Below are 108,500 nucleotides of genomic sequence, written 5' to 3'. Positions count from 1 at the left end.
CCTGTGCCCATTTGAATCAGCCTTTTTTATTCTTCAGATAAATACCTAGTAGTGCAATTCCTGGGTCATAGGATAGTTCTATTTTTAATTTTTTGAGGAACGTCCATACTGTTTTCCAGAGTGGCTGCACCAGTTTGCATTCCCGCAAGCAGTGCAAAAGGGTTTCCTTTTCTCTGCATCCTCACCAACATCTGTTGTTGCCTGAGTTGTACATTTTAGCCTTTCTGACTGGTGTGAGGTGGTGACTCATTGTGGTTTTTATTTGTATTTCTCTGATGATGAGTGATGTTGAGCATCTTTTCAGGTATCTGTTAGCCATCTGGATGTCTTCTTTGGAAAAGTGTCTATTCATGTCTTTTGCCCATTTCTTCACTGGATTATTTGTTTTTGGGTTGTTGAGTTTGATAAGTTCTTTATAGATTTGGGGTACTAACCCTTTATATGATCTGTCATTTACAAATATCTTCTCCCATTCCATCAGTTGCCTTTTAATTTTGCTGATTATTTCCTATACTGTGCAGAAGTTTTTATCTTGATAAGGTATCAATAGTTCATTTTTGCTTTTATTTCCCTTGCCTCCAGAGACATGTCAAGTAGGAGTTGCTGTGGCTAAGGTAAAGAGGCTGTTGCCTGTTTTCTCCAAGATTTTGATGGTTTCCTGTCTTACGTTTAGGTCTTTCATCCATTTTGAATTTATTTTTGTGTATGGTGTAAGAAAGTGGTCCAGTTTCATTCTTCTGCATGTCACTGTCCAGTTTTTCTAACACCATTTGCTGAAGAGAATGTCTTTTTTCCATTGGAGATTCTTTCCTGCTTTGTCAAAAATGAGGGTCCATTTCTGGTTCTCTATTCAGTTGTATGGATCTATGTGTGTGTTGTTGTGCCTTTACCGTCTTTGTTTTAATGTCTATGTTGTCTGATAGAAGTATAACTACCTTAGCTTTCTTTTGGTTCCATTTGCTCTTCACTTTCAATGTGTGTGTGTCCATACATATAAAGCTTTCACTTTGTTCAACTCTTCACTTTCAATGTGTGTGTGTCCATACATATAAAGCGTGTCTCTTATACGCGACATATAGATGGGTTTGTTTTTTAATCAACTCAGATACTCTATGTCTTTTGATTGGAGAATTGGTCTGCTTACATTTAAAGTAGTTATTGATAGGTATGTGCTTATTGCCACTTTGTTTATTGTTTTTCTAGCTTTTTTTGTAATTCCTCTCTGTTCCTTTCTTCTCTTTAATTTTTTTTAGCATTTATTTATTTTTGAGAGGGAGAGAGGAAGAGCGAGCATGACAGGGGCAGGGGCAGAGAGAAAGGGAGACACAGAATCCCAAGCAGGCTCCAGGCTCTGAGCTGTCAGCACAGAGCCGAATGTGGGCTCAAACTCATGAACTATGAGATCACGACCTGAGCTGAAGTCAGACACTTAACCAGCTGAGCCACCCAGGTGCCTCAGTTCCTTTCTTCTCTTGCTCTCTTCCTTTGTGATTTCATGACTTTTTTAGTAGTAAGCTTAGATTCTTTTCTGTTTATCTTTTGTGTTTTTTATTGTTGTTGTTTGCTTATTTTGTTTTTTTGTTTTTTCTTGCTTTGTGATTACCATTAGGCTTACATATAACATATTTATAACAGTCTATTTTAAGTTGGTAACAACTTAAGTTTCATTCCATTTAATGCTCAACATTTTTTGTTTCTCCTCCCTCATGTTATGTATTTTATGTGACATCTTATCTTGTGTATCTTTTTTTTTTTTTTGAGAGAGAGAGTGTGAGTGAGCATGTTGGAGAGGCAGAAGGAGAGGGAGAGAGCAGATATTAAACAGGCTTCTTCATGCCCAGCATGGAGCCTAACATGGGAATTAGTTTTACAACCCTAAGCCAAAATCAAGATTCAGACACCCCACCAACTGAGCCATCCAGGCACCCCATCTTGTGTATCTCTTAACTAATTATTCTAATCATAGTTATTTTTACTACTTTTTTCTTTCAATTTTAATCCTAGCTTTATAAGTAATTAAGCCACTACCTCTACTATATATTTACTTTTCAAGTGAGATTTGTTCTTGCTAATAATTAGGGCTCTTGCTAATAATGTGTTCTTGCTAATAATTAGCACCCTTTCTTCTTTCAGCTTGAAGAAGTCCCTTTAACATTTCTTGTAAGGTCAACTTAGTGGTGATAAACTCTAACTTTTGCTTATCTGGAAAACTCTATCTTTCCTTCAATTCTGAATGATAACTTGGCTGGGTAGAGTATTCTGGGTTGGAAGTTTTCTCTTTCAGCACTTTAAATAAATACAAAGCCTCTGGCCTGCACAGATTCTGCTGAAAAATGTGCCTAGTTTTATGGGGTTCTCCTGTATGTTATGAGTTGTTTTATTCTTGCTGCTTTGATATTCTCTCCTTGTCTTTAACTTTGACATTTTAATTATAATGTGTATTGTTGTAGGTCTCTTTGAGTTCTTCTTATTTGGATTCCTGGATCTGGATGTGTTTCTTTCCCCAGATTAGGGAAGTTTTAAGCCATTTTTTCTTCAAATAATATCCCCCTTTTTCTTTGTTTTCTCCTGCTAGGACCCCTATAATATGAATGTTAGCCTGTTTGATGTTATCCTATCCCTTAAACTATCTTCACATTTTTTCATATTTTTTTTCTTTTTGCTGCTCTGATTGGGTGAGTTCCACTGCTTTGTCTTATAGTTGACTGATTCTTTCTTCTGCCTCATCTAAGCTGCTATTGAACCCCTCCAGTGTATTTTTCATTTTAATTATTGTATTATTCAGCTTTGTGACTTCTGTTTCATATTTCTTATAGTTTCCATCTCTTTACTGAATTTCTCATGATGTTCATCCATTCATCTTCCCAGTCTGGTGGGAAGAAAACTATTTGTGACCATTACTTTGAACACTTTATGAGGTAAATTATCTTCATTTCATTTTCTCCCCTAAGTTTTTATCTAGTTCTTTCAGTTGGAATATATCCTTCCATTTCTTGAGTTTGCTTGATTCTCTGTGTTGGTTTCTACACAATAGATGAAACCACCACCTCTCCCAGTTTGAAGGAGTGGCCTCTTGTAGCAGATGAAACTTTTCATTCGACACTACTCCAGCTTTTGGTCATCTCTCAAACCTTTGTGCTTATCTAAGCAATCAATCCCGGTAGATGAGGATGTGCCAAGACCTGTCAGTACCCCAAACGGGAGAATGTTAGCACCTAGATTCAGGCTGACTGGAAGAGAAATACCCAGGGATCAGCTTTTTTTTTTAACTTTTATTTTTTAATATTAAATTTGTTGTCAAATTGGTTTCCATACAACACCCAGTGCTCATCCCAACAGGTGCCCTCCTCAATGCCCATCACCCACCCTACCCGCCTTCCCATCCCCCCATTAACCCTTAGTTTATTCTCAGTTTTTAAGAGATCAGCTTTTAAAAGTATGCAAATATATACTGCCTTGAGGGGCCATGAGCATAAGCGCCCCCTGGCCTCCAGAGTCAGGCATCAAGAGGCATCTTCTAGGTAGCAGCTGCAAAAATCAGGGCAGCAGACACATATAAAGGCTCCTTTCTGGAAGATACTGGTGCTTTGGAGTATGGCAAAGGGAGAACGTGAATATGACACCTGCCAGTTCTGTGCCCAGAGAGTGTTCCAGCAGCAGTGTGTGTGTTGAATTAGATGTCTGTCCCTCAGGCCAAGGTGATCCTCCACTTTACTCTGAACACAATTGGGTGCTTCAGCTAGGCCCTGGGGTGGGTGAGTCCAAGTGCATGAGTCCTTTAATAGCTGTTTCTCAGATCACTACCATTTTTTTTAAGTTTATTCATTTATTTTTAGAGAGACAGAGATAGCATGAATGGGGGAGGGTCAGAGAGGGCGGGAGAGAGAGAATTTCAAGCAGGCTCTGTGCTGCCAGCTTCAGAGCCCGACGTGGGGTTCTAACACATGAACTGTGAGATCATGACCTGAGCTATAATCAAGAGTCAGATGCTTAACTTACTGAGCCACCCAGGCACCCCACAGATTACTACCTTCTTCTGGTTCTCAGGATGCATGCCCTGTTGGCTTTCATAATAAGATGTTTTGGGGGCTCTCAAGTGCATGTCTTAAAATTTGGGATGATTGATTTGCAGCAATGTGGATGGAACTAGAGTGTATTATGCTAAGTGAAATAAGTCAGTTGGAGAAAGACAAATATCATATGATTTCACTCATATGGAATTTAAGAAACAAAGCAGATGAACATAGGGTAAGGGAAGAACAAATAAGATAAAAACAGAGAGTGGGACATCTGGGTGACTCAGTCGGTTAAGCATCAGACTTTGACTCAGGTCACGATCTCTTGGTTAGTGAGTTCGAGCCTCCTGTCAGGCTCTGTGCTGACAGCTCAGAGCCTGGAGTCTGCTTCTGCTTCTTATTCTCCCTCTCTTTCTCTCAGCCCTTCCCCCACTCATGCTCAGTCTCTTTCTCTGTCTCTGTCTCTCTCAGAATAAATAAACATTAAAAAAAAAAAAACAGGAAGGCACACCATAAGAGACGCATAAATACAGAGAACAGGGGCACCTGGTTGGCTCAGTTTGTTAAGTGTCCAACTTCGGCTCCGGTCACGATCTCACAGTTCATGAGATCGAGCCCCATGTGGGACTCTGTGCTGACAGCTCAGAGCCTGGAGCCTGCTTCGGATTCTGTGTCTTCCTCTCTCTCTCTCTGCCCCTCCCCTGCTCACATTCTCTCTCTCTTAAAAACAAATAAGCATTAAAAAATACTTAAATTTTTTTAATGTTTATTTATTTTTGAGACAGAGGGAGAGAGAGTGTGAGTGGGGGAGGGGCAGAGAGAGAGGGAGACACAGAATCCAAAACAGGCTCCAGGCTCTGAGCTGTCAGCACAGAGCCGAACGCGGGGCTCAAACCCACGAACCGTGAGATCATGATCTGAGCCAAAGTCAGACACTTAACCAACTGAACCACCCAGGCGCCCCTAAGAATATATATTAAATACAGGGAACAAACTGAGAGTTGCTGGAGGAGAGGTGAGGGGGGATGAGCTAAATGGAGGATGGGCATTTAAGGAGGGCACTTGTTGGGATGAGCACTGGCTGTGATGAATCACTGGGTTCTACTACTTCTGAAACCAATACTACATGGTACATTAACTAACTCGAATTTAAATAATTTTTTTTAAAAGTTGGGGTGACCGATGTGGGGTTTGAACCCTTCATCCTTCAGGGAGAAGCTCTAGGTTTTAGTACACTTCAAGTTATGGGTGGTTCTGCCAGGGTGTGGTTTATGGTGAGATTGTGTCCCAGTCTCTCCTATCTGCTTTGATGTGGTTTTCTTCTCATTTGCCCAATGCATAGTCACCACTCAGCCACATTTGATATTTTGAGAGGAAATTGTTCCATATGTAGCTTTAGATTCAATATGCCAGTGGGAGGAGGTGAGTTCAGGATCTTCTAGTCACCATCTTGAATCTTTCAGATGAACCTAAGAAGTAGTCCTTTGAAAAGATAAAGTGACAAACCTTTAGCTACACTCACCAAGAAAAAAAGAGCACTCAAATAAATATAATCAGAAATGAAAGAGGAGATGTTACAGCTGATACCATAGAAATGCAAAGGCTCATTAGAGACTACTATGAATAATTATAAGCCAGCAAGTTGGACAACCTAGAAGTGGATAAATTCCTAGAAACATATATAGCTTATCAAGACTGAATCATAATAAAATAGAAAATCTGAACCAGAAAGGAGATTGAATCAGTAGTTAAAAACCTCTCATCAAGCAAAAATTCAGGACCAGATCGCTTCACTGGTAAATTTTACAAAGCATTAAAAAATGAATTAATACCAATCCTTCTCAAACTCTTCAACAACAACAACAACAACAACAACAACAACAAATAGAAGACAGGAAACTTCCAAACACATTTTATGAGGCCAGCATTAGGCCAACCCTAATACCAAAACCAGACAAGGATACTACAAACAAAATTATAGGCCACTATGAACATAGATGCAAAAGTCCTCAACAAAATATTAGCAAAGTGAATTTCAACAATACATTAAAAGGATCTTACACCATGAGCAAGTGGGATTTATTCCAGTGATGCAAGGATGGTTCAACATCTGCATATCAGTCAGTGTAATACACCACATTGACATAAGGATAAAAATCATGTGATCTTTAAAAGAGTCCCACACTAGTGACTATGAGTGAACAAGAACATTTTCCCTCAGTGGAGGAGTTATCCTGTATAAGTGATGCTGACCAGCATTTTGAAAACAAGAATAGACAGAACATGAATAACCTGTTTCATTGGAATCACTACATAACTTTTAGTCTGAGTGACAAACCAGGCTTAGGTTGACTCTCAGCAAAATGGTTTTAAAGCTTGTCTCCATTTTCACCCTCTGGTTATCTCTCCCCTGGGTTTAAAAAAAGTGAAATACTTATATTACTTGAACTCCTCACAAGGTCTCTTGACACCAGAATGTTACGCTAAGCAGGATTCCTCTGACACTCGAAAATGCTTTTTTAATACAATGTTTGTGCTATTTCCAGATTTTCCTTATTCATAAAGCATTCCAACATAGAGGAAATAGTACCAGGACTATTGCATTTTATTACAAAATGCAAGATGTCTTTGAAGGGCCCCAAATGCATAGAGTGAAGCCACAAAATACAGGTTATATGTTGGTTTTTACATAAAGCCAACAATTCATTTAAGCCTCCAAAAGCCATAGTTGTTGCCAAAGTAATTCACTAGAAATGTTTGGGGAAGAATAGTGTAAACAAAGCCCTGAATAAAGAGATGTTGTCCAATCCAAACTGGGTGTTCATGAGACTCTGCCACATCCCCCTGGACCACTGAGGCTGAAGGTGGAGGAGAGTGGGGCTCATAGAAGCAGGTGGTTCACTGAAGTCTTTGCTGCTGAGCACCTGCAGCCCAGCTCGTCCATCCCTTCTTCATAGTTCCCAGTGGGAAGGCCACCACTGCTTAGTTTACATTTATTCATATAATAAAATAGCCCCAGCTGGAAAGTATGCTTTGACAGCACACTTCCTCTGATGGTGTTATGTTGTTATATTCCACAGCCACTTACATACTTATTGTGGTTGGTAGAACAATGAGCTCTCAAAAGCATATACCCTCTAAGCCCTAGAACTTATGATACATGATGTTACAAAAGGACTTTGCAGAGATGATTAAGGATCTTGAGATGGAGAGATGATCCTGGATTACCCAGGTGGGTCCTGTGTGATCACAAGGGAGAAGTGAGGGAGGCAGGAGGGTGTCAGGGAAGGAGATTTGACAATGGGAACAGAGGTTGGAGAGATGGGATTGCTGGCCTGGAAGGTGGAAGGGAGGCATGAGCCAAGGAATATGGACAGACTCTAGAAGTTAGAAAAGGCAGGAAAACAGATTTTCTTCTATAGTCTCCACAAGGAACACAACTGTGTTAAAACTTTGGAGTCCTCTAGAACTGTAAGATAATAAATTTGTGTGCTTGAAACCACTAGGTTTGTGGTAATTTGTTACAGCAGCCATAGGAAATGAACATAACTGTAGATGTTTACATTTTCTGCCTTAATATTTTGCCTTTTGTGAATTAACTTTATTGCTCACAGAGTTAGAGTGGGGCCTGTTTTCCTACTCTTGATTCTGGGTTGGCCATATGATTTGCTCTGGCCAAAAGAATGAGCTAGAAGTGATGGTGTGCCAGTTCTGGGTGTAGGCCAAAGGAACTTTGTGTGTCTGCTCACTATTGCACTTCTGTCATTGCCATGATGAAGGCAGGCATAGGCTAGATGTTGGTTTGAAGACAAGGATGGGGGACATTGGAACACAGCAACCCCAATTAAAGTATCCCAACAGCCATAGGCCCCATCTAAATCATAGCCAACTGAGCCCAACTTAGGTCATCTGGGATCCTTAGTGACCTCCGAACTATAATAATAAATTGTCACTTTAAGCCATTGAATTTTGGGATGGTTTGTTACATAGCAGTACCTAAGTGATACAGTGATGGCAACTTGGAAAGCAAAGCGTGTTTTGTTTTGTTTTGTTTTGTTTTGTTTTTGTTTTACAATCTCACTGTAATGTTTGCTTCTGTTGAGTGCATGGCCCAGGCCATAAAAATTTAGGAAGTTCATTTAGGCTGGTCACAATCCTACGGTCTCATCTTACACGTGCAATAACCAGGAACAGAGCAATCAGAGGCTTCTCCACTCACCTGCCCTCTCCCTCCCTCCACCCCCCAGAAAGAACTCACATTGTAGCAGTCTGTAGATCTCCTTTTTATTAGTTTATTGAAACAGTAAAATATAATAAGTTATATATACAGGATGAGACAAAACTATTAACAATTAAGACTTCACTGGCTAAGGCCCACAGCTCCAGCTTAGGGTGTTTCCTAAAAGTTTTTAAGTATAGCAAAATAATGAATGTCTCCATACAAAATGTCAGGGTGGAAGTCCCTGTTCTGGTCAGTGATAATCATTATGGTCGCATTGATTTGAATTCCACAATGTAGGCTAAAGCTCATCAGAATAGACTATTCTTGGATTTATGTCCAAATAAGTAAATGACAAAGGAATGTTTAGCTCTATAAGGACTAACTTTCTAAAAATGGCAGGTTGAGAATCACTGAAACATGGCATGATGCTGGCTAGACATCTGGCCCCAGCATTGTAAGTGTGAAATGAGGCAAAGCTCTGGGTCCAGGAACAGCCGCCTCTGCTTCTTCACTGAAAATATTGTTCTTGGGAAACTGCAAGCTGTCTCCCTGGAACAGCATTCTCATCACATGTGACATTTGCAGCCTGATTCAGGGGGACAATCTCATCATCATCATCACAAAGCAGGAGAAAGGGGTGCCATAGGATTCCAAAGAGGGATTAAAAGGATAATTAAGTTTTGCCATGGAGTACTTAGCTTGTAGGATATAGCAAATAGGTTCTGAAAAACAGCAAAGAGACACAGAAAATGATGATATTAAATATTCAGGACCTAATTATGATCCTATCACAGTATGTTCTACATTCATTGGTGGGAAATTGCTTGTTGGCTCTAAATGTATGACTGATTTCCTCTCCCCAAAGCATTTGCTCAGTCATGTGACTTATTTTAAAAACATCGCTTTGTAAGTCAGAGACTGGTTTTAATTTGGTAATAACTATAGTCGGATCTGTCATTAGGAAGCTCACCAGTGAACTCTAAATTAAACCCCTGGTATGATCACTACCCCGGCTCCCATGTTCTTGGCAACTGCAGGTGTAGTAAGAGATTTTGCCAAGAACAATGACAGTTTATTACTTTACCTCTAAGTGTATGTCAAACAATTATAGTTACTCCGAGTTTTTCTGCTTCTAGTCTCATCTTGATGACTCATCTGTGTTCACTTCAATGTGCACCTTGAAGGCTTGGCATTTCCTGAAGTCCACTTTCCTGTTGCCCACCTAAACCTTACTTTTCCTGATTACAGAATCACAGACTAATCTCTCTTTTGCAAAAGAGAAACTGAAGCCCAAGAGGGAGAAGAGAATGGCCCAAGCTGGCACAACTAGAATCAGGTCCTTGGATTTCAAGTCCAGGGCCTGCCTGTGTTGTGAGGCTCCATTTTCCTTGACTGGCTCAGAAACCCTCATGTCACAAGGCTCATTCACAAGTCTCAGACACTCAGAATCTAAAATTATGCATGGCTGAATTCCTAGGAAGTCACCATTTCTCTTTCCACATATAGCTGACCACTCATTTCTGTTTGAAGCAAAAACAGGCTGACACATAATTTAAATGGACTGTGTCTTTGAACATTGCTGCCCCCAAAGGGTCAAATCTGACTAGGGATGAGAGTGGAAAGCAATTCATGTGTAATACAAAACCACTGGGTCTCAGGCCTGGGAATCAGGCAATAGGTGAAACTGGCCACTGACTGGACACAGGTCTACTTGACTGGACAAACACATGCCTTGTAGATCAGTGACAGAAGGCAGGCCACAGAGTGAACTCTTCCATTAGTGATTGGAAGGGCTGTAGGAATACGAATGACCTTAAGAACAGCCACTTAGGATATTAACAGACTTGTACCAAACCTGACACACTATGTGGAGTGTGGCATCTGCCTTTGGTAGCCATTTCACCAGGCATTCGAGCTTCTTTCTTCATGATGCTGCCCTCTTTCATCACTCCAGTGGGGAGCCATCTCCCTCCCTCAGAACTTATTATGTTTTCTTAGTATCCCTTTGTCTAGACTGTTTGATGTTTTCTAGCAAGATGGTTTGTAGACACGTCTTCTGTCTCTCCTGAGGTTGTAAACTCCTTAAAAACAGGTACTAGATTCTTTACCTCTGTCATCCCCACATTGTTTGGTTCATCTGAGCACCCAAAAACATCCCTTGAATGAGTTGAATAAATATTCATCCCAGGTGGGTAGCTGGGACTATCCCAACCTTAATCTTTTATTTTTGGTTAGATTAGAAGACAGGCCTCATTTCCTCTTGTTCCTTGGAATGGCCTAAGGCAAATCCTCGTGACAGCAGAAAAAGCCTGACTCTTGGCAGTCTGTCGCCAGCACTCACAGCTCCAGAGCCCTTGGTAGATCCTTGGTGCCTCCCAGGGAGGGCAGACTATAGGCAGGCTCCTCAGGATGTAGTGGGTGGCTGAGAGGCAGGTGGCACAAGCCCAGCCCACTCCAGTATGTCTGCACACAAGGACTCCACAGCATCCAGCCGTTCAATCTGCACCAGTTTTGTGAGCAGCTCTGGGATGCTGTAGCCTGCTGTGCTGATGCGATCAAAGAGCTGCATGCCATCTGTCATGCCCCCAATCTCATCCCTCTTGAGTCCAAAGCTCTCGGCAAGGTGGCGCCATGTTTTCACAACAGCCTTCTCGGAGTTGTACGTGGAACTGAGCATTCGGCTTGTCTTCTCAAGGCAGTCAAATGGCAGCTCTGTGGGGCTGAGACCTGCGGACAAATAGCCATAGTCAGACATTGCAAATGGCAGTCAATAGAAGCTCAACACCATTAAAAATTATTTTTAAAACTTAAAAAAAGATTGTAAAATAAAACACAGATGCAGAAAACCATATAAAATAAGTGCATAGCTTGAGGTGAACTACACCCAGGACTTTGTCAGCCACATGAGAAGCCTTACCATGGATCCTAACCCCAATAACAGCCCCTTCCTCCTAGGAAAATAGCCACTATATTGACTGTTACAATAATCCCCTCAAGAACACTGTCAGCAGTCACCAAAGCCTTGAATATGGGCTACCCTTAGGTTACCGTGCTTTACATGGAGCTGGGCTGAGGAGGGAGTCAAAAGGACAGTATTATGCCCTTTATGGAGACAGCAGTCACCTTTATGAAAAGTGCTTTCAAAGACAGCCCAAAATTGGTGTTACCTGAGCCAACTCACTGCAACCTGAGTGGTCCAATGGTTCTCAATCTTCCTGCCTGTTAGACTTACCTGGGAGCATTTTTTTTAAATGATGTATTTTTACTTTTGGCAGCTGGAGTAGACATGCTTTTCCTGATTGCTCCTAGTAAGTACAGCTAAAAACCCTAGATGCTCTGTACAAAGCAAACACAAAGAGACTCTGGAAAGTGGTGAGAAAAGACAGACTGGTAGAGAGCTTGGGAATAAAGCAATGCCATGGTGCTGAGCCTTTTGCATCATTATCCAAGACATGGAGCTGAAGAGTCCAGCAATCCAGAAATATGAACAATAACAAACCAAAATCGTCCAACAGATGCCTGCTCTAACTAAAGCACTAGGAAAAAAGAAGCTTAGCAAGAAGAAAACATTTAGACAGTAACTGCTTTGTTACAGCCAAACACCACAGAGAAAACTGTGGCCCCACCCTCAACAAGGCCAGCAAAGCCTGGATGTCCACTCTCCATAGGCTGTTACATTGCACCAGGTTTCAGGGAAGGCAAGGTCAAGAGCCTGGACTTTATCATCATCAGCTGGTAACAAGCCTCCCAGCCCAGTGGTATCAGTGGAGACCACTTGGAAAAACAGTTTCCCACCCCACCCCTCTGCCATCAACAAAAAGAGATTCCTACTTGGATGTAAATGAAGGCTGAGTGGGAACCTAGATATTTACCTCCATAGAGATATCAGAGGAAGCCAGATACAACAGAAGGTTTAAATAAGACACAGAGTCTCATAACATGACATAAAACTCTCCAGGTTTCAATAGAAACCCACTTATCATACCAAGAACTAGGAAGATCTCAAATGTTCTTAATTTTACTTTTGAAAATATTTCCAAAAAGGGATAAAGAGTGTGAGGCAGGGTCAGCCAAATTCTCTGTGGTTTTTGTAGCTAGAAAAATCTCAAATAAAAATAGAAAATATCTAGCATCTAACAGAGATGCTAGAATTACCTGACAAGGATTTTATAGAAGCCATAATACAAATGCTTCAACAAATAATTACATACATGCTTAAAACAAGTGAAAAAAATAGGAAGCCTTAGCAAAAGATAGAAAATATAAGAACCAAGTAGAAATGTTAGAACTGCAAAAATACAATTGAGATAAAAAGTTAAGTAGATATGCTCAATGGCAGAATATAGACTGAGGAAAGAATTAGTGAACTGGGTAACAGAATAGAAATCACTTATTTGAACAACAGATAAAAAATAAACTGAAAAACACAGAGCCCCAAGGACCTGTGGGGCTATAACACATTTTTGTCATGGAGGCCTAGGAGAGGAGAAAGAGAGTGTGGATGAAAAAAGAAATAATAACTGAAAGCTCCCCAAACTTGGAAAGAGACATAAGCCTACAGATTTAAGAAGCTGAGAAAACTCCAAACAGAATACACCCAAAGAAATTCATACCAAGATACATCATAAATTCATGGAACTAAAGACAAAGGAATCTTGAAAATAGCAAGAAAAAAATCAACACTTTACCTACAGGGGAAAAGTATTAGAATGAGAAAGTATTTCTCATCAGAAACCTGGAAGCCAAAGGGATGTGGCACTGTATTTTCAACTATGGAAATGAAAGAACTGTCAACACAGTGCCCCATGCCCAGTGAAAATACCTCTCAAGAGTGAGGGGAAAATCAAGGCATTCTCAAAATGAAGGAGAACTAAGAATTTGTCACCAAGAGAACTACCCTAAAAGAATGACAAAGGGAGGTCTCTAAACAGAAAGGAAATGCTAAAAGAAGGAACTTTGGAACATCAGTAAAGAGCACAGTAAGCAAAAATATTGGTAACCACAACAGCTTTCCTTTTCCTTTTAGGTTTTCTGAGTTACGTTTGCTAGCTTGAAGCAACTGATGTGGTTCTAAATATATAGAGAGGAAATATTTAAGACAACTATAAACAGGAAGGACATAAACAGAAGCCGTTGTTTTTTTTTTTTTTTAAGTAGGCTTCATGCCCAGTGCGGAACCCAGTGGGGAGCTTGAACTCATGACCCTGAGATCAAGACCTGAGCTGTGATCAAGAGTTGGATGCTTAACTGACTGAGCCACCCAGGTGTCCCAGGACGTAAGGTTTTTATACTTCCCTTGAACTAGTGAAAGGATGACCTCAGTGGATTATATATGTATATATAATACAGTACCTAGAGAAACTGCTAAAATAGCTATGGAAAAAGATGCACTCAAAACATATAGTATACATCACTCAAAAAACATCAAAGTGTATTTCTAAATTATGTTCAAGTGACCCAAAGGAAAGCAGGAAAAAGAAAACAGAGAAATGAAAAACAGAGACAAAAAAGAGTAAACAAAAAATAAAATAGCAATCTTAAATGCTAACATATCAATGACTATGTTAAAAATATCCTAATTATATGCTATCTACAAGAAGCTGATGTCCAATATAATGATATAGGCAGGTTGAAAGTACAAGAATAGGAAAAGATATACTATGTAAACACTTAATAAAAGGAAAGCACAAGTGGCTATTACATCAGACAGAGTAGACTTCAGAATAAAGGAAATGACCAGAGATAGAGAGGGACATTAATAAAAGGGCCAATCCACTGTCTGTGAAGACATAGCAATCCTAAATCTATATGCATCAAATAACAGAGCTCCAAAATATATGAAGCAAAAAACTGAAGAACTTAAAGGAGAAATAGACAATTCCACAATTACAGTTGGGGACTTCAACACCTTTCCCTTAGTGATTCATAGAACAATTACTAGGAAATCAGCAAGAATACAGAACTCAACAACACAAGGAAAATCCAACCATGAAGAAAATCCAATCAACATTATAGAACACTTGACTCAACAATAGCAGAATACAGGCCTTCAATTTCAACAAAAGAATTCAAAAGAATTGAAAGAGTGTATTTGCCTACCACAATGGAATCAAACCATAAATCAATAAATAACAAAGATAACAGGAAAATCTTCACACACTTGGAAAGTAAACAACAACCTCTTTTTTTTTCTATTGTCAGGGATGAAATTTGGTTTATTACATTTATTTCTCCATGGAGTTATTGCATTTAAAGACATGGTTTATTTTTCAAATGAAGAGACTTCTTTTCAGAGATCTTTATTAGGTTCCTGTCAGTTCCCTTGACTTTCCTTTAGAAGAAAATTGCATATGGGGGTGGGGGAAGAAAAGATATATGGATCCTCCTCTTTCTGGGAGGTTTTAGAACCAAAGGCTGTTGGTGTTTCCCATGCAGGGATGAGTCACCAGCAGTCACTTTCTCCTCTGTGTCCTTCCTTTTGCCATGAAGAGAGCCACTGGCACTGGGAATAACTCCACAGTGCTGCCCTCCACTGGGCAGCTGAGGTCCCTTGGCCTTGCCAGCCTTATCACACAGGCTGACCCTGGGGCATGTATATTTTTGGAGAAGAGATGCCATATTTCAGCAGGCAGCCAAGTAGAGTTCTTGGCCCCTAGAACTTATTTCTGACCAACAGAGCACCCAGCCAGGGAGCCTGCCCCAGGCAAGGTGTGCTGGGCTCTAACTGTGCGGAGAACTGAGAGCACCAGGCTCCACTCCTGCTGCCTGGGCCAGACCTTGAAGTCCAAGGAGGGATGCCAGTGAGAGCAGGACTGAGTGGCCTGATGAAGCCGGGAACATTCCCTAACCTCAGTGATAAGGGGTTTTGTCTCCTGGGTGAATACAAAGGTGATTTAGAGCCTGGATTGAGAAGAAGTGGGCAGTATGGATTCCTGTTTCAGGTTGAAATGTTTATATTCCTAGTCCTGCTGCCCATACCTGGAGGGTACTTGCTGTGATACAGCCTGACTTTGCTTGCTCCAGAAGCATCTTTGTGGATGGAGACCATTACACAGGGAAAGGGCAAGGCCAGCTAATTATTGGGTAAGTGACTGAAAACACCAATGTGGGGACAGGATCTGGGGACACTGGAGGACACTGTTCTCTAGATCATCCTGAATCCACAGTCCCCTAGAGAGGGTCTGCCCTGGGGATGGGTGTCATCTTCTTGTCCTGTGAGGGAAAGGGCTGTGGGGAGTGCCAGGCAAAAGTTTTAAATAGCTTCATGCCAAATCCCATGTCCTTCCACACCTGAAGTGGGTTCCCCAGCCACTGGGATAAGGAGCATGACAAGCTAGAGTGGGCAGCCTTTCTCAGCCCTCATGGGGCCTCAGGACTCCTACCAGAGCTGTTTCCTACATATTGATGATTGGGACAAGATCCTTGGGGAAACCTGGCTAAGTGTCCCCCAACAGTGCATCCATGCTTACCTTCAACAACTCCACACACATTGGCATACACATCCAATATCTTTTTCCTTCGACTTTGAATCTACAGGAAAAGTTAAGAGAATGTTAATTTTCACAAGGGAAAGTGGTAGCCATCAAAGATACAAATTCTCCATTGGAGTGTTGGCAGCTGCTCTCCCCTGACTTCTAGTCAGAAATGCTGAATGGCGCCCTCACATGAACATCTCATCAGGAAATCACAAGGAGAAAGCCTTTTCTTCAGGTCTCTGCCTGAAGCACATTCAGTATTCACAGAGGTAGAGGCTGCTGCTCTCACTGGACATTCAGGCTCACAAGACACCTGCATCAGTCTGTGTGGGAGGGTAAGTGGTGAGGACCCCAGCAGGCTGGCGGTGGCCTGAGATGCTATGGCCGTGTCTGCAGCTATCCACAGACTCTTCTCCCAGAGCACACAGCTTGGGGTAAGGACACAAGGCCCATGCTGGATGAGTGCAGAAGGGACCCTGGCTGAAAAGTCCCATGCCCCACAGGAGCCAATACCTCTCAGAAAAACTCCATAGGCCTCCAGGGTCCCTGCAAGTGATGGGTGCCATTACAGACATCCCTGAACTCAGGGCAGCCCAGAGCATGGCATCCCTGTCCAGACCCAGGCCAGATTCGGCTTCCCAATGGAGGGACTTTTTTTTTTTTACCCTAAGCTACATTACCTAGCAACATGCTGACCTGGAGTTGGGAGAATAGGTCCCAAGGGGCTGCCAACGACCCAAGTGCTACACACTCAGGCAGCCTGGGCAGACCTGTGCTTCTTTGCCCATGCACCCTGCCATGAGGGTGGGGGCCTGATTTAGGTGACAAGCCCTTTGGACAATTTTACATGAAAAATGCATATTATGTATGTGTGTGTATTCATATGCCCATTCCCACCCCCACCCCACACATATACATACGCTTGTCTGCTTAGATACACACTAGTATGTTTGCAAAGGTTTTTTCCTGTCCTATGGTATCCCAAACAATTTTAACTTTTTTTTCTTTGCTTATTTTCATTTTCTTTTGTAAAGTTCTATAATAGAGAGATAAGTTTCCTATTTTTTTACTATATCGTTTTGAACCTGCCACTCTGTCTAGGTTCCTGGCGGTGGGTCTACTGGGGAATGGTGAGCGTGCGTGCGGCAGCGCCAGGGCCTCACCCCGGCTGACTTGGTGGCTGCCGACTTCTCCCGGGCCAGGTGAACCAGCGACAACAGGCACAGCTCTGGGGAGCCCTGCTTGTCAGTGGCAGGCTCCTCATCACTGTCCATGCTCCGGCTTAGCAGCTGCTCATTCTCCGATGATGCGTCATTCTCGCTGTGGAAACAGAAGGGTGTGTGTTAACTGCAGCCCTGATACGTCCTCCCAGTGGGGAGACAACCGGGTCAGGGACTTGTTCCCCATGCTTTTACTGAGCAGCTTCTGGGCATGAAGCGAGAGAGACGTGCCCCGCTCTTACTCCTTGTCCTCTGCTATTTTCCCAACTAGTGACCCGGATGTTGGGTGGCCTGCAGGTGTCGTGTCAGAGGACTCACAAGGTGTCTCCGCAGGGCTGGGGTCCAACAGTGAGGGGGACGGCATCTGTTCATCTGTCCACCCCCACCTAGCTCACTCAAGCTTTCTTAAATACATCACAGCTTCCTATATTTAATGCAGGAAAGTGCCAGGTTCAGCCTTGTGTCTAAAAGCAAACAGTTTATGTGGCCAGCACCGAATCTGTGCAAGCTCTCTGGAATAACCCAAAACAAAGCTGAATGGAGCCTGCCTGGGGACCCCCTCTTGATTAGGGGGTGACCTGGCTGAAATGTGTGCATTGTGGTGGGGGCGGGGGAGTCACAGAGAGCCTGGCGAGGGGCTCTGGGAAATCCCCCAGGAAGTCATGTGGGCCCACTTCCACCACTGCTCACTGTCCACAGCCTTAGGCACATGTGGGGTGGAGCTTAAACTCAAAATCATTCCAAATATATAAAAAACAGCATTCTTTTTTATAGGCATCCTGCTGGCTTCCTGTGGTCTGGCTGAAGACTTACAAAGAATTATTCTTTTCTAGCAACTGGGTTACAGTAATGAAGCCCACACTCAAACACAACTGTAGAGACCAGATAAAGGTGAGGCCCAGTAGGTTCAAGGGACTCACTTGGAGTTGGCTGGCCTGCTGCTGTCTCCACTTGACAGGAGGCTAGGAACAAAAGCATGGTTGTCCCCAGAGACCACTGACTGTCCTAGGTCCTTTCCCTAAGAACTGAGAGCAGGCAGAGGGGAGAGGAGCTCTGTGCCTTGTCTTCTATAGCACCATTGTTGGGTTTTAAGTTTTACTTGACATTTACATATGAAACAAGTATTATTTTTCCAAATATTTTTCCAAATACCCCAAGTTTCCCTTATTCTTTAGATGAAGCTTAAGTCATGGGACACATCTCTGCCCTTTTTAGTATTCCTTTTTCCTTACTTTTGAGAATGAGAAAAGGCTGGAAGAACAGAAGAGGAGAGGCCGCCACAACACCAGGCTGGATAGACTGGAGGGTGGAGGAGAAACTTGTCCCCAGGGAGGCACTCTGCAGAGCCAGACCCTGCATCATGGCCCCTGCATGCCCTGGTGTTCTGAAATGAGGTCAGTGGGAATGGAGGCACTCACAGGAAATACCTGCCATCTGAGGGCCTGCTGAGGCCCTCTTTTCTTCCAGCATGCAAAGATTTCATGATTTAAGTCTGCTTTCTGACCTTGTGTCAGGGGTCTTGAGAGATGCTGGGGTTTTCCAAATGTAACATGTTTAGAAGTGCTTTATTAACACCAAAGCTCTACATGAACATGTGGATTCATGATCATTCCTACAAATGAAAGCCTTTGCAAGAGTTCACCCACCACAGGAAGGTCCCAGGCCGGAGGCCAGGACAGGAGGCATTGCTCCTCTGCTCTTCCTGTAACTAGTTTGGGGGTCTCCCATGGCCTCTGTGCCCCAAATACATGGGCATTTGGGTAGATGGTATCCTGGAATGGCCAAGTGGGTGGAGGCTGGACAGGGTGCTGATACCATGGGGTGGGTTTTCGGAACCTAAGCAGGACCAAGTTCAAATTACCATCTAAGGGGCTAAGGAAAAGTTCACTTCCCTCTGCCCTAGACATTAGAGCCAGGGCTGATTCTACATCCTAATGTGCACTAAGTATGGTGCAAATTTCATATGCCAAACCTCTTCCTTAAGAGGCCTTACTTCATAAGCATTAGTGGTTGGTCTGAAGCATGTACAATGTGGGCTCTGGAGTCAGAGCTCCAGGGGCTCTGGCTCTCTGCCCTGCCACTCATGGATGTGTGACCTCAGGCATGTGACAGCTTCCAGACCTTGGCTTCCCACAATCAGGGATATTAGCACCTTGCTCATGGGGTGCTTACACTTAGCATGGTGCCTGGCGGCCAGATGTCTGGTAGCCATCATCATCACCTCTGCCATTCAGGGTTTAGGGATACGAGTGCTGGCCTTAGCACTAGTGATGTCAGTGTCAGTGCTGGCCGCAGTAGGCTGCTGGAGAAGAAAGGGGCACTCGCAGGCTTTGGGTCTGCACGCAGAAGGTGGATGTAGAAGAAGGCCCAGGGCATCTGGCCCTGGAGCAAGGTGTTAACCACCTGCCCCTCATGCTGCCTGGCCCCTGCTGCAGATCAGTGGTGAGGCTGAAACCTGGTACTCACTTGCCTTGCCGGTCTTGAGGCCCTGCTCCCTCTGGAGCCTCCAGCCAGTGGCTAGGCTTCTCCATGTGCTCCCCATCTGGCAACCCAGCTCCCCTTCCTGCTCAGGAACCCAAGAGGATCCTTGACCTCACCTTGGGCTGGGGGCTGCTCCATCCCATGGTAAGTGGCTGCCTTGGCTTGGCTTACCTCTTGGCAGTCTTGGCTGGAGCTGCGGTCAGCTTCTCAAATTCATCCTTCTCGGAGAAAATCACCACGCTGTCTGCAGATAAATGGAAAGATTGGGGGTGGGAGAAGGGAGCTGGAGTCGGCCCCTGACTCTGAGTTCATCCTTCCCTGCTCACTTCCTCTTTAGCAGGCCTGACTGGTGTCTAAACCACACCACCCTCAGAGCCAAGCACAATGTGGGGGCACTGACACTTTTTCCTGCAGCCCTGTTCTACGTTGCATGGGAGCACCAGTGTTATGAGGCCAGGCTGGTGAGTGGGGCAGACAACCTCCACCCTGGAGATGGACACCCGTGCTGTGGGGGCTGTGTATGCAGACCTTGGGCCTCTTTCTTCTCCTCTTCCTTGCTCACTTGGGCTTCCACACTCTTCACTGGGTGGCTGGTGCAGCATGCTGGTTGGAGAAAGGGAAGGGTGTGAAGAGCCTGGCTCGCTGACAAGGTAAGCTGATGGAGCAGTCTGAGAGTAAGGGTTTGTGGGGTGGGTGTAGGGGCATTGGGGAGCAGTCACCTGGGGCTGAAGGCTTCGTCTTCATGATGTAGAACATGATGATGAGGACAATGGCTATGGCCATGATGAAGATGGTGGACATGGCAATGATCAGGGCTGTGGCCAGGTGCCCTTGGCCTGAGAGCTCTGCTGGAGGCAGGGAGAGAGGGCAACATAGGGCTCAGGACTCCCTACAAGAGCCCATCAGGCCGGCAGGACCCGCCCTCTGAGAAGATGGCAGTGCCTGTGGCAGGAGATGCTTCCAGGGGACCCTCAGAATCCAAAACACTTGCTTAGCCTGAGACCCAAGCTGTACAGATTTTCTTTGGGAATCATGTCAGGACTGCCCAGGAGCTCTCCTGGCTGGTCTTAACTAAGGCTGATCCAGACTTCTCTGGAACCCCATGGTTTGGGTTCACTCAGTTGTTCCTGAGGTGCTTGCTTGTGCTTCTACTACTTTGGGAGCCCTGGGTCAGGTGGGATATGGAGAGGAAGAGACCCATGAGCAAGTGTCCTGAAGACAGTTCCACCGAAGGTTTTTCTGAGGGCTAGAAATTCTGTTTTTGGTTTGGCTCTGTCCTGTGTCTCATGCAATTTCAGTTGCATGTAATAATCGGAGTCTCAGGGCAAAGGTGGTACAGGTGCTGCCACACCTCTTCCTCTGTTCCATCACCTCCACCATGATTCTTCCCTGGGGTGGTTTGCCAGGCGGTTCTCAGTCATTTCCCCAGTAATGCCTGCTGTTGATACATACAATGCCCTGATGTGTGTTCTAATTCTCTGAAATCACAAGATTCCTGTTGTCATGAGGCAGGATCCAGGTTACCCACCATGGGAAAGGGATAAGATCTAAAGCACTGGGGACCATGTAAGGGAGGTGGAAGCCCTTTAGGAAGAGGCATAGAGCTTGTAGCCCCAGCACTGCCTGTTTCCACAGCTGCCCATCCTCCCCAGTGGGGTGTGTCTGCAGGAAAACTGGCCTCAGCTTGTCATGCGGGGAGTATCATTATTTGGATGCCAGGTATGGATGATATAAATGTTGTAATATTCTCTGTGGTGTGCTATTCCTGCCCCTCACTTGGGGTCTGGAGGAAATGAGACTCGTATATCCTAGCAAAGTCTTCCTGCTTTGATGCTCTGTGAAAGTACAGGTCAGGTTTGGAGAGCAATGCCAAGGCTGGCACGCTGAGTGCACTGTGGGATTTTGAAGGGCCCCCAAGCCTCACTGAGACCAGGGCCCTAAATATGCTTAAATAACAGCATTAAAACTGCCAGATGGCAGCATGAGGCCTTGATCTGAGAGAAACATGGGTCTTGGGGTCTTCTGCCCTCCTCAAGATTTTCCATCCCTAAGGGAATAGGTAGTGAAACGTAGTTACTGGAAACAAATATTAAAGTGTTGAACTCAGTAGGTTTATCTGAAAGCCAGCAACAGAATGGCTATTGCTGTCAAGCCCAGCCACGGCCAGGAAGCTGGCTCCCCTCTGAGGGGCCGCCTGTGCTCTGAGCACCACCCTGCCATCCCCGGGATGTGCTTTTCTTGCCAGCATGTTCTAAGGGGCCCAGAACACCCATGGAGAGATCCATTCCACTCCTTGCAGAGATCATGACCACCTTCCTGCTACTGGGGGCACTGAGGAGCCCTACTGCGATTCCTCATAGCTGCTTCCAGCCTCCCTTTTGCTCTTATCCAAGCCCCTCATTTCCAGCTGGCTAGCTGCAGAAGTGCAATCCTTACCTTTGTGGGCGTGCTGGAAAGGAGAGAGGGTGCTGCTGCCAGAGGTGCTGGGGAAGTTGGCAGAGACTCCGGAGCTGGTTCCTGTACCTGCAATGAGAACCCAGTCACCGTTCCTCGGGATGACCTGGACAAGCCCCACCTCCAAGGATGGAATGCAAGGTGTATTCGCAGAGCCCGGAGATCTAGTATTCTAGGTTATGCAGGAACTGCAGCAAGGGGCACGGGACAGGGAAACATTTTAATCTCCTAGAATGTTTCATAATCCCTAAAGAGTGTTCTGACCTCCCAGGGGTTAATCTTCAAGAGAAGACACGTAGGTAAATCTGCTAAGACTAAAAAGTGGTGCCTCACCAACTCAATATTTCTATGAACAGAGGTAAAATATATGCAATCTATAAAGATGAGAAAAGTACATATACATACAAGTATTACTGGAGGAAAGTAATAATTGAGAAATTTCTTCAATTACACAAACAGAAATGTCTTTTTAATACTTTTTCTAGTTATAAAAGTAATATGTTCCATTATTAAAAATCAGGAAAAAAATGGGAACACAAGAAAGAAGTAAAAGAATTGCTAGCTGAAGTTGAAAATTTGGTGTGTTTTCCTTTAGGATTTTCCTAGGGTTCATTTTTTTTAATGTTTATTTATTTTTGAGAGAGTCAGCATGAGCAGCAGAGGGGCAGAGAGAGAGGGAGACACAGAATCTGAAACAGGCTCCAGGCTCCGAGCTGTCAGCACAGAGCCCGACCTGGGGATCAAACTCACGGACCGCGAGATCATGACCTCAGCTGAATTCAGATGCTCAGCCGACTGAGCCACCGAGGTGCCCCTCCTAGGATTCATTTTTAAAAATACTTGTGCTCAAGCAGTTTAAGAACAGAGATGAACTTTGCCTTCTTTCAAAACTGTGACTCCTAAAACTTCCCTTCTCTATTCCTTCTATCACTTAGCAGGGATGAAATGGAAGCTGGTTTTGTGACCAATTGCATCACTGAGAAATTGGTTAAAACAAAGCAAAAATGTTCTGCCACAGAAAACACAACATCCTGATAGCCAATCTTCCTGTAGGCTGGACTTGAGTTTTGCCATTAACGAAAATGATCATGTTTCAAATATGCTTCCTCTGTCTCATTTTTGTCTCTGCCAGTTCTGGAGTAATTTGTGAAGTGTCCTTGCACGATCCCAAGTAAGGGCAGGTGAGCTGGCCTCTCCAAAAGTCACACACTCGGTCCCCCAGCTGGCCCAGCAAGGAGTGACACCTTCCCTGGGACCCTGGTCAGCCAGCCTCAAGGCTTTCATGAGAGCCATCTGTAACACAGTTTCTTTAAGAGAAGTCATTCAGGAGAAACCACACTCTGTAAGTGGTATTTCCAAAACTACCCGTGCACACAGCTTGGGTCAACTTGGGAGATGGGCACCACAGCCAACTGGGTGAGGAAAGTCCTGTTGAATTATCCACACATCTGTGTCCAGTAAGTAGACAAGGTCACAGGAGAGCAGGGCCAGAACAAAAGAGAAAACTGCAAATACAATGGGGACAGACTGAAGATTGGCTCCCGGGGTCACTGTACTTCTGTTGGGTGCCATGGGTCTCAGGGCTGGCCTGTCACTTGGGTTTGCCAGGAATGTAACTGTTGCTGCTGGATGAGAAATGTCATCTGCAGGTGGAGGAGTCAAGAGGTGGGCTCTTTAAACCACACACCTACTGTAAGGAAGCACTGAGGGGTGTGAGGCACACATAACCCCAGCAGCCCCTGCACAGGGGCCAGCCTGGGAGCCCAAGAAGGCTTGTCAGCATCCCCTTGGGGTGCGCTGGGAGCACCCTGCCACCCTTCCAGCCCAGGCCAGAGCAGTCTTGCTAAATCAGACCTCTCAGCACCAGAGGTGTCTCCTGTCTGGGGATCCATCACTTCTGGAGCCCAGGGGTCTAACTTATCTGGTGCTCCTGGTCTTTGCCCTTTCACCTGGTCTCTGTCCCCTGCTGTGCTGCCCCAGACATGGATGTGGCTGTGCCAGGACCACCACACAATGGATGGAGCAGTCCCCTCCCCTGCACAGGGCACTCTGAGTTCTGTGGCTCCGGCTTCTCTCCTCTTTCTCAACTGCTGGTTATGGGGATCACTTCTTAGCTCTGCCATTACAAGAAGGGGGGCATGCTGAGGGGTGCACGGGCACCAAGGCAGCAGGCCCATCTGTGGTGCCCAGCTCTGTGCACCACCATGGGCTACTCTTGTGTTAGTGCAGACTGCAGAGCTGACCCGCTCAGAATGGAGGTGGCCCGCACCTTCCTCCCCCACCATCCCCGAACATTTTAGCCTTTTCACCTGGCCTCAGAACCAGTGGCCTCTCAGGAAGTGCTGGTGGGAAGGTGCACCCCCTCTCCGTCTCCCTGTGAGGGCTATGTGCACACGGCAAACCCTGGGGCTGGGGGCTCTGCTGTGTGCACCTCACAGGCCATGCGGCTCCCCTTCATCATGGTAAGGGGCCTTCAACTGCATCCAGTCAAGTAGGAAAAGCAACATGGGGCATGGCTTTAAGCAGAACCCAATTTCTTTTTTGAAAGCAAACAGGACACTGAAAATAAAGCTAATCTATCTGTTTGGTAAGGGGCTGAAAGGACTTTAAGCTATTCATCAGGAAAAAAAAATATCCATGGGCTCTGTGGATTTGTCATCTTTGTCTCTTCTTGTCCCTTTCTGCCAGGGCTTGCTGGCCAAGGCTGGGTGACAGAGTCTGGGGTTAGAGGCACAAATGTGCCCAGGCCTGTGGTCCAGGGAGGAACAATGAGAACAGCCCAGCCACACACAGACTTGTGAGATGCCTTTGCACCCGACTGGCAGGACTGCTCACACAGTGCCATCAGCAAACAAGGTGTCCAGGCTACTGCGTGTCAGTAAAACACATCTCACTACACCCAATGGACAGCCCCTGAACTCGGTCAGGTGGCAAGGTGGGCCCTGCCTCCACCCTGGTTCACTAGACGTTCCCCCAATTGAGCTCTAGCCAGTATCAAATGAATGGCCCTGGCCTGCAGGTGCTGGGGGGGGGGGTGTTCTCTGGCTGTTCAGTGATCCCTGAGCCTACTAGAAAAATGTTCTGTTCTGAGCACATCCCAGGGAGAGAGGGAGGGTAGGCAGGAAGGCTGCATGATTAGAGGTCTATCTCTGTGGGTAGGTGCCCTGAGTACAGCAGGCCACCAGGCCACCAGGCCACTGCATGGCAATTTCCCTATTCCAGATTCCCCTTTGGTCTAATGAGGGTTAACTCAGTACTGACACAAGTATTTGGTGTCCGGGAGGTTTCCCTCCACTCCAACACATGGCACGTTTTGGGTCCACTTGGCCTCCTCAGAATGGATTGTTAGGTGAACATATTTCTCAGTAGTTTCTGTCGGGTGGCCAACTACTGGTCCATCTTACACAGCATAATGCTCCCACTGGAGCCTAGCTTTGAATAGGCAGAGATAAGTCCTTTACACACAGAGTCAGAGAAGTAGATGAAAACCGTAGGCCCAGAAAATCGGCAGACATCTTCACACAAGGTCTATATTAAAATGAAAGCAAGTGGGTCCTGGCTCTGCTTAGCTCACTGGTGTGTTCGGGGCAGACTGACTTGGACAGTAGGTAGGGGAGGTGGGGGTTCTACACGGTGTAGGCCCATTTTCCTCAAGAGGATTTTGAGAACTGTAAGCCTGTGGCTCAATGCAATAATACCTCTATTCAATGTGATGACAGGACTTACGGGGCCTTTGAGGTTTGTTAATCCACACAGTTTATAAATATGCCGTATGTGTTACAGACTGCTGGTCTTCTCTGCATAGGGCAAACAGGTTGGATTTTCAGGAGTGGTTTGTTTGATTCTTAGAGCTGTCAGCACAGGTGCCCCCAGGATGCTGTGTTGGCCCAGTGCCCCCCAGTGGCGGAGCCTGGAACAATGGGCAAAGCTGCTGGAAACTTGGCAGGAGGGTGTCTCCAGGATCTCCCTGGAAATGCAGTCTAGGAACCCACCCCAGACCTGCCTTGTCGGGATCTCTTTCTTAGCAGGACTCTGTGATGGATGTACACATTCCAGTTTGAGAGACACTGTGTTAGAAACAGCTGGCCACTGGCATTTGGGAATGCCACAGCTCCACATTTAGTGGGCATTGCATGATGGCATCTGAATGAAACTTGCCACAGCTTTCCTAAGCAGAATTCTCCAAAACAGACTCTGGTTGAGTCTATCCTGGACCCGATGCAGGTGGGGCCACGCTCACCCATTGGGCTGTGGAACTCTGCCATCTGCTCCCTGAGCACCCTGTGTGGTACTGGGTGGACTCATCATCCACGGTTGATGCACCATCCCTCACCACATCTTATGACACAGATATCCACATTTTAAGGATGAGGAAACTAAGGCATAAAGTTAAGTAACTTTCCTAAGAGGGGAAACTCATAATGAAACCCAAATCTTCCTGGCTATGGCACCAGGCCACCTCTGTGTTATCACACCACAGATTCCTTTATGAGGCAGCCCTCAGGCATGAGTTCTTCAGAATGTGCGGGAAATAAAAACAGACAGTGCTGGTTCACCAAGTGAATAGTGCTCTTTGACTTGGGCTTCTTCTCTTTTTTCCATCTGGTGCTGATTTGCCAGCGCCCAGATAGGGACGGGATTGGAAGTGACTGCGGTCATTGCTGCATCTGGAAGGAAGCTGCACACTTTCCTATGGGCAGGTCACAAGCAGGGGAGGAGGGGAGGCTCCTCTGGGGGTGCTCTGAGCATCCAGGGGCCTCCCTGTTGCACTCTAGTTGGTTTAGAGAGGAGTCCTCATTTGCACTTGCTTTGTGCTTTCAATACTGCAAGTATTTTCTGCACGTAGGTCAGCCCTATTGGCATACTGAGAGGATATTAGTTTCTCAATTATACAGGAGAGAAAACAGATGGAGGGTGGTTCCTGGCTTGCAGGGTTTTTCACAGTCCCTGAATACCAGGCTCCACAGTAACGTCCACTAATTTCTGTTCTCATGAGAGAGAACTGGCCCAAAGGCAAGATGATCGCAAACAATGGCCCCTTCACCCTACCTTTCATAGAGCTGTGTAGGGAAGATGCTTCTGTAAGATGGAAGAGGAACCCCTGTACAGAGAGAGGGGGAGTGCCCTAGAGGGTGGGGGGAGATGTGACAGCTCCTGGCTGGCCTTCTCTGGTATGGTGTCTTCCAGACTCCTGCATGGGTGTCTTTCAGGGGGCTCCTGTCACCTCTGGCCAGCTCCAGGTCTGCATTATATGCTTTGCCCAGGGTCCATGCCAGGGTCTCTGACCACAGGTTTGCACACTCTGCTACTCACTGACTCTGGGTAGTTTCATGCAGCAAGTGCCCAGGTAAATCACATCAAAACTAGAGGGAGCATCTCAGCTTGGAGGCAAAGGAGTTCTTGACCACTGACTGTAGGCTCAGGAAAGGCAGCACCTGATGGGACTGGGACAGCCAGCCAGTGATGTCAGGATCCTGATGAATGAGGCTTCACTGACTCTCCTGGCTCTCCTGGGGTGGAGCTGTTGAAGGCAGCCCTATGGATTTGAGTCCCAGGGTCTTCATGGAGGCTGTGGTCACAACCAGCTTTTCTGATTCTATTGGCTGCTCCTGAGCAGGAGCCTTGGTTTGAAAGATCTCGGGACTGAAGCTTGGTGCAGGGGGGGGAGGTGCAGACCCCAGAGCTGGAGAGAGAAACTCTCACATGCACACTTGAAACCCTGACCCAGACAGGGCTCCATTCACCATGACACCCCACAACCTAGCTGGTTACCTCTCCCCATTTTCCAGATTGGCAGACAGAGGTCTGGAGGCTTGCCCCTTGACTCTTGGCTTCAGTGTCTTTGCTGGCCTCTTTTAGGGCTGGATGCTATGAACCCACTACAAGGCCTTACTGGAAGCTGGTTTTCAGTTAAGCAATTCAGGGCTGGGGGCTGGGGAAAGGATGCACTTATTTTCAAAGTGTTGAGGGCTCAGGGGCTCTGCTTCCTCTCCCCGTGTGATGGACCCCATTGTTGGATGGCAAGAGGAGGGAGGCACCCCTCCCCTGCCTCAGAGCTCTTCCAGCCATCTGGCTGGTTATGGAAGGCCTGGGCAAGAACAAACCTCATGTGTGTGAGCTTGTTTTCCAGGTTCTTCAGGCAAAGAGACTTTTCTGCATAGGTAGGGGAGTGCCTCACATCTTCCCAGTGAGAACTCCATCCCAGAACTATCTGGTATTGAATTAGTTGGGATCCTCTAGCTGGAGGCAGTGGCGAGCAGACTTCACCACGGGACCTGCTGGAAGCCTGGAGCCCTTGGCCCTCCCCTAATTTGTGAATTAATGAGCATGTGGCTGGGTACAAAGCTTAGCTTTAAAGATATGCAAATCCATTACTGCCAGTGCATCTACTGAAGTTATCTAGGAAAGAGGGGTGGCCCCCCAGGGGCAACCTATCACATGCCCACCTGCCCACTTGGGCATCTCCTCCCCCTGAACCATAAGGTGCGGGTGGGGGGCGTGGTGTGGAGTGGTGCTCCTTGTTTGCTTCTCTCCTTCCCTCCCTCCCACTGCTCTTAAGGGCAGGCCCTTGTTCTACTCCCCTGGGCAGGAATATTGTGAGAACATGGAGTGGGGGAGAGGCAGGGTCACCGCACAGCCCCTCTTCTGCCCTGTGGTGGGAGTGGGCCTGGGGGAGAGCAAGGAAGGGCTCCTGCAGCCCAGGGACAGCTGTCCACCCACTCTCTTCCATGGCGTCTCTCCAGACCATAGATCCAAGGGGCCACATGCTACATTCTCTGGAGTAGAGGTCCCTGGCCCTTCCTCACAGATACATGCAGTGAGAATCAACCAGAATGAGAAGGGGAAAGAGACAGCTTAAGGTGGGACTCTGAATCTGCGAGCCTCACTGATTACATGGGCTTTGTGGAGTCCAGTTCATTCACTGTGACCACTCCTCATCTTTCCCTTGGTCTCATCTCGTTTGAAATGTATATACAAGAACTTAAAATTGTCTAGTACTTTGCAGGACTTTGCAAAAATACCTTGGCAACTGTGATCTCATTGGTCTTTCCAATAATTGCATGAGATGGAGGGTTCAGATTTTAAAGCCCCATGTCACAGATGACAAAACTTGTTCAAGGTGTCAGGTGACTGACTCATGGTTCAGCTATAGCAGACTTCCCTTCAGGGACTTGCTGCCTGACTGGCCAGGCCATGGGAGCATTTTTGTTTATGCCTTCACTGTATTCATCTGCCTGGGTGCTGGGACTGGCTTATTTTTACAACACCGCATAACAAGAGATACCAGTGCTGAAGCAGCAGTGTTCCAATGGAAGGACAAGGGCACTCACATTCCTTGGTGTTAGGGGGTGCCAGGAGGCAGGAGTAGCAGACCATGCCGTAGATGTTCCTGGGTCTATTTTCCAACATGTAGTAGCTACAGGGAGGGCGAGACAAGACAAAGCAGACAGGTGAGCCAGGTGTCACCACAAGCAAGTACTGATCACTTGGCATGCCCGTGATTCAGGCATGATCCAAGCATGATCAAAGTGTAACCAAAGTCAGGGATGAGACACATGCCATGGGAATCGGGAACCCTCAGAAATAGCAGCCCATTTTGACCACTGAGTTTCTCAGGGAGTTTTCAGCATGTCTTGAAATGGAAAAATAGTTTTTCTAATAATAGGCCACTTTGGGCCTTTAAATCTCCTTTCCTTTTTGATTGTTTTCACTGATGAATTTGTTGTGTGTGTGTGTGTCCTCATCATCTTCCAAAGTATCTGTGTGCCTACCACATGTGGACCCTGATTAGCTCTCTGGGAGTTCCAGCCAGCGAGCCAGATCCCCCTGGAGGAGGAGCTTCCCCCCCCCTCAGCAAAAGCCTGTCTCAGAACCTCTAGCCTGGCAGGATTACTGGCAAATATGTCTATAAGCCCCTACGATACTGGCACCTCACAGACCTTCTGCATGCCTGCTAAGATTGAACGGAGCTGGCTGCAGTGGACAGAAAGCAGCAATGTCTAGAGAGGTCAACGCAGAAGGCCTTAGGGTTGGCCTGACATACAACCAGGTCATAACTGAAATTCCTTTGTTTCCACCTCAGGAAGCACCTGACTCAGACGCTGCATAAGCTCAAGTGTTCGCACTGGGGTGGCATGTACTGAATGAAACAGAGAAATCATTCACAATAAGACTGTGAAGTCGTTTACCCCCATTGATGCCACGTATTTTGAGCCTCCCAGTGTCAGTGTGCCAGCCCTGATGACCACGCTAGCCTGCAGAGCTCTGTACCCTGAGTCAGGACCCCTTGGACCTGGCGATCCTCACCTCCAGTGCTCACAGCTCTGGCTCCTTTACACATGCAGACTTTGGCACCTCTCTTGGCATGTGCCTGCTTTTCATAAACACACATTCAGCGGTGATCATGAAACCATTTATCACATCATGAGAGGTCGATTAAGTAACGTGAGCTGGTGCCAACATTTTTCCTTATGATTTCAAGAGATGAAAAATCCCTCTTCACTATTGGCTTTTTCCATGGTTGGTTTTTAATCTCTTTCTTATTAGCTGTGCACACCCAGGCCCCACTGATGGCAGGGTAGGTGGCAGCATGGCAGGGGTGCTGGGGTTGTCTTTGGACTCCAGCCGCCATGAGCTGGACCATTACCAATAACATTATGATCATAATTGCCTGCCCTTCCTCAGGGCCTTTTATCCTCAGATCCCTGTGTATCTCATAAACATTAATTAGTCAATCTTAAAACAGCCCTCAGAGAAGCCACAACAGCCAGTTTTACAGTTAAGCCTTCTGGAAAAAGCCTCTCTCAAACAAATATTCTGCCACTCTCCATAAGGCATCTGTGCTGGGATGCAGGAAGTGACAGTGGGGCCTATGGAGCATCTGCTCCCAAGAGGTGGCACGTGTCTGTGTGTGGCCTCATGAGGGTGACAGTCTTCAGGCCAGCCCCCTGATTTCTAACATCCAGACCCACTGCTGGCACTTGGGGCTCTGAGTTAGTCCTCACCTCCCCTTCGGGCACATTCTTCTGCTGGATCAGGACTGTTGGTGTGCCTGGCCTGGGAGTCTCTCAGGGCCAGTCTTGCTCATAGCTATATTCCTACTATCTGTGCAGGGCACTGAGGAGGCATGGTTCTGGGCCAACATTGGTTGGAAAAATCAAATGAACAACACTAAGTTCTCCTCCACAGAAGTTCAAAGTTCACAGCCTGACGAGGGCCCTGAGGGCATTCTGTGCATCTTTCTTCCTCCCTTTTAAAAAAGAAGCAGCACAGCTAAACCTACCCTGTTTGACACCTGAGCTCTGAGCTCTGAGATGAAGAGCCGCAGCTGCCCAGCGGGTGGAGAATGCCTGGGCTTAGAACATGGCTCCCTGATGGGTCTGCGGGGCCGCCACGCTCTGTGCACACTTGGGGGCGGGTCTGCTGCCCTTCCTCGCACACAGTTCCTTCTCGCTTTCATCCCAAGCGGGGGGCGGGGGGGGGGGGTCTGTCTGACTCCCATGGGGGCTCGGCAGGGCTGCAGCAGGGCCTCCTGTCCTGATGCTGTGTCTGGACCAAGCTGTGTGACATATTAAATAACGTAGCCAAGAAACAAAATACTGAAAGGCAATACATCGAAAAAAATAAATTGGTTCCAGAGGAACTTCCCAGCCTGAGTCGGCGTGTGAACTGCCTCTCGCATTTCCAGGCATGTACCACTGCCCAGAACATTGTCAGGTGTGAGGGTTTCCTCTTCAGGGCTAACCTCAGCAACTCGTGCTGCAGCTTACACCCAAACCTCTCAGTCTGGCTACACAGGAGTGGAGAATCATTGCTGGGCTGCTTCTATCTGACAGATTCCCATCAGCTTGAAGCTGGGTGTTTATTCAGGGGTCTGTGTCCCTGCCACAGAGTATTGGGTCTGTCTTTCTGTAGAGGCCTGATTTCCTACACTTTGATCTATGTTTTGACTTTTCTTAGTTCTTTTTTGTTTTTTGTTTTTTTCCTCAAGGGTTGATTAAGGTAAGGAGAAAGATAAAACTCAGTTTAAATGGGGCCTCTAGAATCTTCTATGAAGGAGTTGACTTATTCCATGTCAACAGAAATATAGATTTCCCCCAAAGATTTCCTTTCCTCAGGGCTCCTAAGCTTGTAATGGATGTGATGGAGCCATTGGATGTTGTCTTCACACACAATGAGGCACGTAGAACTGTGTCCTTCACCTGGCCCTCCAACAACCCTAGAATGCCTTATTTGAAGGGAGTGGACGTGGACTGGAAACCGGCCAACAGAAGGTAAGATGGGCCACTGCCAGCCATGGATAAGACGCTGCTCTGGCAGGGGGTGGGGGTGGGCTATGAAATAAAACCTCCATGTCTTCCTCTTCTCCTGATTTGTTCCCTGTCCTCCCACACAGCATTTCTCAACAGGAAAGCCATGTATGCTCATTGTTCTGCCAGCATCTCAGCCGCATACTGATGCATAGCAGAGAGGGCAAAGAATAAGGGGAGCGTGCCTGCCAAACCACAAGGGGGGCAGGGCCAAGGGAGCCTATGGTGTTAGGAAGACAAATCCGTGGTGGCCTGCATTGTGGCCTGGCAGCCACATGGACTCCATGAAAACAGCCTTTCACTGAGTGAACAGCGCCAGCTTACCCAGACTCCTGGTAACCCTCCCCTGTGACACAGAGCATGAGAGCCTCATTTGTTCTCTGGGCCTATGGTGGGTAACAGGAGACGGGAGGTCCTGAGGCCCTGGAGCCTTCCCCTGACAAGCACAGTACTCTATAGAGCCCCTCTGAGGAGGCTGGGGGACCAGAGATACAGTAGGGGCCTTCTGCTACAGTGGCCTTGGGGTTGGGAGTGACTTATTTGAATGGTCTGTCACACTACAGGGCCAAACTGGAAACCAACTACATCTTCATATCTGTGAAGGATGCAGTGAGATGAAAGTCGAGACGTATCTCCGGCACAGTGACCTTCATCCACTCGAGTGCTCTGGGTGATTCAGTCAAGGTGTGGAAGAAGGAGGTCGCTGTTCCTATGGAGCAGGGAGCAAGTTACTCAAGACTTCAGAGCTCGGAAGACCCTTTTAAGAGTACAGATGCTGGCTTCCCCATTAATCTGCAGATGGTCATTCCTATCTTTTGAAGCCTTCTAGAAGCAGGGCACTCACAACTATTCCACTGGTAATCTTCTTTCTGGTAAATATATTGGGACCAAGGAAATTGTCTTCACTGCCACAGAACACCCTTTCTAGTGACCAAGCTGGCACCTGCTTACAGGACAAGGTTATTTACTGCATTGGTTCCCGGGCTTGTGCTTTCTGGCTAGAAAGTCTTTGTAGCCTAAAGATAAGAATGAAACAGGCTGCTCAATGTGCATTATCATTGCCCCTTCTAGATCATCTGTAATTATGCCATGGCTGAATCTCAGAGACCACTGTGGGATGCATGTATGGTCTGAGCCACTGCTGGGACAAAGCCAGCAATGCTGTGAGTGAGGCTCCATTCTGCATCTACCCATGCTCCCCTTCTGTTTCACTGGAACAGCCTGTCTGGACAACACCATTAATGCAGAGATGACTTGCAGATCTGACTTGAACTTCATACCTGTTTATCCATCTCTGTGTCAGATAGCTTGGTCTGGATGTTACAACCACCTCAAATCACACACACACCTCCTCCACACTCCCTTCACCTTCCCTCCAAAATTCCTCCTCCTCCAGTATCCCACCTCTTAGCAAGTGGGTCTCACTGTCCACACAGCTGGCCAAGGAAGACATCTGAGATTCCTTTTCAAAATATACTTCCCCCACCCCCCACGCCCTTGGTCTGCAACTCCGGTCAATGCTATCTTCCAGTGAGCTCTCATGTTTCCTCTCCCTCCAATTCCTAAGGCTCCCACTTTGCCCCAGTTCTCACAACACCCCTGGGCTCCTGTGTCTTCCCTACACAGCAAATTTTCCTCACTGCTGCCAAAAGGATCTTCCAAGGTACAGTCCAATTGTGTCCTATACCAGCTTAGAAGTCTGCATGGTGGTCTGCTTCCACACTGAGCTAACGACCAGTGTCTTCAACATCGTTCTCCAGAGCCATTTTCCCTCTGGCCCCTGCCCCCCTCTCTGGTTTCTCCACAACCCCTGGGCATGTCTCCTCTGCAGCCACAGGGACCCTCAGCTCCACATCCCACCAGGTTGCTTGCCCCTTTGAGCTTTGCCCTGAGCATCTTGGAGAGCTCTGTCCTAATTCTTAGCCTGACTAACTCCCACCTTCCCAATGTCACCCTGAGAAGTCTCCTGACACCCCTTCCGACCCACCACCCCAACCATGAAGCGAGGGGTCCTTCCCGGACTTCTAGAACACCGTGTACACCTACCATACTATGCTGTGGTTACTGATTTTCTTGTCTCCTTCACAGAAAAGTGTCTTTCCTCTTTGCCTCACTAGTGCCTACCTAGTAGGCTCTGACTTCACAGGTTTACTAAAACAAATGCAGAAGCGGTTATGCTAGGTCGTGAATGCAAAGTCAGATTCTCACCCTGAGAGACTGTGAGAATAAGTTGAAATTTTGCAGAGAGTGTTATTTACTTTCCAACGTGAGCATGGCAAGGTGTGCACTTTTCCTTGGCACACTTATAGTTAATCCGTGAAACTCTGTGTATCTTTCATGAATTATGTATCTGCACCAATAAAAACCAGTGAAGATGAAGTTCCAGGAAGCATATATATTTTCAGAGACTAGTTCTAGTCACCTAATGTGAAGAGCATACTGAATTTGTCTCATTCAAGCATGGCATCTGTGCAGAGCAGTCCTTCAATGGATGCTTGTACCATTGGGTGGGAATGCATTGATTCTGCTTCTCCTAACATGTTCCTTTTGGTGGAGCCCCCACAACACAACAGCCTCAACAATTAAATTAAAGACTGTCACCTATAGAACTTTTATTTTTATCACATTTTTAAGAGAATATTCTAATATCTTCCCTGTGTATTACCTGATTTTTTGCATATTGAAAAATAAGGTTCTGTAATAAGATTCCATGTTTTCTTTATTAATTTGACCAATATGTTTGAATCATACTCTGTGTCAGGGACACTGACATAGAGTTGTCAAGCAGATATTTGGAAATGAAGGTCTGTAGCTCTGGAGGTAGGTCTGAACTGAAGACAGAAAATGGGAGAGACTAGGGCTGGGGGATGGTCCCCAGTAGAAAGATGGTGGTGGAAGCCACGGGAATCAATGCTTCTCAGTCACAAATTTGAACTAAGGTCAATTTCTGTAATTTTAAAAGATCTCCTCATTTTAAAGAGTTATTCACTTTCAATCTATTCTGAAGTTGGTGAGTCTTTATGCCTTCCTTATACTTCCTTCTTCTTACAGACTAATGCCTGGTGTTCTTGTTTGGATATATCCTCCTTGTTTTCTTTCTCCTCTTAATCCAAGACAGAGATCTAGAAAGATAATGTGCACAAATGGGTTGCAAAGTATAGTGTGCTATTCAAAATGCCACTATTACCATGACCGCCATCATTATCATCACTACTACCATCATTACTACCATAACCTCCATCACCACCACCTCTATCACCACCACCCTCATCACCACCACTCCCTCCATCATCACCACCTCCACCATCGCCACTGTCTCCATCATCCCCACCACCTCTATCATCACTGCCACTGTCTCCATCACCATCACCACCTCCATCATCACTACCACCACACCACCTCTACCACCTGTACCACCTCTATTACCACGCCACCTTTGTCACTGCTTTCAGTTTTATCTGTAACCCTTGCAAGCATTGTGCTATGTGGCCACTAGAGGGAGGCAGCAGCAACAGCCGTGGCTTGGTAGATCTGAGTGTCAAGATTGCACTTTGCTCTCCTAGGCAGAACTTGCTAATGTGTCCTGCCTGTAAGAAGGAAGATTTTATCTTTCTGTCGTTCACACTAGCTGCATTTTCACTTTGCTTTTATGGGATAACTTTTGATAAATAACAGAATTGTGGTGGAATTATAGGCACCAAATGACTCACATATTCCTTAGTAGGAATATGTACCCTCAGATTTTTCCAGAATACCAAAAACACTAAATTTAATCAGAATTTTAGTTTTCTTTTCTCCAAATCATTCCACATGTGTTATTTTATAGTAAGTATTCAACAAGTTTGTTTGTTTTGGGTCATCAGAAGATATTATTATGATGAACATCCACTTAAGAGATCTGGAAGCTGAGCCTGGGTGGGCTGCCCATCCTCTGAAAGATGTGGGACTCACCATCCTAGACCCTGTGCTTCCTGACTCCAGACACATGCCCTCCTCCCTGCTGAGCTGCTCCTTATAGAATGGGCAAATGCAGGAGTGATGCTACGCCGCAGCCTGAGGTGCTCACATTCAGGGCTTTCTGCACAAAGTGTCCTGGGGTGTGGTCTGGTAGCGGCCATGCTTACCCAGGAAGACACGGCCCGCACTCAGCATCATTCTCCATGTCCCCTGGTGTCAGCACGGTGGCCCGGAAGAAGCCCTCACAGTCTTTGTGACGCCTGCATATCTGGTAGCCTCCTTTGGAAAACTTCTCCGCTGGGCAGGGGACGCAACCATAGTCCTCATCTTTGGTGCCATAACCACAGGACTGGCCAAGAAACCGGACAGAGGATACAGGTGAGTACAGCAGCCACACCCACCACGACTGGGCCTTCAGTCCTTGGGGGCACCAGCACACCAGGCACAGTGGGTGAATTGGGCACACTGCACACAATGGGCACACTAGCTGTTTCCAGAAACTTCTCTTGCTAGGCTTTGGCTTCCTGATCTGCCTTAACTGCAACCCCCCTGCATCTCCAACTCTGAGCTTCTTTCCCCAGTGCTTCTAGGCTTTAGACACTGCCCCTCTCCCAAGGGTTCTGAATAAAGGCAGTCAGCTAAAGGGATAACCTGCCAGTGATGCAGCCTGTGGCATCTGATGTCCTCAGCTCTGTACAAGAACCATGAATGCTGACACTGTGGGTGTTTTGCTCAGCACTTAACAGAACAACATAATGAGGCTTTCCCAAAGAAGAGGGGCACTGCAGCACTCAGGAATCAGTATGCCATTCCTGGAGGACATCAGTCATCCTCCAATCCAGATGGCTTGAAACCCATTTGATCAAAGAAGAGTAGGAAAGTAATCATCCTCTAAAAAACTAAAAACAGGTCCTCAGAAATCTGTAACAAGTGCTCGGCCATCTCCCTTGCCAGGGAGACACCGTTTCTGTGCTCACTGCTGCTTCAACCCTTTAATTGTGACATCTGAGGACTATAGACAACTAGCCTGATTTAGCTTAGGAACCACAAGTAGAGTGATACAGATGAGGGCAACACTCATGTGATAGAGAGTGCCAGGCCGAGGCACAGCCAGCAGGGGCCTTACCAGGTAGGGCTCCTCTCCCGGGCCACACTGGGGACACTCGTGGCACAGTCCCGTGGTCTGGTTGTAGTACTCATTCTCTCCGCAGTTGGAGTATTCTGCTCTGGCTGAACACAGCAGTGACACCTGCCACAAGAAAGGGGGTCTTTTTGGCCTCTGTGCCTCCTTGGAGACACACTCAGGTGTGAGCACCCCATGCACGTGTTGCAGAGGAAGGAGTCTGGGTGTGGGGGCCTGCTACTACTCATGTGGTACCAAATCCTAGAAACTGCAGCTAATAAACTGGGCAGGCCAACCCGCTTCCCACCAGCTGGTCTCACTCCTGCATCTCCTTTACCCCTCCATCAAAACTCCATCCCATCTTTGAGGCCTGCTCTAAACTCTCTTCACCCATGAAATCTTGCTTCCAGCCTCTCTAAGGTTATGGATGAGGCAGCCCTCTTCCTGGAGCCTCTAGAAGGGCAGGTTTCAGTCACATGCAGCCTCTCTTCTTTGGGGAGTCCCATGATGGGGGCCTGGATCTTTCTCAGCTATAGGAACACAGGCATGGTGCTCACCACATAGGCACTGGGTTACATAGACTGCAACACAAGGAAGCATTTAAAGACTCCTAGAGGGGCGCCTGGGTGGCTCAGTCGGTTAAGCAGCCGACTTCGGCTCAGGTCATGATCTCGCAGTCCGTGAGTTCGAGCCCTGCGTCGGGCTCTGTGCTGACAGCTCAGAGCCTGGAGCCTGTTTCAGATTCTGTGTCTCCCTCTCGCTGACCCTCCCCTGCTCATGCTCTGTCTCTCTCTGTCTCAAAAATAAAATAAAACGCTAAAAAAAAAAAATTAAAAAAAAAAAAGATAAAGACCCCTAGAAAGGAAGCTACCGAGGAGAAGTCTGATTTGGACCGGGTGCTGCTCAGTGCTTTGCACTCTCAAAAGAGCCTGGTGAAGGAGGTGCCGTTAGCATTAATCCCACTGCACAGCTGTGGAAACTGAGGTGTAAGAGGCCAAGGGACTGGCCTACAGCAGTGTGGAAGGTGAAGGAGCTCCCACTGAACCTCCTCCCGGGCCATACTGCAGGTGCTCCGCAGGGTGAGGGTGCACTTACCACCAGGACAGGGAGCCAGGGCATCTGCTTGCAGTCTCCCGCGTGGGCCATCTTCTCCTGGGGCCTTGCCTGAAAGACACACTTCATGGCACCCCGGTGCCACAGCCCAGCCCCCACCCTCAGTCTGGCTGCCTCCACCATGTCCCACTGGGTGTGAGGGGCCTCCCTGCAAGTGAGGCAGGAAATGAATGCACCCTAAAAGAAAAGGCAGGTTTTAAGCTGAGCCCCAGGCCACTTGGACTGACTCCATCCATGGCCCTCCCAGTATCACCCCCCCCCCCCCCCCGCACCAAGGACGAAAGGTCCAGAGTGCACTGAGAGCCAATTATGGAAGCCAGGGCAATAGCGGATGGTTCACCTGCTCACAGAGTCTGAGGAAGCCTGGCTTTACACAGTGTGTCAAGGGGTACTCAGGGCTGGTCCTGACCTTCTGGCTCCAGAGCAGTCCTGGAGATGGTGGCAGGATAGCCTCTCCCCCAAGCCCTCTGCCCTCTCTCCCTGCCCCACAGTCAGACTCTTCTTGTCTCTGTTAAGAACAGTTGTTGTCAGAGTGATTAAGGACTCAGTGCATGAGTCCAACCACTTAATTTTATAGCTGAAACAATTGAAGCCCAGAGAGGGTAGTGACATGCCCAGGGCCACACAGCCACTAAACAGACAGAGGGTGGCTACAGCCCAGGTGTTTAGATGCTTTCACCAACTGCTAAATTAATGCACTGCTTTGAAGGAGGAGGTATTGTTTTTCACTTTTCCATTTTCAGACTGGGAGGCCTGTGTTTCTAACTGAAAGCAGTCTTACCTGGGAGCCTGACTATACAAAGACATGGGAAGTGATACACAGAAGTAGGTCTGGAGTGATATTCACTAAATTTTCAATAAAGATTTTTTTTGGCAGGAGTGAAATAGGGTGGGAATGACTATGGACTGTGGTGGGTTATGGGGAACGCTCCCTTTCCACACATTTCCTAGTGTCAGAATGATGTGAACTTTGTGACCAGGAAAAAAGGCAATAAAGACATTTCACTTTGGGAAGAAGCATCTGATTACTCTGAGAACAGGCTGAGAAGGATGTCCCAAGGATGATTCCAGAGACAGGGGCCCACTGGCTACTACTGTGTCAGTAAGGGGAATGGGGCAGGGCCCTGGGGGACTTGGCTTTTTCCAGCATCTTGTCCCTGCTTACCTTGAGGTGTCTTCACTTGTGAATAACATTGGTGGGGAGGCTTTGGGGAAGGCTTAGGTTTCCAGAATCTCTTGAAGAGATACAAAAGCTGCCTCTTCTCTCTTTCTACCATGCTTGCTGTCTTGCAATTCAGTGCCACATTTACTTTTGAGACACACTAAATGAACTGAGGCAAGATTAAAGCACCCAGCCACCCCAGCAGTGAACTTCTGGGTGTTTTCCTTCTAGCAATGGAGCAAGCTGGGACAGGCAGGGAGGGAGGCAGAGGGAGGCCCCACCTGCAGTCCTGCCAGGTGGGGAGGGTAAGGTACAAAGTCCCAACCAGATCTTAGGAACCAACTCCCTGCCTGCCACCCCAGCTTCATGATGGTGGCAGCCCAGCCTTTGCTTCAGGATGGTGGGTAGCAGAGATGGGTTTGCACTGGGTCTACAGACGGGGCAGCGGCTCTTCCCAGAAGAGCTGCAGCCCTGGAGGCCTTCCAAGAACAATACTAAGGGTTTCTAATGTAATTGACTTCCAATTATAGCTGAGCCTGGGAGGGCTTCCCTGTAAATACTGAGAAGGGCTGGGCTGGGTGCACCGGAGTGTCAACCTAGCGCATTTATTGAAAGGCTCGTTAAAGATGTTCCCAGGCCAACCCAAGAAGACAGAAAAGAAAAACAAATACACAAGGCAAAACAAAGTCTGTCATGTTGGATGCATTTATGCGACGATTACCAGTTCTCAAAGAAGGTAACGGGGTGGGGGGAGGAAGGCAAGGGCAGCCCTCTGGTTAGGGTTCCATTTCCAAGGTCTGACTTCCCTTGAAGCTCTGCACGTGGGAGCTGGCCTGGCCTGGGAGCAGGTGGGGCCCAAGCTGTTCCCAGAAGTGACCTCCTGGTTTTTACTTTGGGGACCCCCAATGCCCTGATCAGGGCAGCACCCTTGCCCGCCAGCCGTCAGAGGTGACAGTGGAAGGAGCTGAGCCCCTATAGCTCCAACAGTGATGGAGAAATGGAGGTGTCCCCAAGACATCTCTTCCCACAGGTGAATCCAGCCACCACCCAGTCTCATGGCCACGATTTTTTTTCCTAGTGCCTGTGGCCACTTTCATGATAGCATGGAGACCCATGGCCAGGTGAGCCCTTTTCAGGAAAGCTCTGCCCACCCAGCCCTCGTTCACTGCTTCTCCTGCCTTCCACGGAGTCTACTGTTCCTTCCTCAGCACCATATCCTCCTAGAACAACAACACTACAATGGAAACAACAGCTGATGACTGTGGACCTCTGACCCCTCCCCAGGCACTGCTCTGGCTTAACTCTCACCATCCCAGCACAAGCTCTAACTCAAGGGTCAGTGAGAACAGGCTGGAACTGTGGGCCCACATGCAGAGGAGAGTGTGGCTAGGATTACTGGCCTGTTTGTTTCCTTTCCATTCTGTGACCTCAGCCTGCAGTCCCAGACCTGCTGTTAACCAAATAGGAAAAAAAGGGTAGTGATTAAGAGCAAGGGCTGAATCACATCTTGGCAAGTTATGTAGCCTCTCAGTGCCTCAGTTCCCTTATCCATAAAACAGGCATAAGATGAATGCCTACTTCATATGGGGAGGAAGGGAGGCCTGTGTATTCCCAAACTTGAACTTAGCCTCCCCTGCTGTGACCACGACCTTAGCTCCAGCCTCGGCATTTCTGGCATATGGTTTCCCTATAACATCCTCACTTTATGGCAAGACTTTGGCTAACACCAAGCAGGCTGACCTCTGGAGACCTGGGCTGGAAGGATGCTCTGGGAACAGCGGTTGGGACCCTGCTTCACAGTGCTCCTGGGAGAGCTTGGTGCTTAACACAAAACCAGAAGATTCAGGATGGCTCTCAGAGGTGTGGCCCTTAAGAAGCTTGTGGTTTATTAACCAGGAGGGTTGGATGGAGCTGAGATATATCAACTCTGGGATGTTGTTCAAAACTACGAAGGCTCTCCAGTCCTGGGCTAGAGCTGGGGGGCTCACAGAATGAGGCCCACCTCCTGCTCTCCAGGTGACTGGAGAGTTAAGGGGCCAGATGGTCACCCACACGTTGGGGTCTAGAGGTCCAAGATGCTCAGGGCATCCTGTGGTGTGCAGGGAAGGTGTCTGATTTGCAGTGTTTGACTATTTTAGTAAAATAAACATTCTCACCATGGCCATTTCAGCTGCTGATTGAAGCCACCCATGAAGACCACTGACTGAGAAGAAGCTTTGGAGGGGCAGCTGGCTTGCACCCTCAGAGGCACCTGATCCATTTTTGAAGAGATCAGGGCAGGCAGAGTCTCACGTAGGTCCTAAAGAGTAGGTAAAAGTTCGCTTGGAAAGAGGTGGGAAAAAGGTCTCCTAGGAAGTGGAAGTAGGGGGCCCAAATGGCTGGAGGCGAAGCCACGGCTGGACCAGAGGGCTGAGCATGAGGTCAGATGACATCATCAGGTTGCCATGGGCCTCACACAAAGGCTGTGCGATGCAATGAGAGAGTGGCGGGACCAACTTGCCATTGCAATGACAGAAGAGGCCAACTCTGGCAAGAAGTGTATGTCGTAATGCCACCCAACACACACACACACACACACACACACACACGCCCCAAAGCACGTGAAACAATATTTATACTTACCGAACACAGTGGACTGTGATCTACTCCATCCTACTATTTTTATTCCAACAGAACAATGGCAGTGGTTGTAGCCCAAGACAGCGATCAGGAAAACCATCACTGGGACATGATCAGTAATCTGAAAACCACTGGCTTAGACAGGACAAGGCAGGAGGGAGGAAGCCTGAAAGATGCTGATGGTGGCCTGGCCTTAGGGGGTCAGAGGGTGGAGAGGAGGGCCTGGAGGGGCCAGGACTAAGGAAACAGAGCGCCAAGGTTGACCCAGGTCTCCGTTTGGCTGCTGGGTGCATGGGAGGCATGTGAAGTTCTTCCTGAGTTGGAACGAACACAGGTGGGAGATGTCACAACTGTGAACACATTGTAGAACCTGGAGGGCCTCCAAGAGGAGGCAGCCTCTGGCAGCTGCACACATGAGTTGAGCTTGTGAGAAATATCTGAGCAAGGGAGAGACGTGGCTGTCACAGTGTCAAGGCAGCCTGAGTTCTATTGGTCCATCCCTTGCTGTCATGTGGACAAGGACTTGTTCATGAGAAAAAGCCCTGGTCTAGGCCTCGAGGAGGGGTGGAGACCCCATTCTCAGGTGCCTTCTTTTCTCTGGATAGATAAGTGCCAGGCTGGAGACTGTTGGATCACTTCCTTTGCTCAAGGAGACTTTCTGGAACTCAAGAGAAAGCCAGGGTTCCTGCAGATGGGGAAGCACATCCTTCTTTGCCCACAGGGAAGGAAACCAGGGGCCAACAGACACCACATCTGGCAAAAACAATAATGAACATTTGCAACTTTTCTGTAAGGTGGAAATTATTTCAAGATAGAAAGTAAAGAAGAGACACCACATTCCAGCACACGGCTTCACCTCTAAATGCAGTTAACTTGAGAGGTGAAGAAGAGTCTTGCTTGTTTGGATATAAATTGCTCATGACAGGTGTTCCAGAGAAGCCAGGAAGTGAGGCCCATGCATTTAGCTGTGCGTGAAGCAGGACCATGTGCACAGAGAGGCTACGGGGAATGGCAGAGCTGCGGCCTCCCTGGGAGGGACTCACAGGCCCACACAGCCCAAGACCCTGGCACCGGGTCCCCACCTGGGCATAGGGTGCAGGGACTCCACATGCCAGACTGTGCCAACCCACTGCCTCGGGCCTCTCCAGCAGCACAGCCTGTGCTCACTCACTCCCTGAGGCCAGGTGCACCCATCTCCTCAACCTCATTTACTGGTGTCAGCATACAGGATCCACCATCCTCCTTGCCAGCACTTCTAGAGTACTGAGTACCTCCCAGACACTAGGCCGGGCGGGCACCTCAGCCTGTATAACCACCTAATCCTCACCACTGCTGAGCTGGTGGGAACTTCTACAACTCCATTTGCTCACACAGAAGCCAAGGCACAGAGAGGTTGTGTAACTTGCTCAAGGCTGTGCAGCGGTCAGGCAGAGCCAGGATTTGAATCTACACAGTCTGTGCCCACAGCCTGCCCCCACTGCTTACCACTGCCCTGCTGTATGTAAGTAAACATGTTCCAGGGTACCCACGATGTAGGCAAATTTTTTTTTATTCTAAGGGAATGACAAGGTTTGCAGGACTGTGGGCTCCCTTAGGGGCCATCCTTAGGAGGTTTTGCTTTCTTGTCCTGCTTGGTATGACCCCCTCAGGGAGCAGCACACATTCTCTATAAAAATGGAGTATTTTAGCCCCCTTCCCAACTGAGTCATTGTTGTGAGGAATCCAGGAGACCCCAAGTGTGACAGTCCTGAGTGGGTTTGGCAACACCACGAAAGTAAAAAGTGACAGTGTTCTTAAGAAACAGAGGTCACAGTGACCACTGTGTGACAGCATCTCAGGCTGTGGGAGGGGGTTTGACTTTCTTAGCTCTGAGTTACTGTGGGGATGGTTGGGAGTTACTGCCATCTGCATGAGTGGCTTAGAAAGAACAATAATGCCATCTTCCTTAATAGCATTTGACAGTCTCAAACGCTGTCTCCTACACTGCTTCCTACAAGCATCATTAGATAGCAGGGCTCCCGTGTTCCAAGAGCAGGGGCTCAGGAAGGTTCTGTGACTTGTTAGCGCTCAGGGCCTGGTGGCTCCAGGTGGGGACCCTGCTGGTGGAACCCAGTCTGCTGCTTGTCTGACAGCAGTAGCAGTCTCCTCAGGAGATGACACCCCACCTCACACTCTCAGAAGCTCTCTGTGGTATTCCCACCCATTGATAAGGCCGCATGCATAGCAGAAGGATTCTGCGTGTTTGTGTGTCAGGGTCATGGGTACTAGCCTTGCCTTGGGGATTGGACAACTGGCAGTCTGTGTGAGGTGTGAAAGCCTTCAGCATCACAGGGGGAAGAGGTTGTCCATGGTCCTCAGGCCCATCTGCTAGCTCATCCCTTTGCCTGTGACTGCCGAGCTTCGGACACCAGTGAGTGGGAGCAGTTTCCCTTCACACAGCCACGTGTGGACTGGGCCCGCCTCCAAGTCTGAGGTTTGCCTGGATATTCAGGTAAGGTGGAAATAAAGTAAAATCAGCAGGCAGGAAGCCACTAAGAGCAGTGTCCATCCAACCTTGCTGCCCAGGTGGGATCTCTGGGGCAGCTGCAGCACCACCCAGCTGCAGTGTTGAATCTCAGACCCCTTGCAGCCCTGCAGCATCAGAATCTGCTTTTTAGCTAGCTCCCTGGGTGCTCTGTGCGCACATGAAAACATGAGAAGTGTGGGTCCTGTCACCTCCCAGTGACTTGGTACTCAGGCTGTGTTTGAGTCCCCTTGGCAGACCCAGGAAAGGGCTTCTTCTGGGTCTCTCCCTCCTTAAATTCTGACCCTCTCCCAAGTAATGAATGCTGTCTTTAGCCTCACCCTGCCCAGGACTGTGTGCTAGACACTGGGATTCCTTTGCTTTCATTCATTCATTCATTCATTCATTCATTCATGGTTTATTCAACAGTGACCACAAACTGCTACTGTGTATAGAGACCCTGGGGATGGTGAGAGACAGAAAGGTCCCTGCCCCATTGCATCTTCATCTGCCTGGGACACAGATACAACACACACAATGACACAAAACTTCAGCCCACTTCTTGCATTTCTAAGGGCCACTCCCTCGGGTCTAGCTTCATGCTGGCTATAATGGGGTTCAGGGCAGGCCACCACTAAATATGCCACTTTCGCATATGGCATATTTTAAGTTACTCAAGAAACAGCTGGTGCAAGAAGGACACTCTGACCCTCCTCTGTCCCCCTCAAAGCAGGACATAAATCTCCCATGTGAAAGGTGCCCTTGCACCTGGAGGTAGATACATCCTCATTGCCAGAGTTGGAAATTCAGGGCTGAGAAGGCTGTGTATACAAATCCTGTACTGCTTCACTCCTTTACCACCCCAAGCCCAGACTTCCTTGTCTTGTCAATTCCTCACTAATTTACCATTTCTCTGTCTAAAAGGTACAAAGCTGCTTGCTTTGGTCACTCAAGTCCCATATTTTTATGCACTCTTATAGGTACAAAATTAAATGGTTTCCCCCCGATTAATCTGTCTTCCATCAATTTACTTATCAGACCAGCCAAAGAACTGAGAAAGGAAGAAGGTAAAAGTTTTCCTTCCCTACAGCAGTTTGCCTTTGGGATGACCTTTGCCCTCAGGGGGCTAGCTCTGCTACAGTGGACACCTGTCATCACAGTGGCCTCCAGGGGTCCGGCAAGCACTATGGCAGGAAGGAGGCTGTGCTCCATTTTAGTCATCACCTTTGGAATACAGCAGACAGTTGAGTCTCAGTGGCTTTACCTTCTTGATCCAGTTGCCATCCCCCTCCCCCCAGCTCCATCTGACTGCCCTGGACCTATGAAGATGCTGCCTTTCCCTTAAAGGCTGCTTCTCTCTGGGAAGGTGGTATAAGCCCCAGAGCCACACCTCAGGCACTGTCTGCCCTGAATCTGTGGGAAGGGGTGGAGGCAGTTGGGCTGGGGAAGACTTTGTAGGAATGAGGGCTTCTGAGTTACCTTTCAAAGCATGTAGAGCATGGGTCCCTCTTGTTCCTGGCCCCTTCCACCTCTACAGCATGCTCACTTGCCAGAGAATTCTCAGAAGGCGGTGCTGGCTGACTGTTTGCCCTCATCCTCATCTGGTTGCAGTGACTGGGGACAGAGGTCCCACGGGCCCCCCGGGCACAGTGTTGTCCTTGTGACCCACACCGCAGGATGGGGGACAGGAGACAGAGATGGTGAGGTCTGTGGCCAGCCCACCCTGGTCCTCAGCACAAGCGCTTTGTGGAGAGGGAAGGCACTGGCAGCTGCCTGTGTTCTGGGGAGGTGGCTCCCCACTCCCTGCCCACCCAATACTACCCTCTTCTCCCCGGCCTCCCACACTCTCCCCTCCCGCAGAAGAATGCCCGGGGGAAGGCTGCTGGTGGCCTCCTCCCCACTCATCCACAGGATTCCTTTGCTCCCCAGACTCCCCCGGAAAGGCCTCCACTTGCCACCAACAGAGACAGATTCACTCACCCTCGAGGAGCCTGTGGAGGTCATTATAAGAGCAGCTGAAAACATTTCCATTTGATGTGACTTATGGCTCTCAGGAAGCAACCCCCCCATCCCCCATCCCAGTTGGATCATGCTAATTAATGCTACATTGTGAAGAGGTGAACTCATTGTCTTTCATTTCTGTTTGAGTCAAGTCAGTCTCACTGGAAGGCCTACAAGACATCCTGGGACCGTCCATCCCATTGCAGCAGGGAATGAGGACCTTGCTGTCACACCAGCCCATAGGAAGGGCCCTGAGCTTGCCATCTTGAAGTTCTTAGTGATTTTTAAAGGAGACTGCCCCCCCCACCCCACCCCATTTCCATTTTGCACGGGCCTGCAAATTAAATGGCCTGTCTTGTTCTTAGCCACTCTGGCTGGGCAGGCAACGCTGCCACACAGGGCCTGACTACTGGGCTGCCCTGCCCAGGAAAGTGCAGCCAGGGGTCAGGGACAGCACAAGAAAAGGGGCAGAGGTGCTAATGTCTTGCCAAGACTGACAGGTGCCTCCCTGCCTCCCAAAGCTCAAAAGCAGAATCTCAGAGGGACAGAGAAGGAAGGTTGAAAGAAGTCCCTGCAATGCAGTGCAGCGGGGTGCCTTAGAGCTTTAAATCACAGCGCATGAGGGTTTTAAAGGGCCAGTCTCTGTTCTTGACCACTGCCCTGAGAAATCTGCACTTAGAGCTCCGAGGTGAAGGTTTCAGGGCCATGACAGGGAAATTGACCTTCACCAGCATCACCAATGTCCATATATTCTCTCAACAATGTGATTTTGATTGAAAACATATACACATCATATATTGTATATATATGTATACATACATATGTATGCATGCATGTGTGGGTATACAAAACAATTTTTTCTAAGGTCAAAGATCTTTCCTTGTCTGTTGGAGGCACTGTGCTCAGGGGCCACCAGGCTCCATCCACTAGAATTCATCCCTGGGACAAGTCTAGGGCTCCACCTTTTGCCTCTCAGGTCAGCCTGCAGTGGCCTAGCCTGGGTGAGAGGCCACTGGGGGCTTTGGTCAGAAGATGTTCATCTGATAGCTATACTGTAAAAGAGTTAACAGACACAGGGTTGTTGGGTTCTCAAGGGGGAGCAGGAGGAGCTACCTCCGTGTTCCCAGAATTTTGGGGCAGGCGCGGGGAGGCAATGGAGAGGGACAGCTGGGTACAAAGGCCCAAAGAAGTCTACCTGCTCTGCTGGCAAAGCCACACACAGCCCACCAACCCCCTGCCCTGCACAGGAGATCTGTCTGCAGCTGAACCCTCAGGGGGCTCTGCTGATAAAGGCTCTGCTGATTTGAGTTGAAGGTTGAAAATGAGAGTCCCCAAGGTTTAAGTTTTAACTGAAATAATACTCAGGAAACAGACATTCTTGCACAAATAAAAACAGCACATGACATTTATTTTTGATAATTCTAGCTTTTTCTTTGAAGCATCACTACTAATACAAATAAGTGCATCAAAGTATTCCAGATTCTGTGAGGAGCCTTCACTCTTCAGCAGCAGAATCGGGAAAGGCAGCACAGAGCAAGGAAAATCAGCATTTTGGACATTTCTGTTCACCAGATCTGTTCATCAGATCTTTCTATTTGACTTACCCTTTCCTGTCAGTTTTCATTTTCCTACGTCGAAACCAGTGCTGATGGTAATTGTTTATGAAGTGCTGTAGACAGCCATGGCCTAAGAACACTCCCTAAACACCAAAATTATTATTATTGTTTGTCAGACTAGGCCCGGGCTTCTTAGAATACTAATTACCTTATTAAGCAGGTGCTTCTGCATTTGTGCAGCGAGAGCTGGGGCTAGAGCCCAAAAGAGGAGGGAAGCTCTCCCCTGCATTTGGAACAGAACATGGCACTTGCATGCTACTGCCGTCTTGATGGCTGCCTCATGAAAATAAGATGGCCAGAAAATACACATCTGGAAAGTTCAGAGGGAGAGCAATTATCCTTATCCGGAGCTCCTGCTGTAAAGATATGTGCTCACAGTTTCATTTCTATTTCATTTAATACCTCAAAGCTGAAAGGATCTTGTAGAAGTGATAAAGCCAGGTGAAGCTTTAAAAAGAGTCCCTGTTTTATTGCCTTCCCCAAATCGACAGAAGGCATTTTTAGGGTGAAATCAGGAAGGTTACTGTAACTCGAATGTGTTGCCTTAAATTACATAACCAAGTTTTTCTAGGGCTTTTATATAAACATATAAACATGAAATTTTGTTGAGACAGAGTACCAGCCACTCTCCAGCCCTTCAATATGTATGTCATCCATCCTTCTATTTGTCTAATCTGTCCTTCCATTGATCCATCCACCCATCTGTCCAGCTATCCTTTCCAGCCATCCATCCATGCATACAATATTAATTAGATACCTACTCTGGACCAGGCTGAACAAACAAATTGTCACAGTCCCCGCCCTGGTACTGTCTCACAATATGGTGGATGCGGGGAGTTGGAAAGCCTGCCCAGACCCAGGCAAGGAAGAATGGCCAGTGGTTAGCCAGGAATACATGGAAAGGGAGAGGAAAGAGGATGGGCATGGACTGAGGCTTGAGGAGGTATGTGCCCCACTGGGGCCACTGAACATTGCAGGGCATTCCCTCCAGGTCACTGCTCTGTCCTCTTCTCCAAGCAACAGACAAATGAGCTACTTCCTGAACTGCATTCTGACAAAATCAAGATCTCTGTCTTATTTTCTGCCAAGGGGCTACTGTGCCAGGTTTCTCACAGCTCATAGTCCTTGTTTCTTTGCTCTCACCAGCTCAGAGATATTTGGAAAGCAACACTTTCAGCCCATCCCATCACCCCCAAATCTGGCCATTCTTCGTGTGTCAAGATCCACTAGAGAGCAGAGCATTGGCACTTTAAAACTGTTCACTGTGTTATGGAGGTGAGGCTTGATGCACAGATGTATCTGAAACATGAAATTTTACCTAACAGCACAACCAAAATGAGAACATAATAAACAATTACTGGAAGACACACTACGAGAATCCCAAGCCCTGTCGGCCAAGTAAAAGACATTAATTTGACGCTGAAGATATCCTTTAAGTAAAGGAAGTTGAAGGAGATAAACCACTTATTGGCACTGGGATCAATAGATCCTAAATTAGCTACAAAGCCGTGGCAAGCAATGAGGCAAGAAGGATCTAAAAATTGTTGCTATTATTATTTGCCCCCCAGGGGCCCTCAGACAGCCTTGCTCTCTGAGGATGGTTATTGTGGGTAATTGAGACGGCTCCCACTTGGGTGGCGGAGGCGGGGCAGGGCGGCCTCCCAGACGGGTGTCTGAAAGGAAAGGTGAGCTGAGGGTGTGCAGAAGGCAGGCCAAGGGCATGCGGCTCCCCCGTGTCTCCACCCCCAAAGCACCCCCATCCGCTCTACCCTCCATGCCTCTCTTTGAAGTCTGAGCCCAGAGAGATAAGAGGGCCTTTCGCTAAGGAGGTGGCCATATTTGGCCTTTGCACTCTGGGCTCTCTGGTGGCCCTGAGCCTCAGACAGATGCTGGAGATGAAGGCAATTAGGCTTTCTGTTCTATTCATCTTCTGCAGCAAAACCTAACAGTGCCATCATACAACATCCATGTGCAGTTAGGCACAGAGCAAGAGAGAAGCCGCTTCTGAGGCAGTGCGCTCCATCATCGCACACGTGTGATGTGCTGCACATGTTATGGCCCACATGTGGACAGGCACATCCAATGGGGAAGAGTTCAAAATGATTAAAGCTGTGTTCTCAGAGTCTGCATGTCTCCTAAGAACTGATGGCTTACTGTTCTGGTTAATGGCACATATTTTTATGTCCTTATTGTTCTTACTTTTAAAAAAACAATCAGCTTTCTTAAGGTATAATTCACTCACAGTAAAATCCTCATGCTTCCAGGGCACAGGTAGTGATTTCAATACAGTATATACCATGTAACCAGCACCCAATTGTGATACTTCCCAAAGGTCTTCATGCAGCCCTTTGCCATTAGCCTGCCCCTGCTGGGCCACTGTTGATCACTCCAGATGAGTTCTGCTTGTTTCAGCTCTCACGAGTGCCGTCATGCCACATGGGCTCTTTGTATCTGGCTTTTCTTTCACTGAGTGTAATTACTGTGGTTTCTCCGGGCTGTGAGAGCCAGTTCCTCTGTAATGCTGAATAATACCCCATGTATTGAAACACCATGATGTTCATTCGTTCGATTTCTTTTTGTAAGATTACATTTTTTTAAAAGTTTATTTATTTATTTTGAGAGAGAGAGCGCATATAAACAGGGGAGGGGCAGAGAGAGAGGGAGACAGAATCTGAAGCAGGTTCCAAGCTCTGAGCTATTATCATGGAGCCCAACGCAGGGCTCAAACTCATGAACTAGGGGATCATGACCCAAGCTGAAACCAAGAGTCAGACGCTTAACTCAGTGAGCCCCAAAGATTATGTTTTAAAAGTGGTTTTTGGTTGTTTCCTGGACCTGGGCAGTCCTGACCACACATCTGGTGTAGGTGACTAAAACATCAGACAGGTTCCAAATGGGGCTGCTCCTGGTCTTGGTCTAAGTCTGCTCTAGACACATCCAGAGGAGGACTTATGGTTGCAGCCACTTTCACTTGTCACCAGAGGGGCCTGGAAGGCACCATCTGGCAGCTTCCACACTGCTTCCATTGAGCTGCTCCCTTTGAGGGGCTCCACATGACCCCTCCATCCTGGCCAGCCCCCCAACTCTGTTGGGGCCTGCCACAGAGATGCTATGCACCAGTTGTGAGCGTCCACAGATAAAACCCACTGCCCCTTCCACACCAGCCTGAGCATATGGCCAAAAGGGAAGAGTCGAAGCACAAGAAAAATGACAGCATTTGCCCAGAGCTGAATCAACGGTGCTTTCCAGTCACTTCAGAAAGATTGCTGGTATATTTGCCATGACAAATAACCATCCTCGACAAAATTCTTCTGTCCTAAGATGTCACACAGAACTGGCTCAGAGAAAAAGCAATCACAGTGCATGTGTGTGGCCCTCACTTCTGAGGACACTGTGGTCCTGGGGACCTGAAAGGCTGGGACCTCTTCCCAGACTAGGAATGAATGTGTGCGTCCAGGGGAGTGGGAGACAGGGCTAGATGGTGGGTGTGGGGTTATCAGCAGGTGCAAGGCAAGGTTCCCCCACTCAAAGGTTCTCTTCTAGTTAGAGAAAGCAGTGGCCTTTCCTGTGCCCCTTATCTGATGAAAACTCAGCCAGGGCTTAAGAGAAAGGTTTCTTCAGGCATTATGTTTAGGGAGTAGAGCCCCCAGGTGTGTTTGCTGCGGGAAGATGTCCTCTTAGGACAATACTCCTGAGAGTACTTATGGAGGGCATACCTAGCACCAGGTCTGTTCGTACACACACTCTTTTTTAATCCTCTGAACATTGCAAGATAGGCACTTGCTATTCCTCATTTAATTTGTGAGCCAATGGAAGCTCAGAGAGGTTCTCAGTGATTTGCCTGAGGTCACACAGACAGAGATGGAAGAGCTTAGGCATAAACCCAGACTTGCTTCACTTCCTACCATTCTGCTCAGCCTAGGAACAGGGGTCCCAGGAGCCACAGAGGAAGCCACAGAGAGAGAGGGGAGTGGACAGGGTGAGAGAGGCAAGTCAATAAAGGAGCCTGGGGTCTGTGCAAGGTGGACTGGGCTTCATCTAACTGTTGCAGGCCTGTGAGAGCTGGATGGTTCTTTGGGAGGCCAGCAGTCTGTCTGTGTCCCCCACTGGCAGCCCCACTGAGTAGGCCTGTTGTGATGAGTGAGACTCCATTCCCCTTCCACAGGGGGGTCCTTGAAGATGCCTGGAGCTGTGTGGTTCCGGCGAGTTCCTGTTATCTCCTCTCCCCTTTCAACATCGCGCCAGCTCCACGGATGCTTAACTCCTGGGTGCTCCTGCAGGAGTTTGGACTCCCTTGAAGAGTTCATGCCCTGAGAGCCTGGATAGGCGGGCACTGAGAAAACCTACCAGCAGCAACACAGACATCCTCATGTGCCCAGTCTTTGAAGTCTGAGTTTGTTTGTTCCTGAGCATATGGATCGTTTCCCTGCCCTTGATCCTGGGATCAGCCACTCCTCCCACCTTAGTCCTTAGTCTCCTGATGTGGAAATGGCCTAGCACAGGTGGTGTTTCTGTGGGCTGGTGACCCGGACAGTACAGGGCCAAGAATGCATGCCCGGTAACCCCTGGGAGGCCCCTTACCCTGAAGTAGAGTCCCACCATTAAGCAAGCAACTTGTACATTTGGATCCTTCCTGTTAAACTCGGGGTCCTGTTCTACCGGTTTGAAAGAGGACTCTTTTTTTCTGTTCTTTCTTCAAGCACAGTAACAGGTGAGCCTGGGGGAGGATGAACTACCAAAGGCCCCTTACAGGCTTATCAAGTGTTCCCCAGTCGAAGCTGGTCTGACAAGCCCTCGGGGAGAGTGAGGGGTTTGTGTCCCTCAGCGCCCGGGGGTCACTGGTGTAGAGACTGAAACCTCTTCTTGATGGCTTCATTCATTCCTCATGTGGTTAAGTTACACGTGAATATGACATAGATGGCTGTCATCATGCTATATTCATGCTCCTACCCTGTGCCTTTCTTCAAAAAGCAGGAGCTGGAGTCACTGCGGAAGTGTTGAGTATCCTTTTTTAAAGGCAACTGAAAGTAGTACATTGCCCCAGCTGAGACAGGTAGCAACTAGTCTAGGTGATCCAGAATCAAGGTGAGGAGAGCCACCACAGGCTTGGGAGTGCCTGCTCTCTGAACAAGATTTTCTGAGCCAAGACTATGGTGTATTTTCCTGGGCTGGTATGTGGAAGAACAGCCCTGTGTGTCCTGGGTGCTGGTGTCTGCTCTCTAGGCCATGGAGATGGGCCAGGGGCTTCTCAGGGTCCCCCTTCTGAGAGGATGTACAGTGTGTGCTATGCAGGGCATCACAGGCCTGCAGGACAGGGTTGGCTGCCATCCAGCCAGTGCTGCCCCAGGCCTGGGCTGAGTGCCAGTAGCCCAGCTGGGTCTGCCATAGGGGGCATTATCCTCTGCCAGTGATGGTCCTGAGACAGAGACTGGTGGCCTTCTGCACGATCTTGGTGCCTCAGTCACCTTATGCCTAAAATGGGGACACAGGGCTCCCTGCCTGCCCACCTCTTTGATATTAGGATAAGATGCTTTTATGTAGAAGCATTTTTTTTTTAAGTTTATTTTGGGAGAGGCAGAGACAGCATGACTAGGAGAGGGTCAGAGAGAGAGAGGGAGAAAGAGAATCCCAAGCAGCAGGCTCTTCAATGTCAGCATGGAGCCTGACAGGGACGGGCCGGGGGCGGGGGGGGGGGGGGCGCAAACACAAAACTGCAAGATCATGATCTGAGTCAAAAACCAAGAGTAGAATGCTTAACTGACTGAGCCCCTCCCCCCCACACACCCCGCTAGCACTGCTGTGCAGAAATGTTTTGAATGGGAAGGCTTGATGCAGAGGGTGCTTACTAAGGAGTGTGCATACACAAGTACCATCCAGCCATACAGGAGCAAACACTCTTTTGTTCAGTGGGAATGGTATTTTCTTTGAGAAAGTGTAAAATAGACTGGCCAAGCCTGCAAGATGTTGGACGTGGAGCCCATACTATTGGCTTAACCTAAAACAGCTGTTGCTCTCATAGTGTACGAAGCAGGGCCTCCTGGATTATCAATGGGCTGTGGCTACACTGGAAAGGATTTGGACATTCATGCACTCAACAGACCTCAAGAAAGATGTACCATGCTCAGTGCTGGGCAGGATGGGCACTGTCAGGAGTAGGCACCAGTCTGTTTGCCACATCAGCCCACAAGGCAGTCCTGCCACGGTCCCCACTGTGTAGATGAGGCAACTGTGGCACCCTGCAGGGATCTGACCTTCCTGAGGTCACAGGGCTGGGCAAAGTGGCCAAGCCAGACACCTGACTGCAGAGGCCGTACCCACAGGCCAGAGATGTGGTCTGCACTCTTGAAGAGCTGACATCTGGGGAAGCCTACAAGCTCTGTGACATGAGCACAGTGCCCATGGTGTCTCTGCTTATTGGCAGCTCCAACATTTCCCCTGGTACAAGGAGGTGAGGGTTTTTAGCATCCCCATGTTATACCAATTTGGTGATTGCAGGTGACTACCATGCCTTCTCAACCAGAAAGTGCATGGGTACAGTGGTAGCTTTCTGACCCTGGAATATTGTAGGGAACTGTGACAATATCCTGTTGTGACAATGCCTGTTATGAAGTAGCCTCACTCTCTGTGCCCAGGGAACAGGGGTCCTCATGTGGGACGAACGGCTGTGTGGCCATCAGCCAAACCAAGGCTGTATGTGTGGGTGAGCCCCTCCTGAGCCCACTCCCTCAAGTTCTTGTTCTAGTGGAACACTGTTTATTCCAGGGGCCAAAAAGGAATGCTATGCCAATGCATCCAAGTACACAACATTTAAAGACACCTTTTATTAGGTGTTTCATTACATATTTCACTACTCTGGCACTCTTAATGCCATTTATTCTCATGCCAAGAGCCCTAAGATGATGCCAAAGTATTTGGAACTAGAGTGTGCTGGTATTAAAATTTAAAAAATACATTTAAATCCTGGAAACCTGGTAATTAGAAAGAAATATTAAATTCTTAAACAAAGAAAAAGTCTCTAAGTTTTTAGGGGAGCTGATCAGAGGTCAGGGTAGAAAGAATAAATCTTAGTTTATTTGGACCACCAGAGTTTTATTTTTATTTTTATTTTTTTAAAATTTTTTTAATGTTTATTTATTTCTGAGACAGAGAGAGAGCATGAGTCAGGGAGGGGCAGAGAGAGAGGGAGACACAGAATCAGAAGCAGGCTCCAGGCTCTGAGCTGTCAGCACAGAGGCCGACGCGAGGCTTGAACTCACAAACCGCGAGATCATGACCTGAGCCGAAGTCAGACGCTCAACCGACTGAGCCACCCAGGCACCCCAAGGACCACCAGAGTTTTAAATGTCAACCACCAAGAATACCAGGAAAAAGAATTAGAAATGATTTAAAAATAAAAATCCAGCTAATAAAAATACTGACCTATATTTATCTTCAAATGCCATGGATCCCAAATGGAGAAACAAAATATGGTATACGCCTGCAACAGAATACCATTTAGCATTAGAAAGGAAATTCAGACGCGTGCCACAACCCAGGTGAACTTGAAGGTGAACTTCATGCTGAGTGAAATCAGCCAGTCATCCAAGAACAAACACTGTATGACTTCACTTATGTGAGGTCCCTCGAATGGTCTGATGCACAGAGACAGAAAATAGGATGGTGGGCACCAGGGGCTAGGGGAGCGGGTGTGGGGAGCTGGTGTGTAACGGGGACAGGGTTTCAGTTCGGGAAAATGAGAGAGTTCTGCTGGGCTGTGTTGATCGCTGCACAGCAGTCTTTGTGAAGCCTCTGCCATCCTTGGGAGCTTTGCAGAACAGAGTCTGGAGATGCTGGCTTGGTCAGGTGTGTGGGCCTAGCAATTGTGCAGGTCTGCCAGGGCGGCTGCTCTCCTGCTTGGCCACCTGTGGCCCCTCAGGGGCAGCAGGCCATGCCCATGTAGGTTTAGTGAAAAAGAGCAGGGACTTGCCGTGTGTCAGTACAGCCGTGTGGCTAAATCTCCTAGGAAGGGTAAACGCACAGAAAGGGGAGAGGAGTGCCTCCAGAAGGCCTTGCCTGACTAGCTTCACAGGGCAGATGTGATGTGTGAAGCTTTGAAGTGGAGAGGGGTGGGAATTGTGAGTAAAAGCTTAAAAGGCCAGGACAAGGAAGACTTTGCAGGAGGGGCAGAGAGCGCAGGTTTGAATATAAGTCAAACACATTATTAGTTCTTATCAGAGAGATTCGGTGGTTACTAAGCCTCAGCCTCAGGTCAGAGAGAAGAAGCAAGGATCCCGGAGCCCTATGGGAGCTGAGGTGCATCCTAGTGGGGGCCATGGGAGGGGAAGGTCAGACTGCAAGGGCTGAAGGCTTAACAGAGCTTTCTCATGATGGGGATGATCCCACCCTATCCTCCCATAATGACCCTTCCTCTATCTAAAACACAACCAACTAGACTGATACCTCCCAGCCACTGTGTGCATTTCCTCACTCCATTTCTTTGCATCATTACTGGAAGCATCTATCCTTCAGGCATGAATGAGTCAGCCACTTAGGACAACCTCCAAATGCTTGTGTCTTTGAGGACACGTCAGCCTCCTCCTCCGGGCAGTCCTCCACAGGGCCTGTGGACTAGAACTCCCATATGATCCAGCAATTCCACTACTGGGTATTTACCCAAAGAATACAGAAACACTAACTCAAATGGAGACTGATGAGGGAGAATGGGGCAAGCTGAAGGCAAAATATAGGCTAACAGCACTTCCCCAGGTGGGATATGTGTGATATTCCTCAGACAATCCTGGCTACCCAAGAACAGAGGAAAGAGGTTCAAGTGCTTGCCATGGCAATGTGGGAAACTAAGGCAAATGAAAAATTAAATTCCCTTACTGCCTATAGTGAGTGCCATTGACAAGTCCTTGAGACCGTTAGAGTGACTTCCCTCTAGGAGCTCAGCTGCCTTCGTGATGCAGCTAGGGGAAAAAGGGAATCTTAGCTTAACATTATCCCAACCTCGAAGACCCTGTAAGTTTACTTCCTTTATTTCAACTCCCCCAAGATATATGCTGGCAATCATACTCCAAGCTATGGCCTCCCAATATACATCTGAAGGGCCTCATGACTGAGGTTTTAGTAAACGGTAATAAATGGCGTTTCCCTAGCAACAACTAGCCCCTCAAGGTCCTGGAAGCTTTGCTTCCAAAATTCCTTAGAAATTTTACCCCTAACCCCCTTCCAACCTGAGGATGTATAATCAGTTACCTCTCATGATGCCAGTGCAGCTCTTCTTGCCCATGGGTACTGTCCCCATGCTTTAATAAAATCACCTTTTTGCACTGAAGGCATCTTCAAGAATTAATTCTTGGCTTTTCGTTCCGGGCCACCCCATCATCACCCCAAAACTTCATTAGATCATGCACCCCTTTGTTTACTGCAGCATTATTTACAATAGGCAAGAAATGGAAATAACCATGTCCATCAATAGATGAATGGATAAGGAAAATGTGATACACACGCACACACACACACAATTGAAATACTGTTCAGCCACAAAAAAAGAATGAAATCTTGCCATTTGTGAGGACATGGATGGACCTCAAGGGCATTAGGTTAAGTGAATTAAGTCGGAGAAGACAGAGAAAGACAGATACCATATGATCTCACTTCTATGTGGAATCAAAACAAACAAAACCCTACCTCAAATTCATAGATACAGAGAACAGAATGGTAGTTGCAAGAGATGGGGGGTGGGGTGGGGGGCGGGGAAAACAGTGACAGAAGTGGGTGAAGGGGGTCATAAGATACAAACTGCCAGTTATAAAATGAGTGAGTCCTGGGGATGTAATTACCTCATGGTGACTGCAGTTAACAATACTGTTATTGTATATTTGAAAGTTTCTAAGAGAGTAGATCTTAAAAGTTCTCATTATGAGAAAAAAATTAAACTGTAATGATGAATGTTAACTAGATGTTTTGTGGAGATCAGTTTGCAATAAATACATATATGTATCGAATCATTGTGTTGTATACTTAAAACTAATATAATGATATTTATCAATTATATCTCAATTAAAAAACTTAAAGTAAAATGGTCTTTGAGTGAATTGTTCTCAAAAGAGACTATTTTATTTTATTATTTTTTATTAAAGTAGGTTCCACGCCTAGCATGGAGACCATGACCCTGAGATCAAGACTTGAGCTGAGATCAAGAGTTGGAAGCTCAACCAATTGAGCCACCCAGGGGCTCCAGAGATTACTTTTATTTACTTATGTATTATTTATTTATTAAAACAATTTTTATTTTTATTTATTTTAAAAAAAAATTTTTTTTTCAACGTTTATTTATTTTTGGGACAGAGAGAGACAGAGCATGAACAGGGGAGGGGCAGAGAGAGAGAGGGAGACACAGAATGGGAAACAGGCTCCAGGCTCTGAGCCATCAGCCCAGAGCCCGACGCGGGGCTCGAACCCACGGACCGTGAGATCATGACCTGGCTGAAGTCGGACGCTCAACCGACTGCGCCACCCAGGCGCCCCTTAAAACAATTTTTAAATGTTTTTATTTATTCTTGAGAGAGCACAAGTTGGGGAGAGGCAGAGAGAGAGGGAGACACAAAATTTGAATCAGGCTCTAGGCTCTGAGCTGTCAGCACAGAGCCTGATGCGAGGCTTGAACTCACAAACCATAAGATCATGACCTGAGCCAAAGTCAGACACTTAACTGACAGAGCCACACAGGCACCCTGAGATTACTTAAAAAAAATTATTTTTAATGTTTTACTTATTTTTGAGAAAGAGAGAGATAGAGCATGAGCAGGGGAGGGGCAGAGAGAGAGAGAGAGAGAGGGAGACACAGAATCCGAAGCAGTCTCGGCTCCGAGCTGTCACACAGAGCCCGATGTGGGGCTTGAACTCACAAACCGTGAGATCATTACCTGAGCCAAAGTTGGACGCTTAACCCACTGAGCCACCCAGGCTCCCCATCCTGGGATTACTTTTAAAATAGAGGGCCTTACTACATTTCTTTCATGTACTATGGATTCCTTTACTTTTGCCAGTGTGAGAAGTAGCAAAAGTCTTTATTGAAAATATTCCAAAGACTTCACACACACACACACACACACACACACACACACACACACGTGCGCACGTGTGCACACGCACACAGGCACACATGCACACACTTGGAATGTCCACTTAATGTTAGTAATGGTTGTTTCTGGGTGAGAGAATTAGGGATATTTTTCTTCCTTTCTTTTTTACACTTTTCTACATTGCTTGAATTTTTTTTCTATGGGCACACGCTATTTTGAATAAACAGAATAAAATAATTCTTCTAATGGAAAAAGCAAAGGCACACAAAATATCTGATGAGTTTGCTCTCTAGTTAATGGGAAAACATGGCTGTCGTGAGCCTGGCCATCCTGTCCTTACAAATAGCTGTGTTAGGCTAGGGCCTGGGGCCCATCACTTCAGAATGACTGCCTGGTGCATCCATTTACTCTAAGTAAATATCATCTTTCTGCTGTCATAGATCCTCAGAAACCAGTGCACAACTTGTGATTAACTTTATCATGAGAACATGTTTTTCCCTAACAACTGTGATGAGATTCCCACTCTTGCCCCATCAAATAAGAATAATCTGAGGGTCGAAGACTCATCTGGGGCTTCAGGAAACAATCACACCAGCCAGAGAGCCCACTTGGGGGATGGCCTTCCCCACCCCCCTCCAAACCCATATGCCATATGGAAAACGGATGTTCTCATTTCTTCTCAAACACCAAAGAGTGACTCACTTGAAATAATGATGTATGTAGCTTATGATTTATCATGGGCTAGGTCTTCATGCCACCTTAGAAGCAGATGTGACTGGAAAATGACCTCAGAATAATATGTCCCTTCCAAATTAAAGATTCTATTGGCTCACTGAGGCTAATGCCCTCATTTCCTTTGGTTTTTGAAGAAGCTAGTGTGTCTGGGAGTAGGTGGAATGCATCCCTCTGTAGCTGTGGAGACTGGGTGTAGCAAAACGGACAAGTCAATGACCAGATGTTGTATTCACTGAGCTTTCCCTGGTGTGGGGAGGCAGCACTAATGGTGTAATTCTGATCACAGGACAGAGCTTTCCAGCTGGGGAACTGAATGCTACAGGCATAGTGAAATACCCAACCCTACAAGGCAAAGCAGACAATAGACCTCTGAGATCTGTATTTCTTTCATAAGGGCTGAAGCCATTAAGAGCAGGCGAGCCCAGCCAGGGCCAGATTAATTAGGGAGGTGTAAGTGACTGTTTATTTCTTCATGTTTCAGTGTAACGTGACTGAAGATAGGATAGTGTGTAACTCCCTACAGCATGTCAGCAGGGCTCTGAGTGGTGCTTCTAAAGTGCCACACTGCCATTTGGCCTCACCTCTGTTCTTTTGGAACTTCTTCCTGCCCTCGCTCCCTTCTCAAGTCATGTTCCCCGAGAAACTCCTTGAACTGGAGACTAAATTAGAAAACATTTGTCAGGGAGAGCTTTGGGGATCAACATTTGTGGGTGTGAGAAGTTGGGTTGCAATGCAGTCCCAAGAAAGACCTCAAAGAGGTGGGTAGGACCTACAGAGTTGTCCTGAGTTGGAGCAATGGGACCAGGCCTTTCCACCTCCACATCAGCCAAGCACTGGATGTGTGATGCCCCCTGGAAGGTGGGGGTGACCTTGATGAGGCAGCCTTCTTCCCTCAAGGGCCACTGCCAGGTTAGGGGACTCAGCTGTGAGCCATCTACCATGCATCATCCCAGGTGTGCAGGGGCACACCACAGGCTCTAGTATACTGCCATTTCTTGTGCTTGCTCCCAGGCTGATAACCACCTACACTGGGGGTTTCTCAGCATCCTGAAGGGATTCTATGTAGCTTGGTGCTCCTCCTTAATGGACTCTTATCACAGGCAAGGCCCCTCTTTCCCATTCCCCAGTCACCCACAGGACTTGTGTGTTCAGAATCATCTTGACATCCATCTTGAGCATATGTATTGGCTTCTGAACCCTAATTCCAGTGGCCATACCATAGTCCTGGTACTTGAGAAACCCTAAACTTAGCAGATAATCACAAATAGCTGAACCATCAGTTATTTCTGTTATCTGGGTAGCCCTGTATCTAGGGTCAGAAAAAGACTCAAGCAGAAAGGCCAGGATGTCTTATGTGATTATTATGCTAACAGGTAGTGAACTTCAGAACTGAGAGGAATTCAATATAAAGCACATCTTGATGGGAGAGGTTAGTCTTATCAGAATTTAAATGTGTGCTTGAAATTCTTTCCTTCAAAATCCTACAGGTAATTGTGTTCATAGATATTGGCACATAGATAGAGATAACATGGTTTAGAGGAAAGAGCACTGGACCAGGGTGGTGCTTTCCTTTCCAGAGGCTTCAATTTCTTTAACTATAAAGTGAGCATATTATAGTAGATACTTCTAAACGTTCTTTCTTCTCTATCAGTCCATGAGATTCTCTTAGAACTATGATATTCAGTGAAAGCTTTTGCCAACACTATTACAAAAACAAATGCCTGTGTTATGGACTACCTTATTATATCCTGATTAATTCAACAAACATCATCCTCCCAGAGGCTGCTGGGATGCCAAAAGGAATACAAAAATGAGTAAGACACAGACTGGCCCTTGAGGCTCTTACAGCCTAATAAAAGGGCTTAAATAGTAGGCAAATGATCTTGAAAGCAGGACCAAGAATATTTCCATAAGAAAGCACAAACATGGGTTTGTTCTTGTTGTTTGCTTTGCTTTTTTGTTTGCTTTTTGGGAGGAGATCAAAAGGGAGAAATTACATTGCTAGTTGGGCACATTGAGGAAAATTTCATGGATAGAGTGACATTTGATATTGTCTTAAGAATGTGAGGCAGGAAAAAGAATTTTAAGTGTGGGCATGATGCATAGAAGGGCTAGGGTGGGGAGGTAATAGGTGGTGCTGGGGTGGTTTGTTTATTGCTTTGGTTGAAAAGGTGTGTTTGCATGAAGGGTATTGGGAGATCAGGCTGGAAGGTAGTTTGGAGACTGATTGCAAAGGGCCTTAAATATTAGGATTTGGTTTTCATTAACTAGACAAGGGTTTTGCGAACAACAGAAAAACATGATGTGTGTGTGTTTTTAAATCTCTCTTCTTCAGATTTGATTATTTCAATTGATCTGAATTCAATTCACTGCCTCTTTTTTCTAGTCTCCGAAATGGTGTTAAGCCCTCTGGTGAGTATTTCATTTCAGATATTGTACTTTTCAGGTATAGAGTTTCCTTTTTAAAAAATAATTTCTCTTTCTCTGCTGAGAATAGCCATCTGTTCACTCATTGTGTCCAACTTTTTCTTTAAATCACTGAACATGTTTTATATTAAATGTCCTAAAGTCTTTAATTCTAACATCTGTGTTGTCTTTGGGTCTGTTTCTATTGACTAACTTTTTCCTGAATTATTGGTCAAATTTTCCTTTTTCTTATGTCTGGTAGTGGTATTATTGTATGCTGGACATTATAATGATGTGTTAAATTACTGGCACATTCTCTTGAAACCGTCAGGCTTGGCTTCATTCTTTATTAAGGCAGGTCTATTTAACTTTTTGTCTTTAGTCCTAAGGCATGATCCTTATACTGAAGGCATAGACTTTTAGGGGTATCAGTTGATAGCCTGAAGTTCTCAGTGAGGCTTCTCCACCCTGGTTGGGCCAGTAATCCAAACTTCCCCAGCTCTGTGAGACTTCTGAGGTCTGTTCAGCTCATAGCTGTGCAGGAGCTACTCTCTGCTAAGTTGTGCTGAATCTTGGCCAAGGATCCATGCAGAACCCTCATGCAAGTAAATGGGGATCCTTTCAGTGTAGCTCTTTCCTACTTGGTGTTTTGTCCTACAAATTCCAGATAATTTTTCAGCCCCAAATTCCAGTATCTGCCTTTCTTTTTTTTTTTTTTTATTAAATTTTTTTTTTTCAACGTTTATTTATTTTCGGGACAGAGAGAGACAGAGCATGAACGGGGGAGGGGCAGAGAGAGAGGGAGACACAGAATCGGAAACAGGCTCCAGGCTCTGAGCCATCAGCCCAGAGCCTGACGCGGGGCTCGAACTCCCGGACCGCGAGATCGTGACCTGGCTGAAGTCGGACGCTTAACCGACTGCGCCACCCAGGCGCCCCCAGTATCTGCCTTTCAATCTCAGTGATATAGCCTCTCTGCTTGGCCTCACTCTGGTCTAGAAAGTGCCTCCCAGCAGAAAGCTGGGTGATGAATGTATTTCTCTTCTCTTAAGGATCACGGTCTTGTGTTGTTGGTTGCCCAATGCCTGAAAACAGTTGAAGTTGCCTCTTATATTTGTCCAGTTTTGAAGTTGTTTTTGGCGGGCCAGGACAAAGTAAGATGATATTTTAGGAAAATTAGTTTGATGGTATCTTTGCAGGACAGCTGTGACTGATGAGACACTGGAGGTGGGCATATGAAAATAAGGACCTAAAGTAGGGTGGTGGCAATGGAAACAAAAAAGAAGCATCTAGAAAACGGGTGGAAGGGGGCAAGCTGGACAGAAGAAAACGGTTCTGAGTCTTTTCTTTGCTCTTTTACCATCAAATGTTTGCCCAAGAATCAACTGAAGGTGAACCAGAATGGTTGGTACAAGGGACAAAGAACATGGATATTCTCTGAAATAATGCTTTTCTATAAACTATTAATGGGACACAAAAGATTGCCAAGATCCTTGTACTTCTCAGCTCCCTCCTGAAAAGCATGATAAAAATTCTAGGGTCAGAAAAACAGAATTAAAGGAGCCCTTCTCTGTAAAAGGCTGTATCCTCCAAGACTTCTTACTATTGTCACTCAGGTAAGTTGATGAAAAAAAGTAACACTTGTCATCCACAACTCCTGCACTACCTCCTTATAAGATCCTTCAGTTACGACAGCCCAGAGAGCACAGGAAGCATTTCTATAGCATGAATTCTGTGTCCTGGACCATTTTCTCTTCAGAACAAGAATCCCACTCCAGAACCAGCAGGAGGATGGGTAGTGTGCTGGGCAGATGATTATGGATCAAGACATATGATATATGGACTGAAATTTCTGTTTATCATTTGAATGGTTTATTACTTAATGGAATTTCACAGATGTTCTGAAGCCAACCTGCCCTTTCTCTTCCAGGTTTGGAGACCCTGCTAACTTTGGGTTAGTATGGCCCCTACCCCATCCATGTGGCCATCAGCCCAGAATCTATGCTTGGAAAAAGACTTCCTACCAACTCCTCTTGGCAAAAGTGGGAACCATATGCTTTGTCTTTCCATTTTATTTTTTTTAATTTTTTTTTATTTTTTTAATGTTTATTTATTCTTGAGACAGAGAGAGACAGAGTATGAACAGGGGAGGGGCAGAGAGAGAGGGAGACACAGAATCCGAAACAGGCTCCAGGCTCTGAGCAGTTAGCACAGAGCCCGATGCGGGGCTTGAACTCACGGACCGTGAGATCATGACCTGAGCCGAAGTCGGATGCTTAACCGACCAAGCCACCCAGGCGCCCCTGTCTTTCCATTTTAGTCAGTGCTTTTGTCACTCAGACCTGTGTCTTGTATAGGGTTTTGCCAAGCCCCTGAATTCTGTTTTTACCTGTTTACCCATTCCCTCAGTGATTTTGATTCAGCAATCTGTCACTAAGAAAATAATTTTATACAGAAATTCATACAAGGTTGTGAGTAATTGGTACCTTTTCTTAGGGAGGCACTCACAAACTGATTTGAGTAATAGCATTAGAAGGTGATGATTAGACATATAGGACCCTGAAGTCAGATTTCTGGGGTTCAAATTCTGGCATGATCATTCACTAGCTGATGACTTGAGGCAAATAATTTAATTATCTCTGTGCTTAAGTTTTCTCATTAGTAAAATTATGACATTAATATATCCTATCTCAGAATGCAAAGATTAAGTGAGATGATATATATGAAGTGCTAACAGTTGTTGGTGCATAGTAAGTGTTAACAAATACAAGCTATTTTCCAGTTTTGGAAATTTTTTGCAATGGAAAAATTGGAAAGGAAAAGAAAAATAGGAGAAATAGAAATCATAAGCCATCCATTTGATGCATTTTCTTTCAGTCTTTTATTTGCAATAGATGTCTTTAAAAATGAAATTAGGATAGCAGTATATACGTTCCTCCTTTGCCTTTTCCTTCCCTACAGCTTTAACTATTATAAACTACATTCTTTTTAATGGGTCCAAACTATTCCATTGTATGGATGGACCATAATTAAGTCAACAAATCCCCTAATATCTGACCTTCAGGTCATTTCCCAATTTTTACTATTATAAATACTTTGCAATAGCATCTTTATGCCTGTTTGATGATATTCTAATTATAAACTCCAAAAAGTGCAATTATAAAGTTGAAGGGCATGATGTGTGAGAATGGTGCCTGTACAGGTATCCTGTAAAACCCAGAAATGACTTTTGGTTTAGTTTCGGGTAAGAACACAGTTTTGTTTTGAATACTGGGTGTTCTTGATGCCACTCAAAGCACTTCATGTCTTCTGCCTACTGTCCACCATCTGTGTACTAAGTCCTTCAGATACGAAGGTTCTGACATCTGTTAGTCCCTTCCAGTAGACACTGCACAGGGCGTAATGCAAGGGGTCCCATGGGGGCTTTTCTAACATTCCCTCTGTAGATACCTGATTATGGGCAGCTCCTTCCACCTGCTCAGCTACCATCCAGCATCGCCAGAATTTGCTGAAAATCTTTGATTTATGATTTGCTTTGCATCTTCTTCCTTGCCCTGGACTTTTGCTATTAGGATCTCAGGTTTGTAAAGCCCAGCAGAAAAGGTGATGACTCTAACTGACTGCCTCTGCACTAGGTTAGGTTCTACAATCTCCCCAGTCCTGTTTCCTGAGTGATGAGTGGCGTGGTTGCCACTGACAGCTGGTTCCAGCCACTCCAGGTCTCCATGAAATATCCTCGTGGGCTCCAAGGCAGTTGCTTTCAACTGGCTTCTGGAGGCAGATGAATGCCCACATTCTTTTGTTTAGAGACGGAGGCAATCCCTTTTATGCTCTCACTTGGAGACCACAGGTCTTAGTCACCAGGTCAGGAAGTCATGGGCAGGGCAGCTGATGTTGCCGTTGCAGTACCATTCATCAGTTCTATTTGGATTTCCCTCATAACGGTCCTTCACACAGAGGCTCTATGTGAAGTGGCCTGGCTGTGTTTCGTGTCCCCAGGGGGCCAGATGGTCCTGCCAGCCTCTACCTGCCATCCCGGGTTCCTCAAGGCCTACCCTGTGAGGAGGTCCTCAGACCAGAGCCACACACCTGGATACATTTCAGCGAAGTGAGGAGAGATGTGTGGTGCCCCTGACTGCATTTCAAGCATAATTGACAGGGCATTACACACCATTTGATGTCCAAAACTCATCTTTCACCGGGCCTGCAGGGGAAGGCTGGTGGAGGGAAGACACCTCATGATCCTCATTTTTTAATGCATCTGAGGTGTTCCAAAGGAAAGGATATTTGTTTTCCCTTTTGCTCTTCTAATTGATGCAGCTGTTGCCCAGCCTCATCTGCATTAAGCTAAATATTATGTCTTTGTAACGTTTTTGATCTTCATTAATTATAGCTCAGGAAAGCTGACAAAGGCAACCTGTCTCTTTAATATAAACAAGATTAATTGCACGGTTCCTGCAGAAAATGAACTACCAGCAGTTTAACAAAAAATGTTTGTCTTTAAGCAGCCTTTGGATAAAAAAAAAAAAATTAAAACTGCTACAGGAAGTGCCAAAGCTGCCAAATTACCATGCCCGTGAGCCTCGCCCTCATTATCAGACTAAACGAACGAACGCACACACCCCTGCACTTTCATCCTCCTCCAGGCCCAAGGAAAAGAAAGGCGGGAGGGAAAAAAGCACCTTTATACAAAGAAGTGTCTCTGAAGTCTGGAATGCACCCTGACTGTTTGAAGACAAGATTTATACCTGACACCTTTCCTTAAGCTCATTGTTGAGACTCGTCTGTTTTCAAATCAACCGCAGACTGACTGCTTGAGGTACTTCATCTTATAACGACCACATAATCTAAGATAAATACACAAGGGATTGCTATCACTTTCATTAATAACCATGAAATATTCCTTCCTTTAGCAGGTTAAAAAAAATAAAAACAGGCAAATGCACCCAGTGGGCTGAGGTTGAAGGCCTGCAGGGAAGGGCTTACTTAGAGCAGGGAGCAGAGGGTAGAGGGTGGGGACAAGGGCAGAGGACAGAGGGCAGACAGTGGAGACAAGGGCTGGGGACAGAGAAGGCAGAGGCTGGGGGCAGGGGGCAGAGGATGGGGACAAGGGCAGGGGACAGAGGGCAGAGGGTGGGGGCAGGGGGCAGAGGATGGGGACAAGGGCCAGGGACAGAGGGCAGAGGGTGGGGGCAGGGGGAAGAGGGTGGGGACAAGGGCAGGGATAGAGAGCAGAGGTGAAGGCAGGGGACAGAGGGTGGGGGCAGGGGGAAGAGGATAAGAAGCAAGGGGCAGAGCACAGAGCAAAGTGTTCAGAAAGACTCAGACACAGAGTGCACAGCACACAGAGGGCAGGAAGGGCAGCTGGAGGGCAGCTCACAGCTGCTCCAATGCTTCAGGACCCTCACTTAGAAACCACAAATTCAAGAGTTGGGCACTTCTTCCTCTTGCCCTCACCCTGGAGTCAGAGGCTGAACTGTAGTTCTTTAGCCTCTGCAGGTGACATTGCCTGAGGTATTGGGTGCTTCAGGAGACCTAAAAGCCCAAGAGAGGGGCTTTGATTGGGATGCTGTGACCTTAAGGCCCATCAGAAAGACCAGTGCGGGGAGTGGGCTCTCCAGGCGCATGGCTAGCTGAGAAAAGACATCAGGTTTGGGACAAGATGACAGCATAGTTGTGAAAGAACCTGGAAACTACAGCCCCCTAATGAAATACCACCCTTCTCTGGCCAGTCCATATGAAGCGGCTCCCCAGCGGGAGGCTGATGCAGTTGGAATTGGCACCCACCTCACAGAGAATGGGACACTATGCTCTCAAGATCATGCTTAGGAAAGGGGCAAGAGCCAGAGAATCATTTGTGTCAAATCTACCTCTCTGTGGCTTCCCTGGAACTCCTGACTCCGAGAATATGTTGGAATCGTGCCTAATGGAGTGTGTGTATGGGGGGGTGGGAGTGGAGGTAAGTCAGGTGAAGCAAAGGCTTCCGTGAAGCCAATGAAGTCATTTTGAGGCTAAGTGTGGGGAGAGGGCTGATGTGCTCCATGGAAGCCCATGGCCTGGGATCAGGGGACTCACATAGCCTGGAGGGTAGAGGAGAATCGGACCTGAAGTTGGCAATTAGCTTCCCTAGTGAGCAAGCAGATGGAAAGGAAACTCGAGTTTCCTGGTGTCTGTGAGACAGAGGATGTAGTGAGCCAGACGCCTGGAGGTGAGTCTTAAAAATGGAAACCAAACTGCCGTTTAGCTGGTGTTGAGAAAGCCCCAGGAAGGTGGGGCGTGGAGAGAGGGAGCTAGCCAACCTTGGCATGCAGAAGCTAAAGTATCATGTTCCTAGGCAAGAGAAGGCTGTCTCCTGGAGTTCCCCATGCTCTGGTCCATTCTGGGGTCGTCCTGGTTTATCATGACCTGAATACTGAATCTCTCAATGCTTGGTTCTCTGTGATGTTCAAACGTGTGGTGACATGACTCACATGTAAGGTTTCCCAAAGGCCCTGGTTCCTGCCATTGTCACTGGGCTGAGGGGGAGCTGGGGCCTCACACACTCTGGGGCATCCAGCTAGGCGGGCACCTCATGGGCACACCCTGAGCACTCAGCTTTGTGTGCCTGGCAAACAGCTGCCGGACCAGTGGGGCAGTCACAGGTGGGGAAATGGCCTCACAGAAGTGACCAAGGCTGAGGCTTTCCTCAGACTATGTCTGCATGTTATTCCACAGCTTGACACTGTATGAAAATGAGGAAGATGTGTCCTCCAAGACCAACTTTTGCAACGGTCTGTCTCCATGTACTTGAGTCTCTTGAACACTGTACACATAGGCACATACACATATAACTGGAATAAAATATTTATCAAACACCCTTTCTACATGATATTTTCCATTATGTGATAACAATGCTATACCATGTATGCTGGTCATTAAAAAAATAAATACTGGTCTTGACCCACTGTATCAATTTCACGATGCACTAAGAGGAGGAAATTGGCAGTATGAGGAAATGCTGCCCTCCAGGGAGAGAAGAGGGGTGCCCTCGACTAGCAACCAGGATGGAATTCAGCTCATGGGAGGGACTTACTGATGTGACACAGTGCCAAGCAGACTGGGAGTCAGGAGGGTGGGTTCCAGTTCTGGCTCTGCCTGAGTACCTTAGCAACCACCAGTCTGTCTGGGCTCATTCTCCACTGGTGGGAATCACTGCAATTGATGATTCCCCAAAATTCTGTGTACTTGGGACCTGACTTGACACTTTCCTGGGAGACTGAACAAAGAACAGGTGATCGGTACCTTAGAATTTTTAGTGGAGAATAGGTTAAGCTCACAAGGTGAAGTGAGTGCCTTTATGTATCACTGTTATGCTCCTCAAAATACTCGATATCAGACTCTCAGAGCCAGATCATCAAGCATGAGTATCTTTTGGAACTTCTGTAAGAAGTGTGAGGAAGCAGGTCAGCTGCGCACCTCTGTCGCCATCGCCCTCCCAGCAAATAGAACAATGGGCCATGACCTCATTTATCACTTGGCCTCACTGACAATGTTTCATAGTTTTCTGACTATAATAACAATACATACTAGTCACAGGAAGTTTTCAAATACATCAAACTATAAAGAAGAAACCTAGAAAGCACTTGTCCTACCATCCAGAAATATGGAGATTTTGATATATTTCCTTCTGTCTTATATATATACAATTTAGCACATAGAATTTTGTATCCTTTTTGCTTAATGATTTAATGAACATTTCCCTTTGTCATGAGATATTCTCCAGAGGCATGGCTGCATAGTATTTCACCACATGGATGTCCCATGAGTATTAATCCATCCCCCAAGCTCTTTCACTGTTACAATCAATGTTACAATATACATAACTCACACAGCATGAGGAATTCTAATCCTTTCCTTAGGGATAAATTCCTAGGCATAGAATTGTTGGGTCCAAGGTCCACAGATGCAGGAGAGCTCAGCCAGCTTACCCCCCTCCTTCAGTGCCTCTCCAAGCAGGTGTGGGGCAGATTCTGCAGAATGGCCACCACCAAGGACTTCTGGTGGTCTCTGACTAGATTTTGGAGTTGCAGAGGGAAGAAAGAAAATGAGCACGATTTGCAGCGATAGAACAAGGAATCAGACCGAAGCAGGGGAGCGCTGTCTAGCTCTCTCCCTTCTAGATGAGCAGGAGGGAAGGCCTCATGGAAGGAGCTGCATGGCTAGAGCCCAAGGTCACACCTCTGCCTGCAGGAGCCAGCGGCCCTGGGCTTGACTGGCTGTGGTCACTCAGATGGGGGCTCCTGTGTGGCAAATGGGGAGTCAGAATTGGAGTGCAGCATTGCTGGAGGCCAGCCGCCCCTGTCAAGGGCTGGCCTCTCCCAGTGGATGTGCTGCAGCTATTGTCTTCACACAGGCTCAGCTGCTCTGGGACTCGCCCGGTGGGGGAGTGGTGCTGGTGCCAGGCCTCATCCAGAACCCTCCCAAGAACCCCTTCTGTGGTGGGCCTGTGCAATAGGGATGCTGGAGCAGAGGGGACCCAGGAGGGACAAGCCAAGTTCTTGAGGAACAAACATCAGATTTATACATGAGAGGTGGCACTGCCTTTTTGTTTATGGAGATTCTGAAAAGGACAGATAGTTATATCAAATGAGCATTCACTGGTGGGTGTTACAACTATTTTCTTTTCTGAAGCCCTGGGGTCAAAATGAACTCATTCTTATGCAAGGGGTCCTGGGCCTAGCTCTGCAGCCTGAATGTGCTGGGCCCACTGCCTCATCAGTGGTGGCCAGGCTGGGAAAGGGCAGAGGCATTGTGCCCGTGCCACGTGTGGCCAGGCCAGCTCTCATTTTTCCGAGCTTATATTTGTACAGAAAATCCCAGCTGTGTTCAGGGAAACCAAGGAGAGGAAAGGCAGCTGTAGGATGAGTCATGAGCTATTTCTCCCAACACCCTCTCCCAAAATATAACAGTTTGGATAAAATCCTAGAGATTTTTCCCCCTGTTGGACTTTGCCTGTAAAGCACAGAAGGGAAATCTACAAAGAAAGATGTGATCTAAGTGGGAATATGAACTCTGTCTGGGGCCAGCATGTAGGACGCTTTCAAGGAGCCCTCAACCCTGGCCTTTCCTTGTGGTTCTGTAAATTTGCTGCACCACCCACTATAGAGGGTCACTCTCACTCCCTCCAGTGCTTCATGTATATAAATCCAAGTTATATCTCATGATAACCTTATGAAATAGGTGGGATTTGGTGTGCCTGTCTCACAGATGAAGAAACTGAGGATTGAGGAGGTTAGGTGAATTGTTTAAGTAAGCGATGAAAAAGGAAGTCCAACCAAGGCTTCCCATCCAAGGCCCATGCTCTTGCCAGTGGCCACTGTGCTATTCTCTGCTGCCCAGCACAATTGCACACACACTTTTCAGGCCACACATACCACACACATACCACCATCTGTCCAAGAGCCTGAGCATAAATTCAAAGATCCTCACTCTTCCATGGTTGCGTTAAAAGTCCACAAATAATCCTCATGCTTTCTAGGAGGACGGAAGGCAGCAGAGACGCCAGGCTAGGGTTTGCTGACTGTGGTCACCATATCCTACTTCCTGCCAGTCATTCTGGCAGCAACAGTGCACTGAACTGGACAAAATCCTGTGTCTCAGCATGCCAGTCAAGACCGATCACCGTCACGTGCAGGTCCCACGTCCTTGTGCATTCCCTAACTTAGATCACTTGTGTTGTGTGCCTAAGCCCCACAGTAGAGATGCTTTGGTCTTGGAAAACTGCATTGTGAAGCTTTATGCTATGTATTCTTATTTGAAATTCTGTGGCAATGCAAAATGGCTGCTGTAAGTAAAACATCATCATGAACTCCAAATTTAGTAAAACTGAGGTTCTTAGGAGCTGGGAGGAGAAAATTCACTTTGTGTTTAAAGGCTGTCCACAATCTGTTTCTAGGGTATTTAAGAATGCAAACATTCTTGAATTTAAAAAGATGTGAATTGTAAGAGCTGGAAGGGGACATTTTAAGAAATTAACCTTTTTGTTTTGAGATAACTGTAGCTTCACATGCAGTCATGAGAAATAATGCAGAGAGATCTGGTGTCCTCTTTACCTGATGGGTTTCATGTTGCAACATTATAGTGTGATCCCATCTTCACATCGGCTATTGACATTCATGAAGTCAGGACGCAGATCAGTTACAAGAGGACTTTTTAGAGACTGTAAAACTCTATCATCTGTAAGAGCGTGTTGCCATTTCAGCAGAAGAATGAATCCGGGAGCTCTTCAGGACATTGTGACGAATTTAGGGCACTACCCAGGCTGAGGGTCTCATAGGAGTGCCTGTCCCTGACCTGCAACCTACAAATGAGGGGCCCTTCTTTCTTTAAGTTCTACCCTTCCCCTGAAAAGATGTAGGCAGAGGGAGGGCAGTGGGAGCTTGGTGGAGGGATGTCTACACCCTCTGGACTAACAGTGAACCAGAGTCCAGTCCCAGATCCAGCACTGGCCAGTCCTGCACTCACTTCTCAGGTCCTCTTCCTTGGCCATAAGATGGGGCAGCTGAACCTGGAGTTGTCCAGTATGGTGGCCATTGTCTACATGTGGCAGCTGAGTGCTTGAAATGTGGCTAGTGTGACTTTGGAATTGAATTTTTAATAGTAATTAGCTTTAATTGATTAAATGTAAAGCCACATGTGGCTAGTGGCTACAACACTGGGTAGGACAGGAGAGGGTCTTTCAGATCCCTCCCACCTCGCAAATGTTCTAATTATGATATCTAGACTTTTCCGGATGGGCTCCCTGGTGTCCCTATGAGACAGGGTGAGCCTTACCTCTGAGGAAGCTGCAGCTCAGAAAGATACAGGATTTTTCTGAGGTCCCACTAGCAAATCTGTCCTGGGGCTTGCTGAACAGGCTTCTAGGCCAAATCATCCCCCTCTTTGTGTTACACAGTGCTCAAAAGCAAACCCACTGACATTTTACTGCGATTTAAAAAATCAATTCATGCAACTGTTCATTCTTCCCCCACACTGAATATGAAACCCAAAATATGGGAAATAGACGTTCATATTCTAAGAGAAAGACAGGCACTTTTGGGAAAAAAAAAAACCCTACCTGGTAACCACAACTGAAATCAGGATAAGATTTTAACAACTTAGAGACTCCTATGTAAAGAACCAGGTTTCTGTGAGCAAAATGGAATCGCAAATAGCAAACCAACTCCAAAAAGAAAAAACGTTGAAGATAAATCCACATGGAAGCTCACAAAATAAGAGATTCATGTTGCTTCTCTTAGGCTGAGTTCTTGGCTCAGTCCCTGGTGGCACCAGCCCATTGGTAGGCCTCCACCAGGAGACCTAGTCCTTCATCCTGAGACTCTGGAGAGCGGCAGATACATGTTTGGGAGAAATTATTCAAACCATGTAGCACAACGAAAACATACTTAGAAGCATGTTGAAATAAGGAATAATTTATTCACTCTAATTAAATCCTATGAAGTTCAGCTTAATACTATATATATATTTTTATAACATAGGCCCTTCATCTTCAATAACACAACCTGCTTTACACTAACTTCCTAAAAATGTACTCTATATTTCATATTCCCCACTTCAGTACTGTTCCACAAATCAGAAAACGTGTGTGTTTGTGTGTATGGAGAGGTATCATGGTTAAATCTTTCTTTTTAATGATCATTAAGTGTCTCAGATACATATCTGTCCCCAGACACAGGTCTTCTGGTGAGAGAAATAAATTGCAAACACAGGAAGATCCTCAGAAGGCTTTCACCTCATAAGGATTTTCTCCTCCTGAGCTCCACGGGCTTTAGAGGGATTTGGGTATTTTCCTCTTACCTTTGGGTGTCTGTGTACTTCTTTCATTTTCCTTCTAGTGACTGCCACAGCTGACAGTCTCCTTCGCCCTTCCTTGGGTTTATGGTAATTTAATGTTTGATGTAGGAGAGGTGTGGCTCTCTGTGCATATTGGCAGGTGAAGAGAGGGAGGCCTGAGGTTTTATCACATCACAGATGAAATTCAATATTAAGGCCTTTCAAGTCTAACGGCCCACCCCCCAACCCCTCCCTGAACTCTCCCTCCCTCAGTACCCCATCACCCCAGGCCAAGATATATTTCCTGAAAACTGGAAAAACCAGGTACCAGCAACCTCAGATCAGTGCTAATTAAATTAGGTTATAAAACTCAGGCTCAGTTCCCTTATCTGTGAGTGACACCTCCCACTTTCCAACTGGGCTTTTAGCATGCAAATTAAAGCATCTGACATCACCATATCCTTGGGTCTAATGCACTTGGTGCCATTAGCACATCAAGGTGTTTTGATCAGACTAACTTTGATGTAATTCTCTCCTCTTGGTCTTTTTTTGCCCCTAATTCCATTTCATGTATTAAATTCCAAGTATTCAACAATGTATCTGAGGCAGCATTTCATTAAGCTGCTCAAATTCAGTTTTTGTTACTTCTATTATTAATATTTTTTATTGGGTCGTCTTTACGCTGAACATGTGGACTGCAGTGAAGGATCTAGGAATGGCGTTAAGTCACTCCAAACTTTTCAGGAGTGCAGTGGTCCTGGAGGCCCACCACAGGCTGAGCCCCTTGGGACAGCATTCCTCACAGGACACAGCAAGCCCCACTGTGCGACGTCCCTCTGGGCCACCGTGCGGTCACGTAGGGCTGGAGCATGGGGCCTGCGACCTCAGCCATACATTGGGCCCCTTCCTCGAGGCAGCACTGACAGCCTGTGAGGAAGAAGCTGTCTTTCATCTGGACAGAAGTTATCATGGAGTTCCACGTCTCTAGTTCATCTAATAGTAAGGGAACCCATGTGGTTTCAGGAGCACCGGGCTACTGTGTTTGTTACAGTGCCACTGAGAGAATGAGCCTCAGCAGTGCTGGCCCTCAGTGGGTGGGTGCAGGGGTTCAGGCTGCCCTTCTTCCAAACTACCTGTGATGGGTCCATGCTCCAAGTCCAGGAGCCGGCCCTGGAGGGTAGCAGAGGGAGGACCAGCCTCCTTGGGAAGAGGGCCATGAGGAAGGACCAACTCCATGGACATGGTACTCACAGACAAAGTGGGTGGAAAGGCAGGGGACAGAGTGTGGGACCCCTTTCCCCAGGGTTTCCCCCACCGACACCAGTCAATTTTGTATTTTTGCGATCAAGTCCTTGGGATAATCGGTGGTGGATTCATATTTCACACAGAAAACCAGAAAAAAAATGAAGAATATCAAAGGCTAGAATTTTCTTTTACTTTAATACTTCATGCTCTCCCCGAGGCTGCAGTGACTGCTGCAGAAAATATGGTGCGGGGTTTGCAGGTAAGAAACAGCGGAGGAAAGGTGAGGCCCGCTGCTCTTAGGTCTTTAAAGTTAGTGTTTACAGGTTTCTTACTTACTTTTCATCCTTTTTTATTATCAAAGAGGCTGATAACAATCCTGTGTGCAACAAGTGACTTCCTGATTTTTCCGCCCAAATGGCTATAAAACTTGAAAAGAACTGGGTGCTGTCCATGCATGGAAAAGTGTGTCTTTGTAGAAACATTTGAGGTGAATTTGATCCTTTAATTGGTTCACTTTTACTTTATGAACCACTTTCTTTCCCCCTTTCCCTCGAGCTTCAGATAATACCATCTATTGGGTAAAACTAGACAATGGATTTCTGTTTGAGGGCTTCATATGTGGATTTTTTAAAAAAGGAAAGAAAGAGCCCACCAAGATAAATTTCTCTTCGTGTAACAATATTACTGAGAGCAGTGACTTCAGAGATAAAAGGAGGAAAACCTTGGAGATTAGCAAGTCTACAATGTGTCAGAGACAGCTCTGGGTGATGAAGCACCCCCGCCCCAGCAGCCACAGCTTAGAGAAGAGTCAGTGCTCAGTCACACACATGGACAGACACCTAAGAATGGAATCATGGATCCTGGATGATGGAGACAGTGTACAGACATGTTCCTGAGCACTGACTATGATCAACCATCCTGTCTACCCAGCATGGTTCTGGGTTTAAAACAGAACCCTGCATCCCAGGGGCACCTGGGTGGCTCAGTTGATTAGGCATCCAACTCTTGATTTTGGCTCAGGTCATGATCTCATGGTCTGAGATCAAGCTCTGCATCAGATTCCATGCTGAGTATTGGAGTCTGCTTGCGATTCTCGCCCTTATTCTCTGCCCCTCCCTTGCATATGTGCATGCTGTCTCTCTCTCTCTCTCAAAAAAAGAAAAAACCCAGAATTCTACATCCCAGAAGCCCCCATCCTGGCTATCCTGGGCACTGTGCCGAGTGCTGCACACAGACCATTTCATTTGATTTTCACAGAACAACATGAGGGAGGTGCTGTTATTGATCTCACTTTACAGATGAGGAAAGTGGGGCTCAGTGAGGCTAAATAACTTATCTACAGTCATAATAACGAGTAAGTGATAGATAGGGAATGTTAACCAATGCCGCCACTGCTCCCATCTCTTGAACGCAGGTGGACTGGCGAGCACTTCACTCCACTCTGGCATTTGGGTGCACACCACCTTCAGATGGGCTGCTGGGTCAGCAGCTTTGTACAGATTAGGAGCCAGAACCTGTCGTCTCCTCAAAGTGTGGTCCGTAGACCAGCTACATCAGTATCACCTGGGAGATTGTGTGAAGTACGGAATCTCCGCTCTCATGGACCTATAAGAATTAAAATATGCATCTCAGTTAGATTCCAGGTGATTCAGATACACTGGAATACCTGAGGAGGAATGGATTCCTACACAGGTTTCCAAACTTTTTTTGACTGCACATCCCTAATAGTAAAAATGACTGAGTAAGCATCATATTATTATGACATCCTATTATACCTATTATAGTGAGATACTATGTACATTGTAAATATAGATACAGAAAGTAAAAAAAAAAAACATGAGGTTAAGATGAAAGAGCGATATTTATTTGCTAATGGTGCAAAACTTCTTATGGTTGTTAACTTTGAAAACCAGGGTTTTCATGTTAGTAATGGGCAGGTTTTTCTGAGCTGCAAGGGAAGAATGAGGAGCACATAAAACCCCTGTGGCTCCTTGGGAGCTGAAGCAGAACATGCAGTAAGAGTCTTCCTGTCACCAGCCCCCTGGGCACTGCCCAGCCCCCAGGCCGGAATTTGGGGGGAGGCTTTCAGAGAGCAGCACCACCAGGGACATTCTGGCCTGACTGTTCATAGTCCCCTGGTTTTAGCTGTGGGGATTTCTTTTCTTCCTAGCTGCAGAGGAGAAGAGAGGCCCCTTCTTCCACACTGCTGTGCAGAGAGGGCTTATCCCCTTTACCTCTCTGGGTCACCCTGGGCTAAAGCTTGACTTTGATTCAAAGAACCAACACTTGCAAATAAGGCAAACTGGAAGGGCAGCACGGCCCACCATGACCCAGGACTGCCCAAGATGACTTAACTCTCCAGGTGAGGGTACTTGGGTGGGGCTCTGCTACCTACTGTTTAGAGGCCCAGTCACTGCAAGGTTACATGTTAGCTTGTAGATTTTGGCCTCATAGAACAGATGACCGCAAAGATTATAATTTCATCGTTCTGTAGGGTCTCAAGCAGTTTTGTTATCCTAACATTCTTTTTTAAAAAAGTGCCTGTAAATATCCAGTTCCTCCTCAGATGCTTCTGGAAGCAGCTTTGCTACCTTGTGGGCTCTGTCACTAATGAGTAAGATAAATCTCTGACACATGCTCAGCTTATGCTGTAGAAGAGTCATGGTTTTAGCTCCTTGACAGTGAGATTGCACAAGGCCCAAAGAGAAATGTCTACCTGCTTTTATGGCTCCTCTTCATCTCAGTTACTTGGCACTCTTTAAGAAATGGTCCCACAGGAAAAGGCGCCCTCTGATTTGATGTGCCGAAGAGAATGCATGGGACCCAACTTGTTTTGACATCTGCCTTCTTTTACTTCTGTTCTTCCCTCTGCCCTGGTCCCAATCCCCAGCCCACCTTTGTTTTTTAAGATACGCAATTATATTCTGTCTCCAGGACCTATTTGGAAATTACCCATTTTCCCTTTGGTCTTGTTTTCACTGCTATTGATTTGTATGACTCATGGATGTGACGGCTGAAGACAGATTGGCTTGCAGCTCCAGTGAGAAGAGAACAGTCAGCAAACTCATGAACCATACATCTGTCAAAGGTTTATGGGGCCAGGAACCCTGCTGGGCCTCCGAGGACAGGCAGGTCACATCCTGAGGATCTAGTGAGGATGCCCATAGACAATTCCTCATACAATTCCATGAGGACTATAAAGTGGGGTGAGTTCTTTATTCCATTTCTCAGATTAATTTTTGACTAAGTGAAGGAATTTTACCTTGAGTCATTTAAAGAAATTTATTAAGTGCCTAATAAATGCACAGCACCATTTCAGTGCTGATAGAAATACAAAAGAAGTGAAAGATGAGTAAGCCACTGTCCCTGGGGCCTTACCATCTAGTTGGAAAGACTGTCAGAAGCATGTAAAAAACTGAAATAACAATGCCCGGCACAGTGTGATTAAGAGCTAAAGAACAGACGAGAACAAAGTCATGACAGATCCAAAGGGGGTGAAAGAAACGACAGCCAGGGAAGCTTCAAGGGGAAGCTAGAGTTTGATGCGGGTCACAAAGATAATACAGATTTAAACACAGGGGGAGCAAAACAGGAGATCTGCTCAGGGAGGGGACAGTGGAGCGAAGGCTCGAGTTAAAGTTGAGCCTGGGCTTTTGGGCGATGCACAGAGCCCTGTGCTTCCCCATGGGATGGGTGGGGTGAACCTTGGATGGTCAGCAGATGGGTGGGGTGAACCAGATTGTGGTGAACCTTGGGTGGTCAGCTGATGGGAGCTCACCCCACAGCACCTTGCTGCCCCAACTTAGCACCAGCATGGTGAGTATCACGGGAGCTAGTCAGAGCTTCAAACTCAGTCCCCACCCCCACCCACTGAGTCTGAATCTCATTTTCACAGGACCCCAGGTGGTAAAATTAGAATCTGAGAAGTACTGGTGCAAACTTCCAGTTATAAAATAAATAAGTCATAGAGGTGAAAAGTCCCACAGGGTGAATGTAGTCAATAATATTGTAATAAGGTTGTATGGTGACAGATGGTGGCTATACTTACTGTGGTGAACACTACAGAACGTATAGAATTGTCCAGCCATATGTTGCACACCTGAAACTAATGTAACATTGTATGTCGACTATATTTCAGTTGAAAAAAAAAAGAATCTAAGAAGTAATTCCTTAGGATGTGAGGAGCCAGGAGCAGGCACCACATGGACACGCCTGGACAGGCCCTTAGGAGCCAGGTCAGCGCTGGGAGGTTGAGTGAGTGTGGTCAGCCCACCCACAGCAGTGAGCCCAGGAGTCAGGACTGGTTCTAAGGGAAGAGAGTAACCCAGGAGGAGCAGGGCTTCTGCTAACAACTGAGGTTCTGTGAACCTTCCAGTTTCTCCTTATTTTGGAGACAGGAAGAGGACCCAGCAAAACAAACAGAAAAACCATGAGAGAAAGAAGAAAAACTAGAACAATGGTTACTTGCAGGTTTCATTAAAAGAAATTTTACTAGAATTTCCATAAGCCTAGAATTTCAAGTTCAGAAAACACACTTTAATTTGTTAGTGGCATCAAAAAAAGCAGGCTCGCTAAACAATAAACTCCTCTTGGGAATATTCTACAAGACCGAACAAATACAAATAATAGATTTGCTAATTTTTTTCTTTCCCTGTGGACTGAACTACTGTTCAGTTAAACACACTAACTTGTAAAAGACTTCCAGAGATCACAGTAGGGCCTGGACTTCCTGCCCACCTTCCATCTTGCTGATGGAGAGACAGGAGGGAATGATGTCTCAGCAGTGAGTGACAGTCCAGGCAGGAGTGGGATATTCCTAGGATACCCTTCACCACATCAAGCTTGATCCCTGGTATGTCACATCTGGGCCACATACTAGGCACTTAGGTCTTAGGGTGCTGTTTACATTTTCATGCTATGTCTTCCTCTCCAACTAGATTCTTTGCTCTTTGGGGGTGGGAATTATCCTTGTACTTCTGCACCTTTGTCCCAGCAACGAGAAACTTGCCACTCAAAGTGTAGTCCTCAGAATGCACTGTATTACCTGGGAGTTTGTTAGGGATACAGAATTTGAAGCCTCACTCCAGACCCACAGCATCAAAATCTGCATTTTAACCAGATCCCCAGGTGATTCGTGTACCCATCAAAGTTCAAGGTTATGACTCTAAAACAATAGTCCTCAATCCTTCCTGCACAATGGTATCACGTTGGGGTGGGTATTTTAAGACCGTGGAGCTCCTGGGCTCCACCCCAGATCAATTAAAGCTGAATTTCTTGGGTGGGTTCCAGGCACCAGCATTTTTTAGAAGCTCCCCAGGTATTCCAGCATGAAGACAGGAATCAAGAAGAGAGCTAGACACAAAGTAAGAACTGAATAAATGTTTAGTTAATTAATACATAGAATGAATGAATGATAGGGCATGAGGGCTTAGGAGAGGTTCTGAGACATCTAGTCAGCTCTCTGATTTTACAGAAGAAACAGAGGCCTACAGATTTGAAGTGATTTGCCCAAGGTCACATAGTAGCCAGAGACAAGCTAGGATTAGAAATCAGGTGTCTGGTTTAGTACACGTACACAAACTCTGACACTGCCTTTCGAAGGTGGAGCCTAATTTCCCTCCCTGTGAGTATGGGTTGGTCTTAGTGACTCACTTCCAACCAGAAGAAAAAGCAGGAGAGATTGTGTGCTGCCTCAGAGACTGGGTCATAAAAGGCACTGTAGCTTCCTGCTTGCTCTGTCTTGGATCGCTCAGCTGCCATGTCATGGGAACACTCTAGCAGCCTGCGGAGAGGCTCACATGGTGAGCAACTGAGGCCTCCTGCCAGCAGCCATGCAGATGAGCTTCCTTAGAGATGGCTCCTCCACCTCCATCAAGCCCTCGGGTGGTACAGCCCCAGCCGACTGCAACCTCATGAGACTCTGAGCCAGAACCACCCAGCTGAGCCACTCCCTGACCCTGACCCTCAAAATGGTGTGAGATGGCAAAGGTCTATTGTCTTAAGTTGCTAAGTTTTGGGGTCATTTGTTTTACTTCACCTTTGAGTCCTTTGCTATTTCAGCCACACATCTGGCGAAACATCCATGTGGCATCAGGTTCTGTTCCATAGAACTTAAATAGAAATGCTGACCCCAGTTTTTTAGGAGCTTAGGGTTTAAAGCAGACAATGACAATGAAATCTAAACACAGAGGGAGGCAGGGCATGGCACAATGTGGTCATGGCACAGACACAGTCATGCTGTGGTCCCCACTCCTTTCTGGAAGCCCCTCAGGCATCTGCCGTGCCCTTCTGGCTGGCTTCCATGCGAACATCCCAGCCACTGCCCTTTCCAGCCCTGCCAGGCTGCAGGAGGGCTGGGGGCAGGGCTGGGTCAGGCTGAGGCAGCTTTGGAAAACACAGCTACAACCTTGGTTCAGAAACAGGATGTCTGCCCTGCATGCCAAGAGTTGGCAGAGGCAGTGTCTGCATAGGGTGGATGGAGTTTTCTCCTACTCTGTCTGTCTTGTAGCCATGGCTGTGATTGCACTGGAGTGGCAACTTGTCTGGCTAATTTGAAAAGCAAACAAACAACATCCAGCTGATTTGTTAATGACCAGACAATGGCCGGTGGCCCAGAAACTAGATTCTGAGACTCAGAAAGGGTGTGAGAAAAGGTGGTGGACGCAAGGCTGTGTCTGTGCCTCTTCTTCCATCCATACTCCCTGACCTCTCCTTGGCTAGCAAGATTCTTCCCTGTGCCTTCATGAGCTTTCTAAGCTAGGCATGCCCAGAACACTGCAATTTAGTATTTCCTATGAGAATGCTTCACCAAGTATTCACAATGCCACCTCCCTGCCCTGCATGAAAACAGGCCAAGGGAAATGGGATTGTTCCTCCCAGCAGTGGCCAGAGGAGTCAGGTGGTAGGGTAAGAACAGCAGCTGGTAGTCCTGTCCCCACAGCAGCTCAACCTCGAGGGATCCCCAGAGCCTTCTAGTGCCCAAGGGTGTCTTGCCCTGAACTCTGGCAGTGAGTAGAGTCCCTGACTCTGCTTTGTACTAGAATAGTCCTAGCCTGCAAGCAGTGGCTCCTAGAACCACATGCCTTTCCCCCTCCACCTGCCAAGGTACTGGCTGCCTCTGAGGAAACAAAATGAAGAATGCATTCTCCAAAGAGCCAGTTGGGGAGCCCAGGGCTGCATTCATAACATGGCTCATTCATGATGGACTCCAAATACTGCAAACTGCTTGGCTTGCAGCCACAAGCTTGGCTTTCCATATCCTCATAAGAAAAACATCTCAGAATTCTCAAAGGCCCTTTAACACTGGGCTCTCATGGACACTCTGCTGGTCTCTGGTTTTATGAAACTAACTTAATGACTTTTCCTGGGGTTCAAGATCAGGCCCCCAGGATATTTTCAGCACAAAGTTCTTATCCATCATCAACTAAGTATGGAGCTGTAAGCCTCAGCTTTGTTCACAAAAGGCTTAACATTCTATCTCTAGGAGACATAGACCTTCTTGTATGTTCATTTTCCAAATAGGAATGATAAAAATGAAAGGTGTCACATATTGATGGTGGATTATAGGTTAGATAAAGAGGTATCCTCTTTGCAAGCATTATTTCAATCCTTAAACCATGAAAAGTAGACATTACTCCCATTTCACTGACAATGAAACAGACTCGGAGGGGAGAAGGAACTTAATGTTAAGTGGCAAAGGTGGAATTCTAGGTCTTTCCACCATGTGCGCTGCCCCACCAGGCATGCACTGAACACATGCAGCCTGCAGGATTCTGGTGGAGATCCAGAAGTTCTTGGAGGCAGAAACCCAGTCATTTTGCAGCCTCCCACATGAGGACCACCTTCACAGTTGGCCTGGAGAACCAGAGCCCATCCCTGAATCTGCTTTTCCTCAGAGTCCACCCCTCAGTGCAAGGACACTGCCTACAGAAGTTAGGCTGTCTTCAGGGGACAAGGGATGGGCCAGCACCCCAAGAGCTGTAACCTTCCCAAAGTCTGAGGTGCTGGGGTGGGGGAAGGGGGTCTGAACCCAGGGATGGGTCTTACATTAGTCTGATACATTTATCACAACTGATGAGCCCATAATAGCACATGATAAGTAACCAACATCCACACATTAATTTTTCCCTAATGTCCTTTCTCTGTCCCAGGATGCCATTCAGGATACCACATTACAGTACATTTAATCTCCACATCACCTTAGGCTCCCCCAGGCTGTGATAGTTTCTCAGACTTTCACTGTTTTGATGACCTTGACAGTTTTGAGGAGTGTTGGTCAGGTGTTCTGTAGAATGTACTTTAATTGGGGCTCATTCCATGTTTTTCTTATGGTCAGACTGGGGTTATGGGTTTTGGGGAGGAAGATCACAGCAGTAAAGTGTCCTTTTCATTACATCATGTCAGGTGTACATAGTGCCAATATAATGTGTCATGGTTGATACTGACCTGGAGCCTGACAGGCCTTTTCATTCTAAAGTTACTTTTCTCCATTTTTAGTGTCCTGTTTGGACTCTGGGTGACTGCTGACTATGAGCTCCACTCGAAGGGGGTGGGGAGTTGTTCTCTACCTCCTTGAGAGGGGAGTGTCCACACAAGCTATTTCAAATTCTTCTGTATGGAAGATTTGTCTCTTGTCTCTTCCTTCCTTCCTTCCTTCCTTCCATCATTTATTTATATGGATATTTATTTTAGGATGCATGGATATTTCTTTTACATTTTGGATTATAATCCACTACTATTTTATTCATCACTCAGGTTACTCCAGCTCTGGTGACTGGGAGCTCCTTCAGTTGATTCCTGTGTCCCTTTGACATACCCTCATTTTTTTTTTTTTTTTTAGCACTTTCTTACTTCCTGGCGCTAGAGGATGCACCAGGCTTGTTTTGTATTTTCCTGACCCAACCCACTAATGAACCCCCTTTCCAAGGAATTCTGGTACCATTTGAGAATGGCATTAGAAATCTGCATCTGGGTATGGGGCAAGGTGAAGAGATGTCTGCGGGTGCCCCAGGACAACGGTTACTTCCCAGCACAGGAAAGAAACAGCTCACTATTAGGAAGGTAACTGTGCAGTTGCAGCAAGTCAGCAACAGTGCCCTGATGATGCTGGTAGCCCACCAGTGGCTGGCCCCTACATGTTTCCAGAAAGGGGAACACCCAAGTGAACTGAAATGTCCTGGACTCCTGGCCAAGAGCTCTGCCTTCACTGCCTTCGCTGCCTTCATCAGTGCTTCCACAGAGGTCTGTGGCCTCTTGCCATTGGCTCTTTGAAGATCTTGCCCTTTCTGAATATTCTCTGAGTTGAAAAATGATTCCAGATATTATGAAGGACTTGTCACATCTGACAGTTCCCTCTTCCAATACCTGCTTCCTCAACTTCAAGACTCACATTTACCTTCTCATTGAAAGAGTCTTTCTTGTTTCCATTGCTGAAAAAGCCTGCAAAACTCTAATTAATACAAGACTTCACAACTGACAGTGGCAACAGGCTTCAGAGTCTGCGAAAGGCCAGTATAGGTTTTCTGGGCCTTAGCACAGCTCCTGCTTAGAGGAAAAAACCATCATTTGTTTCTTCTTTTCTTGCTTAATCTCTCATTCATGCAAATAATCACTTTCTAACTTTTATTAAATGCAAGACATCATACACTATGATAGATTAGGGTTTAATAGTATGTGTTTATTCTTATACGTAGACAGGATTTGTGGCATCTATGGATAAAATGAGACCCTTCAAGGAGCCTATTTCTAATAGAAGACCCCCAACCAACCTCATCCAACAGAACTGGGTGGGCTGCAGTCATTTTTCTTCTCATGGAGGGCATCTACACAGGGAAGCACAAGGGCTGGCCCTGCATGGGTTGTGCCTCTGGGTAAGGCCTGCTAGGGTGCTGCCTTCACTGGGAAACATCTTTTAGGAACCCATAACTAGTCTTTGAAGTACAAAAGGATACAGAAAGGGTATGGGAGTAGTGCTTTAAGGGATAAAATATACTATCCAGGCCGAGAATGCCCGGTTGTACCTCTCTGGCTCCCAACAACCATAATCTTGTTAGGTGGCCAGGTCTCTCTTTAAGTCTAATTAAATACAAGAAACTCATTTAAAAAAAGCTCACAACAAATATTGAAATTGGCAGGTTCTGGGTATCTTTGCTAATCAGCATGTTTAAAAGATTTTTTTTAAAGACTCAGAATTTCACCATGTATTTCTAAAAAGTAGGCCTCCAGGGGATCTTCATGTTTATGGAAAGCATAGATCCTCCTAATAGTTGCTGAGGCTGATGGCACTGAGAGAAGCATTTTTTTGTGTGTTACTTTGTTTTTACAGTGCTTTTTATAAATCATAAATTTTAACCATTAAAATATTAAAACTAATTTGTTAGCATCTGAGATGTAGTGAAGTATGGTCAGAGGAAACAGGTTTTGAAGCAAATGCCAAACTGCCCGATATGGAGAGTTTCAGTATGGATACAGTCTATCAGTAAAGCCAGAGAAAATACTTAGAAAAATCCATTCTGAAAGCAGGAGGGCATCAATGAATGTGTTAGCACAACTGCAAATTTGGTTAAATGAAACCCAACAGGAGAATAATCCACACAGAACGAAGGAAGCAGCTAATGTAAACTCAAATGAATACAATTTGAAAGTTTTCTAAAATGAAACCATTAACTCTCAAGAGTTTTCAGCAGGGGGCAGGGGGCAGGGGTGCATAAGGAGAAGATGGTCCATTTCCAGTGAGGGCTCAGGTGTCTATTCAGTAAGCAGAGAAGTGCCAGCTCCAAAGATGTTCAGTGTTGTAAAAAATGAGATTCACTTAAAACTCATAGATGCTAAACCACCCAGTGAAGCTGAGGACCTCCCTCTGCCTTTCTTCACCACGCCTTCCAAGTATCTAACACACATAAGGAATGGACCTCTTGCCATTAGTTAAGGGAGAATATGCAGCTTAGACCCCAGATGTGCAGGAAATAAAGGTATCACCGTCCCAGGTTTGCCGCCTCCATCTGGTGAAACTCGGCCCCTCTGACCAGCTCCTTTGCTGGTGCCCACACCAGGCAACTTCTGCCCCTCACTCTTCCACCCCTAGCCTGGTCTAGGCCTCATCCCGAGCTCTCATGGTTGTTGCATTTCACTCTCTTCTCTCAAAGACACACACACACACACACACACACACACACACACACGCTCCACAGGTACCCTAGAGCAGCTGAGGAGGGTGCCAGGGGCTGGGGGGCAGTGATAGTGAAGCCTCGCCCCACCTGGGAATTCTGAGGCAGGGACTGCATGATTCAGTGGAGCTGTTTATCCAAACCAGGACAAATGAAGAATGTGCAAAGGGAAGGATGGGAAAGAAGCCCCAGGAAGTGGGGGGATGTCAGATGGCAAAGCTGCTGAGACCCGGACACTGTGGCTCCACCCAGGGTTCGATGAATTATGTCAAGAACTGAAGACCCAGGGGAGGGCTTGCAGATTTCAGGCAATAGCAGTCAACAGGTGAAAAGACAGGTAAGTCTGGGAAGGCAGACCTGTGGTCCTCTTTGCCCTGCTCTCAGTTCTAGAATGACTGGCCCCTCAAACAAAACTTTTTCATCTTGATCATCTGGCATGCACCGTGTTTCCTGATGGGCTCCTGACTGGTCTCTGATGGCAGAATTTGGGGAGGCAGGGTGGCCCATGGGTCTGTGGGGCAGGGGCAGGTGGGGAAGGGACTGCAGCCCCAACACCTGTGACAAAGTGTGATAACTTGCATCCCCCCCTCTGCCCCCCAGCCTGCAGTGCACGTGCATGATAATGCACACACCTGTGCTGAGTAGTGCCAGTGCTGCAAGGCTGCATGGGTGGGTGTGGCCTGGAGCATGGGGCACTCCCTGCTTTCTGGGTTCCTCACTGGAAACTCAACTACGGCCACACCTCTTAGTTGTTATTTAACCTCTGCTCAGTTCATCGTCTCCCCTATTTGCTTCGCTGATTCCACACTGAGCTGCAATGAGAAACTCCCAGGAAGTCTCCTGAGAGTCACATCCTGAAACCACAGCAGGGGAGGGGAGAGTGAAACCTACCTTGTGAGGCTGCAAAGAGCAGAAGGAAATTCCCATTCCCAGGTTGGGCAGGCATGCCTGCATCTGGTCTCAGCAGCGATACATGCTTCTAAATGAGATTCTAACCTTGATTGCCTACCAACTTCTGGGCTCATGTATGATGATCCCTAGGTTACATTATGTGTATAGTGAGTCATCTAGTGACAGATGCTAAAAACAGGAGTTTTGGGGTGGGAGCACTCTTTTAGTCTGAGTTGAGCCAGGGAGGGTTTCTGTGATCAGGTGACTTGTTAGCAGAGACCTGAAGGGGATGAATGAAACAGAGATTCTGGGTAAGAACATTCTGGGGAGAAAGAAGAGCAGGCGCAGCATGTTGTGGCTTATGTGAGGAGCAGCAGGAAGGCCATTGTGGCCCAAGTGTGGTCAAGGTGTCACTGATAGCGGTGGCCAACCAGACACCACACCCCATGGAGCTCACAGACCCTGCCCTGTCCTCTGAGTAGCTGCTCCTTAACTGCAGGGCCCCAGGAGTATTCTGGATACTGGCCAAATTCATAGGTTGTTCCTATCACACCTCAGATGGACTTGGCCTTCATCAAACCACTGTGAATGACTGATAAGCAGAGATCTAGCTGCCACATTAAATTCAGCCCATGAGTACATGCAGAGCATTGACAAGACTTACAGGTGCCCCTTCTTGTTCTAAAAGCTCTGCCTGCCTCGATTCACTTCTTTCTGCACAATGATCCCATGAGCCGAGTACTGTTATCCTTTCTCAGGTAACTGACACACATTACCCAACAACAAATGTCCACAATCCCATCACCAGCACACGGAGGAGCCAGGACTTGGACCCACAACCACTGGACGCAAGAAGCTGTGCTCTGGCCCACACTTCCACATGGCCCCTGGCCTCAGCATCCTTCCTCAAGCCAGGTCACCTCCTATGGCTGTGCCCACCTCCCATGGTGTGTCCACTTCAGTATGACCCCAATAGGACAGGTCCAGTCCAACATCACAGAAAAAAGGCCTCTGAAGTTAAAGTGGATCTGGCTTGTCTCAGGTCTCCTACAGTTCTGACACTGCCATTGTGAGGACAGAGGCTTCCTGGTTTGCTCTTGGTCTTAAGGGCTGGAAAGAGAGATTCTGTTTTCTTCTCCAGCCCCAGCATCCTGCTGCCTCAAACAACATGTGCACAGACTCTGGGCCCAACCGGCAGGGCTATCTGCAAAGGGATCTGGGCAACTCAAAATATCTAGGATTTTAGACATCTGCCTAGGTAGAAATCATGTTCTACGTCTGAAAGTTATGATATAAAGTTACATTTCAATATAATTTGCAACAGCCCAACCCAGATCTGATCTTTGAAGGAGTCCATAGAAAAGGCACCAAGTTGAGGTTTGTGAACCTGGGCTGAAATGTCACTTACCAGGAGGGAGCTCTTGGGCAAGTCACCTCACCTCTGTGACACTGTGATGATAATTTCTACTTCTTAGGATTGTTACACAGGTTAAATAAAATGCAAATGTGAAGGTAGTAAGTGTTCCATAAAGGATGGTTTATGTAAACATTTACTGAGGGCCTACTATGTGCCAGGCACGTGCTAGGTGCTAGAGACCATAGGTGGGCTCCCTATGGAGATATTCTCCTGGTCTCAGAGAGCACCATTCAGTGCAACTCTGGAGACAGCCCCTGAACACATGATTTCAGTGCAATGCAATGTGGGAAGCACTGTGTATTTCCATTTCTTATATGAATTGGTCTGTGTGTGAATATGTGGCTATCTGTCCTTCTTCTTCCTTTTAATACAATGGGCTCTAAGAACAGGAGCCAGGTCTTCTATTTCCTTCAGATCTTCTTTAAAAACCCCAAGCAAAGTTTGTAGCCTGTTAAATTATGACAAATGCTGTGGCCTCTCTAATTTAAGAAGGAAAACTTCCAGGGAGGCCCTGGGGAAGTATTGTTCAGGCCACCAAGGCAAACAGGAAAGATGCTCCCCAAACCCACCATCCACTTTACACACAGGGAGCCCAAGTCCTCCTGACTAGAACCCAGCGGGGTGGGCAGAAGGATGCTCAGCCCGATGGAGACCTGCACCTCCAGAGGCCCCTGCTTTTATTTAATTGATGCAGGAGGCAAACAGCTGGTTCTTCAGTGAACAAGGGACATTGCATTTATCAGTGTCTCAATTCTGTTTATTCTGTAAACATAAGGAGGAGCTCCACATTCTACTATTCTTAGTTTTGCAATCCTCACAAAATAAATATTTGCCTTCAAAAGCAGCAACTGTGATAATCATCAGGGTAATATTCTCAAGCGCCGCTTCCCTCACACACGCCAGTTGCAGAAGTCAGAGAGCTGTGTGTGGTCTGTTTGGATAATGAATTTCATGTGGAAACCTCATGCTGGAAACCAACTGGCAGTGATGGTGGTGGAAGTTTGGTCTCTTGGTTCTCAGACTTGACTCAAAACCGAGTGTCCCGAGTCACTGGAATGTCCCTGCCTTGGTTTCTTCTGTCCATAAAATGAGGAGTAAAATTGTTTAAATGAGTGCTGTTGGGAGACCAAGACACTAGCTCACATCACAGTGGTTGTAGGAACAGGGCTGGTTCCTGCCAGAGGCCACCCGGATAGATCAGATGTCTGCTGCGTGTTCACATATCTCAAGGATGGGTCTCTCTCTCCCCATCTCTGCAAGAATGAGCTAAACTCCAAAAGGGGTTCTGCTGAAATTCCCTTAAAATCTTCTAATTTAAATGATACTGAAGATTTTATTGCCCAGGAAGGAATCCATCAAGCAGAAAACCATCAAGCAGAAGTCTACCAATGCACAGTTGCCTTGTGCCATTTACAAATGCCACCCTGCCCAGCTGCCTGGCCCCTTCTTTGGCTTGCACTCTTCCCAGATGCTGGCTTTCTGCAGACTGTGGAGCATCTAAACAGCCACATCCCCAAAGTGTCCATTCTGATGGATTTTCTTCATTATGGACAGGAAGGTTTAGGAACAGCCATTTCTAGCCATTATTAAGGACTAAATCTTAAAGAAAATGAACCTTGAAAGCCCTCTGAGGTGCTTTTAAGAAAGTGCAGTGCATTTCAGTATATTTAAGGATTATGGTTTTTCTGGGCCAGAAGTAATGTTTGTTATGCAAGCGCACAAAGCCTCAATCAAAATATTAAACCATAAAACCATATTTGCCAGGTAAACAAAATCAGCCAAAGCAACAGATGTGTGCATCCCATCTGACCATCCTTTGTGGTCTCGGGCCTCTCTGTACAGTATCAGGAGCCTGGCCAGATGCCAAGCCCCTGAGTCCACCCCCACTTCCTCCCTCATGACCCATCCATTGCTCTCACTGCCCTGGGCTTCCCTGCGATAGGGTCTCTTCCTTTAGGCTGACCTTCCACCCTAATCCGTCTTATTACTTGGAAAGAAATCAAACTTGCCAGGTGTTGGTGAGCCACCTGCTGCACAGGGCTGAGCATCCAGCGTTCTCCCCAGCTCCTAGGACCATGTGCAATGGACAAGAATAGCTCTGGCATGCCAAACTGGGTATGAAATTGATCTCTCAATTAGTTCCCCAACAGCATGCCCAGAAGAGGCTTCCTAACTGAATGTCAGTGAGCTGGGCTGTGCTATCAGAGCTTCTTGGCCTGCATACCTCCAAGTGAGAAATGGGGTGAGTGGAGCTGGCTTGGGGCTCAGAGTTGGCTGTGGGAGGATCAGGTAGGGTGCAAAGAGGTAGGAAGCAATGTTGGACTCTATAAGAATGTTCAGTGTTTTCTTTCTAGTTTGAGACTTTAAAAAATGTAAGCATGCGGGCACCTGGGTGGCTCAGTTGGTTGAGCATCTGACTTCAGCTCAGGTCATGATCTCATGGTTTGTGGGTTCGAGCCCCACATCGGGCTCTGTGCTGACAGCTTAGAGCCTGGAGCCTGCTTCAGATTCTGTGTCCCCCTCTCTCTCTGCCCCTTCCTTGCTCACACTCTGTCTCTCTCTCTCTCAAAAATAAATAAACATTAAAAAATTAAAAAAAAATGTAAGCATGCGTTTCAAGTTGGAATCTTCAAAAATTTTCTCAGGAGGGGCCTGTTGTTTGTTAATTGCAATGGGAACAGATGTTGGGTTGAAAGGGATCATCCTGGGGTGCCTGGGTAGCTCAGTCGGTTAGGTGTCCAACTTTGGCTCAGATCATGGTCTCATAGTCTGTGGGTTTGAACCTCTGTGCTGACAGCTCGGAGCCTGGAGTCTGCTTCAGATTCTATGTCTCCCTCTAACTCTGGCCCTCCCCTGCTTATGCCCTCTCTCTCTCAAAAATAAACAAAAAAAAATTTAAGAAAGGGGTCATCCTACCACCCTGCCAAGTTTCTCCTGCTGACTGCCCCTTCTGCTTGCTCGTCAGCCAGACTGGCCCTCTCAGAAACAGCACACCTGAAGACCTGACTCACGACAGGTGGAGGTGGGTTTCACAACATACCAACTGGCATGCTACGGGCACTGATGGTCCCAGAATGGCACAGGGCATGAATAATCATAGCTGAACCTCAGCACTGAGTTCGTGTATGGTTTTCGTTGCCTTCCCATCTCCTGCCATGAAAACCCAGACTTCTTACCACAGTCTGTAGCCTGGCATGCTCTGACTCCTGGCTCTCTTCTCTCATCTCCTATTTTTCCCACCTTTCCCTCTGCTGTAGCCACATTGCTTTCCTGCTGGTGATGGCATGTCTTGGGTTTGTCCTACCCCAGGGCCTCTGCTTGGTTTCCTCCCTCATTTCACTTAGGGTTTTACTCAGATAACATCTCAGGGGGCCCTTTCCCCCCAGTGCTTTCTCTCGGCTTGCCCTGATTATTTATTTCTTCATGGCATTGGATTTACCTGAAACTACATCCATGTTAATGTACTATAGCTTCCCTCTTTGCACTAGTATGTAAGCTCCATGAAACAGGGAATCTCCTGTCCTCACCCATGGTATTGTATTTAAAATCAACATGAAATCCTACCTTCATCTCTTTCTGTGCCTGACGTTTAAGAAATATGGAATTGGAAATATGGCAAAAAAGGAAATTTTAAGAGAAAAGATTTGGTACTCATCTGACAGTTGTCAAAAGTATGACACTGCCCCCCCCCCCCATTCTCATCTGTTGTCTAGACCTACATGTCTTTCTTCATCTCCTAAGAAAGCACCTTTTGTCAGGATTAGAGTGTTGTCGGCAGAATTATCTCCCTATTATTTTCAGGAGACTAATATCCTATTTCAGTATTTGGGTTCACCTCTTAGTAGCTTGTGTACAGCCACTTAGTGGTATCATTTAACAGTATCAATCTTAAGGGATCTAGAAATACCACAGCTAAGCTTGGCTTCCATGCACCCTGGGCCTCGTCACTACTAGTAATGACAACATGACTGTGGCTGTTACTCCTCTGCTTGCTGATTCCATTGGAACTCAGAAGCCAAGGCACCTTCCTGCCATGTGCAGAGTTTGATTTACTGGGTTGGGAAGTGACTGGGGATAATATAAGCTTGGTGGGTGGCACAGCTGTGGCTATCAACACACATGCATTTCCCTACACAAGGCTTATTACCACTCATCTGCTTTCCACAGTGATCTGACTTGTTAGAAGTGGAAAACAAAGGCCTCCTGGTTAGTTACATGGGTAACAGTGTGTACAGACCTCTGGGCATTTCTGGGGGTGGGAAGCTGGGTAGAGGAGGCAGGGTCTCCAGCTTTGCCAGCATGTGTCTGTTCCACCTTGTAGCCAAACTGTGTTTAACACTTGTGGGCACCTACCCTTTAAGAAATCACACATGTCTCTGCACCCAGAGGGTAGCTTTGTTAATTGGAATTTGTTTGCTTGTTGATTTAGGGTACTGTGATGTTGGGAAACCCCTTGCTCCCCACTGTGTGATTAGAACAACTAGTGGCCTTTCTTGGAAGGATCTCATTCATTCATTCATTCATTGGACATACAGCTAACCCTTGAACAATGTGGGGGTTGGTACACCAACCCCTGAGCAGTCAAAAATCCACATATAACTTTTGACTCCCCCCAAATTTAACTACTAAAAGCCTACTGTTGACTGGAAGCTTTACTGATAAGAAACACAGTTGAATAACATATATTTTGTATGTTATATATATTATAGAGTGTATTCTTACAAAAAATAAGCTAGAGAAAATAAAATGTTATTAAGAAAATTCTGGGGCACCTGGGTGGCTCGGTCAGTTTAGCGTCCAACTTTGGCTTAGGTCATGATCTTACTGTTGGTGAGTTTGAGCCTCGCATTGGGCTCTGTGCTGACAGTTCAGAGTCTGAAGCCTTCTTTAAATTCTGTGTCTCCCTATTCTCTGCCCTCCCCTGCTCATGCCTTCTCTCTCTCTCTCTCTCTCTCTCTCATAAATAAATAAATAAATAGATAAATAAATAAATAAATAAATAAATGAAAATCCTAAAGAAAACACATTTACAGTACTGTACTGTATATATATATATATATATATATATATATATATATATATATAAATCCACACGTAAGTGGACCCATGCAGTCCAAACCTGTACTGTTCAAGGGTCAACTGCACTTTCACTGAGTATCCACTATGCTGGAAGAATTGAAGTCACCTCAGATTGTAGGTTCCCTTATTTGCTAGCAAATGAATGGCCCACCCTAATGCTAAGTCCTTGGGCAAAGCTTTTTCCTTGGTTTTCATTGTTCAGGGTCACCACCTTGGGCACTGCTCTGTGATGACCTCAGGGCAATGGTGAAAAACTAGTCCAGTCTCATTTGTTTGTACTAACAGGCCCAAATTCACTGGGATGCCTGAACCCCAAAGCCATTTATTCCTGGATTGGAGTACCTGAGACCACTGATATTTGGCTACATTTGTACTATATACAAACAGCAGCTTTGTATTTCTTACACCAATATTTCCTCTATCTCCAAGCCTTCACAGAGATGGCTCACAGCAATGGAATGTAGATTGCTTTCTCCTTTGCCCTGTCTCTGATGATGACAGATGCCAGCAAACAGTGTGGTGTGAGGGCTGGGATCTACAAAGGGCAGAAGTTTGCTCCCGCTACCCTCAGGTTTACCAGGTGGTTGTCCCAGAACCTTCTCCACATTTCCTTACAGAGGCAAGCGTATCAGCCGCAGAGGCAGGGAACAGAGGTCTAGTCCCTGTCCTCCTAATTATAAGTTACACAGCATGATACCCTGGGTTACTATTGGCATCACAATCATTAGAGGTTATATGGGGCTGAGCAGGTCACTTAACCTTTCTAAGGTTCCACCTCCTTATTCTGAAAATAGGGAAGACTTGTACGAAAAATGATTTGTAAAATGGTCTGGAAATGTAGGGCAGAAGTTAAACGATGGGACATCATTTTATTTTCCCTTCTTTATTCTTTCAGAAAATAATAATCAGAGATTGAATAAGAGTCCTGCCCCAGTACATGAATTCAAGGCAGACTGCATGATACACTGTGATAGGCTGTGATACGCAGCATTCTCTGAGGCAGGGTTGGGGCTTCTGTTTCCTAATTGACCTAATGTGCTAAGTGAGCTTAATGTAAGTTAATTAATGATACTATTGGAGGGTAGAATCACCTAGGCAGAGCCTCAAACAGCATCAAAGTGAAGAGCAGGCAGGTGTTCTCTGGGATAATTAAGAAAACAAGGGCCCAGAGGAAAGCTGCCGAGAGGCTTGCAGGCAAGACACTGAGGAGGCCAGGGGTTGTGAGATGGGTAGAGGGAGGGAAGGAAGGTGACGGGAGGGGCTGGCTTTTCAAATGCCATCCTGTTAACAGCTCCTGTGTTAGAATTTCAGATCTACCTGAGTCTTGGCAGCTGGGTTCCTGGGCATTTCCTTGAGAACAATTTCATTTTTTGGAAAACACAAAACTTACTCACCTGGACCTAGAAAGGAGACTCAGGTGATCTAGATTCTATCTTTGGTCTTTTGGGACCTAAGGAACTTTGATGAGAAGGTGCTTCATAGTTAAGAGTCAATTTGACTTGTACCATGTGAAATAGGGGGTAAGACCAGGGGGTAAGACTCTTGCCTGTGGCAGGCACTGTGCTGGGTACGGGGACAGGCTGATGCTTAAGAAAGAAGGGTGAGCCCCTGACATTTCTGAGCTTTGCAAATATGTATCTTGAACAATATTAAAACCTTCTTTACTTTTAGAATCAGGTAATGCCAGAGAGTGAAAATCAAACTTTTCAGGGAAATTTTTTTTACTTTTCCTCCCAAAGACATGTGCTTCCAGGATTACCCTCCCACTGTGCTGTCACAAATTAATATTCCTACATACAGCCTGCCTCACTGAAGGATGGGGAGAAAGTGCCGTAGAAGCCCCAGCTGACCCAGCACGGAGCAGGCCCCCAGTTTTCTCCTTCAGTGGGGAAGGGTACACATGGATAAATGCTAGTCTCCCAACTTTGATGAGTAACTCTCTTTTTGGTGGACTTTGTCAAAAAGTAACTCTCACTGTTTTAAATGGCTACCCCTTTGAAATCTTACAGCATCAAGTCAGGCAAGAATATTCTCTATGTTAGCTATTTGAATTGATTCCTTTCTCCTTAGTCCATTATAACTTTTTACCTTAATACTTTGAATTAGCTGCTGTTTTGTTCTTAGAGAGTGTCTCAGACACGTAACCTCAGAGCTACAGAGCAGTGGTGAGCCCGACAGCAGAAAAGCGGGGCCAACCTCCCCTCTCTGTCCTTCACTCCAGCCATGTTGTATCCTGTGTCCCACCAACTCTCAAATGTCCCTACTGACGGGCTTCTGCTCTGTCACTCTGTCTCTACACTCTGGCACCTTACTGTTTTAACTGTCCCTCTTGGACCCCCAAATGCTGCCCTCCCAGTCAGCTGCCCCCTTTTGCTCTACCCTAACCTGTGAAGCCCCACCCCTCCCTCCCCCCCACCTCCCCAGGACAGGAGCAGTTGCTACAGGATGCTGGAGAATCACAGCTGGCTCTTGTGCAGGAACCCAAACTACTCTGATCTGTCAGAGCATTGAGAAGAGCCTCTTGGCAGGAAATGAATGCCTTAATCATCAGAAATATGTACTTTCCCCACTGCGCACCCGAAAACAGAGACATCTGAGACATCGGGTCTCATACTTGATTCAAAATCACACCTGGAAGGTCTCTTAGGGCACCATAGGTAACTTGGAGCGGGGATGCAGGTACCGAGCCCAGCTAAATCCCAGCTGCTGTGTGTTCCCCATGAGCCCGGCTCAAGGGCAAATCTCAGAAACAAACTTTTCATGCTCTCTGGAGACACCCGTGGTCTTAGCAGCCAAAATCTTAAAGCCAGCGAAACACACACAGAGTTTGGCTTACGAACCAAATGTGCAACCAAGAGCAAAATGGGGTTTCTAATGTTTTTCTGAAAACAAAGGAACAATCTCAGGTCTTAGATCTGGTAGTGCAGACGCACAGTAATTGGTAAAGCTTGTTCAAACGCAACCCAAAAATGACGTGCATTTCAAAAATGCACTCAGGCCGTTTCTCAGCCGATGACACCTCAGTCTCAAACAGCCGAAGAGTTTAGAAAACCCAGAGAGAAGAACCAAGGCTTACCTGGACCCTGCTGGCGGGTCAGTTTCTAATCCAAGCAGAAGATGGTCTGTGGAGAAAGGCAGGCACGGTCCCGCCTGAGGCCACCAGGTTTCACAGGTGGCCGTCTGGCAGTGTTCTGAGAGGCAGGTGGCCAGCGACGCTGGAGGCCGGCAGAGCTGCCTGGGGCAACACACCTCTGTGCTGCCAGCCCCACTTTCCTTCTATTGCAAAGGACTGCCCGGGAACTCCTTGACTGCTCGTCCTGTCTGCGAGTGTGGGAACTTAGTCCTTGTGGAGGGGCTTTCCCTCACTGCAGACTCACCTGCACCATCTAGAGGCCTCTCCCAGCACTGAGATGCTGGTGCCTCACTCTGCAGGTTAGCCCCCTCTGCAGCCTGACTGGACACACACACCTGGCTCTTGACTTCCTGTCCTGAAAGACAGAAGTTGGAATTTGTAAAATCATTGATTTCTTTTTTTTTTAGAGAGGGACCCTTGCTTCCTTCAGAACAACTAAAGCCTTTGGACACTGGAGTGCCAAAAAACTAAATTAGCATTAAAATTCCATTAATCAAGACATCTTCACTCAAGGACCCCCCACTGAGATGGCCACAGGCATGGGTGCTACTGCATCCATTTGAGATATGTTCACATGTTTGTACACATTCCTGTCCTCCTCTCCCCTCCCCCCACACCTACAGCAGACTTTAAGTCCTCAGATCCATTCTTTCTCTCCTGTCCCTGGACACCCCACCACCATATTCCCCAAGTAACCCCAGGCAGCCATATATATCCCATTAAACCCCAGATAGCTATATATACCCCCCCTTAAACTCCAAACAGCCACATCTTCCCCCTTAAACTCCAGATATATACATATACTCCACTAAATTCCAGACAGCCACATATACCCTATTAAACTCCAGATAGCCACATTTACTCCATTAAACTCCAAAGAGCCATATATACCCCATTATATTCCAAATGGCCACACATACCTCATTAAATTCTAGATAGGCATATATACTCCATAAGACTCCAAACTGCTGTATACACCCCATTAAATGGCAGGCAAAAATACTCCATTAAACTCCCCATAGCCATATATACCCCATTAAATGCCAGATAGCTATATATTCCCCATTGAACTCCAGACAGCCACATTTACCCCATTAAAATCCAGACAGCCACAGATACCCCATTAAACTCCAAATAGCTACATATTCCCAGTTAAACTCCAGATAGCCACATATACCCATTAAACTCTAGACATCCACATTTGCCCCATTAAACTCCAGAGCCACATATATCCCCATTAAATTCCAGATAGCCATATATACCGCATTAAAGTTCAGATAGCCATGTATATACTCCATTAAACCCTAGAGAGCCATATGTACCCATTAAACGCTAGATAGCCATATATACCCCATGTAACTCCATATATCCTTCTTATATGCAAGTATGAAAGACAACTTCAACTACCTCCATTTTGAAAGTACTGTCTGTACTTTCTAACTGATAAAATTCTTCTTTCCAGTGGATCTCTTAATTCAGGCAAAAGACCCTGTGGGCAAAGCACCCCCTGATGGGGACCAAAACTACTCCCTCAAGCTAGAAGGACTGTCCTAAGCCAGCAAGACCCCCCTGACTGACCCCAGGACAATGAAGGACCTGACCTTTACCGCCCACCTGCATGTACCCATCAACCCCTGTCCCACATTTTCCTTACATAAACCTGGATGTATTTTCAGCACTTTGGAGACAGTCTTGAGAAGTTAGCCTACTTCCCAGTGTTGGCCTCACTGAAATAAATTCATTTCTTGTGTCACTACCACTCCTGCCTCTGCCTTTGGATTTTGTCAGGAGTGAGTGGCAGAGCTTGGTCTGCTTAGGACCCCAAAGCCAGGTGCTCTTGTACCCCTCCGCCCCAGCTACAAGCAGATCATCAGGAAGACATTTGAAACACAAACATTTTGAAAGGACACCGCCTTTCAGTGTCTGTCCATTCTTTCTCACAAGTTAATTGATTGGGAAAATCCCCAACATTTAAGAATTTTTCCTGACCTTCTGTTCCCCCAAAGCCACTAACATACAGAAGAACAGAACAACTTCTCGAGGCTCGATTTCTATATTCTGCCTTTCCATCTTGTCTCCATTTCCATCTCTACCCTGGATACATGCAATTTAATTCACACACGAGAAAGTAAAGAACTTAAGAGAGACACAGAGACCAAAATGTTTGGGACTTGCAGCGGGGGCTGGAATCATGAATTAAGACTCATTCTGCCTTCAGGGAGGTTGTGTAGAACCATTACTTGACCAATGTCAATGGTTAATCCAGATTACATAGGTTCCCAAGTAAGAATTCCAACCTGAATGTTCAGGTTCAATCATTTATATATGCCCATGTTGAACTCAAAGTGAGGGTTTGTGATAAATTGAAATTACTAAAAATTATTAAGTAGGAACCAACAAAATGAAAAGGAAGTAAGTATTCTGGGCTGATATCTTCTATTGACTTTTTAGCATGTTCATTTTGATAAGTGTGTTTGAGGATGGAGATTATTTTAGGTGTAACCGTTTTCTATTGGAAATTAAATGGCAACTTTAAATTTATTAAGGAGAGAGGACACGGATATTGCCAGAAGACAGGAAAAAAGGAGAAAAAATCTGAACAGGCACTGAATATGGATGCTATAGCAGAAGTACAAAAAAGTTCTTTTTTCCTCTTCTGAAAAATCCAAAACATTATGCCATTAAGAAAGGTTGTAGATGGTTATACTTGAAATGCTCATAGTCATCATACCCAAATGAAAATAAGTATACAAATTAATTCAGCTGATTAAGAGAAAGAAGGAAACAAGAGAGATTATTGCTTATCTTCATCATGTGAGGTCCCAGAGCTTTGAAGGTATGTCTTTTCTGTTTTGCACTTTTCTTTTTTTTTTTTTAATTTTTTTTTTTTCAACGTTTATTTATTTTCGGTACAGAGAGAGACAGAGCATGAACAGGGGAGGGGCAGAGAGAGAGGGAGACACAGAATCGGAAACAGGCTCCAGGCTCTGAGCCATCAGCCCAGAGCCCGACGCGGGGCTCGAACTCACGGACCGCGAGATCGTGACCTGGCTGAAGTCGGACGCTTAACCGACTGCGCCACCCAGGCGCCCCAGTTTTGCACTTTTCTAAAAGACTGAGGGAGAAATCGCAAAAGGTTATCAGTAGTATTTCTCTAAATAAGAACATGAATCAAGACTGCAGACCACAGCTGGGTAAATGGGATCTTTTGGGGCTGTGGAGAATGGACGGTAATTTAGAGCACATGCTTGATACACATAATGGAACCCTGACCTGCCTGCCCTCCCCTTTCACTGAGCCATCACCGATGCAGCCAGGAACCCAGTGGATGGCCACAGCTTGCTTCAGGGGGCAGGTGCCAGCTCTCAGCACCAGGGAGCTCTGGCTTTACAGATGATTGCAGAGATTCAGAAAACATGCATGGATTGGTGGGAATGATCTCACAGATCAGATAATTAACCTGTGAGCAAAACTGAGCCCTCTTCTGGTTGTCACTAGGTGATGATCATTGGGAGAGCTTCAAGAGGACTCTTGATACCCACTCATTCTGTCAAAATAGCATTCATCTACAGGTAGCATGTGTTCAGCCATCATTTATTCATTTGGCAAGTGCATATGGTACACCTCTAGGAGCCAGGCCCTAAATGAGTGCTGGGATACCACAATGAGAAAGACAGTCAAATTCTATGTCCTCAAGAAGATGCCACAGAGGCAGAGGATAACCCGGTTATGAAATAACCATAAAATATACTTTCTGGAGGTGACAAGCAGGCAAGGGGGTGCAGGATGCTTGGGCTGTGTGGGGAGGGGTTATTAATGTCTGCTAGTGACAGTTTCCTGCTATCTAATTACTGTCTGGAGAACTGTACTGCTTTCCGGCAGCTTACCTCTGACCCTGAACTGCCTTTACCTATAAAACTGGCCACAGAAAGTAAACTTCTGGTTACCTATGGAACTTACCTCTAAGTTCCTTCCAGGAAACTATTTTTCTCAAATCACAGCATGCTTATGAGTATTTCATGAAATTTTGTATGCCCATGGTGGGTGCTCAGTAACACAAAGTTTTTTAGAATCAACTGACCACAGTTCTGTCTCTGGCTTGGGATTTGCAGCTTTGGACCTGTCTTAGAACTGGAGCAGAATTGGAATTCTTTTCTTGGAGAAACCTGCACCTGCCCTTGTGATGATGAGGACAGCAGGGTCCTCAGGCCCCTCTTGGCCCAGTACCTCCCCTTTCCTTAGAAAACGCACAACTCCAACTCTGCTAGGGTTCAATGCACCAGTCCTGCCCTCCTGAGAGCATGGGCTAGCTAGTTTTTAAGGCACTGTCTCAGGCTGCTTGCTGCCCATGCTTATTACAGCTCCACAGGCAGAAGAAACAGGAATATAAGTACTTGTGATTTAAACTCTTGTGATGTCTTCCTGAAAGTGCAAATCCTGTGGAGGGCCCTGGTTTGCAAACTGATGTTCAAAATATCAGAATGGAGTGAAGTGCTACAAAGGAGGCAAGCCAGCAGTCGAGGGGGGAGAGCAAGCATGTATGAGGGTAGTGCTTTGGCTGATACAGGAGTCAGGAGTGGTTGTTCTAAGAGGAAGGAGGAAGTCTTGCAGAGTAAGGGAAGGAAGGTATTTGGGTAGAAAGAAGAGCTTGTGCAAAGGCCCTGACTGGAAAAGATCCAGGCATATTGAGGAAACTGAGAGAAGCCATGTGGCAAAGAGCAGGGAGCTGGTCTGAGTAGGCTAAGCTGGACTCAGGTAGGGCAGCAGAGACCACAGCCCAGTAAAAGGATTTGGATTTCATTCCAAGTATATCATGATTTAAAGATAATGCAATCTTAGTTTAGGAGAGAACAGGCCTCTATCCCTAGCATCAAAAAGAAATCCACATGCCCAAAATGGAGTCTCTTATGCTAGGCCTTGTCACCCAACAGAGGTGCAACACCTAACCTAATTGCTGTTTCAACCTCCCCCAAAGATATAGTCTTATTGGGTCAGTCAGGAATTTTCTGGTCAGCACCAGTGAGATAATCTGTCACAGGGGCCTTCTCCACCCCCTAAAGGAAGAGGAAGTCATTTTCATGATAAGACCCTGTGCTCTTCCCTGTCAGGGAAAGTGACCTTGCCCAGAACAGTCCTTTGTTTTCTTTTGTTGATACCACCTTGCCCCACCCTCCTTCCTGTGAAAACCTGCCATTTTGTACAACATCCTCCTTCCTACACAACCTGCCATTTTGTACAACTCCTGGGAGTATCTCTACTTGATAGATGATGGGATGCTGCCTTTCATGAATCACTTAAAGCCAGTTAGGTCTTCAGATTTACTTGGCTGAATTTTGTCGTTGTTGTTTTGACACCAGTAAAGTGAGCAGGGAGAGAGACTGAGTCTGGGGAGGCAGGGCAAGTGCACATGTTGGGTTCTGGGTCTTCTGTAAACTAGTCCTGGGGATGAAGGGATAAGTGAGCCGTTAGCAAGCCTGTGTGATCTGTCCTCTCATGGCACAAAATAAGAAGGGAAGACTCCAGGTCAGAGGCAGAGTAAACAGGCCAGGCTTCCCACTGATTTTATCTCTTTAGAAAATGAGATTCTGCTTTTAGTTATTTAGCTAACTTTGCCATACTCAACACCGTGCTACTAATTAAAGAAAGAAGAGTCTAGGGGAGCCTGGGTGTCTCTGTTGGTTAAGCGTCTGGACCCTTGATCTCAGCTCAGGTCTTGATATCCAGGTTGTAAGTTCAAGCCCTGCATTGGGCTCTGTGCTGGGCATGAAGCCTACTTAAAAAAAATTATAAAGAAATAAAAGCTTTCTTTTACTACTTATTTGCCCAAGATTCCTACCCTGGACACTGTTTATGAAAAAGGTCACCTGGATTTGGAACAGTCAGCTGTCAGGAATGACTCTGGTCACATAGAGCAAGTATCATCATAAACCCTCTGCCGTGGATGTAGGGCACACCTGGGTGGAGGGGAAAGCTCCGCGTCAGGGGTTGGGTGGAGGGCAAAGGCAAGAACTCCCAGGGCCCCCAGGGTTCCCTGTTCCTGCTCCTGGGAAGGACCCCACCTGCCTCTATTACATAAGCAATAAAAGTATAATTGAAATTGATCTTCACCAAGAATCACTTTGGAAGCTTGAATAGTGCAAAGGTTCAAAATACTAAGTCTTTTTTATGACCTATAATATTGTCATTTAGCTCAACAGTACAGATCAGTACATTTTTCTAATAAAGGAAACCACAAGAGTATTATAAAACCTATTTGTATTGTATCAGAAAAATTAAAGGGGGTTGGAACTGAGTTTGGAAATATGGAATATTGATGTCTTCATTGAAAAATCAACACATTCATTCTTCCAATAGACAAGTTCATATTTCTACCATAATTCATGGATTTGGGGTTAGTGGCTTATGAGACTATCATTCTATTATCAGTGGATACTCACAGCAGGGGAATATGAGTCCATATATAAACATGTAAAATTATCTGTTCATTGGGTTATACTTAATAAAATTTATTAATAGAACTTTATTATATTTATGAGAACATTTTGCAGGTTATCTGTAAGGTAGAAGAATATAATCAGTTTATGAGGGCTAATGTGTTCCTGGGGGGCATTTGATTCTATAGAGTAGTTAGTATGTCTGTGCTTATCACCTACCATAGATATGAGCTCACTGTCCTCAAAAGCTGTGGTTGGCAAAAGAAAATCAGAATGGGGAAAAATGCGTTTTAATGGGAATTCAACCCGGCTGGCAGATCTGCTCCCTGCCCCCTGCTGCCTCCTTCCATCTCACTAATAAGTTGCTGGTTCTGCTCAGGGCAACATGCCTGGCTAAGTGGCTGTAGTCCCCAGCTTCCCTTGCAGCTAGATGTAGCCCCAAGCTTCAAGACCAGCCACAGAGCCATTGCAGAGGTGCATGACTTCCAAAAAGGCTGCTTAAGGGGCTGGCCCTCTGGGAGGAGAGCTGTTCTGCCCGCTTCAGCTGACTCCTCACTGCCACCCAGTGTGATGTGCCAACTGGCATAACAGTGGCAGAGCAAGAGGATAGAAGGAGCTATGGCCCTCTGTAGAGCTAGCTGTCAGGTCAGTCTTGAATTACCTACCTCATTGATGGGAGGGAGTAACCCTTGTGTCTTTTAGCCACTGTGCTCAGGCCTTTCTTACTAGAAGCCTAAATAATTTGGATGGTTTCTCTCTCTCATTATGAAAAATCAGGACATGTAACTCCTTTTTTTCTAGATAACCTAGGTCTAAGAAAGTATTTTTTTAAATGTTTGTTTGTTTGTTTGTTTGTTTATTCTTTTGCCAACCACAGCTTTTGAGGACAGTGAGCTCATATCTATGGTAGGTGATGAGCACAGTGTACTAACTCCTCTGTAGAATCAAATGTCCCTCCAGGAACACATTAGCTCTCATAAACTGAGAGAGAACATGTGAGTGCACTGGGGGAGGAGCAGAGAGAGAGGGACAGAGAGAATCCCAAGCAGGCTCCTGGTTGTCAGTGCAAGTCCAACATGAAGCTTGATCCCATGAACCATGAGATCATGACCTGACCAGAAACCAAGAGTCAGAAGCTTAACCAACTGAGCCACCCAGGTGCCCCTAAGAAAGTCTGTTTTATGATAATTACAGCTTTCATATGCGTTGTACTAAGGTCTCACTCAGGGTACAAAATGACTCTCCAAGGAACTGAATGTTGGTTAACTGAAAAGATTCTGTTTGCGAGCAGGCAGTGCAGAGTGAGCACCCCCAGCCACTTAACTGTCCTCAGTGGTCCTCAGTAGGCCAGAGACTACAGCCCAGGGAGACACCAGAGGTGCCCAGCTGCAGCTTCTGACTGAGTCTGTCCATGCTCCTTGGGACAGCTCAAAGTATAAGAAAGATTCCAGATGGGTGAGCAGACTTTAAGACACTGGCCTCATTAAGAGGTCCATTAACTTTATGTGCCCAGGGTCTCTGAAGTGGGGATACACACTCCAGAGGTGATCAAGGCAATTCACTGGGTGGGAACAGATGATGAAAACTTCCACTTACATTGAGATCTACTGTCTAAAATACAAGAAACAAACAGTATGTTATTCAGATTGACTCTAGGGACGTGCTTCTCCTGCTCAGAGTTCCTTCACACAGGCTAATCAGACCATACCAGAAGGCTGCCAAAATGTTTTTATATTTTCAGGAAGAGTTTTTGGAGCATGCATTAACTTTCATTACTGTTAACCATCTTCATTTGCTTTCGTCCCCTCCTGCCTACAAGCATGGTCCTCCATTAGTCATCCTCCCTGCCAGGAACAGCCTGGAGGCCCAGCAATGCTGATTGGAAATCTTGGTGGCATACTGCAATGATAGCTTATTTCTTGCTCATGTCACATTCTGATGTGGGTCACGTGGTTTTCATGTAGGAGGTGACTCAGAAATCCAAGCTCCTTCTATCCTGTGGCCCCACCAGGACAGACAGGGAGGGAAACTGTGGACGAGAATGTTAGCATGTTTCCAGAGTGAGGCCTGGCTGTGGAGAATATCACTTCTACAGACTAAAACCCCATCACATGTGCACAAACTGCCTGTAACTGAGGCTGGGAAATGTAGTGTTCTTGTGTTTCCAGGGACAGAAAATGGGATCTGTGGGTGTATAACCAGTCTCTGTTGCAAGACACCTTCTTACACTATTCTGTTTCATCAAAACGAATCCAACTTCTGTCTCTTCCTCCAGATCTGCTTCCAAGCAGCTGGTCTGAAACATAAGGTAGCCTCATATGAATATAAAAGATTATGGTTGCCAATGGTTTAGAAACACCCAGAGAACATACTGAATGTTCAACAAGGCTGTTTGTCTAACACTCATGCCAAGAGGCAGGGTGGCTGGCTGGAGTCTCTGGCCCTGGAGTCTGAAGATCCTGTTTTGAGAGGCTGCTCTTTGCTGTATGTTCATGTGACCTGAGCCACTCACCCTCAGCAGGTCTTAGTGTGCACACCTGAGCAATGACTGTTGCCTTTCACAGGGTTGAACGAAATTTCACAATGAAGGGGTTGTACATATTCTTAGCCAGAACTTGGTGCTCTGCGTACATTCTGAAATTGCTCTTGCCTAGGTCACCAGGGACCTCCTAATTGCCAAAGCCAACAGATGCCTTTTAGTCTTTATTCTCCTGGAGCTTTTTACTGCATTGCAACTGAGACCATCGATTGCTTCTTTCCATGTGAAACCCAACTCCTTTGCATTCTGTAACCCCTTGGGTTGTCTATGTCTGTCTCTAATGGGTGATTCTTGGTCTTTTGTGGGCAATTCATCCTCCCTTGCCCCTCAGATGGCTGTGTCTCAAAGCCCCAGTCCCTGTCTGGGCCTTTCCAGTGTCCTTGTTTCAACAGCTACGCATAGGCTGATGACTCCTCCATTTATAGTTTTAGTCCAGATCTCAACCTTTGAGCTTCAATTCTTGTAGCCAATTGAGTGTAAAATATCTCACCAGGAAGTCTCACAAACACTGGGAACCACATATATCCAACACAAACTCCTCATCCTTCCCGAAACCTGCTCCTCCACCTTATTCCCTAGCTCAGCCGGGGACCACTCCTAACCCTCCTAAGGAGAGCTCATGGGATCATTCTTAGCGTTTTCCTTTCTTAGCCGCCAAACCTTGCCAGTTTCACCTCCTAGATATTTTTTAAATCTACCCCTCCATTCCAATGCAAGTGCTTTTGCCCTAGTTCAGGTTCTCAATATGTCCCATCAGGATTATAACATCCTTCTGTTTTTCCTGCTGCTGACTTTGTCTCCTCAATCCAGCCTCCACACAATTTATCTAAAACTCAAATCCTGAGCCTCAGGCTACTGTCCTTAGTAAACGAATGGGGAGAATACCTGCTCATGAACCTCTGCCAACTGTTGTCAAAATGCAGGTCCACACAGTTCCAAGAGAAGCTCAAAAAACCGAACACAACAGAAACAGACAAGGGAGGGGTTGGGAGGTTGGGTAAAGTAGGTGAATGGAATTAAGACGTCCAAATTTCAGTTATAAAATAAGTAAGTCACAGGGATGAAATGTACAACACAGTCAATAATATTATAATAACTTTGTACAATGGCAAATGGTACTAGACTTATCATGGGGATCATTCTGTAATGCATAAAAATATCAAATTGCTATAATGTATACCTGAAAGAATAGGATTCTAAATATTTAGATTAAAAAAAAGAAATTAAAAAATCTGGACTTTATTTTTTTTTAGAGAGAGAGAGCAAGAATGAATACATGTGTGCATGAGCTGGGGAGGAGCAGTGGAAGGGAGAGAAAGAATCTTTTTTTTTTTTTTTAGAGAGAGAGAGAACACACACATGAGTGGGGGAGAGGGGCAGAGGGGGAGGAAGAGAGAGAGAGAGAGAGAGAGAGAGAGAGAGAGAGAGAGATCTTAAGCAGGCTCCATGCCCAACACAGACTCCAACACAGGGCTTGAACTCACGACCATGATATTATGACCTGAGCAGAAATAAAGAGTTGGATGCTCAACCAACTGAGCCATCCAGGCACCTCTGGACTTTAAAAAAAAATGTGAAATCTTCTCATTTTTATTTTTTTTTATTTTTTTTTCAACGTTTATTTATTTTTGGGACAGAGAGAGACAGAGCATGAACGGGCGAGGGGCAGAGAGAGAGGGAGACACAGAATCGGAAACAGGCTCCAGGCTCCGAGCCATCAGCCCAGAGCCCGACGCGGGGCTCGAACTCACAGACCGCAAGATCGTGACCTGGCTGAAGTCGGACGCTTAACCGACTGCGCCACCCAGGCGCCCCTATCTTCTCATTTTTAAATACTGGCTACTAATCTGTGTGGTTCAAACAAACACACACACAAAATCTCTGGACTGGATTAGGCCCCCAGGCACCCAGGTGGTGCCCTCCATACTGAAGCCTGAGAGCCAAGCCTGTGCCCTCCACAACCAGACCCTGGTTCTGCCCCAGCTTCATGGTTCCCCAGGCCTGCTTTGAACCTCAGACTCTACTAGCAACCAAAGGTTTAAGGTCTCAAGCCATTCTGTTTTTCCAAGATGACTTTTGCAAATAAGCTCACCCATTTTATGTTCGTACTGCCCAAATGACTAAAGAATTTAAGGTTTTTATTAGCATAAAAATGTAGTGTTTGGAGAGGCCTTGGTGCTAGACAGAGCTGCCCTTCTCCAAGCACAGCTTCTAAGTTGATTAGCCTCCCTAAACCTTGGTTTCCTCATCTGTGGAATGGGGATAAATAATAGTGTCTACTTCATAAGGTTTTAATGGGTGTTA

General features: G+C 46.5%; 1 protein-coding gene across 3 annotated transcripts; it reads right to left on the bottom strand.

Annotated features, from left to right (window-relative positions):
* Positions 1 to 8,286: 8,286 nt before the first annotated feature.
* EDAR (ectodysplasin A receptor) lies at positions 8,287 to 97,390 on the bottom strand. 3 transcript variants are annotated; one of them, XM_047068949.1, is made up of 12 exons: positions 97,167 to 97,390; positions 38,354 to 38,422; positions 37,262 to 37,384; positions 36,303 to 36,484; positions 29,200 to 29,285; positions 21,851 to 21,937; positions 20,134 to 20,262; positions 19,943 to 20,017; positions 19,586 to 19,658; positions 16,877 to 17,033; positions 15,708 to 15,768; positions 8,287 to 10,965 (listed from the first exon to the last, which is right to left on the bottom strand). In XM_047068949.1, exons 2-12 carry the CDS (start codon positions 38,402 to 38,404, stop codon positions 10,643 to 10,645), a joined length of 1,347 nt encoding a protein of 448 aa, XP_046924905.1. In that variant the 5' UTR covers positions 38,405 to 38,422; positions 97,167 to 97,390; the 3' UTR covers positions 8,287 to 10,642. The 3 variants fall into 3 exon arrangements, with proteins under 3 accessions (XP_046924905.1, XP_046924907.1, XP_046924908.1); XM_047068951.1 differs by having other exon boundaries at positions 20,134 to 20,259; XM_047068952.1 differs by lacking the exons at positions 19,943 to 20,017; positions 20,134 to 20,262.
* Between the last annotated feature and the right edge of the window lie 11,110 nt (positions 97,391 to 108,500).

This window comes from Lynx rufus, unplaced genomic scaffold (genome assembly GCF_022079265.1).
Source record: "Lynx rufus isolate CCGP_SWC_20201006 ecotype Redwood Valley unplaced genomic scaffold, mLynRuf1.p SCAF_8, whole genome shotgun sequence".
NCBI classification, from domain to species: Eukaryota; Metazoa; Chordata; class Mammalia; order Carnivora; family Felidae; genus Lynx; species Lynx rufus.
The sequence above is the reverse complement of the archived record's forward strand: the minus strand, read 5'-3'. Positions and strand labels throughout refer to the sequence as shown.

Bases quoted from the DNA above. Each gene is read 5' to 3' on its own strand.
- EDAR (XM_047068949.1), bottom strand. From the start codon at position 38,404: ATGGCCCACGCGGGAGACTGCAAGCAGATGCCCTGGCTCCCTGTCCTG. The intron at 21,938-29,199 runs GTGAGTGCCCTT...TTCTCATTGCAG, and splicing joins ACCCCCTAACACCAAGGAAT to GTACAGGAACCAGCTCCGGA. The intron at 19,659-19,942 runs GTCTGCATACAC...ATTTATCTGCAG, and splicing joins GGAGAAGAAAGAGGCCCAAG to ACAGCGTGGTGATTTTCTCC.